Consider the following 117,760-nt stretch of genomic DNA (forward strand, 5'->3'; position numbering starts at 1 on the left):
CGCCTTTTTAACACAAGGATTAAAAATTGCTCATTTTCAACTGCAAACAATTTGCACTGCTAGCTGTTGCTATGGCAATAATGAAGAGGAGAAAAAAAAAACTTTAGAACCCCCGAAAACTAACACCATGAAGGCTTCAGACACTCGATGAGGATCAATGAGGAGCTTTTTGTTCGAAAAAGACTAAAGAAGATTTTGTACATCTCTATGCATGCTCCAACACAAACCATAGAACAATTAGGTTTATTCATATTCTTTGATGAGAAAATGTACATTTTTTACTTAATGTATATTTTAAAACATTCTGTAAGCTGTTACAAAATGATATAATAAATGGCAAATAAAAACAAGCACCAATTTTTGAACATATACACAAAGTATCAGCAATTCAACAAGTCACTGCAGTCACACAAATGAAATAAATAGCATTCATTCTCACTGATACAACACATCATTTACACCATGAGGTGAGTGAAGGAAAAAAACCTGATATACAAAAACCAGGGGAGGGTTGGGATAACAAATCAAATCTTGAAATAAAACAATGGACATTTTATAGATTTCTGAATTAAAATAGTGGTTTCATATGCATGTGGTCTAAGATACTTAACACTGTGTTCTTGGTTAAAATGTAAGCATAGAAAAGTGACTCTGCTTTAGGTAATGCTTAAAAAGTAGTTTAAACAGAATATCTGCTACTGCATACACTGATTAATGTTATTTTTTGTAGAATTAGTACGTAACATTGATTATACACCTAGAAAAAAAATGTGGTTTCTGTGATGTGTTTAAATTAATCCCTGGCCAAAGACAAATATATTAGCAACAAATGCTGCACTGTTCCAAGGCCTACTAACATCCTACTGTAGTTATTTCAACACTGCATTTTAAGGCTGATGGCCACAAATTTTGCAACTCAAATGGCACATTGTGAAAAAAAACAACAACAACAAAAAAAGTCAACATATTCTGCATCCAGTCAGAAAAAAAAAAAAAAACCCATACAGATAAAAAAAAAAAAAATAAAAAAAATAATTTTAGACAAACCAGCGGCTAAACATTCACACTGACATTTGGCAGTAATACATCCTTTTGTCACTTAAGTGTAATGTAAGAGAATGCAGTTCCCATATTTCTCTTCTTCACAAACCCACAGGAAAGAGACTGGGCCTTAAAGTGTCCATCATTCACACAGACTGTCCTGTTAATGATCAGTCTACAGTAGTCCTAAATGTAAGAACCTTCAAACGTGCACAGGAATTATCGGATCCTTGTAAACAAGTTCAACACTGATATTGATTCCTGGAGGGAAGAAAGAGAGAGAAAGAGAGAGAGAGAGAGAGAGAGAGAGAGAGAGAGAGAGAGAGAGAGAGAGAGAGAGAGAGAGAGACAGACAGACAGACAGACAGACAGAGAGAGAGAGAAAGAGACAGAGAGAGAGAGAGAGAGAGAGAGAGAGAGAACAACAAGCAAAAATCATTTTCCCATTGTCAGAATGCATTCATTAATATGATTTTCAAGTCACCCAAAACCCAAAATGAGGGGTTGTTATTATAATTATACCACAGCACTGCTGAATTCTCAAATCTGATTAGGCAGACGATGTTGCTTAATTTTCTATCAGAGCACAGCTTGGACAATTCCAGCTGTAAGGCAAGTCTCCACATGATTTGTAATGACTCACATGATCCAGATTATTTAAGTTGGTTTATTTAATATATCAAAAGGAGTCTTAGTGCTGTAACTAAGTTTTCTGAGACCGGAAAGTCTTTAGGGCAGTATCTCAGGAATGACTGTTTATAGCTGCTGTAAAGTAAGTAATAATAGGAACCAACTTGAGCACCGGGGGGTGGGGTGGGGTGGGGTGGGGTGGGGGGCACGATGGCTTAGTGGTTAGCACGTTCGCCTCACACCTACAGAGTTGGGGGTTCGATTCCCGTCTCCGCCTTGTGTGTGTGTGGAGTTTGCATGTTCTCCCCGTGCCTCGGGGGTTTCCTCCGGGTACTCCGGTTTCCTCCCCGGTCCAAAGACATGCATGGTAGGTTGATTGGCATCTCAGGAAAATTGTCCGTAGTGTGTGATTGCATGAGTGAATGAGAGTGTGTGTGTGCCCTGCGATGGGTTGGCACTCCGTCCAGGGTGTATCCTGCCTTGATGCCCGATGACGCCTGAGATAGGCACAGGCTCCCCGTGACCCGAGGTAGTTCGGATAAGCGGTAGAAAATGAATGAATGAATGAATGAATGAATGTGACATCAGGATGTTTTAATATTTTTCTATAACAGCACCCCCAGCTGTGTAACTAGATGTTACGCTGGCTGTGTGCTTTTTCTCTTTGATCTTGACATCCACCCACCCTCAAGAGAATACAGAACACTATTTGGATTTCGTTGCTTAATTTCATTTCTCTCTCTGTAATACAAGTAGTCAAGTCTTACTCATGTGTACCACATAGCACGGAGCAGTTGTTACGTCCTATTAGAAAGAAATTGCATTTTCACATTTCACTAATTCCCATCTTTTCCTAAATGCCCAGCTCAGCCGTTACACAACCCAGCAGAATTAAAATATCAGTGATCAACCTTCTGATGTAGCGCTGCATCAAATGGTTAAATGACAGCTTGAGTGCGTGCGAGTGAGCGCCTGAAACAGCGTGTGTCTGATGTCGGCGATTTGAATGTAACTCCGTGTCTAACCAGTGACATCTATTACACATACTGCGACGTGACAGAATGACTGAGCAATACAAAAAGACAAATAAAGCTCGTGACATTCTGCTGCATTATTCACTGTGTCCGTGTAACAAATGTGCAGAAATTCACATTCATTCAATAATTCATTCATCAATCTTCATCAGTAAACCCCTACACACATTCTTTTCCTACGCCTACTGTACATCTGAAACTATTTTGCTCACAAGCAGCAAATCAGGGGGTGATATGACAAAAAGTACGGTATGAATTTCGCATGGTGTTATTAATAATTTTAGGATTCCAGGATGGTAACGTCCTTCCGACACAACGCTATCATCACCCTGTCCTTTTGAATTCCCTACATGTCTCACTTGTCACTGCATTCAAAATATGTCCAGGACATTGTTCCCACCCCAGCTTTCTGTGTCCATACAACATACTTGAAAATCATCTATGCCTAATGATACCTTGGTAGATCTGGTTTTGCTGAAGACGTTCCAGAAGCGCAGAGTCTCGTCTCCTGCTCCTGTGACTATGGCCTCTCCATCTGGAGACATGGCCTGCAGGACGTCAGCACAATAGTAAAAGAGAGCATTCGAATATTCACAAACAAAAGTTTTGTATTACACATTCGCTGTATGTTCACACAGAAATGAATCAGACGCAATGTTTAACTACACTGTTTCATGTTTTAATAATAAAAAGTTCAAGCTCTTTTGCTGCATGCCGTGTCCAAGCATGGTGGATGTGGCATTATTATCATTATTAGGTAGCAGCTTTGGTAAGAGAAGCCACTGTCATTGCTTTATAAGAGTCAAAAATAAAGTTGTCACATATGAGTTGTGACACAGAAAGGTTGAAGGGCTTTGTGGTTTCTCTCTAAAATAATGATGCATTTTTTTTTAGTCTTTATTAACTGAGAGAAAGAGAAAGAGAGAGAGAGAGAAACAGGTGAGCAAATGATGTTTTAGTCTTTACTTTCAGACTCCTACTTTCAATGTGACCTTCTACAAACTAGTTCTTTTTAATCACCACTCAGACTCCATTTATCTGACTGCATAGGCAGATTAGTGCTTTTTATCTTCGTCGTTTTCGTAAAACGGAAAGAAAAAAAAACGTAACTAAACATTCGTCTGAACAACAGCAGGATAAAACAAACAGTTCGTAATGAGCTCAGCTTCAGTTTCAGACACATTATTAACCCTTTCTGGAAGTCAAACGCTTAAACACCTGTTAGCATAACTTGCTTAGTCACTGGTATTTTTGTATTTGGGTTCCTACAAAACATGGTAATAAGGATGACTACATGCCACACGCAGCTTTTACAGCTCGGTGGGAGCACGAAATTGTTGTTACACCAGTGATGGGAGAGTTTAACATCAGCAAAACAATGGAGTGAACACATAGTGAATAATTCAGACAAGTGTGCAGGTGTTCGTTACCAGGTAGAGTACTCTGTAAGAGTGGCCAGTGAGTTTGGCTACTTGTGTCAGAGAAGGGTACTTCCACACCAGGATCTGATTCTGAGAGTAGCCGTGTGTGCTGACCTGTGAACAAACACACACACAGTCAGCAAATACAGTCCTATTTTTATCTGTTGTGAAGCTGATTAGGCTAAACTGGTGCAACATGAATTTAGACTGCAAATATAGTGTTCAAATTTAACCCCAGAAAAATTACAACACTAATATTGTGTTGGGAATATAGTACCCTGACATGTGGATGCCAATCCCGCCATACATGATGCGTACTGTATGTTCAGCATATAAATAGAAGGGCAAAGTCTGGATACACTAGATTTATAAAAAGCACACAACATCTCTGTGCCATCACACAATTTGCACTGAGTGTACGCAAACCTACTGCTGTGTGAATTTCGATGACTCCACTGGCACTGACCAGAACAAAATCCTCCAAAGATTTTCCATGCAGTTCACCAGAGATTAAAATATACAGCTTGTGATTTGAGTAAAACATAAACAATACAGTTGGACTGCATCTTGTCTGAATTACAAGTCGCTTTGGGAAAAATAAATCTAAGAATAAGTCTGCCAAATGAATAAATAGAATACGAAATGTAATCACACGATCTCTCAAGCCTGCCTTTACATGGTAATGATAACTATGAGGTATGTGCACCTGGTACTGGCTGACTGATCATTATTCTTTTAACCATGCAAAAGAAATTACAACATCATTAATATATAATTTATTTATTACTTTAACGAATAATTTATTACGATGTCACACATACCAAATAATAAATGATGTCATGAAAAACAATGAATTATGAGATCACACATCAATGATAATGTATTATGACGTCACACATCAATGATAATGTATTATGATGTCACACATCAAGAATAATGAATTATGAAGTCACACATCACAATTCTGTACACCCAAGGTGAATTCGCCAGCATCAAATGATAACTTACAATCAACACCAGTTTTTGAAAGTAGGGCAGAATAAATAGACTAGAGATAAAAAAAAAAAAACTGACTTAATCCGTGATGCACAAGTGATCTGTGTTAGGTAGTTGTGAGATGGGGTTTAGACAAAGGGATCTTAGAACCCCCCGCCACACAGTGTGCTATTCCTGCCACCATCAACACACCTGGCCCTCCTCATTTAGTGCTTAGTAATTAGCTAATCGGTTGGATCAGGTGTTAAACAGTAGGAATAAATGCAAACTGTGCAGGGCAGGGGGTCCCTAGGACTGGAGTAAGAACCCAGTGTTAAGCCGCTTTTACTGTGTGATTACAGCAGTCTTTAAAATCAATAATCAGTGTGATCCAAGAGACTCCAGAAAATGACGTTGAATAACAAAAACATTTTTCAAAATGGGCTTTAGGTAATAAGAATAATTTTTTCTGTATATTAGCATGCGTCATTTACGTTTTGTAGCTGTCCCTTGAGGGTTGCGTAATCTTTTGCCTTCTAGTTACACTCACATGCCTGGAAGTGACTACGTACCAGTTCATTGGTGTGTTTAGACCAGGCCAGGTTGCAGACCTGTGAGCCTGTGTCAGTGCACTGCAGTGGCTGCCCGGTCAACGTGTTCCAGAAGCGAATGCAACGGTCAGCAGTGCCGCCCCCTGATGCCAGCAGCCCATGCTGATGAGGAGACCAGGAAATGGCTTTCACTGCTGCTGAATGCTCTGTGTACTGCTGCATGGGTAAGACACTCGAGTGATTCCAAACCAGCAGCTACAGAAAAAAAGGAATCAAATGTATTACCTTGTGACAAAGGCAAGTGGCACTCTGCTCTAACAGAGATGTCAAGTAGATGTGCATCCTGATCCAATAAAGTATATGGGACCACAAGCACTTCCTCTCTATGACCAACATCATCTAATCTCCCTAAAGCAGAAACTGCAAACAGACTTAGGAGAATTGGTCAGTGACAGGGTTCTGATGAGGGTTCTGCACATTCAGAAAACAATACTAGCAAATAATTCATTTAAATAAATAAATAGGTAAATGAGAGTAAGGCCAGTTTTCTTTTTATACACTAAAAACACTGTGGATTTTTTCTTATTTTTCTTCTTGAATAATGGGGGAGTTCAAACAAAATGTTCCATGTGTTAAGTTCTTTACCAAATCCAATCTATGTTCTTATATTTTGATCTCAAACTGAACTGTCTTTAGTGTATAGCAAAAAAAAGAAGACTATATGAATGTGCATATGCAAAATAGGCACTCCTGCAACCCTTAATACGTAGCCAGCTAGCTTGTTAATTGCTAGTAAAGCTGCTTGCCTTTTTCACTATTTTACCTTATTGTCATTGCCACCAGAGGCAAGGAGCTGGTGATCAGTGCTCCACTTAAGGCCACACACTTCCTGTCGGTGGCCCTGTAATCTGCGCTCGGACTGCAGCGGAGGAGCTCGAATATCACGTTGCAGGATCAGGCGGTCCCTACTGCCTGACGACAGCTGGTCTACATTCCATGTTAATGCACCTGGTAGCAGAAACACACACACACACACACACACACACACACACTTAAAAAAATGTACACATTTACATATCTTGTTTCCTATGCTCTCAGTATGTCAGAATACGTTCATGATATAGATACGAGGCTTATGATAAAATGTAATTTCACAGCCCATCTGTTCAGTTACATAGGCTTCTGTTTGCTGTTCTGTAGAACTCCATTAACACAAAAAAACCTGGAACATTGCCGAAGACTCAATTCCACCTTCATGTACAAGTATAGCTTGTTCATGCATGGCAAGAAAATCCAGTAAAGTTTGTTTGTAAAGTGTAGTGTATGCAGTGTAGTACATTTTATTTTAAATAGCTTTTCCAGATTTGACTCTTAATATGCTAAACCATATGCTTTGTTGCTTAATTCCATCATCGGCTCAGATGGACTAAGGATTTTAATACAAAATGCAAGGAAAGGGAAACAACAGCCAGGACACTGAACCAGCTGCGGTGTCCAAAGCAGCACAGTACTCACCAACTCTGGCTGTGTGGCCCTCTAATACAGACAGCTTCTTCCCTGCGGCTGCATCCCAAATCTGTACGAAGCCTTTATGAGTGCCCACTGCCACCAAGTTTCCCTAAAACAAAATACAATGTCAGATTAGACACACACATAGCCATTTCCAGCATTGTTTAAATGAAGCTCAGGTTTTTCCCCAATACTGATTTTGCACTGTGTAACTTTTTCTCAACAACTGTCCCTAGGTACGAACGAGTGTGTATGTATATACGCATGATACTCTATGACAGAGGTATTCAACTAAAATTTAAAGAGGTCCAGTAAGAGAAAATTTCTTGAAGCAAAAGTCCGGAAGATCATAATGTCTAACTAGTTAGTGAGATATATATTTAAGTAGCCTAGTAGTTGTATCAACATCTGCAAGCAATCAATACCTGACTGTCAAAGTCAGGTATGATTGTAGATATGTATAACGATCTCTCATTAAATAAATAAAAGTAAGACTAAATTTCAAAATAAGAGAAAATAAATAAAATGTGAAAATTGTGTATGTTTAAATAAAGTGTTTAACTTTCCCTTTTATATCTCAGTGACAGAACTGAGCTCTAGCTTGGCTTGGGTTAGGGTTAAACCTGGGCTTGAATGGAGTCAGGGCCGTTCTCATACACATGTGGAGGTGCTCATTAGTGAGCCTAGAACCATATTTAGTTTGGATTATGTTCATTGTAGAGAAAGCTGCCTCACAGTTGTATGTAGAGCCAAACATGGTCAGGATGTATAGGGCTACCTCCCTCAGACCTGGGAAAGCTGTAACAGGGACGCTGTCTTCAGATTTGAGTGGATATGTTTGTTCAAAACCTGTATGTTTTGTCTCATAATGGCATTTCACATTGTCACTTTTTAATAAGTGCCCCGGTTTCTGAACATATGAGACACACTGGTTTAGTGTGAAGTGGGAAGTGTGAACAGAAATCAGTCTGTCCATTCTGGAGTAAATGTTTTCGCTGTCCACTTTTCTTTTTTTGGAGAGTGTCATTTGTTCTTTATTCTTTCTTTCTCCGTCTCACTCGTCTGTTTCTCTCCCTTTCTCCGTCTCACTCGTCTGTTTCTCTCCCTTTCTCCGTCTCACTCGCCTGTTTCTCTCCCTTTCTCCGTCTCACTCGCCTGTTTCTCTCCCTTTCTCCGTCTCACTCGCCTGTTTCTCTCCCTTTCTCCGTCTCACTCGCCTGTTTCTCTCCCTTTCTCCGTCTCACTCGCCTGTTTCTCTCCCTTTCTCCGTCTCACTCGCCTGTTTCTCTCCCTTTCTCCGTCTCACTCGCCTGTTTCTCTCCCTTTCTCCGTCTCACTCGCCTGTTTCTCTCCCTTTCTCCGTCTCACTCGCGTGTTTCTCTCCCTTTCTCCGTCTCACTCGCCTGTTTCTCTCCCTTTCTCCGTCTCACTCGTCTGTTTCTCTCCCTTTCTCCATCTCACTCGCCTGTTTCTCTCCCTTTCTCCGTCTCACTCGCCTGTTTCTCTCCCTTTCTCCGTCTCACTCGCCTGTTTCTCTCCCTTTCTCCGTCTCACTCGCCTGTTTCTCTCCCTTTCTCCATCTCACTCATCTGTTTCTCTCCCTTTCTCCGTCTCACTCGTCTGTTTCTCTCCCTTTGTATTCTACATGTATCGCTATCTTTCTTTCATGTGTAACTTTACTCTAATTCTCTCTCATCTGTCTTGCGCCGTTGAGTCGCAGTGTTTACTTCAGGAATGCACAGACTTGATTGGCTAAGTGGTATCACGTGGGATGACTTAACTCGCATGCAATTGGTCTGTGCGTTTCCACTACCACTATTGTAAAGATTGCAAAAGCTGCACCGGTTAAAATAGAAGCGCTTTGTCAAGTTTTAAATCTTAACCTTTTGTTTTGGCTCTAGGTCCGGGTCCGTACTAGACAGCTTCTGGGTCTGGACCCGGACCGCGGTCCGCTTGTTAGTGACCTATGCTCTATGATGTAATGGCATCCTATCCAGTGTGAATTACTGTAGGTCCGCTTTGACCCTGAAGGTAAAGGAGTAAACATTAAAAAAAACTTTAAAAAAAAAAAAAAAGCATGCTTACTCTCTCTGACCAACCCACTGACGTGACAGAGTCGCCTTCTACTGACAGATCGCACAGACGCGTCACCTGCACAAGGGTGAGAAAAATAAAAATATTATTTGTACACACACACACACACACACACACACACACACACACACACACAAAACAGCAAGGTAAAATATCCTGAATATAGTGTTAATGATTGGGTAACATTTATATGAATTACAATAAACCACATATGAGATCATTAGACACTTTTTACTATTTTTGTAAATGTTCTTGTGTTAATAGAATATGAAAATTTAAAGCTTAAAATAATAAAATGTGAATAGAAATAGGCTTAATAGTCTTTTGTTTTGGCTTATTGTAATCATAATAATTAAAAAAACTGCATGATGAATTTGACTAAATTCAAGATATTATTACCTGCTAAAACACACACACATAATACACACACACACACACCTGGCTGGTGCAGGCACTCCACAGGTACACGCAGGTGCCGAGACCGACGCTGAGCACGTTTAAAGAAGACCAGTCCACCAGGTTGAGATAAAAATCGTCCTGCAGCTCAGGAGCGTCCAACACCTTAAAGGGAATTTTGGAAATCTTGCGCATGGGTTTTCGTGGTGACCGTAACAGCTTCTGACTTTAAGGTTTATGGGAGACACAAGAAAACACACAGTGTCACATAACAACAGCAGCAAAGCAAAAAGCTCCGTCACAGAGAAGCCCAGATGACCCAATTTAGTTTCCCCAAAACTAATGCATTCTGACTGAGCACACAAAATTAATTAATTCACACACACAGCACCACTGGTTCTCTGTAATAAGGACCCATTTTATTCCAGAGCAGACCACGTTCTTAGAATTCTGTCATCTGTTTCATGTGAACATCTGTTCTCAAGCTGTCTCCACACTGCAAGTGCAATGCGGGTTAATCATAATCATAATCAGATGATTCGTAATGTTTTTTAAATAATAGGTGTTTTTTCATGTCCTAATTGTTATTTAGATTTTTTTTTTTTTTTTTTTACATGTTTACTTTTTGAGCCGTTAATTTTATGTGGGTATTGCGATTACATTAATAATGTAATGTGGATGATCTTATTGGCAAGGGGCAAACGATACAATGAGGAAAACTTTCATCCAAGTTGGCTCTTTTCAAAACTTTATTACAGAGATATCGCATGTAGAATAAAAGAGAGAGAGGCTGTTTTTTCTAGCCAGGCAAAAGAGATCACGTTCAATATTTTACAACCACATGTGTTACCATAAGTTCAAAATACATAGCAAAGAAACAGCATAGCTTCAGCTTTTATTTATTAGATCAGGGCACGTATTCATGAAACGTCTTAGTCAAAAGAGTTGTGTAGAAATTCTATGAACATTCGTAGAAATGTGAGCGTTTCCCCTTAGTATTAAAAGAGAAGATAATAGTTATTCATGAAGCATCTTAACCCTTAAAAGAGCTTGAAAGCCAATGTTGACAATTGAAAACACCAAAACAAACACGCCCCTAAACCAAATGGGTCCCACCCCTGTATTGATAGCTCTGCCCACACATACATACGTAACCCAGGAAACTAATGGAAAGAAATGTGTCATTATCAAAGCTAAAGGGAAGAACAATACGATTGCAGATAAACAAACAAGCAAAAAGGACACACAAGCATAATCATGCAAAGGACGGCATATATTAGTTCTGTGAAACAAAGCAAAACCAACGTTACTCACCTATCGAGAAGGAAAAAAGCAACCTCGGCTTTGTGGTTGTTTCATTTGACCTCCGGCCGTATGTCTTGTACACTCGGGTAAAGACAGGGGCGGAGCTGTCAACTGATCACCACCTGTTGGTGAGTTGGATCCGATGGTGGGGGAGGAAGTTGGACAGACTTGGCAGACCCAAACGTACTGTGAGGGTCTGCTGGGAACGTTTAGCAGAGTCTCCGGTCAGAGAGATCTTCAACTCCCACCTCCGGCAGAGCTTCAACCAGATCCCGAGGGAGGTTGGAGTCATTGAGTCCGAGTGGACCATGTTCTCCACTTCCATTGTCGACGCGGCCGCTCGAAGCTGTGGCCGTAAAGTCTCCGGTGCCTGTCGTGGCGGCAATCCCCGAACCCGGTGGTGGACCCCGGAAGTAAGGGATGCCGTCAAGCTGAAGAAGGAGTCCTATCAAGCCTGGTTGGCTCGGGGGACTCCGGAGGCAGCTGATAGGTACCGGAGGGCCAAGCGAGCTTCAGCCCGGGTGGTTGCGGAGGCAAAAACCCGGGTCTGGGAGGAGTTCAGAGAGGCCATGGAGAAGAACTACCGGTTGGCCTCGAAGAAATTCTGGCAAACCATCCGGCGCCTCAGGAGGGGAAGGCAGTGCCCTGCACAGACTGTTTACAGTGGGAGTTGGAATCTGCTGACTTTGACTGGGGACATCCTTGGACGGTGGAAGGAATACTTCGAGGATCTCCTCAACCCCAACGACATGTCTTCCACTGAGGAAGCAGAGGCCGAGGGCTCAGTTGTGGACTCGTCGATCCCCCAAGCTGAGGTCACTGAGGGAGTTGAGAAGCTCCTCGGCACCGGGGGTGGATGAGATCCGCCCTGAGTACCTCAAGCCTCTGGATGTTGTGGGGCTGTCTTGGTTGACACGCCTCTGCAATATCGCGTGCCGGCTAGGGACAGTGCCTCTGGACTGGCAGACAGGGGTGGTGGTCCCTCTGTTTAAGAAGGGGGTCCGGAGGGTGTGTTCCAACTGCAGAGGGATCACACTCCTCAGCCTCCCCAGAAAAGTCTATGTCAGGGTACTGGAGAGGAGAATTCGGCAGATAGTCGAACCTCGGATTCTGGAGTAACAATACGGTTATCGTCCAGGTCGTGGAACACTGGACCATCTCTATACCCTCGCCAGGTTGCTGCAGGGTTCATGGGAGTTTGCCCAACCAGTCCACATGTGCTTTGTGGATCTGGAGAAGGCATTCGACTGTGTCCCTCGTGGCGACCTGTGCTAAGGGCTGTCCGGTCCCTATATGACCGGAGCAGGAGTTTGGTTCACTTTGCCGGCAGTAAGTCAGACTTGTTCCCGGTGCATGTTGGACTCCGGCAGGGCTTCCCTTTGTCACCTGTCCTGTTCATTATTTATATGGACAGGATTTCTAAGCGCAGTCGGGGGCCGGAGGGAGTCCGGTTTGGGGACCACAGGATTTCGTCTCTGCTTTTTGCAGATGATGTTGTCCTGTTGGCTTCATCAAATCAGGACCTTCAGCATGCACTGGGACGGTTTGCAGCTGAGTGTGAAGCGGCAGGGATGAGAATCATCACCTCCAAGTCCGAGGCCATGGTTCTCAGCCGGAAAAAGGTGGCCTGCCCCCTTCAGGTTGGTGGAGAGCTCCTGCCTCAAGTGGAGGAGTTTAAGTATCTTGGGGTCTTGTTCACGAGTGATGGAAGGACGGATCGGGAGATCGACAGGCAGATCAGTGCATCCTTTGCAGTGATGCGGTCAATATACCGGTCTGTTATGGTGAAGAAAGAGCTGAGTTGCAAGGCGAAGCTCTCTATTTACCAGTCAACCTACGTTCTTACCCTCACCTATGGATGAGAAAGGACAAGAAAGGACAAGATCCGAAATGGACAAGATCCCGGATACAGGCGGCCGAAATGAGTTTCCTCTGTAGGGTGGCTGGGCGCTCCCTTAGAAATAGGGTGAGGAGCTCGGTCACTCACGAGGAGCTCAGAGTAGATCCGCATGCTCCTCCACATCGAGAGGAGTCAGCTGAGGTGGCTCGGGCATCTGTTTCGGATGCCTCCTGGACGCCTCCGTGGGGAGGTGTTCCGGGCATGTCCAACCGGGAGGAGGCCCCGGGGAAGACCTAGGACACGCTGGAGGGACTATGTCTCTCGGCTGGCCTGGGAACACCTCAGTATTTCCCCGGAAGAGCTGGAGGAAGTGTCTGGGGAGAGGGAAGTCTGGGCATCCCTGCTTAGACTGCTGTCCCCGCGATCCGGTTCCGGATAAGCGGTAGAAAATGGAATGGAATGGAAATTCCCAAGTCAATAACTCCTGAGCTAAAACGCTGTTACTACACAAATAACACCTCTTTTTCTATTGTAGTAATGCAGATGGGCTGCTACAACCCAATTTTCCTCAAAATCTGCTTTCCTCAGCGGTGGACAAAATACATGTGCGGACGACTGAGAGACAGATTCCAAGGGACCGTCTGCAAAATGCAAAACCCGAGTCTTTTTGTCTCATTTTTATGATTTTTTTAATATGAAAATTTACTCGAATCTGTGAATATGCGGCCAACTTTACTCAAGTCCCTCGTCGTCCCATTGCAGACCTTCCCGCTCCTTCAGTTCTCTCCAGCTCTGGAAAGCTGATCCTATATTAACACGGTCATACTTCTTGCCTTATCGTAAGCCCTTCTTCGCTTTCTTTCTTTGTTTTTATCCGCCATGTCAATGTTTCAATGGTTCGCTTTCTGCTAATGTCAGACATGCGCACTGAACATACTCTCCACCCATATTGACAAGACACGCTCCTTTCTGCTCTTTGGCTACACGTTTGTTTTGTTTGGTGGCCCGACTCAAACAACGTACACCCCACCTTTAAGTGTTAGGAGTAGTGAGGAGTTTCTTTAGCAAAGGAGACAATGGCCGAAAGGTGAAGAGGGAGAAGAAATGTGAAGAAAAGGAGTTAATAAAGTGCTACAGATTAGATTGTATAGGGATTCTTTTTGTGACCGATCATATTAGAGATAAAATCACAATAATTTGTGTCTGAGATGTTTACATTACATGTATAACATTAGTAACATACAGATGTTATTGCATCTTTAATATGATCAGTCCTAAACGTAAAGGTTCACTAAAGTCTCTTTTAGTTCACTAAAATCTCCACCTTTTCTGCACAAACCCTGCTTTACTTCCTGCAGTTGGCTCCATGTGTATAGTTCACATTTGGCTGAAATAATCCTTTTTACAAAATGTTATGAAGTGATGATCTAAGACTTTATACCTGTTACTGCTGACAGGCGATAGTGAGTAAGGAGAGACGCTGTTGCCGTCGTCAGGGAGCAAGCGCTTGGCACTTAGAGAATACTATAACATAAAATATAACAGAGAAAAGGTGAAACCGAGCTGTTATTTGCGTGTCTGTGAAGCCTTCATCATAAACAATTATAAATTAGAACATTTGCAGACAAGAATTGTGAACATTTCCCTGCATTAAGTAACGAATGAAATACAAGTACCATTTGAAATATCATTTTATCATACCTACACTCTAACAGTACACACTCTCAAGGCCATTCTACATTCTACAACACCTCCTCATGTCCCTCGAGCTCAAGGTGGATAAATTGCAAGCACTTGTGCTCTGTGTGTGTGTTTTGTTTATGTAAATGCAAGCATATGCTACGCTTGACTTAACACGGCACACAGCATTTCTCACCTCTGCACAACTGAGCTATGAGGTGAGGAAAAACATGGATGCCTCATGAACTAGCACCAAGCAAGCTAGCTACTGTTAGTGATACGAGTTATAACCAACACTGTATTCACCTTCGTATGTATGATTAGTTTCATCTAACTGATGAACTTGACTATATGTTAATTCGTCTAAATGAGGAATGTTATTTACTATTTAAAGCACAGTGCTGGTGAATTATTGACCAGCTATAATGTAAATGATAACAGGAACAAGGACGTAAGTAACTATGAATGAAGGGAAAAGTATGACATTAGCTTTTAAAGCATCTGACAAACAGCTGTGGTAGAAGAGGAATAAAACACTTCAGAAGGAGCTGAAAAATAAACAACCAGCCCAGAGCATGGCCAATCATGGTTTCTGCTCTATTCGACATCGTGTGAGCAGCCACACTGCTCTGCTGTCTGAGGAGCCTGCGATCAGAGACTCTCAGCTTGAATACTGAACGCAGCAGTAGACAATGTCCTCTTTGTCACTTACACTAAACAGACTTGTCTTCTCAGGTGTCGAGGGCTGCAGTCGCCTGTCCTCCGTCTGAGGGTCCTGCACCTTCTCGATGCCCGCTCCCAGCAGTTCATTCTTCAGCAGCGCACAGTACGCCAGGCCATCTGCTACCAGAGAGAGAGGACATGGAAAATCCTAGCCTATGCTGAGTTCACTCTAGCCGTTCAACTTTATATGTTTTATACAATGATTGCTTTGCAGCTTGATTTCTCCCCCATAAAAGGAATCATGTTTGTTAGCGTTTATTCAGCTAGCTATGTATGACATTTATGTGTACTGTAATGAAAGCAATTCAGTTCAGTGGCAGCTTATTCTTTATGCCATGCTCCGCTCAATATGTAATTATATACCCTGTTAATAAACAACCTCAGTTTACTGCTATCTAGTGAATACCTTGTGTTGTTGCACCCTTAGGTAGCTAACTACTCATGTTCAGCTAACATACTTCAAAATTTCACAAGATCACAATCAGCTCCCTAGTTCCGCAGTCATGAAATTCTTCCTGCCTGCTTCCTCGTACAATAGCTCATTGTTAGTCATCATTTTCCTGTCTTTTTATTACTCAAATACTTAAATATCACCTAGTTAAAGCCAAGGTGTGCAATCTGCTACTAAAAAATCTAAGCTAGCTTGTTAGCCAGTATAATTCTAAGGCAACCCTGTTGTCATGGTTACAATGTGTGCATCCCAAAAAAGCCTTGGAGGCAGCATAATTTTTTTTATTTTTTATTTTTTATGTAAAACCGAACAAAGCTGTAAAGTCTATCGGAATCAACTAAATACTGTATCTTTGCAAGGTCACTAAAGCTTTACAGTTATTTCAAACTGAAAAGGAAAGATGAAAGAAAATGCGAGCAACACAGAAAAAAATCAAAAGGACAGTGTGGAAAGCAGAAGGAATCCAAATGACAGACAGAAGCAGGGAACCGAGGAAGGAGAGACAGTTCAACAAACAGAAGGACAGGAAGGGGTGAACGAGTGCATGGGAGACAAACTAGATTCCAGTTGCCATAGTAACCAGGCTGCCATAAGGGAGGCCTTGTCTGAATGTTTTGAGATGAGAACATGTTCGGATTAAGTAGGCTATTCTGTGCTGTTATACAGCCACGTGAACACACGCACACACACGCACGCACACACACACACACACGCACACACACGCACACGCACGCACGCACGCACACGCACGCACACACGCACGCACACACACGCACGCACACACACGCACGCACACGCACGCACACGCACGCACAAGCATACACAAGCATACACAAGCATACACAAGCATACACACACACACACACACACACACACAGCCCTGGACTATGCAATAGCTTAGTACTAGTCTGTTTATATTCTGCAGCATGTAGTAGCTGTTATACAGCCACGTGAACACACACACACGCACACACACGCACGCACACGCACGCACACGCACGCACACGCACGCACACGCACGCACGCGCACGCACGCACACACACGCACGCACACGCACGCACACGCACGCACACTCACGCACACTCACGCACACTCACGCACACTCACGCACACGCACGCACACGCACGCACACGCATACACAAGCATACACAAGCATACACACACACACACACAGCCCTGGACTATGCAATAGCTTAGTACTAGTCTGTTTATATTCTGCAGCATGTAGTAGAGGCAAGCCTCGAATACTGTGCAGAATTATCGCCAAACACATGCACACACAAACGCACGCACATACACATGCACACACACACGCACGTCCGCACGCGCACACACACACAAAACGGTAAAAATAACGCTCAGCCCTCCAGCCTTACCTTTACTGCTGTCTGACGTGCCGTCTTTTGTCTTACGGTTTTGATTGTGAGACTTCTCGTTCTCCTTAGGAGGCAAGCAATTAGTGCACTAATTAGCAATTAGGAGTTCTTGGCAGAATCAGAGAAACTTGAGAAACTGTAAACAGAGACGACGGTCTGGAGGTTCGGGAGCCGTACGTTTATGCGGTGGAAGTTGACGCTCCAGTTGGCGCCAGCGCGGGACGGGATGAAGCGATCTCCGTGTTTACTCGGTGAAGATAGAGGAGAATTAGCGGGGGTCAGTGCACACATCACCTCTGTGGCTTTCTGCAGGAAAACAGGAGAAAGCGACTGGTTTCTCAAATTTCACTACAAAATACAAACCGGTCACGTTGAATAAGATGTAAAATCAGGACAAAGATTAATATGAAGGACAATAATCACACTTTCAAAAACCTATTACTGGATGCTTATGTGTATAGTTGTGCGTTATTCTTTAATCACAGCGATTTATACACAATTAAATGGTTTATTTAATTAATGAATGACATGCTGCATACTTTATGGTTTATAGTTATATTTAATGTTCTAGACTGTTCTAGAACAAATTAGTAACTGGTATAACTACTTTATATCGGTCATTCACCCATTAGCATCTCTTTTTCTCAATTATTCTCTCAATAAAACCATAAACTTTGCACCAAAAGCTCCGTCATTAAATCTTAAAATGTCTTCTAACCCCCCAAAAAAGTCGGTGTATTAATACACAGAGCTTTTACTGTAGAAGTAATAACCTATAAGAACAAGCACATGTTACAGCCGGAACTACTTTCAGAACCGTGGTGTTACTGGAAAATGATCCGCTCTTCCTGACCAATCTGATTCCGGGATTATTTCTCTCATAACTAACGATTGCTCATAATCGTATTTTATTATTTAATGAATTATGCATTTAAAAAAAATAAAATAAAATATTGCATTTAACCTGCTTATAAATACATATACATGCTCATACATTTTATGAACGTGTGAATATCCACAGCTTTAAATATATCTAGCGTTCAAACAAATTATGTTTTTCATTTAAACATCAATTGTTTTGCCTAAAATTGTTATTGTGGGCAAGTCGATGTAGTATAATAGGAATAAAACATGATGTGCTATCATAAATAAGACCTTGAAAGCTTTTTCATTCTTCATACTGTGCCTGTTAATCGATTATATCTATTTTAAATAAAACCCGAATGTAACTATTTCAAGTGAGAAAAGCCTTTAGTTCCTTAGCCAAGCCTAAGCCACTATAATGTTCTTACTTAGTGTAAGTGGGAGAGAAAAGTTAACCAACAAAAAACAATTGTAAACAGGTCCAAACTAAAAACAGTACCAGCATCTACATCATCTGCATGACTGGTTCAAATCAAGGATTGAGCAATTAAAACAATCAAAATGTAGAGATTTATGCAGACTCACGATGGGTCTGGCGTTGGCATTCTGGATATTGATTTGTCGCAGCAGCCGCCGCTCGTAGTCCTGGTCCATCGCTGCACAGCACTAGAACAGAAACAAACGCATTAAATCACAGAGGATCACTGAGGGACAAGTAAAAAAAAAACAACATAATGTCACTTTAGTAGAACTGTACCGGAGGCCTTAATAATAAAAATATTCCCTCATTTAGAGTTATGATGATGATGATGTTGATGGGCCACTCAGCATAGTAGTGCACTTAAATATAAACAAATCTTGTGTAGAAATGACAAGAGAATCAAATGAGACAATAATTCTCTATCAGGACTTTGTACAATAATAGAAACCTAGTAACTGTACTTTCAATTGTAATTAATGCAGGTGTAGATTCGGCGAAGAAGAATGTCAGCATTATTGTCACATTTGATTCTCTTGTCATTTCTAGACTGGATTACTGAAACACACTGCTGGCAGGTCTACCTATGAGCGCAATCCGTCCTCAAATGATCTAAAATGCAGCTGCCCGGCTTGTTTTCAACCTGCCAAAGTTCTCGCATACCACCCCGCTGCGGCGATCCCTCCACTGGCTTCCAGATTCAAAACACTGATGCTGGCCTACAAAGCCAAAAACGGACCAGCTCCCTCTTACCTCAAAGCCCTCATCACTCCGCGCACTGCACCCCGCACCCTCCGATCTACCAGCACTGCTCGACTGGTTCCACCATCTCTCAGGGTAAGAGGCAAGTATACTACAAGACTCTTCTCTGTTCTGGCACCAAGTTGGTGGAACAAACTTCCCCTAGAGGTCCGGACAGCTGAGTCACTGGCTATTTTCAAGCGGCGGTTGAAGACCTACTTATTCAGGAAACACTTCAACTAGCACTTCTTTTCTTGTCTTTTGCATTTAATAAAAAATAAATAAATAAATAAAAACCACACACACACACAACCTTTTACACTATTTCATTGTAACATTGAACAAATGTTTTAAACTCATGGTATCTTAAGTATGTAACCTAGTGAACCAGCATTAATGAATTCAATGTTAGAGTTTTAAGCACATATGTACGTCGCTCTGGGGGCGTCTGCCAAATGCTGTAAGTGTAAACACACACACAAAACCTTCTGAGCAAAAAGAATTTATTTTGGAATTAATTTATATTTACAGTGCTTTATTTACTGTAACTACACAAAAAAGAATGGATGCTGATTTCATATTTTTAAAAAAATTCACATTGGAGTATTTTTTTAGGGACAGTCTTTAAATGTGTTTAAATGAAATACGAATCCGAACATTTTCAGATAACAATTGCATAGTTGAGAAAAAGAAAAGTAATATGAGAACTGAATCTATAACAAATGTTTGTTTTGTCAGCTGTACGACTTAAAAATAAAAATAAACACAGCATAAAACTGAACATGCCTTGTAGATTAACCTTTCCCCAGTGCATTTACACTGCAACAAATGACCAGTCTATGGACACAAATCACACATAAAGGATTGGGGAAGCAGGAAAAAGTGTAGAATGTAGACAATGTAGGCAACACTGGTTCTTGTCATCCCATCATCACATACTCACATAAGTGAGAGGGGAAAAAAGAATAACACAGATCAGGTATCAGGGACTTTTTTATGAGTACAGAAGCTGTTCCTGCTAACATCCTCACATTTTAGTGTGAAAATTGATTGACTTTATCTGGCCTTTTCAGATTATTTCTAGTCACCCTGTATTAGAAGATCCCAATTAATTCCAGCTGGATTTTGTAGCATACTGCGCTATATCGTATAATGCGTATAAAGAAAATGATTACGTTTTGCTTATGCAATCAGACAATGGAGTCACAAAAGGTGAGTTTTATATAACACAATTTTTCTGACCATTAGCTACGTTTATGTTTAATCACCGCCACTACAGAAGGTGCAGCTGTAGTAGAGATTTCTGACACTGCCAAAACATTGCCATTATTATATTCTTCTTCTTCTTCTTTCGGCTTTTCCCTTCAGGGGTCGCCACAGCGAATCATCTCTCTCCACCTATCCCTATCTTCTGCATCCTCAACACTTGCACCCACTAGCTTCAAATCCTCATTAATTACATCCATATACCTCCTCTTTGGCCTTCCTCTTTGCCTCCTGCCTGGCAGCTCCATGTCCAACATTCTCCTACCAATATTATATATTACATATAAATGTAGATTTCAACCACCAAAAGCAAAATCAGGCCAATTTTCCTTCATTCAGTGTAAACCCATATTAGGCTGTATTCGTGTTAATCCGTATAAAATTGAAGACACATTCTTTATATTTTGGCCTTTGGTCCATACTAACAGTTGTTTTATTCCAGTGTAAACCGAGCATTTTACAGTTGATATCAGAAAGCGAAACGGTATTTTGATTCCTCTGTATGTCTGCACATATGGTGGCACTGACAATAAAGACCCTTCAACCTATTGGAAAAGGCCTTCATAGGCAGATAATTTTGAGAAAGCAATGTAGTATGGGGTGAGATATTCAAAAACAATATATTTTGTTACTGAAATACTCATTTTTTTTCTGTCAAAACTCCAGTGTAGATGAAGAGCATTTTTAAATGGATGTGGTATCTCAGTGGTTAAGGTGTCGAACGAAAGGTCACGAGTTCAAATCCCAAGTCCAACAAGCTGCCACTGCCAAGGCCCTTAATAACCCTCAATTACTCATTCGTTCATTCATTCATCTTCTACCGTTTATCCGAACTACCTCGGGTCACGGGGAGCCTGTGCCTATCTCAAGCGTCATTGGGCATCAAGGCAGTATACACCCTGGACGGAGTGCCAACCCATCGCAGGGCGCACAGACACTCTCATTCACTCACGCCATCACACACTACAGACAATTTTCCAGAGATGCCAATCAACCTACCATGCATGTCTTTGGACCGGGGAGGAAACCGGAGTACCCGCAGGAAACCACCGAGGCACGGGGAGAACATGCAAACTCCACACACACAAGGTGGAGGCGGGAATCGAACCCCGACCCTCGAGTTGTGAGGCGAACGTGCTAACCACTAAGCCACCGTGCCTCCACTCAAATACTCAGTTATATAAATTGAAATAAAATGTAAGCCACTCTGCTAAATGCCAGAAATGTAAAACAAAAACACAGTCATTAGCTCTATCAGGATTAATATGGACATAAAGTAGACTTTAAAATGCAACGTGAACGCAGTGTTATGGGAAAAGGGGGTGTGGTCAAGCACGTATGTGGGCGGGGCTAATATTATGAACTGCGCTTAACTTTAAGAAGGTTTTTGAAAGCAAAGAGTCTAGGAGCATAAAAACACATTTACAAGTGTTTTTTTTTTTTTTTGGAAATACAATAAATAGAACATATATTAAACATTAATATAATTAATGTTCTGCTCACACCCACCTCCCTTAACCTCAGTGTATAAAAATGTTTATAGGTTTTAAGATTTCTTCGTGCAACGTTTGGTTACAAACAAGATATAAATACATACATGCCCACACACACAAACACACAAACACGCAAACACACAAACACACAAACAAACACGCAAACACACAAACACACACACACACACACACACACACACACAGCTGTTAGTCGACAGCTGTTAGCTTAGCTTAGCTTCGGTGCAGAAGACGCGAAAAGTTCATGACATCAAAATGAATAAACAGAGCATTCATTTATTTAGCTAAAATTAGATGCCGAGGGATAAGAAGATAGCCAATGTAGCAGTAACGTCGCTGTAGTGTAGCAGAATTAGCACGCAGACTAGCTAGGGAAGCTAACCTTGTTAGCACAACACCAACATCACACAGTTAAAAGTGAGCCAAATCGGTCACGAAACAAATGTCTACACTCGGAAAAAGCCAACTGGAGATCGTGTGTAATCGAAACTTGACATAACTTACCAGTCTCTGTGAGTAAATTCCCAAAATGACTCCGTCGTTTATGTTTTCAGCTGAAGACAAAACTGAAGAAACTGTTGTTCTACGGAGCGCAAAGGATTGTGGGGAATATACAGCCCAGACGTCAGCGTTTTGAATCAAATGACGTTTCCTCGGTTACAGCGATAACACGTGTGTACTTACACTTAGTGATAACACTTAGTACTTTAGTATTTATTTTAAAGTATAATAAGAAACAAAATGTAATAATAATAATAATAATAATAATAATAGTAGTAATAATAGTAATAATAATAGTAGTACTAATAATAATAATATATAATATATTAATATAATAATAACTAGAGAGTGCAAGGAAAAAACTTAAAAAATGTCAGTGCCACAAAAATCCAAAGCAACATTCATTCATTCATTCATCTTCTACCGCTTATCCGAACTACCTCGGGTCACGGGGAGCCTGTGCCTATCTCAGGCATCATCGGGCATCAAGGCAGGATACACCCTGGACGGAGTGCCAACCCATCGCAGGGCACACACACACACTCTCATTCACTCACGCAATCACACACTACGGACAATTTTCCAGAGATGCCAATCAACCTACCATGCATGTCTTTGGACCGGGGGAGGAAACCGGAGTACCCGGCGGAAACCCCCGAGGCACGGGAAGAACATGCAAACTCTACACACACAAGGCGGAGGCGAGAATCGAACCCCCAACCCTGGAGGTGTGAGGCCAACGTGCTAACCACTAAGCCACCGTGCCCCCCCCTTCAAAAGCAACATATATTTGAAAAATATTGAATCATCAGTCATCATCTAATTAAGATTGGGGAAAAAAGGCTTATACATACAGGTGCATCTCAATAAATTGGAATGCCGTGGAAAAGTTCATTTATTTCAGTAATGTAACTATCAATAATGATAGTTATTATCAATAATGATAGTAAATATCAACTCGTGTATTATATAAACAGACTGAAGTAGTTTAAGTCAAGTCAAGTTAAGTCAAGTAGCTTTTATTGTCATTTCACCCATATATAGCTGTTGCAGTACACAGTGAATTGAGACAGCGTTTCTCCAGGATCAAGGTGCTACATAAAACAAAGACAGGGCTAAGGACTTAGTAAGTTAGTCCTAGCCACATAAAGTGCAACTGTGCAACCTGGTGCAAACAGTGCAGGACAAGACAGTGCAGGACAATACAAACAAGACAGACAAGACAGTGCAGGACAAAAAACAGTGCAGACAAAAGGTTAAAAGACAATACACAAAATACAAAAAAGACAATACGCAAAAGACAGTAAACAAAAAACATCGCTGACCGACCACTGTAAATACTGTATGTAAATACTATAAGTTCAGACAATATTGCGTGCAGTAATATTAGAATGAACACAGTTTCTTAGCAGCAGGTCCCTGCAAAAAGAGCAACAACTGAAATATTGTACAGTATGAGCAAAATGACTGAAATGTTAGACAGTGTGTGCAAAGAGCAAAGAAATAAAAAAGTGTGCAAAACAGCATGTAAACAGTTTGTAAACAGTAAGCATGTAAACAGTTTGATGAATGTAAGCAGCATGTAAACAAGCTGATAAATATATATTAGAAGTGTGTGTATGTGGTGTAGGTCTGTGCAGTCCATACAGATGATGTGCATGTGTATGTTGTGCTCAGTACAGTTCAGTTCAGTTATTAAGGAGTCTGATGGCTTGTGGGAAGAAACTGTTACACAGTCTGGTTGTGAGGGCCCGAATGCTTCGGTACCTTTTTCCAGACGGCAGGAGGGTGAAGAGTGTGTGTGAGGGGTGTGTGGGGTCATCCACAATGCTTTTGGCTTTGCGGATGCAGCGTGTGGTGTGTGTCCATGATAGAGGGAAGAGAGACTCCAATGATCTTCTCAGCTGTCCTCACTATTCGCTGCAGGGTCTTGCGATCCGAGATGGTGCAGTTCCCAAACCAGACAGTGATGCAGCTGCTCAGAATGCTCTCAATGGTCCCTCTGAAGAACATGGTCAGGATGGGAAGCGGTCTTGTAGTTTGTGATGCCACATGTGCCGGGTGTCTCCGCTGTCCTGGAAGTGGCTGTGGATTGTCTGGGTGTGTGCACACTTTGCCTCTCTGATGGCTTGGGACAGTTTGGCCCTTGCTGTTCTTAGGGCCGCCCTGTCTATTGTCTCTAGTCCTCAGCAGCGCACGCACATTTGCAGTCATCCACGGCTTCTGGTTGATGGTCTTGGAGACGGTCACGTCATCAATGCACTTGCCGATGTAACTGGTCACCGATGACACGTACTCCTCCAAGTTGACAGAGTTAAAAAGCATTTTAGTGAAATTTTGTCCTTCTGGAAAGTATGTTTATTTACTGTATACTTGGTAGGGGCTCCTTTTGCTTTCATTACTGCCTCAATTTGGTGTGGCATGGGGGTGATCAGTCTGTGGCACTGCTGAGGTGGTATGGAAGCCCAGGTTTCTTTGATAGTGGCCTTCAGCTCATCTGCATTTTTTGGTCTCTTGTTTCTCATTTTCCCCTTGACAATACCCCATAGATTCTCTGGCTGTGGGCAGGTGCCAAATCCTGCTGGAAAATGAAATCAGCATCTTTAAAAAGCTGATCAGCAGAAGGAAGCATGAAGTGCTCTAAAATTTCTTGGTAAACGGGTGCCGTGACTTTGGTTTTCAAAAAACACAGTTCACCAACACCAGCAGATGACATTGCACCCCAAATCATCACAGACTGTGGAAACTTAACACTGGACTTCAAGCAACTTGTGCTATGAGCTTCTCCACCCTTCCTCCAGACTCTAGGACCTCAGTTTCCAAATGAAATACAAAACTTGCTCTCATTTGAAAAGAGGACTTTGGACCACTGGGCAACAGTCCAGTTCTTATTCTCCTTAGCCCAGCTAAAACCCCTCTGACATTGTCTGTGGTTCAGGAGTGGCTTGACAATAGGAATACAACTGTAGCCAAATTCCTTGACTCATCTGTGTGTTGTGGCTCTTGATGCCTTGACCCCAGCCTCAGTCCTTTCCTTGTGAAGTTCACCCAAATTCTTGAATCGATTTTGCTTGACAAGCCTCTCAAAGCTGCGGTTCTCTCGGTCGGTTGTGTATCTTTTTCTTCCACACTTTTTCCTTCCACTCCGCTTTCTGTTAACATGCTTGGATACAGCACTCTGTGAACAGCTTCTCTGGCAATGAATGTTTGTGGCTTACCCTCCTTGTGAAGGGTGTCAACGATTGTCTTCTGGACAACTGTCAGATCAACAGTCTTCCACCATTTTGATGGCTCAGGAAACCTTTGCAGATGTTTTGAGTTGATTAGCTGATTGGCATGTCACCATATTCAATTTTTTTTGAGAAATGTGAGCCAAAATCATCACAATTACAAGTACCAAAGACTTAAACTACTTCAGTCTGTGTGTACTGAATTTATATGATAGCACAATTTCACTATTTGAGTTGAATTACTGAAATGAACGAACTATTCCCCGACATTCTAATTTATTGAGACGCACCTGTATATTGTAAGGCTTTTTGCATTCAAACGAATGTAACGCGGCACTAAACGCCACCTCTAGGCGGCGGTATGGAGCACGATCCGAATGTATGGGCTGTTTATAGCAGAAGAAGATGCTAAGTAGCAATGGTGCTAGACTAAACATAGATGCTAAGTCGACATGTTACCCGAATCTGATATATAGCGTTTTATATAGAAGAAAGAAAAAAGTTATAAGAATATAAAATGGCGAATGAGGAGGCGCTGAAGTCTCTCATGTTTACGCTAAGCTACATGCTAATGAAACGGCGCAGGGACATAAACAATGCAGAGACACAGAGACGACGTGAGGTTCAAAGACGTGTCAGACACAGACAGTATTTCTTACAGAGACAAAGAAGGATGATTATGGTAATATTAGTTGTATTTTTTTATTTTTTTTTATCTGTATAAACAAATTTCTAGTTATAGTTCAATGTAAAAATGTATTTGAATAACAAATATTATTTTATATATTTTTGGCAGTAGTTATTTTTTTACTTAAATTTAAAGTGGAATTGGTAATTTATATAAATATTTTTTCTTGTATTTTCAGATGCTGATAGCTCAAGGCACACGTCCTATCACTGTGGCACGCACTCGTGCTTGGTCCAACACGCCAAGCACTGATTGGTGGGAGCGAGTAGCCCTAACAGAGTTCCAGCCCTCTGATTGGTTGGAGCGGTTCCGTATGAGCAAAGAGACCTTCTTTCACCTTTGCAACAAGCTGAAGCCGTGGTTGGCACGACAGGACACATGTCTGCGCCCCGCTCTGCCTCTTGAGAAGCGTGTTGCCTTGGTGCTGTGGCGTCTGGCATCAAACGTCGAGTACCGCACGATTGGAGAGCTGTTCGGTGTGGGACGCTCGACTGTCTGCAAGTGCGTACGTGAGGTGTGCCATGCAATTGGAGCCACGCTGCGCCCACTGTACCTCCGTGAGCCAAGTGAACAGGAGCTGGAAGACGCTGTACGCCTGTTTAGCACTCGCTGGGGCTTTCCACACTGTGTGGGCGCCGTCAGCAGTCTTCATGTACCCATTATCGCACCAGCCACTGACGCTGATAGCTACTGGAACAGCCGTGGATGGCATTCAGTCATTACCCAAGGTGCAGTTAATGGCCTCGGGCAGTTCTGGGATGTGTGTGCAGGTTTCCCAGGTGGCTCAGATCCTGTATCAGTTCTGCAGAACTCCTCTCTCTGGACTCTGGGGTGTGAGGGTAGGCTATTGCCCCAGTCTCTACCTCGAAACTTTATGGGCAAGCAGTTGGGTTCTGTAGTCCTGGGGGATGCTGGATATCCTCTTCAGTCCTGGTTACTGAAAGCCTATGACAAGTTGGACAGTCTCACAGCTGAGCAGCATGCCTTCAACCGGCGCCTGGAGAGAGCACATGCAATTGTTGATGAGGCGTTCTTGAGGCTCAGGGCACGCTGGCAGTGCCTGTTAAAGAGGAACGATTGCCACGTAGACGGGGTGCCAGCCATGATCGTGGCATGCTGCGTGTTACACAATATGTGCGAGGTGCATGGCGACGAGTTGGCAGAGGAATGGTTAGAGGCAGCGAGGCGGGAGGAGAGCCCCATGCCCACTCACATGGCGCCCATCTTGGACGACGATCCAGCCGGGGAGGATGTGCGAGAACTCTACTGCCAATATTTCCTACAGCAGGAGCATCAGCAGAACCAGCAAGAGCAACAGGAACAGTAAAACATTCGTATTCTACTGCATTGTTAACGCTGGCGATTAACAGCATTTACTAGATGTTCTTATTCAGAGGGACTTACAGAAGTGCATTGGAGCAACAGGGTGATGTGGGTGAACTCATTGTGATTGAACACCAACACCATGTTGTTTTTTTTCCTAAATTTTTAGAATTTTAAATCTGATTTACTGTGAATATTTTGTACTGCAGTAGAGCTACAGACCAACTAGAGCAACAGGACTGAAGAGGAACTTCTGTCCATCACTTTTTAGACCAGGTTTACATTTGTGCTTAATAACATCAATGGAAACGCACACATTTAAAAAAAAAAAGCCCAAAAATCACAAATGTACTTTTATCACAATTTTACTACATAGCCTGCTGTGGTGTGGTGTTCATAATATTTGAATTATTGTTTATTATATAAAATGAGTCATGGTAATAGGAACTATTGTTGTGATGTAATATGATAATAAAGTTTATTAACATACATATTTGTTTTGGTAGGTCACAAGGAAAAGTGTCACAAATCTCAGTCCACTTTTAATTATTAATACAGCATAAAAGATTCATAAAAGATTAATACAGCATAATAGCGGCTCTGAGATACAGTCAAAATCAAAACAGTGTCGAATGTGTAATTTATATTTTGTGGGTTTGAATAAATAAATGTACTTCATATAGCAAATTATGACTATTCAAGTATTTTTTTTTTTTTTTTTTCTTCTTATACTATCATGTAAAGCTTCCATGCGAGGTATTTGATGCTGTGTGATTCAGAGCTATTATGATTATTTTGCTGCACATAGAGATAGTGACAGTAAAATCCACTCACATGCACACACTCATACTCATACTGATCTCCACACACAGCAGGCCAAAGTGATTCATTTCATCACAGTGTTTATCTGGACCTTTCTCTTTTTTGAATCTTTTTTCAAATATACGTCAAAGGATGAGAATAAGGTTGTGGTTTCTCCTGCATACTGTATGTGCCATGTCTTAGCAGTTGTGAACAGGTGATTGTAGCTGCTCAACAGCCTATTTCTCTTGAAGATAATAATACAAATGCAGAAACATTACCACACAGTGTTTAGTCCGTTGCTACGAAGGTATCCGTATCAGTTACAGCTTTAACACCGATTTTAATGAAAAAATGTTTAATAAATATTTCCCTATAAAAAGCTTCACTCTCAGCCCCTGAATGTTTTTTTTACTTCAGAAACAATAAAATATTACAATGAATTCAGTTTATATAAAACAAAGCCAGGATTGTTGTCAGAGCTGGCATCATAGAAAATTAATTCACATCTTCTGACCAATCAGATTCAAGAATTCAACCACACCATGCTAGCACTTGTAATATTAAAGGAATGCATGTTAAGACATTAGGTGCTCAGACCTGCTCCTGAAGGTGTAAAAATGGTAGCCTTATGAAACAGATTACTTTTCCAGCAGCTTATGACGTTGAACCCTTGCAGCCAGGATTATCACATGACAGAGTGAAGAGTCCAAACATATTCATAAGACGTTACTGAACTGCTCATGAAGACCTGTTCAAACATTTTCTGGGGTTCCTGTTCTCAGCAGACATGTTGCATCCGGCCTTGATCGGGGTCTTAGTGTTCAACATCGTTATAATCGTCATGGAGTGGACTTATATTATCAGCTCGATCATGAGAGTGGATGACGACTGAAAAGAATTAGATCGGTTAGATAACATAACAGAGGAGCATGCGAGCATTTATTCAAAACATTTACATAATTGGAAATGCAGTTAAGATGTTTCATTAAGGTAAGGACACAAACTTTTTTGTTTTGTCTGGATGCCTTTCTGATATAATAAGTTTGACCCTGAAAGAATCTTTCAATACTTTCTTTTGAATCTAGCGTCTAAAAGGCTCAGAAACCAAACTGTATAAATAGAAATGCCATCATAGAGGAGTTACATAAGTCTTCACTGTGGAAATTAAGATTTGTACCTGTAATTGTAACTGTAAATGTAAGTTTTTTTTATATAAACCATCCTCTATGTGATTAACATTTCTTTGTAAACCCACACAGAGTTACTTTTCCAAACTTTGGTAGCCGACAGTGTCGTATATGATGTCTGCCATGTTTCCTTTTCATCTAGGGTTAACCTTGCGACTGCTTCTCGATCCAGCTCGATTTTGCTTAAATTGTCCTTAAGTTAAATTGATTTGCACTGAAGTAATTTTCCCCTATGTGTGGAGAGTATTAGGACTCATAATATAGTATCATGCCGGAGACACAAAAACAAGATAAGATACACTTCATTGTGTTTTCTCTTGGATTTGTGATAGAGGAAGTTTTATCTGTTTGGTTCTAACCTCTAAATTTCACTTAGGTTGTGACAAACTGACCTTAAGAAATGCATCTCACACCTCATATGCACAGTATGAAAACCAGAACCAAAATGGAGACACTGTGTACTTTGAGAATTATAAACCTCCAGCGTTTGACTCCGTTGCTATCCCCTGCTGTGTTCTGTATGTTCTGGTCATGATCATGCTGGTACTGGCCACCTACACCATAATAGGCCACTTTATTTACTCAGTCTATTGCAGGACCTGGCTGATAGCTCAGCGTATCAATCCTGTATCAAAGGTTCATCTGTGTAGCATGTGATTTGACCTTGGAGACCATCTTATGTCTACTGTTTTTGACACCATCGTGATTTCTTTTTTATTTCTCTAGACCAGGAATCTGGTCCTAAAGCTAAAGTGATGGATGCAAATGGACACTGTGAGGGAAAGCTGGATGATGATGATGATGATGATGATGATGATGAAGCAAAAGAAGAAAAGAAAAAAGGAGGATGGATGAAGAATTGTAGGCTGGAGTATAGTGAGCTTGTCCTAATCATGGTATAAAATGTTGGTATATAAATTATTTATGGCGCTATGAGTCTTTCTTTTTTCTCTGATCTGAATATAATAATTGGCAGATTTGTGTTTGACATAATCTCAGACCTTGTATGGTTATGAGACTTAAGCAGATATTTGAACCCTGTACAACATGTAAATCCACAATCTGCACTTAGATAAATATGCAATGTCTTTCTTACTGCACAATTTAAATTTTATTCTAACTGCTGCCCCAAAAAAGAATGATACTTAATTTCTAACTACAATATCCCATTACTCATAGTTTTATGAAACTGTTCTCTGAAAATTTCTACCAATATTAATTTAAATAAAGTTTACAGACCCTATTAATCTGTGTGTGTGTTATAATTCGTATATATATAGTATAATAATTTGTAGCACTCTATAGAGCAAATGTTTAAATTTATCTAATAAATGTTCACATCTATGTGAAAATGATTATCTATGTAACAGATGCTTGATTAGGTTCCTCAGTAAACAAATACTCTGACTCATCATGTTGTGTCTGAATTACCTCTTTATCCACTACTAATGCCCTGAACAGCTATACAGCTTACAATTTTACAATCAGGGTCAGATACAGTGGCCAGTGGTAATTAAAGCTTGATTAATATCAGAGATCTGAATCGTGTATGAAAATGTATGTGTTTATATTAAGGTTTGACTTCTCTGCAGAATGAATCACAATCTACTGAAGTTCATATCGCAGGCTTATGTATAAATGTCTTTCCATTCTATACGTATACTATATGCGCATGTAAAGTCTATAGCTATAATTTTCATTAGGAGTGCTAGCTGACAAGCTAACAAGACAGGTTTTCTGACAGGTGTGAGGGATAAATCACATTCATAACAAAGTTTGTGCTTGGATTTGTCACATTTGTAAATGTTACATATCTTTTCTTCTAATATTATATAGCTTACTAGCTTACTAGAATGAAGTAACCTGGTAAATGAAAATGATTTTAAGTCCTTCATAAATGTTCCTAACCTTTAGGGCTAATGCTATCTCAAAAACAAATGTTAGTTAATATGAATTTTAATGGGAATTGTCCTAAAACTTCATTGCCTTTTACCTGACAGAGTGTCAATGACAAATGTTTTTAAATAATGATCACAATCTTTACTACTAGTCCAAGCTGGAGAGATAACATTATTTGATCTGACAGGATTTTCATTTGGAATAGAATGTTAATGCTAGCTGCTTTACAGTATTAAGCTAATCCTGGCATTTAGTACAACAATAAGTCATATTTTAAGCATATTATCAAATGTCAATATGCTTTACAGCCCATATAAAGCTGAATAGCTAACATTATCTAACTCGACAGGATTTTCATTAAGAGTAGATCACTTATACTAGAAATCTTACGAATATGAACTAACCCTGGTAGATAAATAATATTTAGTGATAGCTGGATAGCAAACATTTGATAACCTTACAGGATTTCTATTAGGATATAATGTATTTATAAATGCTAATTATTACCCCTATTATTAATATAAGCTAGATTACTGGAATAAGATAATCCTACAGTGTAATAAAATAATTTTTATTTATTTATATATGTATATTAACAATTTCTCCTGATAATTTTAGCCAGATAACATGCGTTAACCTGACAGGATTTCAGAGAGGATTGTCAGTCTTACACATGTTCATAATCTTCACAGGTAATGCTAGCCTGCTGGCTAATATTAAATAAGATGGAAACAGATTTGCATTTTTAGACATTAACATCTGTCTTTTAAAATAAGTTAGCAAAAAACAAACAAACAGACAAACAAACAAAAAGCTTTTTCTCTAACTTTGGTTTCAGCAGCATTTGCTATGATTGATCATTTAATAAAAAAAAATGTTATTTTGCTGATTAATGTGACCTATTGAAGTTTATATGTAATAATAAATAAATATCAATACTAAAATAGACTAAAATCTGTAATAGACTTATTGTAACGGTTCTGTTGGCTAGGTATTTTAGATTATAATATATGAGTGTAAGGTGTTAATCCGTATCTGCTGAAGGATAATACCTTTGACCTTGTGAGTCTTAACCAATTTCAACAGTGGACATGGTACAGTATAGGCAGTGCATGTATAAGCACTGAGCCATATCAGGGTCTTGATATATATATAAAGATCCACACTAAAATAAAACAAGAAAAAGCTAAGAAAGAAGAGAGGACATTACTGTGCAGTTTATCCTAAAAGAATGGCATCATAAGTGGACTATATTTCATTCCTGAGGTATGTACTATACTATAGTTCCATTTGGTCTGTATGTTTGTTTATGTGAGTAGTCATCTAATACTTGCTTGATCTTAATGGATATTCAAAATATGCTAAAAAATGTCATATATTAGCAGAACAACATGTCAATGCCTCGAAGCAACGGTGGTCAGCTGATCTCCAAAGCCTCATTCAACACCATGGCAGGTCCTCTTGAACCTTCAGATCTCAAACCTCCAAGTGAGGATGAGGTGTTTTTTAAGAACTATATCCCCCCAGCTCGAGATGCCATCCATATGCCAATCCATGTGCTTTATATGGTCCTGGCCACCATTATCATAATCATGACCCTCTACGCCATCATCGGTCACCTCATCAAAGATCTGCTCCATGATTTAACAGGTAATATAATTTTTTTTTGGCTATCATTGGTAATTGTATTAATTGTGCTTTCATTTTACAAATTTCTTAAAATTGATGGTAAAAAAGATTGGCTCTTTGACCTTAGAAGACCCATTTGTCATAGAAGGGCTGTGGCAACAAATACTGTCGGAAAATCATGGAAACAATGATACTAATGATGTTAGGTAAATAAGGATCTTCAGTGGCACTGTTCTGAAGAACCATAACTTCTGGCACTTTTATCTTAAATATGATATCACTGTTAGTATTTTTAACATTAATTAGATACAAATACTAACAGTATTGTAAGATTAATAAGATTAATCTACAATGATTAGCAATAACACATTTAAAATGTTCTATTGCTAATCATTGTAGATTAATATTTTTGAAATCGACACAAAGTAATTCTGATAAACAGGCTATTCTTGCTCTGAATTTTCAGTATTAACCTCTAAAACGGATCATAGTAATCAACCACCTGTCTCTTTCATCAGACTGGTTGTTAGGTGAGCAGCCGGAGGAGGTGGAGATAAACTTTTTAGAGGCAAGAGATAAATTCATGGCAGACTGGTGCCCAGAAACTACCCCTGAGCTGGAGGAACTAGCTAGAGCCGAGCAGATAAAAGTGGTCATGGAAAGCAGCAACCACACTCCAGCTATCTGGGTCATTTCAGATGTGAGCGAAACACGTCCTCCACGCGCTGGACCACGTGTGGCATTTCATAAAAACACATGAGCTACAGTATGTATTGGCTACTTTCTGGCACTTCGCAAAAGGAACCTGCAAGAAATGCTATAAAGCAAAGATGCTTTCAAAAGAATAATTACATAAAATGCTTCACCACAAAAATACTACACAGAACTGTAAAGAAAGAAAGTCAATATTTGGTGTAACAACATTTTTTTCAATAGTAGTCTCAGCTACAATTTGTGTGGTTTATTAAAAAATATCTGCTTTTTACTCCACCTCTTAGAGAATATGATGCTATTCATTCATTCATTCATTCATTCAGTCATTCATTCAAAACCCAGCAGCCTTGATTATGATTGAGTGGTCTACTACATAATGTGTTGCTTTCTTTACTGGCATGCACACTGGCATTTCTGTGACATTCAATTTTGTTTGGAAATATAAAATGTTTTTTTTTTTTGTACTGGATCAATAATATGTATCATTGAACTCATAATAAACATCCCTGTAAAAGCGTGCTTGCACAGTACTGGATGTACAGTCCTATATTCTACATATTTTCTATACTTTCTAAAGCAACCGGTTTTTGTATAAGCAACAGCACTGTTATTACTGTAATATGTCTTATATGCATTGTACACATCTACACTATGTAACACAAGGAACAATATGCTCTTACTTAGCACTAATGCTAACCTTTATATAACATCCTGTATAAAAGATACAGTTTACCATCCATGTCCTGGGTATTTTTGTGTGTGTTTATTGTCCAGTCGTTTCACACTGTTGTGTATTTGCACTTTATGAGGTCTTGACCATGGTCCTGAAAGAAGCCATACAGAGGAATGCCAATAAAATCCCACTTAACACTCGACAAATATGCTTATATAAACGTGATCAATTTCCAGGGGATCCCCTTGCAAGATTTTATTTAGGTCACAAAGACACACAGCCACGTGTAAACAAATGTAGGACACCCCCGTAGCTGCAAACCGCGCGAGAGGTGGCGCGAGATAACGGTGCTCAGCATCCTCACATTCGTCGCCCTTTTTCTCTCGTCTCAGACACAATGCAGTGATGGAACGCTTCGATTAGAGCGTTTCAGGAGAAAATAATCACTTGTCCTTTTTTGTTTTACTGTGGATCTGAAGAACCGGATTGAAAATGTAGGAAAGAAGGACACACAGGGCTGAGGTTTGCTCAGAATGGAATGGACTGATAAAACCGGGTTACCGAGCTGGCCTGCAAGCGAGAGGTAAAGTGTCACCGTGCGTTTAAACAACCTTTATACGATTGTTGTTTGCAATGCATGAAAATCTTGCTTTGATTTGAATTATTTAGAGATATTTCATGCGGGCCTCTAAACAGGCTGTAATTCACACCTACATCCCCACATCCATCTCTACTATGTGTTTAACGTGGCTGTTTGTTGTTTTTTTCCCTTTCGAGATATCATTGAATCGGTAACCGTATCGTGATAGTAGGAAAATAAATGCATGCCTTATTTGTACTACAGCCTTAGGGATTTTGTAATTGGTTATTTTCTCAGTCTACACCGTTTCCTGAACTAATTCGAATTACAATTACAAATATGAACTAATAACAAAGAGCGTGTTATTGACTGATTGATTGATATTGTGAAACAGCTGTTTGACCAGAGGGAGTCACGTGACACACGAGGAAGCACCGAATCCCAAATCCCTTTCTCTTCCCTTTGTAGGCATACTACACTTACATTTACAGCATTTAGCATTTACGCCCTTATAAAGAGCGACTTACATTTTTATTTATTTATTTATTTATTTTTTATACAACTGAACAATGGAGGGTTAAGGGCCCTGCTCAGGGGCCCAGCAGTGGCAGAAAAAGTGGTGAAAATGAGAAAATGAAAACTCTATTTCATCTTATTTTTCCAAAAGCAAGATTATATTCTGTTTTTTTTTAAACAAAAGTATATTTTTAATTCATATTAAATTAATTAATATTAAATTCTTTGTAGACCATTAAAAATGAAAGATTAACACACAATGCTTAGTTCTCCAAGCACACTGTATTCACTAATACACTTTATTTCAACAAGCATGCATTTTAAACAATTTATGTTCCACATCCCTTGGTGTGGCATGAAAAATTTTACCTGCTATGTAGCTTACTCTTGGTGTATGAGAGGCCTTTTTTTAAGGATTCAATCAAATGATAGTTTGCCTACACACATGCGATCAGATTTTTTACACGTTAGAAATGTTTGCTATTTCGTGTCTCGCTGCCAGTCGTCTCCACCTACCACTGTTTAACTGTTTGAAATAGAGTAGGCATACAGCTGTTTAAACATCACAGTATGAGTTCACTCAGAATCTCACGTGAATTCAGATATACAGGGACAAGACCGTTTTTAAAGGTGCATTTTTCCATAATTAAAAATAAAACACCAAAACATTTTTCTCCAACTGTCAGGGAACATTTATTCTGAAAATCAGAAACGAATATTTTTATACGCCTGGTACAAGTAAATTATTTTAGGTGCAATGCCACACAGGACAGCACATTGACCAAAGAGTGCAATACAATGCAATATACAATACTATACTAATCAGTGCAGTGAAATACGGTGTAGTAAAGTGCAATACAACGCAAAGGAATACAATGAAATACAATATAAGTTGACATGCTTTTCTGCAAGCCAAGTTTGTAAAAAGTGATTATATATGTTACTATATCCTTTCTGGTCCTCATCCTCTGATGTCTCATACAACGAAGGTGTTTGCACCGACATGCCACTTTCCTGTTATTTTCTAAACTCTGTTGTGTGTGGAAATCTCGTGATATTAACAGATTTCGATATACTCGGTATATACATAAAAGTATCAAAACCACACTTCATTCAGTTGTTATATGAACATTACCCAAAGCTTTTGGCCTGTATCTGAATGTTTTTGTTTGTTGTTGTTTTTTTATTATCTAATTAGAAAACTGCATGTATGCACTGGTGTATTAATAAAGTGGACAGTGAATGTGAAAAGATTTAGCCTGTCTCCTATAGCTATTATTATTGTTTTTGTCATTTATTCAGTAATGCAATTGCACAATAACAACAACAGTTTTTAAGTCTAATTATTCAAGTGAGATAATAATAAACTTTTAATTATTTGATTATATTTATAGCATATATAAATTGTAACACATTTGACACTAGAATTCTCATGAAACATAAAAAATATCTAAAATCTAAATTTTAGCATGAATTTAAAAGTTAATTGCTACAATAATTCAATACAGCTCTACTCTTTTTTTTTCTTTATATCAGAAAACATATTTAAATATTCATCAGACATTTTTTTACACTGGAAGAAGTCTGTAGCATTAAAACCCCTGAGCAAAGCTGTCTTCAGTTAGAAATAAATCTCCAAACATGCATGCAGGTAAAATTCTCTGTATATCTGTGAGGATTTGTTAGATTTCTTTTTTTAAATGTATCAGTTTGGGAGCTTTGGGTTGTCCCCACCTTTTTAAGGTGTCAGAGCACTTCATTTAACTGTTAATGCCAAGCCCAGGATCTTTTTTCACACTTTTTCAATAGGTTTTTTTACTCCCAGATATATGCAGCCAATCATTGCTATTGGTATTAAACAGCATCCCACTGGTTTCACACTGCTGTGTCACAATGCAGTTCTCAGTCTGTGATAATCGGCTAAAATGCATTGCAATGCAATGCTCTGGGTGCCATTACTTAAAATTCCTTTTTTAATTCAAATCCAATTGTCTTTCAGACAGCAGTGTGAGTTTGAGTGATAGGAACAAAACAAATGCTGATGCTTGAGTGTACTTGCTAATCGTTGTGTCTGGATGCATTCTTGTATTTGGAGTGCTATGTAGTAATGATATTAGAAGCTCTATAAGGCAGAGAGGAGTGCTTCCATATTCTGACCTACTTCATCTAGCCTACTTTTTTATTCAAATTCCTACCATGCAACAATTGTTATAAAACAGCAGAAAATTCATCAGACAAGCCTTTCTTCCTTTTCAATGTTATGTTGATTTTTTTTGTACATTTTAACTAACATTTGTACAAAACATTGTTTTGAACGGACCTTATGTAAGAAGTCCCAGAACTTTGTATCCTCTGTATCCCTTTGTATACTCAGGCATCATAGCTTCTCACATTCTTGATATCGCTGAGATATGAGATTAAGACTATAGTAAGCCAGTTTGTTGGACATGTTGTGTGACAAAAGGAGATTGTTTTGTAAGTATATGCTTGGCATGAGCTAATAAAACAGGCCTTTTTTAAATATCCATGTATGTAAAAGTTTTTTTCCTTATATTAAGGTACTTAATAGATATACTATAATATATTTTGCCAAAAGGGCAGACAGAACCTTATATACATATATATATACGAATTCATATATTTATATTGTTGTTGATGACCAAAACAAAATTTTAAATAAATAAGAAATAGTTTGCATGGTCTGTATATATGCATAATATAACAAGATGCATGTATGTTTGGACCCAGCAGCTGTGTTTTTATTTAAATGGACACACACACACACACACACACACACACACACACACACACACACACACACGCACACACGCACACACAGACACACACACACACACACACACAGTTATATAATCGGACCATTTTTTCTGTATAATTGAGATAATATATTTCACCAAAGGCTGATATTGAAATAATTTAAAATGTAATGCACAAATCAATAGATTTAGCAAATTTTGCAATTAAAAATACATAGACATACTAGTTGGTTAAATGCCTTTTCTTATTCTGGGTCTAGTCAGATTATAGATAAGTTGTATTCCTCTAATTGTCACTCCTAGAGGACTTTGAGTTGTTTTGTGATTGCTGCAGCCAGAACTGTTCGATTTTGCATCTGCTTTGCAGTGCAGGCTCTTGTGTTATTTGGCTGAAAACTAATTGAATTAGAAAAATTGCAAGCACCGGATTCTTCTTCGTTTTAGGGCTCATAATGCTTGAATTGGTCCCAACGTCTTGTCTTGAAAACAAGTCCTTGTCTTATGTTTGTTGTAGGTGAAATAATAGCCTAACCTCTCTTTATTTCTTCATCACTCTGCTGCTTAATGATATGTGATATACAGATATGTGCACATGTAAATGTATGTTGCTGATTTTTTGTTATATTTTCAGGGAATGCATTGTCGACCAACTGGGCAATGTGTGCAGGAACACGGGTCACATGACAGGTAAGAAACTGCTAAATAGGGAGCATCAGAGAAAATTAGTAGATTATAGATTATAGATTATAGATGATAAATATACTCTCTCTCTCTCTCTCTCTCTCTCTCTCTCTCTCTCTCTTTCTCTCTCTCATTCTCTCTCACTCAGTTTTTCTTGAAGATTACAATCTGGTTCTTCACACTTCAGAGTCTTAACAGAATACGTTTTTCAAATAGTTTTTTTTTTTTTTTTCGGAAGAAAATTATTAAGAGTTTATGAAAGAGTTTAGAAGTTTAGAAGTGAAAACTTCACTCTTGATGCATGTATTTTTAATTCCGGTCTGTTCATCTCCAGATAATTTGAGTGATGATGGAGAGAAAGCACCACCGCTTCAAGCTCACACACTGAGAGAATTTGAACAGGTGAACCTACTATATCTTTTCAATACTTCTTTTTTATATTACTACTTTTTATATTAAAAAATATTCCAATAAGCCATGTTCCATAAATTCATGAATACAATAGTTATTCTATATAAATGTTAATGTCTGTATGTTTAAACACACTATACAGTAGATAGTAGGTCACTTTTTGAGCACAATGTACAGTACAATGCAAATGTTTGCATCCCCCATGTTTTCTGTGGGAGTTAAAAGAATATGTATCCCTAGTGTACAATTTATCTTTAAAAAAATTTAGTGTACAATTTATCTTTAGATCTATGTGATGTGGATGCAGTAGAACAACGCAAAACGCAAGACCAACAAGAAAACAATCAAAGGTTAAGAAATAAAGTGAAGAACATGTTAAAGAACATGTTAATTTTGCAGAATTATAAAATTTTGAGTGTATATGTGACCAGTTTTTTGTTTACCGGATAATGGAACATCTGTGAATCCTAACAATTAAGTTATGGAAAGCTTTGCACTGAAGGAAGCCAGTGAAAAATGTGGGTTTGTTACGAGGTGTATTTATTTTTTTCGGAAGGAAGGTTTTGGACTGACGCCACCTTATGGACATGTGAAAGACTTTCTAGTAGAAAAATGCTATACCACCACTTCCAGGAGGAACATTATGTATAAAGAATTTTTGTCAGGATTAATAAATTATCTTAATGTAGGTTGTGGTACAATCCTACTGAAATGCACAGATTAATCTGTGCTTATTTTTATTACCAGATCTGTGTTATTTGTGTGTTTTATTAAGTATTATGTGCATTTTTTTCTTAAAACTTCAAATTAATAGTTAAATAAAACAGACCACTACATGCAGTATTAGCATATTTAAATTACAAAAAACAAAGAGGAACAACTTACAAACCTGTCAATAGCCTAACCATAAAAGGTTCCCACTACGGGTGTAACAAACCACTCCAGTCATGATTTGATTCATGGCACTGGCTTAGAATATTTTGAACAAAAATGTAATGAAGAAAAATAATGACCGAAAAGACTTTTTTAGTAATAAGCAATGTAAAGCCTTGTAAAATTTTGGATGTATAGACCTAAGAAATATTTTTTTTATAAACAGGGATTAAAAAATTGCAAGCAAATGTATAGGTTCACCATATCTTAAAAATAAAAAAGCAAAATAAACGTATGGATTTCCATCAAATTTTAATGCTATCAGCCAATTTTCTTGATTACTCTTTCAATTCCAAATGTTCTCCTCAATCTAACAATTCCAACCCTATAACTGAAAATGACTATTTCAGAATTGTCAATAAATAAGAATAAATTTCACCATCATAAAAAAATTTCATTTTAAAAATAAATTTGGGTGAGTGGGATATAGATATGTTCCCTCAGGCTAGACAAGATGATGTCATTTCTCCATTGGTGCAAGGAGACTTGTTTCAGCCCTGATCAATTATATAGACCCTGACTAGATGATGTCACTGCTGAATGTGCTGTTTTGTCCAAAGCATGCTCTTAAAGCTTTAGACACTTTCACTACTTCATAATAATGAATATCATAAAAAACATGGTTTTTCGAACAAGATTGTTTGGTCATGTGTCAGATATGCCATATATCTGCCTAAATCATTTTCCTGCACCAGATATCCATTAGTGCTTTTATCTATCGCAAAATTACTGTAAGCCTTTAAGAAACAAACTCAAACTTTCAATATTTTTCACTACTCAGACAATAATAATATAGTAGATATCACAATATCTTGAATATCTTCATGACCAGGCGATATTAGGAAACCTTTGGACAAGCTTGACATCATGCAGTGAAAAGGGATTTTTTTTTCCAGTAGAGGGCAGCAAAATGGTGAAATGGAAGACCATTCACCTCCATTGCAAATTGTTGTGTAAATTATTTAATTGTCTACTGATCACTGTTACCTCTTTACCTCTTACACATTTCTGGCCACAAGATTCAGGGATTTTGAATGTTGCAATCTGATTGGCTTTGGTTTCAAACAGGACAGCAACCGTCTGTGGCATGATGAAATGTTTTTTGTTTGTTTGTTTGTTTTTTTATTTTATTAAAATTCTTAGAAGAAAAAAGAACATAACAGTTTGATTGAATGAGATACCAGTGGTCAGTTTAGTTAGGTTTTGACCACAGTATCAGATTCCAGTGAGAGCTAAAAGTCTTGCTAGAAACTTGCTCACTTTTACACCAATATAACACCAACCATTAATGATAACACAATTCAGACTGGAAAAACAGACAAAAGGACACTTATAGTATTCAAACAGTGTATTGACTTGTTTCGTGCAGGTTGGAGGTGTCAAGGCCCCATGTGTCAGTAGAGGCTTTTATCACAGTCTGATGTGTTACGCTCAGGGAGTATCAGTCTATGGCGCTGATGCTGTCTGCTGAAAATGGCTCCATTAGTCTCCCAATGAATGTTAGATACCACACAGACATACTCCTCCAGGATCAATGATTGCGAGTTGGGGATTGATCCAGTAACTTCCAGCTGTGCCACCATTCATAAGATGTAATAAGAGAAGAAGCATTATTATATTATGCTTTCATTATGCTTTCCATCCCTTTATGTTATTTGTCCAAAGGTATAGGGATATAGAAATCTTATGTAAGAAATTCTCTGCATCACTAACTGTTGGACATGGACTGAATATTCTATACTGTATGTCTACATAAGTAACAAGAGGAAGCTTTAGGAGATCTGCTGCACCTGTTCTAAAATAGCAGAGCAGCCTCTCGTGTGAGTAGTTTTATATTCTCTGCTGGTTACCATCATAATTACCCACTCACCACCCAGCAGCTGGGTTAAACCACTGCCTCTTAAGTTGTCTTGACCTACACTGTGTTCTCTGTCTTTATATTTCAGGTTTTTGGTATTGCTTAATATTCAAATCCAGTATATAACACACTGCTGTGAATCCATTTCTATTATATAGCCTTTGTTTTCTTGACATTGACATTGTGAAAGAAACAAAATGTGAATGGTGTGATTATAGCATGTTTCTTCAACTGCACCATCCATCGTCCCTCCCTCCTTCTCTTTTAATCTCTGTGTAGCTCTCTCTCTCTCTCTCTCTCTCTCTCTCTCTCTCTCTCTCTCTCTCTCTCTCTCTCTCGGGTGATCAATTTACATATTGCTGGTGCCTGTGATCTTGTAGGCCAGTCTTTCAGCTAGGCACAGATTCCTGGGATACCTCCCCCTGAGTAAAAAAGCCCCAGTCTTCCCCTCCCTGCCCCAGAGCACTTTATGACCACACAATGGACACAGCTCTAAGACTAAGGGTCTTCTCTCTGGCCCTTTAGCAACATTCTTTTGTGTGTGTGGTGTGTTCTTAGGAGTTTTTCTTAGCAAATGTGTTTGTAGGTGCATCGATTCAAAATGGGGGTCTAAACTTTAATTGTGTCGTAGTTTAGTTTATCCATACATTCATTTTTATTGTATTTAGTGCGTGCCGCAATGTCGTCGAGCTGAGAGTGACGGGGGGGCACCCAATGCCCCCCGAGGTGAACACTCACACCGGACATGTCTAACAGTTACCGCACTCTCTCACAGCACCTCACTGACCTGAAGAAGGAGAACTTCAGCCTCAAGCTGCGCATCTACTTCCTGGAAGAGAGGATCCAGCAGAAGTACGAGAACAACAGTGATGATGTCTACCGAACGGTGAGTGGCCTAAAGTTGGATGTGGGAATTTATTAAAAAATGTATTTATTTTGTGGTCTGTATATGTTTCCTGCATGCTGGTATATAGCTAAATAAATAAATGCAAACAGTATGGATAAATTCAGAGCTTATAGATGATGTCTTCAGAGTCAAAATAATTGAGGAGTCAGTCACTGAAGCTCTTTCACTTTAAGTCATAAGGATAGAAGTCCTAGAATGAGTCCCGGCTCATTATGGGATGTAGACACGATGCCTATCATGAAAAAAATACTAGTGTTATCCAATAGAACTGTGAATTGTAGGACTGTTTAGCTTTTCCATACAACATGAATAAACAACTTGACTAGTCACATTAGGTGTAAGTCATTAGGCATTATACGGTCAGGTTCTTGTGTTCACTTCGGTAACTTATTAATATTATTAGTAAAAGTTTGTTATTTGTTATGATGTATTAAGCAATAATCAGAATTATATAGTAAAAAAAAATCACAAATATATTGATAATGCTTCCTCATCTGTCTGAGGCATCAGTGTGTGTTATATCGGACTGGAGGAGGTCACTGATCACGTGAAATGACACATGTTTTCATCATCTTTGTAGAAGATATTACTCCAGGAACGCTCTTTGGAATATTGGCTTTGTTTCTGGAATTTGATGTGTTCTGCTTGATTGGTTTGACTGGATATTTAGAATAAAGTTAAATGTTCTCTTCTTGTGCTTGATGGTAGGACATTATAAACACAGTGGACTCAAAGTTCTCAACCTTGAGCTGTCAGCATTCAGCATGTGTGTAATTTGCATTGCACTAAAAATTGAAAAAAACAGACTGAATTTACTTAATTCAAATGCATACGTTGGTTCCATGTGATTGAAAGAGTCCACATCATTTGACATGATCACTGACCTCCTCCAGTCATTTATGCCATCCAATCATCTAATATTTTGATAATTACTTAATACATCTATGAAGGCAAATATGAACAACAACCTTTCCTGGACCATCCCACATATGAACCATAGTTGTTTATTTAAATAGTACTGACAGCTGTTAAAGCTTAAAATAGGCTTTAGCTTTGTTTAACTATTGGTTGTTAAGTTTAGAAATTACATTTTAACAACATTTAAGTATATACAGCATATGAAAATGGTTGGTGCATGATATAACAGTTCTGTGCTCGTGTAAAGGAATCTGAACTGTTTTTAAATGTCTATCTCGTGATGTGATATCAGAAGCTATTTAAAACTCTAGGCAGTGTTCAGGAACCTTTGCTTTTCCAAATCTTGGGTAGTAATGTTTTGAGAGGTCTGGTGGGTTTTTTCTTTAATTGTTATCTGAAAATTTGTAAATGAACCTGCTTGGAAATCTCCTACTGTACATGGTGTATTGTAATGTATTATATTGTTTGTATTGTAGTGTGTTGCACCTGAGATTCAAACAATATATTCAACATTCCACTTTTTAAAGACGTAGGCTATGTAGCATAAAAAGATTCTATTAGGTGAAGAGTAATAAATCCCACATTACATTCTCTGAAAAAAAAGCTTATCTTGAATCAGTAGAGGCTACAGGGGCTTAAAAGTTAAAAAACATGCTTTTCCTAAACGCGTTGTTAGCCGAGTGGCTAGTTATACTAGCATATTAGCTTGTGCAAAACAGCAAGCAGGAACTGGAAGATTGTCCTGAATCCTTAGTAAAGTGTGCTAAATTTGCAAAATAAAAACAATTGTTTTTGCTGGAAGGAAAAATGCATTATATTGAGACACTACTTTAACATATTAATAAAAATTTGAGTTTAGTGTATCAATACACATATAAAACTTACTATATGCTGGTATTTTCCTATATTCACGTTCTACAAAATTATTTAAAAAAAAAAAAAATTAATTAAAATGCTATATTTTAATGTGCTATGAAATAAAATTTCTCTTTGATACCTGGAGTGTACAAATGTTACCCAAAGCTGCTCTCTACCTAGGATGCCTCCTTGCAAAGAGAATCAGGCTCCTAACAACAGTTTTTACAATAATATTATGTTATATGTCGAATATTGGAGGATAAACCTCAGCCTGATTAATCAGAGTACAACCACTCAATCAATCAGACTGTAATCCTTGCTGGATCAGTGAGTCTGCGTAGCAATTGTCAGAGCAAGGTGACTCTAGTATGCAGCTGCTCTCTGTGTATGTGTGTTTCCCTGCACACAGATCTCTCTTACATAACGTATTGATAGATGAGCCAATTATCAGACAAAACCATACATGACAGAAATGATCTGCACTCTTGTGACATCTGTATCATCTATCATTAAGCCTCAAAAAATCCTTGTACATTCCCAGTAATCCCTGTTAAGAGCATGTCCTGTTTGATAAAAACAAATGAATTCAATAAATCTGTTTAAATTTCATTTAAATCAAATTCACAGACATCCCGCCCCATTCTGTTGTTGTACCAAAACTTGATTTTACACACAACTTGCACCAAAGCTGTACATGGCACCATTATATAAACTTCAATCTATCAAAGTAGTTTAGACAATGGAATAGAAAAAAGATCCATTCAACTTGGAAGCTGCTGGGGATTCGACAGTATTACGAATAAAGCTATCAAGCTGTCAGAGCAAAACTGCTGAAAGAATAAATGCACCATGCTACACAAAGACGCAGGACTACTATACTGCTACTACTACTAGAACTATTATTTATTCACATCAAGTTCAATACAATTTCAGGCCCCTGTTTTCAAAATTTAATATTACCTTCAATATCAAAGGTGTTCCCTTTTTTATGAAGTCTTTTTTAGTCTTGCTGAGGCCATCAGGGTGTGCCAAGGGACTTGTAAATTACAATTTGCTGATAAATAACATTCATTATAATAATTATTCATTAATAAATAATAATAACTGATAAATCTAGATAGCAAACCTGTCATGATAATTCAATTAACATTCTTCTTATGTGAAGTGAAAATGATTTATTGCAAAATATGACTGTTCGACATTGGCTTATACAATGCTGCTTATACAATAAGCTTGAAATAAATAAAATATAAAAATAGGATTAATAATCATATATTTGTGAAAAAAATAGCTTTTTTATGGATAATGATCAACTTCTGTAGGAAAACAGAATCACTGACGGTCCATATTCTTGTGTTTAGATTAATTGTGTGTGTGTGTGTGTAATTGGGACATAGTCCTCTGCCTGCTCAGTATGATTTGAGTTACTGAATACGGACGGCCTGCTTTTGACCCCGTCCCTCAGCGAGTAATCACAGGGTCTCATTTCACCATCCAAAAGTGTTTGCTTAAAATGAGTTCTGTCTCTATGGGCAGAGGGACGTAAACAGCAGTGTATGTGTGTGGCTTCAATTTAATATTTTTTAAGAGTAAAGAATAAATCCTTGCATAAAGAGAATATCTTTTGTATAAGACCAGTATGTCATTTTTCTAAGCAGGAACCTTTCAATCAATTGTACATTAGCAGTCATCTGGTGCAATGTGTTTTTATGCAGCTGAAACCATTTCTTGGGAACTGAGGTTAAGGTTAAGGCTAGATTTATGGAATTAGGTGTAGAAAATATTTAATAGTACGTATAGGTATTTAGATATATATGATATTCTGAGGAGGTATATGGATGTAATTTATGAGGATATGAAGCTAGTGGGTGAAAGTGTTGAGGATGCAGAAGATAGGTATAGGTGGAGAGAGATGATTCGCTGTGGCGACCCCTGAAGGGAAAAGCCGAAAGAAGAAGAAGATTCTGTATGTGTGTGTTTGTATGATGGAGGGTCCAGGAGTGTGGGGACATGTGGCTGGTTCCAACAAATGGAAAATTCTTCTTTTATACAAAAAGCTTCAGCTTTTATTTTTTTAAAAACTAAAGTGTTTAGGTGTTAATTAGCTGTCAAGAAGGTCATCGGATGGATATTAAGACAAAGACAAACGTGCACGTGTGTGTGTATAAAATGTACGTTGTGTTTGACAATTTGCGTGTGAGTCAGTGTGTTGAAAATGTACACAGAAATGTGTGTGTGGCACAGCCAGAGTTCTCTTGAAGGTCAGCAGCGGTAAACACCACCAGCTTTCTGCTCTTCTGCTCATACACTCTTACTTCTCATATTACACCCTGCCTGCAGTCGACCCGTGTACTGTAATGTCCTGAATTTCAGCTTAGCCTCAGTTCACCTTTAAACAACACTTTTTTTCTCAATCTGTGTCAAGTTTCCCAATGAATCCAGTTTAGGTCTAAAAGACACTTATACTGACTAAGCACCAATACTGGAAAACAGAGTACAGTGTTAGTACTTGACCTGGAAGTGATGTGATTGCATTTTGTTCTGTGCCTGGTGTGTATGTGTGTGTGTGTGTGTGTGTGTGTGTGTGTGTGTGTGTGTGTGTGTGTGTGTGTGTGTGTGTGTGTGTGTTTTGAAATCAGGTAAGTGGACAGCAGCTGTTGAGGTCCGGTTCTCAGTCAGTGCCAGCACCACATTTCTCTGTGCTAAATATATCCCGCGTGACAGCAGTGAAAGATGCCCCAGCTTTCCGTTAACTCCACTCTGCTTGTGCTCAGCAGACCACACACGTTCATAGACACACGCACACGCACACTCTCACAAATAACACATAACCATATTATTGAAGGACTTAATTATTATACGTGTTATTAAAATGAACAAAAAATGAAACAAAAAACTGCCACATCATACTTTAGACATCCAGAATACTTCAGATTTATCAACATGGTCTGTCTAATCATAAGGCTTTAAATTATATTTTCAAAAATATAATAGCAAAAAAAAAACATACGTTCTCGAACCCTGTTCTCAGACACAAGCCATGTAAACTACTGCTCAAGTCTCCTGTTTCTGCACTGCATCATTAGGGCAGAAATGGTTTGCACAGCACAGCTTCTTCTTTCTCATGTGGTGTGTAAAGATTTTTCAGTTTCATCCATGCAGCCACAATCCTCTCACACCACACAAACCTCACATGCTTTGCATTCTATGTGTAAAAATCAGCCTCTTTGCATAAGCTATCGTTATTATATTTATGAATTTGTATATACAGTATCTTCTTGAAGTTCTTATTGTAGGACTAATTGGTCAATAACTCAGTGTTGTCTGTCATTATTATAAGTTTACAAATGATTTCATATCCAAACCTATTGAAGTGAAGTGAAGTGAATTGAAGTGAAGTGAAGTGACGTGACATACGGCTAAGTATGATGACCCATACTCAGAATTCGTTCTCTGCATTTAACCCATCCAAAGTGCACACACACAGCAGTGAACACACACACCGTGAACACACACCCAGAGCAGTGGGCAGTCATTTATGCTGTGGCGCCCGGGGAGCATTCGGGGGGGTTCGGTGCCTTGCTCAAGGGCACCTCAGTCGTGGCCGGCCTGAGACTCGAACCCACAACCTTAGGGTTAGGAGTCAGACTCTCTAACCATTAGGCCACGACTTGTCCATAGATTTGTGCATAGTGTATAAAAATTAATATAATGAAATGGGCTTTTTAGAATATTTGAAAAGATGCATAAATATCGGTAACTCTGACGAAGCTCTAATTTGCTGGTATTGCTTATATTCTGATAAGCTTCATTTATTTTAAGTATTTAATAAAATCATTACAAGACTTTGGAATTCTAAGTTTATCTGGCACATTTAATTAATATGTTATTAGAAAACTTCTCACTGGCATTAAATAACATCATCGCTTTATCATCGCTAATTAATTCAAAAGTTTTGATTAGTCTTTGAAGTTGAATTTCCGTGTATTTGATGCTGATTTGTCTTGATTTCAGAACATTGAGCTGAAGGTGGAGGTGGAGAGCTTGAAGCAGGAGTTACAGGAGAAACAGCAGCTCCTTGACAAAGCTCTGTGAGTCTCTTCCTGTTTACAATCTGTCAGTCTGTGGCTCTGTCTGTGTTTTTCTACTTATCTGTACAACTGTAGAACATTATAAGTTTCACAGTACAAAAGGTTAAATAGTTAAAATGTAGAAAAAGGTACAATGTGCCATTCAGCATCTGTTTGTTTCTACAGAGTCGCAGGCAGTAGGATTACATTTAATGAGGCATGATAAATAATACTTTAAATTTTCATCTATCATTAAATATATTTCTGCTCTTACACACTCATAACAGCTTAATAAGTGGTGTCGCTTATTATCACCGCTTCGTTCCAGCTGCCCCTCAGGGTAATCCTGTTTTTGGTAGACAGTGTTTAAGCATATAATCGATTCCAAGGAGTGTTTTCAAGTCTGGTTTGATAAGCATTTATTAAAAAATTAATACATTATTTCCAGACAGTCAAGACAGATGCAGGCTGTCTGCCTCCATCTGAGAAATGTACGCTGGACTCATAGCTCATTAATAGCACTTTTGCACCAGACAGTGCAACTCGGGGTAACAACATTTTATTTGTTTCCATTGCCAAACGAGCTGTGACAGATATAAATGCCCACACTAGATTTAGTTATCCTTCATATTATAAAGGTCGACACATGTGGATGGAAATGAGGATGGTACAGATCAAACAAAATAGTCAGAGAATTATTCTGAAAAATGTCTCTGGCTGAAATTGCTTTTCTACATTGGAAACAAATTTGCTATGACTAAGTTACATTTGATTTACTTTAGTTGTGTTCTACATGGCATGAAACAGAATGTCATTGTGCTTAGTATAAATCAGAATGACATTTGAGATTCAGCCACAAGAATTGTGCAAATTCAGGTTTGTACAAATTTGTATAAGAGTTCTGTTATATTTATTCCACTGTTTAGAATCACAGTCTTATATTTTCACTAAATATTAAAGTATTGATAGGAATCAAAACCAGAATTTGGTCCAGAATTTGGATCCTGTTTAAATTGAACCCTGTTCAGTGGGGAAGCATTAGAAGTCTGATCAATCTGATTAACAGCGATTGGCCTAAGACTAGCATGCCACACACACACACACACACACACACACACACACACACACACACACACACACACACACACACACACACACTCCAGTTACACTGAGTAGCTGGAAAATTGAACCCACACTTGACTCACATGTCAGCCACTTAGCCGTATGGGGTGATCTTGTCAGGAAGCATAGGGAAACACTGATAGATACAGAAATAGAAATAAAACCAAAGGAAGAGGAGAATGAAACTGTGTAAGGATATACAGAGGGGTGTGGTGAAAATCTATATAGTGATAAATAATAGGTCAATCCATTGAACAGGAACTGGGTTTATGGTTAAACGAGGCACCGTTAAGCTAACTATGCATTGTGCTACGGTATATCTATGGTGTATCCAGCCTTCAAGTGAACATTGACTGGTTAGTGGGAAGTGTCCAGTTTCATAACCACCAATTCCATGACAAAACGACAGTTGTTGCAATTTTCTACTGCAAATTACCCAAAACTACAATCAACTAACAAGATCACTCCTTTCATTTTTATTACTAAAATACTCCCAGTAAAGACCAGGATTTGACATTTTGCAATCACAGAGATTAACTCAAAATCAAACAAACTCTGATATTTGCTTGGAATTTTTCAGAATTACAGTAAATTTTTCACAGATATAAGCCGAGCTATGCTGAGTGATGTCATCACACATTCATGTGCATTAACACACATTCATGTGCATTAAACATGAGTACAGCTATCATAGAAATTAATTACATATGTTTCTTCACTGGTAAGAGTTTAAAAGAAGATCATTTTTGGCCACACAATTGGAAAAAAATCTCCACAAAAACTGAAAGATTGAAAAAGCGTAGCAAATCAGTGCATCTTTTAAAGTATCTGACATTTCTTCTTTGTAGAATATGACTTGAAAACAAGAAAGTGAAACCATTTTAGAAATGTTTTTAATGAGAACTGTGTTTGACCTCCATCCTCATATACATATACGAAGGCGAATGCATGCACGAGCTGCCATGTTGGCAGATACACATGCCCTGAAACATAAATCTCCCTAAAGTGTAAGGGCAGTTATCATGATTACATCTGCATAACACACCACTAGCATTCATTTATTATTAGCAGTGTCACTCACTATCTTGGAGGAAGTGAACGTAACTCTGTACAGATAAAAGTGAATGATATTTTGTATGCTATATCCAGATACCTGAATAAGTGCTCAGATGATTCCTGAGTTTAATAGCACACTTATCAAGTCTCAGGGGATGACCTTAGAAGAGCTGATGCCAGATATCAGAACAGCCTGGAGTCAGATGAGATGAAACACAATCTAAAATACAAGACTAACTATTTTATCTATGTGCGTTAGTAAAGATTCAGTGAGACAGACAGTATGATGTCATGTCGGATCAAATACTGACATATAACTATATATGTCTATGTGTAACATAACCATATATAACAATAACTGCATACTGACAGTTAATTTCTCACATGCTAAGAAAGCCTTGAAAAGGATGTACACGAAAGAAATTACACAAATTAGCATTGAATGAAAGTTAAAGCAATTACTACTCTAAAATAAGTAAGTACTGCAGCAAATTTTCAATTTCTGCCCTTAAATTATGTACAATAGTAGCTCAGTAAATGCTATTTGTAATTAAACTCACATTTTGCTGGACAACAAGAGCAGTGTGTGGTTTTTAAACTTAAACTAATGCATAAAATCTAATGGCTAATCCCTCAAACAATGGCCAAGCATGCTAGCTTTGACAATACATACTAGCTTGCCTGGTAATAGCTAGCTGTCATGATATAAATAGGCTAGTTTACATTTATTTAGTATAGGCTAGTTTACATTACATTTTTATTTTTTAGAATTATATTAGCATATATTTTCAAGCTATCCATAGGTTAAGGTTATTGATTTGTAGTAAAAGGTTTAATTTAAAAATTAAGGATAAAACAGGTAGGTACAGTAAAGTAGGTACTCAGAAATTGTACAAAAAAAAACAAAAGTACAAAACTAGACAAAAAAACAAAAGTACAAAACCAGTATTGTACCTTGTTATTTTCTAACCACTTAAATAAGCTATCAGACTAAATAAAACATTTATGTTAATAATATTTACTATTATATTTGCAGTAATTCTGGGTATATCGATTACAAAAATTATAGCACTTCCCAGCTTTCCAAAAATGGCTGCCACAACAAATGATGTAGGTCTTGGACTCTAGGTTTATATTAACCCTTGTATACATACCTCAGGCTGCCAGACCATGAGCTCACCACATACCCCAACACCGTCACCCAACCTCATCCATTTTTAATTTTTTTTATTTTGTGAACAAACATAATGGGGCTCATAATGTGTATACAATTTATTAATTGAATGTCATTTATTTGTAAGTAAATTTAATTTGAATTAAATTGACAATAAATTCATTTTAAAATAAATGAAATGACACCCTTTTTTACATCATGATGAAACAACTACAGCTACAGATAATTTATTAAACAAATTTGATTTAAGTGCCAGCTCTACAATAGCAGCTGGGAAGGCACTCTCATGGTTGGTGTGAGCTGACAGTCGTTATCCCAGTTTAAAACCATTACATTTATACACACAGTGACAGACACAGTGGCGTGAGCCATTTTGGGAGTCCCATCCGTGCAAAAATGAGTCCGTATGTATGCGTGTGTGTCTTCATGTACCGCTATTCTAAGAAGTGATGACATATGTTTAAACATAAAAAATCCTCTGCTTAAGGATGACCGAAGCCATCTTCTTGCTACCTGGACCACTTGGGAGCTCTGATTTAATTCCCAAGTAGTAGTATCATGTGCATAGTGACACAGTGTACTTGTAACACATCTGTTTTAACACAACAAGTTAAGCCCTTCAGGAATGTCTGGTAAATTAGCATCAGATTTGGACCCAGGCTTGGTTAGCCAACTGACTCTATTATCTAAACATATGCCTGAGATTCCACAGGTCTATGCTTGCAGAGAACGTAAAAAAAAATTAGATACGCAGGGAACCATTTGTTCCTAAAACAGCTGTAGCTTTATGTAGACATAGTTGTTGGTGTTGGAATGATGAGTGATGGTTGGTAAAAATGGGCTAGCAGGGCTAAGCCACCCTCCCCTTCCCCCTGTATTTCAAAGATAAATAGAAATCAACAGGACGAGGTTTCATTTTTGCCATCCACATTAAACTGTTTGCTCTTAATATCTTAAATGTATTAATATTCTTTTTTTATAGAATCATTTATGGCACAAGTAATCATAAAGAAATGATGTACAGAATGCTGTAGAGAAATGAGGCTGGAGCTGAATTCTTTATAGCCCAGAATGTAAATTGCTGTAGCCTATCAGTTACAGTCATGTCAGGTGATTGCTTGATGCTTTGGGTTTAACAAATTGATCAAGAATTCAAAATACACTTAGAAGTGTAAGGAAATTGAACAAGGCAGGTTCTTTACTTTATCATCTGTCTTTTCCCCTCTAAATGTCTGGACGGGAAACTAAAATTACACTGACTTAAAACACACATGGTGCATTATGTTCAATATGGTTTGGTTTTGAACAAAATGGTTACGATAAATAATTACCATATTTAGAATTCAGAGGAAACACAGCCAAAAGCCAGTACAGCATTATGGACTTAAAATTTTGTTTAAAAAAAACACACAAATGTCTTTAAATGTGTTTGTGTGTAAAAGTTTGTTCTTAGTACATTGTCACTGATACAAGATATCACTTAAGAGTTTATTACCAAGGTATTGGTAGATATTTGATTTTAGCTTTTCCACCTAGACATGTCTTAGACATGAATTAAAACAATGCAGGATAGTGGTGTACCAGCTAAGCCGCCACTGCTGCTTTCCGATAGGATAACAGCGGAGAGCCTGACCAATAACAATGAGGCAGAGCTACAACGTCGCTGTGATGCGAGACAGCAGGAGATCGACCACATGCAACAGGTCCTGCAGACCAAGATACAACTCCTGCAGGAGGTAGATACACATTCTCATGTGCTCTTACACAGTGATTCACATAAGTTCAGAAATATACACATGCAGTTTTACAGGTTCATGATTATGTTGATGATTATATGGAAGACCTTAATTGTATTAATGACGATGATGATGATGATGATGATGATGATGATGATGATGATGATGATATGTACGGCAGGAGGCTCAGTTAGCCCGGAACGAGGCTGAACGCATGGCCAGTCTCGCAGAGTCCTGCTCCCAGCATCCCCCTGTCACCATGGAGCCCATCACCAAGGAGATGTCTGTTGCTAAGAACTGCCAACCTCCCAACCTGCTACCTGACAACAAAGACAGCAAAAGGTAAGGAGAAAAGGAGAGAGTTGTTAGAATTGAGTTATTCTGTCTGACCTAGAGTTTGAGACAATTAGAAATAATTTTCCCTATAAAAATAACAAAATACCTATACATCACATGCACCCCATGCGTCTATCTCTCTCATACACACACAAACACACACACACACACACACTGCATGTGTGTGTGTTCAATGGTAATATACTGTATACTGATTATATTCTTAAATGCAGTAAACAAAGTTTAGGTTTCTATTAAAAGCTACATTAAATGCAGTAACACTAAAGTGATAGTGTTAGAATGAATTCTTAGATTGTGCTTCAGGGTACTAAACTATCTTGAGCTGGAGTTAATCCACAGACCACATTCACGTGAAGGAAAAAAGAGATCAAGCACAACCTTTCCTTTAGCAAAGATAGAGAAATCTTAAATGGATTCCAGTTTATTTTTAAATGCCAGAAACATGTGTTGTCTGAACATGTCACACTTGTGTGTCTTATCTGACTAAAGACACTCAACAATTTGAGTAATGCAGCTTCACTGATTCTAAGGATATTAGTTTCCAGATTTTTGGTATTAAATTCATATTGTGAAATATTTCATGTTTTTGTATTTTTTTTTATTTTTTTGCAAATAATGTTCTTATTGTTTTGAATTTGTCTTGTTAACTAAACTAAATTTAATAGTTATAACTAAGACGATCAAAGTAGTGTTTTGTAATGATAAATTACCAATTTTGACTAGCGGTATGGACTTTTGAATATGGCATGAGAACAATTTTTATTGCATTGCATTTAATAATACATTTATCTTTTAATATTTATTTAAAATAAGCAATACCATCAATTTACTAGACAGATTAGAAAGTTTTAAAAAAAATTAGTCTATGCTGGTGAAACAAACCCCCATCCCTTCTGGCCTAATGAGCTGCCTTACACTAAATCTTTTACTCCAATATATTTGATTAGATAAACTGCAACAGAAGGATCTGCTAAAGAAGCAGGGTGGTTTGTTCATCTTTGAAAAACTTCATTTTTTCTTGAGTTTATTCTGTGTACGGTCAGCTACTGTATCACACCCACACTGTCATACAGGTTGTTAATGTGCGTTATTTATCTACAGGATTGAGGAGCTCACTGCGGCAGTGCTCTGTAAGGAGATGCTGATACGGGAGTTAACAGAGGAGAGGAGCTCCCTAAGGGAGAGAGTCACAGAGATGGACGAACAGCTTCGGGAGCTCTCTACCTCACTGCTGCAGAAAGAAAGAGATGCAGAGGTGAGAAAATGTGTGTGTGTGTGTGTGTGTGTGTGTGTGTGTGTGTGTGTGTGTGTGTGTGTGTGTGTGTGTTTTGTGAAAGCAGGCAAAAAAGAGGCAGTGTATTTCAAGGAACATCAGTTTTAAGTCTTTATGTCAAATTTATTTTAGTGCCCTCTAGTGCCTGCGTAATGAACTGCACTGCATCAGTAAATACATTATATTAAAATGTTCTAATTAATAATAATTAATAAACTCACACATATGTTGAATTTGTGTATGCCACATGAATATTATTGAGATATATTTTAAATTATATAATTATTACAGATTTAGATACTATTTTAAAGCATTTCCGTGTATGGTAAAGTAGATTTGTCATTGTGACAGTTTTGTTATAACTCTATTTATATAATATTCTAATAGTTTGTTTTAATGTTTTTGAATGACGATGACTGAATGACGACTATAAACCAGTGACTATTTATTAGCTTTTATATAAACTCAAAAGAATGATGAAGATATATTTATTTGTATTATTATAATTTACCTGCACAGTTTGACAGAATTCACTGACATGAGATGTGTTAATTAGATGTCTCTCGTTTTCCGCTGTATTACTGATGTTACATGAGATATCATGGGACTTGACCTCATGTGTCCGCTGACACATCGGCAGCTGCTGAGATACCTATGAAGTGAATCCGCTTTCATTTACATTTACGGCATTTGGCAGACACCCTTATCCAGAGTGACGTGCAAAAGTGCTTTGAAGTCTCTGTGAATACATTAACACTAGTTAACACAGGCTTAGGATACCATCAGCCTAAAACTCTGTCCAGTTTTTTTAATATATTCATAAAACAAACAAGTGCTAATTTAAGTGTTTCAGGAAGAGGTCATTTGAAGATGACCCGTCATGACTCAGCTGTTCGGACATCTAGGGGAAGTTCATTTCACCACCTCGGTGCCAGAACAGAAAAGAGTCTTGATGTGTACTTACTTCTTACCCTGAGAGATGGTGGGACCAGTCGAGAAGTGCTAGTAGATATGTCAGTAATATGACAGTGTGCATTACGGTGATTGTTGTTTTTCAATGTTGCAGTTTTATCAGGAAGAGCTGGGGCGTGAAAGGTTACGTGTCCAAGAGGAAATGCAGGTAAGACTTACTGTATATTTGTTTGCAGTTAACCTGAAACAGGTCCATGTATATTTCATGATAGAGTGCAATCACACACAATTTAGAAGTGCCAATCAGCCTATAGTCCATTTCTTTGGACTGAGAGAGGAAACCAGCATACCCAGAGTAAAACCCCAAACCACATGGAGAACATGTTAACTCACTTACACACTTAGTGTAGAGGCAGGAATCAAACCTCCAACCCCAGAGGAACACCCATAGTCAAATCCTTTTTAGTCAAATTTCTGAGATAGAACATTAGGCCGAGGGGGCACGGTGGCTTAGTGGTTAGCACGTTGGCCTCACACCTCCAGGGTCGGGGTTCGATTCCCGCCTCCACCTTGTGTGTGTGGAGTTTGCATGTTCTCCCCGTGCCTCGGGGGTTTCCTCCGGGTACTCCGGTTTCCTCCCCCGGTCCAAAGACATGCATGGTAGGTTGATTGGCATCTCTGGAAAATTGTCCCTAGTGTGTGATTGCGTGAGTGAATGAGAGTGTGTGTGTGTGTGTGCCCTGCGATGGGTTGGCACTCCGTCCAGGGTGTATCCTGCCTTGATGCCCGATGACGCCTGAGATAGGCACAGGCTCCCCGTGACCCGAGGTAGTTCGGATAAGCGGTAGAAAATGAATGAATGAATGAGAACATTAGGCCTGACTTTATTTAGGCTGTGAGTTGGGTTTTTTATTTCTATATATATAAATTTGCAATTTAATAGTAAGTAAGTTTGTTTATCTTGAATTATTGTACTGTATATTGTACTGTATATTACTGTATATGTAAAGATATGTGTTAAGTAACTCTACAGTGTTTTCATTTATAAAATAATACAATTTTCTCAGTTTGTTGGTAACTTTTTGATTGTTTAAAAAATTTCTGGGAGTTATACAGATTTGATTCTGGTCCAACTTTCCTCCACTCACTGTGTAATACTTCTTTGGTAAATATTCATGATGAAAGTTTGCCCTCTAGTGGAGGGCAACGACAGGTGATCTTGAAAGGGAGATCTGAAATTCATTCAGAGTTCAGAGCATTTTGAAGAAGTAACATAAAACCTAAAATTGATGTCACTTGGACAGAGCATGACAGCATACTGTGTTTAGGCCAACGTACCAAAAGACACCTTCACCAATAGAGTTAAACCTCATATATATTATTAATGTCACTTCTGGTTCATTTTAATTATGTTTTTTTTAAGTGCTCTGTTTAGTTCTTTTTAGTTTTTGTATGCTTAATTAAATTAATTAATTAATTAATTAATTAAATTAATTAATTAATTAATTTAAATTAATGAAAGATGATAATAATAATAATAATAATAATAATAATAATAATAATAATAATAATAATAAGGGAATGAAGTTTAGTGGTACTTAGTGGTACTAAAGCACCTTAGTGGTTAAGGTGTTGACCTGTTAATCTGAAGGTTGTGAATTCAAATCCCAGGTCCACTGAGTTGCCATTGCTGGGCCCCTGAATAAGGCCCTTGGCTGAGAGTTTCATAGAGTTTAATTGCCTTCCATCTCCAAAGTTGGAGGTTCAATTTCCACCTCTGTCCTGTGTGTGAAGAGTCAGCATGTTTTCCCTGTGCCTCAGGGGTTTCCTCCTAGTATTCTGGTTTCCTCCCCAGTCCAAAGACATGCGTTGTAAGCTTCAACCTGAGTACCCTGGAATAGGCTCAAGGTTCCCTGTGACACTGTGTAGGATAAATGGGGCAGAAATTGTGATGGATGGATAAATAAAAACTACCATATAAATGTAATTATAAGTGAATAAAATATACAGTGTGTTGTTCTAACAGCACATTTTGAAATGTTTTTGTCTTACTTACTGGATCCTGTTATTTACTATCATGTCGCTGGGAGATATTTTGCTAAAGCTTGTTTCTTTGTGCTGCGATGTGGTCGGTTTGAAAGAAAACGAATCACAAGTCACTCCTCTAAGGGTGGAGTGCTTTATGGATTATTCTGGAGCTTCATAAACACCACTACGCTGAGAGTAATAATGGGTGTGTGGTCATTTCTAAGGTTCTGTTTACTAGAGGTGGACACTGACAATGAAATGTGAGGTCAGAAAGAATTTCCAACAGGTTAAGGAAGAGTTTATTTGTTCTGTGTTTCATAGTTGGAAAAGAAGAGATGTGTGTTTGTGGCAACTGTGCACTCTCTGTGCTATTTGGACTTGAGATGTGATCCTGTTGGGAAGTAACCCAGGATTGGGCAGCTGCCACTTGGCTAATGAAGACAGGGAAGTGACTCGTGTAGGGTACTGTATGTGTTCAATGTGTTTCTGAGAAGAAATGAGTACACGTTGCCTCTAGGCACTGTTTGGCTTGTAAATCAGCACAGTGGAATATGCAAATGCTGGAGATGGCAGAAATGACTCGGCTCCGATTGCTGTCTGACTTGAACCCAGCTGCTTCACTCATTTATAATCACTCACTCTGGCTCACACACACACACACACACACATCCACTCACTCACTCACTTGTTACGTCTTTGACTTTAACTATATAGTAATAAACGTATGCTATGTTCAAACACACAGCGCCTTACAGCTACAAGACACCATTTATTTTCAATGATTGCTTGAGATTTTCAGTGACATGAGCGACCGCAACCTTTGGTGACTTGATGTGGGTGTGTCCAGTGCTGCATCAAAACTGAGAAAAGTTTATGCAAATATAGAGAGATTTGGTGCAGTGACTACCAACGGGAGCACTGCATGATCTGTGGCAAAGAGCATACACTGGTTCTCCATATCTCGTATGATATGATGCACATATACACTAGCAAATTTTATACACAAGCACCAAATCTCCCTCAAAAATGTTTAAATTTAGCAGCTATTTAATTTTTTGCCTATTAAGTCGACCACATGCATTTTTACTATGGCAACTAGTAGTAGTAAAAACTACTGGCGACTTCATAGTATAGTGACTAGAGACAGCAATAAAATCACTGTATATATGAATGTAGCTTAAGTCGTATGGGTGCTTGGGGGACCAATTAGGCCAAGATGAAAGTTAATTAGTGTAGTGTATACATTGTGCTCGTCTGCTTGTTAATCATTTCAGGCATTAAGGGCTTTCCATGCTTTTAAATTTTGCATGTTGTTAGATTTGACTGTAAAATGAAATAAACCCCAGATTTACAAAACTAACAAATATTAGGGTTTTTGATCTATATTCAAAGCCGCAGACAGAGTAGTATTTCTTCTTACAAATGTTTATAGAATCTTGGTGGTTATGCCCTAATGAAAATAAAATGACCATAACATTTTCACCTTTCCACAGATGATAGTGTTGAGAAAAATATATATTATGCAAAAAATATGACATACTTAATCCAACCCTAATAGCACACCATTTTTGCTTCAGATGTGACTGCCCTAAAGCAACTCCAGTTCTAGAGAACATACTCTTTGTTTAGCCCCACATGCCGGTCATTATTCTCAGTAAACACATGACCTTTTAGGAGATGACTCTGCTGTGGCAACCACCATGAGATAAGATTCAGACAAAGCGCGCGTGTGTGTGTGTGTGTGTGTGTGTGTACACTGTGACCATTACCACCTTTTTATAACCTTGTTCTTGTCACATTATATGTACGTCACCATGGCTTTCAAACGATGCATACTAATTTATATTTAGTGTTGTCTATAGGAGCTGATGCACAGGCGTACCATGTGCAATTCTTTGTTGGTCTATTTTTGAGCAAGAATGTTTTTATAAACCACCACAGCACAGAACACATCATGCATTGTATTTTTAACAGAAATCAGTTCAAGTAAGGCCCAAGGCAGAGTGTCCTCATTGCAAAGCATATGAGTAACAATGCGTACAAAGCTGCACCTCACCACTTTGTTATATTGATAGCAATTTTTTTTTAAATATATTTTAAATAAATATATTTACATTTAGGGAGGCACGGTGGCTTAGTGGTTAGCACGATCGCCTCACACCTCCAGGGTTGGGGGTTCGATTCCCGCCTCCGCCTTGTGTGTGTGGAGTTTGCATGTTCTCCCCGTGCCTCGGGGGTTTCCTCCGGGTACTCCGGTTTCCTCCCCCGGTCCAAAGACATGCATGGTAGGTTGATTGGCATCTCTGGAAAATTGTCCGTAGTGTGTGAGTGAGTGAGTGAATGAGAGTGTGTGTGTGCCCTGTGATGGGTTGGCACTCCGTCCAGGGTGTATCCTGCCTTGATGCCCGATGACGCCTGAGGTAGTTCGGATAAGCGGTAGAAGATGAATGAATGAATGATATTTACATTTAGCTTGAGTTGTTGATGTTATACTCTCAGGTATATCTACTCAGATGAAAACTCGGCTAGTTATCTATGAGAATAAACATTTAATTTTGAAGGTGTTAGCATAAATTCTGGATGCTTTAGAACCTGATCTGGACAGACTAAAGGACTAAAGCGCTGCTGCATCGCTCTCTTTAAGCCAGTGACATCATGCAGTTGAATGATATTGTTTATAACGCAGGAAATCAAAAGTGAAAATAGACTAGAGTCTAGTTAAAAACGCTAGCTCAGAATTTCCATGGTAGACGTTATTATGAGGAAGCAGGGGATTTTTTTTTTTTAATTAAAAAAAATTAATAAAAATATTTTAAAATATTTTAATATATGAGCGTGTTTATTTTTTTTGTTTATTTTCCCCATAATCTAATTTAAAAAAAAAAAACACACACACACACACACACACATTTCACCTGCTCACTGAACCTAACACGTTGCGGCTTAGTAAAGCCTGTGTGGGAAAATCCAAACCGGACTGCAGAGGTAGAAACGGCTGCTTGTTGAGCTTCATATTTGCACAATACATGACTTAAAACATTTCTCAGAGCATTTTCCCGTGAATTGACGTGTTCGGTAATCTTTATAGCGGAAGATATTTCAAATCTGGATTGATTACGTTACATTTAGAGCGCGGTGCGACAAAATGGTACAACCGGTGTTTAGAGAAATGGTACATCCTGTCGTCGCGAGCCTTGACAACCACAGCGCTGCTACATCATTTCTATGTGGCTCTTCATTTAGAGCTGATTCTCTGAACAGCGGCTGATTTTAAACCAGTCTGTCTGGAGAGGGGAAAAAAACAAGAGGACAGAGAATAAAGGCATTAAGGAGTGAAGCTGACAGGGCAGTGACAGAGGATGTGGCGATAGGAATATGATGAACCAGACTCACCGCTATGGAGAGAGAGAGAGAGAGAGAGAGAGAAAAAAAAAAAACAGGAGACTTTACAGACAAAATGGCTCCTAAATAACGGCTTCACGGTTTCTTTGACATTGGAATTTACATAGGACACAAGTCTGGACTCGGTATTTTTTGCTTTAATGTAACCTACCTTACTCTTCAGTACAATACATTGTACGTAGACCTTCATTTTGTGGATGTAAAATGCTGCAGCGTGGCCTGGTTTAACAAGGACGGCTTTATTATAAGGTGAACTTTGCTGTCACCTGCTATTTATCGTCCTCAGTCAAGTCTTAGTACTCAATATTCATCCCCATGCTCTGTTTCCCTCCCATTTCCGGTCTGTACTTTATTAAATGTCAGGCGTAAAGGCTCGTCGAACATCTACAAGCATCTGATATCTTCAGTATAGTTCATAAGACATTTATAGCACTGGTGTTATTTTTGTCAGCAAAATTAATTATTGAACTGATTATTGAGAAGACTGGATACGGACCGGTTTTGAAGCTCAAAACCAAGTTTCGTCCTGGAAAAACTTCGCTCGATACGATCCAGGATGAAGGAGGTGTGCCGGGTTTGCGCCCGCAAGCTGTGTGGGAATCAACGGCGCTGGATCTTCCATCCAGCAGGAAGGTTACAGGTGCTGCTGTCGCACGCTCTGGGCCGCGAGCTGCGCCGGGATGGACGTGAAGAATTCGTCTGCAGCAAGTGTGCCTTTATGCTTGAGCGTATGTATCGCTTTGACACGGTGGTTGCGCGTGTCGAGGCACTGTCCATTGACCGCCTGCACAAGCTCCTGCTGGAGAAAGATCGTCTACGACAATGCATCAGAGGAATGTATCTCAAGCACAATAACGACGCAACATCTAAGGAGAAAGAGTGCATGGTGGATATGTCGAGCCTACCTGATGCCAAGTACTGTGCTCTAGTTGAAGAAGACTTGATGTATTCAGTGTACGAGTCGTGGGCGGAGGAAGAGGAGCAAACGTTGGAGTGTAGCCATAATCCACAGTGTCATGTATCAGAAGTGTCCTCTCTCTGGCACCGGTCAAGAAGATGCAGAGGCTGTCGTGCGCTCCGTGTAGCTGACTCAGACTATGAGGCTGTGTGCAAGATACCTAGGAAGTTGGCACGTAGCACTTCCTGTGGTCCTTCCACACGCTACTCTGAGACTACCATGACAACAACAGCATCAACTACCCTTGTCCCTGAGAGTCATCTAACAGCAAGGGATTCATCAGACAGTGACAAGACTTTGGGAGGGAGGCCGGGTTCAAGCAACTCATCAGATTCCCTAACTTCCACTCTGGGTGCAGTGCCACTTGTTGGACAGGTGGAACAAGACATAAGGGAAGAGCAGAACTGGGACTCTGTCTTAGAGCAGCACTTGGACCCCAATTTAGACAGTGCGAGTGCAGCTAGCAAACTGCAGCTTGTGCTGTGCTTGGTTCAGAACTGCATCTACAAACCTGTCCGGATTCCCCATGGAAGTAGGCTACCTGTTTTAATTAAACCTGGGTGTGTGGATACAGGAATTAATCTAGGTAACCCAGGACAAGCCCTAAGGACCCTCACTGATCAGGCAGCCTTTGCACGAGAGATTCCTCGGCCATCAACAATTCGTCTGGGCCTAGCATTGGAGTTGGCTGAGCTGGAGGAGATGTGGGATGATGTGTATGAGGAGTACTTACCTTTCTGCTTGAAGAAGGTTAAAAAGAAGGTGAAGATACAGATTGGTATATGAAGAAGTCTTATCTGTCTCTGGGATACCTAACAGATACCATACAGGATTAGATCAAATGATCTGAATGACTGGTCTTAGTCAGGGTGCAAGTGGTTTTCTTTTCTTTTTCTTTTTTTTTTTATATAGGCAAACATAGAAGTTCTTGGTCATGGAGTCTGCACTCTACATATTATTAATAATAACACAAAATATATAAAAATGTGTCAAAATACTACTTTTTCATAGTGATTACAATGCAAACACATTGTTTTATACTATTTAGCCTTTGAATTCAATTTTCCAGAATTGTTCTTCATCTAATTTTGACTTTATAACCACTGGAGGCCTGTTCATTAGGCCTGAGGGCCGTAGCCATAGTAGTATTGGGAAGATTTTTTTTGTGTTACGTGATTAGTGTTAGAGTCCATTTAGCTGTCATTTAGGACACTGTGTATAGCTTGTTGCCCTCCTTGAGGATGTTTGCATCAATACTACATCAATCACACTATTGGATGCATAGTGTACTAATGCACTACTTACCCAACCATTACCAACAGATTAGAGCTGCTGCTTATTCTACAGATAAAGGAGGAAACGTAGAGGGAAGATAGGCCTGTTGAGAGCTAGCAGATCAATTTTGGAAGTTTAATAGGTTATCAAATGCAAAACAAACACAAGTCCTCTATCCCAAATCGCCATTGCCACGAATGAGTTATTGCTTGCTAGTGTGAATGTAGCAGTAAATATCAATAGAAAATCATGTACCCAGCTCTAACAGATGTATCAAGAAATTACTATATAAAGAAGTGATATAACACTGAGCCATGCTTTGGGATGGTGAAATGAAGGGAATAGCTTCCTTTTTTGTTGTATTTTTAAGTGCTCTGAATTAATTGAAAACACAGTGTCACTATCCAGTGTTATTAAAATGATAATAACACTGTCATGAATGACGAGCGTGCCACTGAAACAGGAAGTGGCAACTCCGATTAGTAGATTTGCAAATCAGGAAACTCTGTGCTCAACAAAATGCATTAGTAAAGAATTAAGCTTGCTCTTGTCCCCCATTTGTCAGAGCTGAGGTGGTCTTTGCCCGTCCTACTTTAGCCAAAGCCAGGGCACTTTCATTTAAGTAGGTTAATATGGGGGAAGTGAAATCACCACTGACCTAGTTATCCCACATGCAGCTAGAAGTAGAACATACACACAAACACAGATGCAAAGTCTGACCTCATGCTTGTTAGTGCACTATACAGGAACATGACTCTGTTGGCTGACATTTTAACAGAGCACCACCCTATTTTGAAAGAACTTACTGCGGCTTTTTTATTTAATCGAAGCATACAGCTTTATGCGCTAGAACTTGGGGTTAAACCATACTATTATACAAAAGGGCAGTAGTGTGTGTATGTATTTAATGTGGGTTTGTTTCTCTCTTAGAACTTCTGTCTCAGTAAAGCTTGTCGGAATGTGTGGTGTAAAGGGTGTATGCTTCTCTTTGTTGCAGTCTCTGATTGAAGAGCAGCAATCCCAGCTGAACCAGTATGAATCTGCAGCAGGCCAGTGCGTCAGTGAACTGCAGAAGGCTCAGTTACAGGTTCAGTCTCTCCAAAGTAACATCCAGGAGAGCGAAACCAGCAACAAGGTACTGAAACCGACTTTTAGATGAATTGTTTTATCCCAAGTTCTATTGTAACGCCATATTAAAAGACCACAACCCGCTAGCACAGCTTCAGTGCACCTTAACACAGATTCTGCAAATATGTGAAACTGACACTGATACCGAACACCCAAAAAGAGATTTACTTTATTTTTAACACCCCAAATTAGAAAAATACACCTACATAACAATCATAACAGAGCAGTCGAATCATATGGAAAAAAATCCAGAATTCAGATCAACCGGATTTACTTAGGATTTTTAATATGTAGCTCAGAGCATGATGGGATGATTATTGCTCAAGTGGGTCATTGTCACAATGTTTTTCAGCTTAGTGTTTCAGGTTTTTCAGTTTAATTTGTCACCTCTCTGTATATATATATATATTTCAGGAAAAGGTTAAGAATTGACAGTAATGACATCTTGCTTTTGGATGTTGTTTTACAGAAGCTGCAAGAAAAGCTGGGGGAAATGGAGACTGAGCTGCGTTCTATCAGACAGGCAGCTCAGAATCAGGAGAGGACCATAGAGAGCCTCACTGAAAGTCTTAATACCAAGGAAACAGAGGTTTACACACACACACAAACACACACACACACAGGCAGCTCACAGATCAGAGGTTGTACATTGCTAAGTCAATTCTAGAATTTTTGGCACCCTTGTTGAAAAGTCCAGTACTGGATAACATGCAGTGATATTTTGAGCTTAAACATGAACTTCTTACAAAGTCTAACAGGGTTAGATACAAAGATTTGCAGATGTATACTGTCCTTTGTTTTAAACCTTGAGTTTAGGGTTCACAAGGTCCAGATTCAGACTTGGAGTGCTTGAATAGGGTTCCTTTAGTCATGTGAGAGCACAGCTGTCTGAGTGAGACGCTCTTAGTTCGGATTTAGTCGAACCGCAAGTGAGAAAACTATGTCTGTTTTTAATTTCTATGTATACTATATGTTCAGAAGTATGCAGACACAACACCTGACCATCACACCAATATGCTGACCTTCCTTAAACTGTTGCCATAGAGATATGTGTTTGTACGTGTGTGCAGTCACGGGAGTTATATCAGGCTATAGAAGGACAGAATACCACCCTGTGTAAGCTCAGAGAAATGGCCCATCGCAATCAGCTCCAGCATTCACAGGTGAGTCGATTTCTGATTCTTTCATTTGGTCTTTTTCTATCTTTCTTTGTGTATTTGTTTTATCACCAAACATTTCTTCTCTCTGTCTCCAGGTGGTAGAAGCGGGTGACCTGCAGGGTGAGGTGGTGGCACTGCAAAGCTCTCTTTTCTGCTGCCAGCTGGAGCTGGAAGCCAGTCAGCGAGCACAGAGACAGAGCCAGAGGGTGGCAGACGATCTGGCCAACTCCCGTGACCGCCTGCACAGTGACCTAGAGGCGGCACTGCAGCACAGAGAGACCACCGAAAAGTACAACCAGGTAGGGACAAGCATTCAAGGCAAGGCTTATTGACAGCACAGTACTTGTGGTCAGGAAAATGATAGAGTTTTAGGCTGTGAAGAGTGTCTTATATATGTTTGTGTGTGTTTTGCAGGATTTGCGCAGCACAGTTCAGCAGCTGCGCTCAGAGCTACAGGTGAAAGACGCTCATCTGAAGGAGTGTGAGGCCGATAAACACTCTGAGATTTTAGCTCGAGACAAAACCATCTCAGAGCTCCAGTTTGCACTAAGGGAGAAGGAGAGAATTGTGCAGGTTAGCAGATAATAAGCTTTAGGTTAACCAAGACTTTGGCCTTAAGACTATTCAATGAAACAAAAATGTCATTAGGCAACATAAAAAAAGTTTCCATCTGTCACATGAGTAAAACCAGAGCAAAAATGATCCCCAAAATCATTGACTTTAAATTGGACTGTGTGTGTGTGTGTGTGTGTGTGTGGCAGGAGTACTCAGAGCTGCTGGACCAGCCTGCTGAGTCTGGTCGACCCCGAGATGCGCTGCTGGACAAACTAAAGAATCGTATTCGTGACCGAGACAAAGCTCTGGAGGTATTTTAATCACACTACACTATAATAACACACCTGAATTTACACTAGCAAGCAGCTAATAAACCACTCGTTTCCTAAATGCATTTGCCACTTGGTTACCATAGCAAGTACAAATAATGCAATATTTGGAATCTGTTGTAATATTAATAAAGATAGTATGTGTTGTCATCTTTTTCATAAGCTCAGTACCTCTGTACATTGGGTTTGTAAGGCAAAGATGTTGTGTGTAAGTGTATGTTGTTTGCCTTCTTATATTAGCGCTCTATAGACGAGAAGTTCCACTGCTTGGAGGAGAAGGAGACTGAAGTGCGCAAGCTGCAATTAGCACTTCGGGAAAAAGAGAGAGACCTCGAGAGACTGCGCTGTATTTTGACCAACAACGAGGAGACAATCACGGTGTGTTTTATGTCTACGCGATCCTTTTAATATTTTCTTTTATGTCTGACAGTCTTGATACTGACTTACAGAGCGGGGAGTTTTTTCCATAGGTGTTAATATGTGTGTGCATGTGTGTGAGAGCAGAGTCTGGATGGTCTGATGCGCAGTAAAGAGCTGGAGTTGGAACAGGCTCAGGAATCCTTCCGGAAGATTCAGTGGCTCAAACAGCAAAGCGACGAGAAACACACAATCACTTTGCGTGAGAGAGACAACATCATCGCACAGCTGCACACTACACTACATGCACGCAGCAAAGAGACAGAGGTAAACATACAAAAACACACCTGTTGTATAAAAGCCTGGCTGTCTTTTTCTCAATTCTACTGATTTATCGTAGTGAGTGTATCATGTGTTTTAGTTAGACCAGATAAACCTTGTTTTCGTCCTGACTTTCCAGAGTCAGACCATGAGCCTTGTATGAAAAAAAACAACTGTGCTTACATGGGTGCAAACCTAAACTATTAACTGTAACAGTATATTGAGTAATAACCTATGTCATGTACAGACTAAACCTTTAAGATAACAACTGAATTGTATTAGATGTGTAGATAATGATTCTTTGATATTAAAGTTTGTGTGCATGTTTGTATTAAAGGACCTGACAGCGGCGTTGCTGGCTAAGCTCTCACCCAGCCCTAATGAGGTGGTGGAGGAGCTCAAGTCACGTCTGGCACTGAAAGAGAGGCTCTTCCAGGAGATACTGTCTGAGCGCAGCAGGCAGACTCAGGAACACCACACACTGATCCAGGACCTGCTAAATACGATCAGCTCCAGAGACCAGTACATCAAGGTAAAGCCAAACTATGAACAACATCAGCATAATATAAGTGCAAAAAGAGTGTTAACTTTGATGAATGAGAGGCCACACCCCTTTATTGAGATTGACAGAAACATAGGATACGCCTCCACGTCTACATTGCTTGGACTGTAAGACAATGAAATCAGTGGAGCTGGAATTGGATACAGATGTACCTGTATTCACTCACTCGCAGTAGTCTGCCAATTATTTCCAGCTTTGTTTTGTCAATATTCTAACGTATAACTGATCCTTCGATCCTTTAGGAGAATGGCGAGAGACTGAGGCAGGTGATAACTGAGCGGACCGGGCAGCTAAACGAGATGCGCAGACAGCTCGCATCATGTGAACGGGAGCTCAGTGGAGTGACACGGGAGAGGGAGAGGGAGAGAGAAAGGCGAGCTCCACTGGCTATGGAGATGGAGAGACTTCAGAGTATATTGAGAGAGAAAGAAATTCTTATACAGGTAACAGATGCGTGTGTATATGTAGACACATTCCAGCCACTGAGTTAATAATAATGTGTATGAGTTAATAATAATAGTAATTCTGGTGAACTTCTTGTGTAGGATCTGATGCAAAGTCAGGAAGAAGCACAGGCAACTTCAATATCAACCACACTAAGTACGTTCATTTCAGTTGTCATCCTGGATCTCTAGTGAGTAATAAAGGTAAATAATGTATATACGTTTCGTGTGTGTGTGGGGTCGTTTTGAGCAGGATCGGGAGATAGTAGCTCAGAGCTGGAGATGCAGGCTGTTAAAGAGGAACTTCAGCTCGCCATGAGGAAACACAAAGAGACAGAGGTAAATACACAAACATTGTCTCTTAATTAAATTTGCTTGATATTTTTGCTCTCTATTTTATCATCTTTTCCTCTGCATTCACAGCAGGAACTTTTGGAGTTAAGATCTGCTTTGACCAAAAAGCCTGAAAATCGCATTAGCACTGACCCTCAGGTAGATAACTGGAATAAGGTCAACATTCTTGTATTCCTGATTATTACGATTGTCTTTCAGTTGCTGGAAATTAATTTGAATTGTCAGTATGTGATTTTTTCTGACTGTCTCTACAGAGTGCTCTGAAGCAGTTGGTATCAGAGTACCAGCAACTGAACCTGGCTCTGAGAGCCGAGAAGAAGCTTTACCAAAACCTGAACCACATGCACTCCACAGAAGACAGGTTAGGACCTGAGATTAGATAATCAGCTTGGAGAGATTTTAACATTCTTAAATTAATATTATTTAACATTTTAACATTCTTAATATAAACCTTAGATAAAATTCTGTCCGATGATTAAATGATTGAATGGTATTCTTAAAAACGTTGAATGATGTTTCATTGGTTGAGCAGCATGGGGAAGACTCAGGCACTGCACATGGAGCTGGACACAGTTCAGGCGCTGCGTGGACAGCTGGAAGAGGTCCTGAGCAGGACCCGAGACACAGCTTTGGCACTGGACAGGGCAGCTAAGGCCCACGCTGACTATGGAGGTGGGCCACAGCAGAGTTTGGGCTGTACGTTACAAAAGGCCTCCAGGCCAGCAGGGGGCATTGTTCCTAACAGTGTATAAAAGAGTGGGTGTGAAACAAGCATGTTCAACAGAAAAGCACTTCAACTAACGGCAAAGTGTACTAACAGTGTGTTTACTGTGGACACACAAAGTGGCAGTGCAAACAAATGAGACTTTTTAGTTCACTTCTAAATTGTGTATGTTTTCTACGTGTTTCTCTATACGTCTTTGCATTTTATGCTTTTTTTGGGTGCATTTGTCCGTTTTTCCATTTGCTGTGTATTGTGATTCTTGTGTTTCTGTTTTCTTGTAAAGTGCTGCTATCTGCATAGTCTGCCACATTCCTTTTTTCTTTCTTTAGTTTTTCATCCTTTACACACATAAGCACAGATATGCCTAATATATTTCAGTCAAAGCCTTAAGCTTCTTCTTCTTCTTCTTCTTGTTCTTCTTCTTCTTGTTCTTCTAACTTATTGAACTTCAGTTAAAAGTTATAAAAAAAATTTTGCTTAACTGTCAGATTTGCTTCTTTTTAATAATATCTGCAAATGTGAAATGCAATAACTGGTATTTGGTTAGCAGCAGCGATTAGCAGCCTGCATGGTATCCTCTTATTACATTCACCCTTGCTGTCGTAACATGGTGCCAAATGGGATTTTGATATGTAGGTTTATCGACAGAATACGCAAAAGCAGGTCATGTTTATGTACATCACAGTAAAGGAAATAAATCTAAACCAGCTTATATGCTCAGAACTGTTTATTGTATTTTCTTTTTTTTTTGACAACCATATCATTTATTTAGATTTATAAACCATATAGTTGATACATACATACAAAACATGACAAGGTGCACTTTTCCCATTAACTGCATGTAGTGTTTTATTTCTCTTATACCACAGCAATTTGCCAAAAGCAAATCGTCATAATGCTCTATAACAAAACTCCCCTTTTTTTTTCTTCTGTCATGCAAGACAAAAATACATGCGCTCATTTTACAAAGACGTTGTTCACCACCCACGTTTCCCTATAGCTGTTCCAAAGCACTGACACTGGAGACTCCTTCCAAAAATGCTCTGATCACAGTAATCCTCCCCATATCAGCAAATTGCATTTCATTTCTGCTAAATATGTAAAGCAGCCAACATTTACTTCCCTGTAAATTAGCCGTTACTGTATATAGAGCCGATAATATACAGCGCATTAATACTAGCGTGATTTAAATTACTGCCAACAATACTGTGCTGTTAAAGAAAATCAATCAACACCTTCTGAACAATCAGTTTCCTAGAATTCAACAGTGCTGTGGTATAATTTATAATAAGATTAAACACTTGGAACGTTAACCTTTTTAAAGTTTCATTGTGAGGTAGGTTCATAAGAAATACACAGATATTCTGTTATTATTATTATTTTAAGATAGCTCACTGCTTCAGAATCCATAAACATGAATTTAATTTGATAAATTAAATATTTTCTTCTAGTGTTCGTGGACACATGCATGTTAAATGTGTATGCTAATGTTTGCATGCCTACTACGTCACAGCCAGGATTGATATATATATATATATATATATATATATATATATATATATATATATATATATATATATATATATATATATCAATCACACACAGACACAGACGTTAATTGTTTCGCCAGTGCCACAAGCATATAATACAGTTTACACACACACACATACACACACACACACACACACGATTGCTTCACTATAAAGAGGTTTCCTCAAAAATATTTACCCACTTCCACCATGGACTGTGCCATATTTCTAGTATCATGGACAAATATAGATTATCACTCTTATCTTAATATCACAGACTTAGTTAATATCAGCTATTAATTAACCCAACTGTAGGATTAAGGTCTACCATATTCTAAAGACCAGGTGATTTTAAAACATTTGTTATGTTCAAAAGAATATGATCACTTTTGTAATAAACAGCTTTATTAAATCCCACACATACATAAAATAATTAATCAGAGACCCAAATGCATCTCTTTGCTCTGTCTAAAATTGTCAAATGTGATCATTTTTACATCAACTCATCCTAAAGTCCTAACATCCTCTGATCTGGTCATAAAAACAGTCAAATCAGTTTTAAAACTCTACTCAGATTCCATCTCTGCCTGCTAGCAAAGAGTTATGCAGCCAAAATCCATTATAGGTCCACAAACTGGAATGGTTTATAATGACTCACTCACTCTGCTAAAGCTTCAGGCCTAATATGGAACCTAAGCTTATATAACATATCCTGGACTTTTATACATGGTGTATGAATGTGTTTGTCTCAAGGAAGAAGTACACTGATCAACCTCTTTATATTTATTATTATTATTATTATTATTATTATTATTATTATTATTATTATTATTATTATTATTATTATTATTTATATGACCGCATTGTGTCCCATTTGTTTGCATTGTGTGTGCTTGAGAGAGGAAGAGGGAGGGAGGAAGAGAGAGAGAGAGAGAGAGAGAGAGAGAGAGAGGAAGACATGGGCAGGACTTATAGTTAGATAGTTAGCTCAGAGCTTCCGTACAGACTTTTCCACTCAATGATCTTTCTGACAAACAGCAAGTAAAGGAAAGAAACATTTGGAAAACTCATTAAATTAACAAAACTATGGAGTCGTCATATCGAGCCTTGCGGGACCGGTGCATGTAAAAAAAGGAGGAATGTAGAAAGAAGACCAAATGTAGTATGTGAATGCAAAGCTTTCAGGGGACAAAAAAACAAGCATTTTCATTCCTTCAACTGCGGATTGTATTTTTCTCTGTAGAATTCAGCACAGACGAGGATGAGGATGAGATTGGTGATGATGAAGAAGGCAGTAGCAGTGAAGAATTCACCGACAGTATAGAAGAAGATGTGAAACTGACTGCTGAGAGTCTGGCTATTACAGAGGTAAAGCAAAAAATAAAAGGCCTATGACATGTATGTGTTGTGTATTTTTCACTTCAGTGATATGACACTGTTAATATCAGCTACATTCTATAACTGAGACCTTAGTGGTCCAAGCATTCTCACTCATAGCTACATACTGTTCCTAGGAATCCCCTTATAGTCACTGATTAATGCAGAACAGTTACTAAATAATATGCAATAAACCAAAACTTGGAACTTAAGGTCAAAAGAGTGACCTTATATGAAGAGATATAGATATGAAGAAATGAACTGATGATCTAAAACATCATTGTTTTATTTGGTCCAAAATAATGTCCTTTAATGTCCATCTCCCACACTTAACCATGTGCCATGATGTCACCATGATCTAGGGGTGTGGCTTAATTGATTGACTTTGACTTGTTCGGCACAAACACACATGTATGTTTACAGATAACCAAACCTCGTGAATTAAAGACAGCTTGAAGAAAACGAGAATAAGAGTGGCTAATGTAGAGCAAGAGATTTTAATTAATCCTTATGCACCTCCAGTATCAACAGTGTTAACTGCTGGATTCAGTTCCTAAGTAAACATAAACAATCCATGTTTTATGTCTGCTTGTGGCAGAATGCTAGGGTTTCTGAAGGTCTGGTGAGCAGGACGATATCCCAGGAGGCCATGAGAGGAGGATGGCAGAATGAGGTGAAGCAGAAGAAGGGAGAAGAAAGAGAGAAAGGAGAAGAGAAAAGCCAGCTCAGCCATGCTGGATGTACCTCACTCTCTCAAGACAGGTAGTTCTACTAAACACCCTCAGAAGTAAACACATACATGAACACTGCTTTAACTGACAGATTTGGTTTGCAGTCCTGATAAATAAATAATGATTAATGATTAATGTTTATTATTATGTAATGTTTGTCACCCAGGTGTACTCAACCAAAACTGCAGGAGGAAAACCACAAGTTGGAAATAAACGGAAGTAGATCCGGAGCGGGTGCCGGACAGGATTCCGGATCCAGTTATGGACCGGGAACAGAAAGTAACGTATCTGTGAAGTGCAGAAGGTGGGAGCAAAGTGAAACAGACAGGCTGAACCTTCATGACCAGCAGCAAACCCACAGGCATATGGAGGAAGAGGAGGATGAATATGAAGATGAAGAGGAAGAGGAGGACATGCGGGCTCCTCAGGGGAAGCGTGGCCTCCCCACTGTTACTCTGAGAGAAGGAGCGGGGAAAAGGAGGTGTAACAGACCTCATTCCCTGGACCTCGGAGTGTTGCTGACGACTCACAAAGCTATGGATGAAGAATCCACAGCACAGGTAAACTATTAATCTCATGGATTTTGAGTTGGCAGTGTTAAGAATTGCTCTTAGCCTTCAGTAGCAGGTTACAATGAACTAGTTATTTCTGTTTAATAACAGAAACTTTCACTGAAAAGGGATACAACTTATTTTACTGACAAGGGATCGGCAAGACTATTTATGTCTAACAGAGTGTGTGTTTGTGTGATGCAGGAGAAAGAAGGAGAAGGTTCTAGAGGGTTCTGGCAGCATGTCGAGGCGGGACTACGAGAGCAGGCGGAGCGTCTCCGTAGCGACCTGGCTCTGAGCCGTCAGGAAAGCAGAGAGCTCCGGGAAAGACTGATGGTGTCTGAGGCTACTGTACACGCACAGGCTGACCAGCTCAAAGAGTACAGAGAACTACTAAGTGCGTGCACACACACATACACACACATACACACATGCACACAGACTCATAGTTTGTACTGTAGCTATTTCATTGCTATGCTAGACCTAAACCTTAACCGTAAGTAAAGTAAATTATTTTGTTGTTAGGACATTTGAGACTGACCTATTTGTGCAAGGACTTAAGGGTTTTGTCTTCAACCTGATAAAATATCAGCAACAGCTGTTGATCGTCCTCAGCAAGCTCAACATTTGGGTGTGATGACAAACACACCACACATCTACAAAAACATTTGGATCATGAGTCAGGGGATAGAGCTCTAGACATGCGCTGTCCCTCAGGCTTTGACTCATGTTTTGCATCAGAAGCTGCTGTGTGTCTCTCCCAAGATAAAAAATAGTCCTTGTTGCTTGGTTAAATGGAATTTTGCCATAACACATTTGTAATATGAACCAGGGATCACAACAGAATAAGTACTCCTGCATCCCTGTTTTTGACTTTGAAATGATTATGTTGGGTCGATTCACCTTTTGTCTGTTTTGTTTTGTCATGGATTTCAAAAAATGTATAGAAGTAAGAAGTAAAATGATAAGAATGTAAATAGATAAATGAGCTAACAGGATGTATGTACATATATGCATGTGTGTTTATGTGTGTATGCATGTGTGTTCATGTGTTTGATCATTGCTCTGACATGTGCATATGTTTGTACTGAGACATGTGCATATGTTTGTACTGAGACATGTGCATATGTTTGTACTTGTTATTTATACAGAAACTAGATTGGATAGAATAGTCTCTTATTCACCAGGTCACATATTGTATTTATAACTATTTCATTAAAAATGTTTAAACATTTTATACCACCATTTTAAGTTTATATCCCTGCTATTGGGAACAATTCTGACAATTCTGGTTTCTCTACAAACAAAAGAACTGAACAAAATTGACGTAATAGATTACAAATTCAATCAAAGAAATCATGATTCATATTCTGAAAGCATATAAAAGACTACTCTTTTTTGTCTTTTCATTTCTTTGTCTCTCATAGCGGAGAGTGCAGTGCAGCAGGACAGTAAGCAGGTGCAGGTGGATCTGCAGGATCTGGGCTATGAGACCAGCGGGCGCAGTGAGAATGAGGCTGAGAGAGAAGACACCAGCAGTCCTGGTATGGCACTGAGAAAACTAGAGAGCTCAGCTGACACAACAAACAAATGACCTACCAAACTACACATTGAATCAATCACACTAAATAACCCAAGACACACGTTTAAGTACCACAAACTTCAAAACAAAAATGCATAAGGAGCTGGCATCATGTGGTTAAATAATTATAATAAGATTTTAGCAATTTTACCAATTGATTAGACTTATATAGACCTTGCTAAATGTTGTGTATGTGTTGTGGGTTTTCTGCAGAGTTTGATGATATGGAGCTGTATAACTCTCTTTCCGGGCCGTCGTACAGCAGTGTTGGTAAATCGTGGCACCAGCATGGTGACGGTTCCCAGCCTGACGACTTGTTGGTGCAGGACCTGCGTGCACAGCTCTCCCGCTGTCACAAAGTGATCCGCGGACTGCAGATCCGCGTGCGTTCACTTTCCACTACCTCCGACTACGCGTCCAGCCTCGAGCGTACATCACGCAAGGTACAGTCCATGAGAACTCTCTGTTTACTGGGACAGCATTCTTTACAACAAACTATACTTGTACTTTATACACATTTCAAACCTTAAAGCCCAAAACTCATAAAAATTTTCTTAAAATTTTTCTTTAATTTTCTTTAAATCATAATGAGTCTTAAATTGTTTTAAAGTACTAGTTTCAAAAATAGAAGAAAGAGAAATAATTGAGAATAGAAAAGCCACTAAATAATACATTTCTAATCACACAGGTCTGGGATCTCTATTTATTTATTACTTATCTACCAGAAGGTGAAAGTTACAGACGGTCTTTACTATATTTTGGTCTTCTTTCTTTCTGCTAGGTGAACTGGGCCTTCCAAGAATCTCCAGCCCACAGTGGTGTGGAGGATGATGAGGGCTGGCACTCGGATGGACCAGTTGGACCACTGAAGTCCAAAAGGGACCTTCAGGAGCTGATGTCTCGTGTGGCATCACTGGAGAACCAACTCCGCAACAGCAAACTGGAAGAAAAAAGAGGCGCAGAGGAAGGACAGAGTGCTACATGGCCTGGGTGAGAAGGAATGTTTATACTGAGAAATACATTTGGATGATTTATTAATGTTTATTTATATGGACTGGTTATCTAATCATTCACATCATGCTACTGGGTCTTTTATAGTTTCACAAAATTCAGATACATTTAAAAACGACCCACTCAAAATGTAGCAGCATTCTCATAATATTGACTGTGGTAATGTTTTTAGTGTAAAAATCTGTTTTCAGTCCTATATCTGACTTCTGTCTCTCATCTCTGCTCAGAAAATACAACACGCTGGTACAGGCTCAGGCTCGGGAGTTGTCACACTTACGACAGAGGATGCGGGAGGGACGAGGAATTTGCCACATCCTTACACAGCACCTGGGCGACACCACAAAGGCGTTTGAAGAGCTGCTCCGGGCCAACGATATCGATTACTACATGGGCCAGAGCTTCCGAGATCAGCTTTCACAGAATTCCTCACTCATACAAAGGATTAGCATTAAGCTCACTGGACGTGAGTGTACACACGCATTACAAGATGAACACATCTAAAAAAAAAAAAAATCCTTAGTATTGGTACAAATCCCTAGTATTAGTACTGGTAGTACACACTTCCATGGCTAAACTAAAGATGTGAGCATTATTTATTATTAGCATATTTATTAGATTACCGCACATGACCATTGTCTCTTTCTTTAAATTAATTCACAGGAGATCGCTCAGAAGTGCCGGATGACAAAATGGGCCACGAGTTATTAGCTTTAAGGTAATTCTCTCCACTGGGATTTAGTTATAATCTTGCATTTTTTACAATGATGCACAAAGTCACCATAACTATATAAAATGTTATATATACATATATATGTGTTGTTTATATAATAATATATAATATAATAATAGTATAATTTAATAAGATTTAATAATACCTTTTGGTGCTGTTGCATGATGAAATATAATGTAAAAATCACATATTTTTTAAGGAGAATAAAATTTAGGTTTTAGCACTTTTTTTGGCTTTAATGTAGAGATGACAAATAAAATTATAGAGCTTTTAAAAGACATTTTACATTAAGTGGCATATTCCAAACTTATTTTTATCAAAGTGTTACGATTAGGCCGCAGCCGTGTATTGAAGGCACTGGATAATTTAAATTTGTCGTCTTTGTTGTCATTAACAATACAGCGCATCATATTTCGTTTCTTTATGTGTGTGTGTCTGTGTACAGGTTGAGTAAAGAGCTCCAACAAAAGGACAAGATAATCGAGTCTCTCCACACAAAGCTGCAGCAACGCCCTGACACGCCCTCCAGCAGCCACGCCCCCTCAGAAACAACAGACCAATCTGATCGCACTTCCTTTGTGTCAGATGAAAGGGCCTCCATAAATGAGGATCTGGATCTGTGTTCTGATGTGGATGCCGTCAGCGAATATGCGCAGGAAGAACCTGCTCCTAGAGCAAATGATACAGGCATGTGTACACACTCTCGTCCACCCACACACACACAAACACACACAGGTGCTCAAAAGGCATGTACATGCATACATTTATACAAATGTACAGACAGTGCAGAAGAATCGTGGATCAAATCCATGTACCAGTACATAATTTAAAAAAATGTGTAAAAAAAAAATTCTAATCTTTGTTAGTTATTGGAAAAAAATAAATATTTATTTTCTTAAAAGTTTACGTATACTCATAAATACACTCACTGAGGAAAATCACATCTCAACCCATGTCTAAATCCTACCTAAACTCTCTTTCAGACCGCCCCTCCTTTCTCCCTGTTCCTTCTTCTATTCAGTCCCCTAACACCCCCTACAGACTGAAGGATAGAAAGACAGGTACAGAGGGTCAGTCCACAGAAACATATCTGAGTGATCACATTTAGCTGTGCCGTTTTCTTTATCTGCATATATCTCATCCTTCTCCGCCCATCTCTAGGTGTCTATTCTGCTCCCTTGTATGGTTCTTTGCCCTTGGCCCAGACCCACCTCTGGTCCAACTCCTCAAATAACTTAACCTCTGACCCATTGCCCTTTTTTGGGCCAGTGACACCGCAGCAGCACCAGCAGGGTCTGCGCAGACCACCAATCCGAAGTGAGCACACAGCTTGTGTGTGTATGTGTGTGTTTTGCTGTATTGCGATTTAGGCTCCTTTTTATACTTACATTTATAAATGCATTTACATTCAAAAATCTTAAATTCACATTCAATATGTTAACCTTTTATTATACAGATATGTTTAAACATAAAACAAGTCTCACATATCACATTTACCCTTCACATTATGGGACCTCACACAGTTACCCCACACAAAAGAAATGATCGCATTCATATACCACTCTTACATTCATTCAGAATGCTCTCACTTTTGACACTTTTACATCCCATGTACACATAAGACACTTTCACATTCACCAATTATACCTCTCATATGTACAAGATGAAATCTACAAAATAACACAAAAGATATCACAGACACAAGGATGCACTCACATTTATATAAATCTCTCAGCACAAATTCAATCTCATCTCTCAATTCACATTCATATAAAGATTCATATAAAGACTCTAATATTCATGTAAAGCTTGTTTCACATACATATAAATCTCTCACGTTTACATAAGAAGCGCTCCTATTTATCCAAAATGCCCTCAAATTCAGACAAACTGCTTTCACATTCATATAAAGCTCTCACATTTGCACAAAACCACTCAGTCATAGAAAGCTTGTTATATTTCCACAAAAAGCTCACATATTTATAAAAAAAAAGGATTTGCAGAGATCAGCTCTCAGATTCTCCAAATTGACTTATCGTTTATTCAAACCCTCTGAAATACAACAGTATTTCACTTTGAACCATTCACTTTGAAATTTGCCCTCAAATGCTCTCGTCTACACTTGTGATTATGAATGCTGTCTATAACATTCGGTCTGGTATCTAATGGAAGCATCTTTGCCTGCTGTAATTAATGCTGGGACTAATGGCTAGTAACCCAAATTCATGAAAATCACAAAGCCCTGCTATCTACTGAGGAAATATTGCATCTTTATGTGTCTGCATATTGATATTTCAGCCTGTGCTGTGAATACAAGTGAATGTTGAACCTGTTTTTTTCTGTGTGTTGATATCAGGTTTTAGTTTACCGCATTCACTGAGCAGCTATCCACTGATGGGCTCGGTACTTCCTGATCCCTCACATTACACCCAGCTATCTCATCATACCCTTCACCAGCCCCAAAAATCAGAGAGCAGCCTGGTAGGAAGCAATGCACCATGGGACATGGACAATATGGTTCAGCCAATCATAGGCTTCACTGGAGCACCTGGTTACCAGACAGGAAACAACCATTCAGGTATGTCGCTGCCCTTTAGCTTTACTATGAAGTGACGCAGAATTACTGAGCCAGATGTTGAATTTTAAAACCTGCAATTGTGCCATGTTTGTTTGTGTTGGCAGGTGTGGACCTGATCGAGGAGCATCTGCGTGAGATCTGTGCTCTGCGCCAACGTCTGGAGGACTCCATCAGGACCAACGAGAGGCTACGACAGCAGCTGGAGACTCGCCTGGCCAACGCTGCCAGAGATGGAGGTAAGAAAATCAAAAAAACATATATAAATCATCACAAGATTCTTTCAGGATTTAATAAAACATTCTGCCTAGCTTTTAGACCTACGAATTATAATGCTTTGTTTAATAATTCTGTGAATTTAAGACACTAGGCTCCATGTTGTAAATCCTCTTACACATACTTGTATACATATATACGTATTTTTTTTAAATATATATAACATTAACCTAGAACCTTAGAAGGATCATTTTAATATAATTGAAAGTCATACACAATAATATTTTAACAGAGATTGTTAGTAATTGAACATTTTGGGCATTCTACAATTTTAATTAAAAATAATCAACAGTGATAATGAGCTTTTTTAAAAAGAAAAACTTTCTGCTTAATTGCATATGAACTTAGTTTGTTTATTAATTTCTTTATTTTAACTGTAATTATATGTCTAATCAGTATTTGAATTCACTTTACTATGGATCAGTGTCTAAAAGAATATAGGCTTATATTCAATAGTTTTTATACTGAGCAGAAGAAAATCCTGACTGTCACTTTATCCATTATGGTGCATCTTTTCATACTGTAGATTTTAAATATTGTTCAATGTAATGCTTCTTGTTTTTGAAATTGCAACAGATCTGTTAAAAGCATCTTCTTTCCTGTCCCACAGCAGCACCCACAAATATCTACATCCAAGGTCTGGACACTGTCACTCAGCTGTCCAATGAGATCCGAGTGCTGAAGGAGGAGAATCTGAGTCTCCAGTCCAGGCTGCAGGCGAGCAGGGGTAAGTCCACTTACTTGGGGTTTAATATTCAGAAGCACATGGGTTATACACAAGGGTTATATGCTTGTCAGGGAACTTATCAGCCGACTAAGGATTATGTTCGTTTATGTTCGTAACACAGATACTGTGACTGCTTTAGAGAGATGAAATGAAATTATATAAGATATGATAAGACTAATTTTTATGTCTGAGATTTAATATAGTGAACGAATATAGAGAAGAAATGTACAATTTCTATGTATTTGTATTATTCATATACATGTTTTTTCCTTTAGACAACAGTGAGGAGGTGGAGCAGTTGAGGGAGGCGGTACTGTCCGGGCGGGCGCGGCTGAAGCAGGCAGAGTTAGAGGCGGAACAGTGGAAGGAGGAGCTGAGGAGGATACAGACGCACAGCTGTGAACAGAGTCAGCAGATTCAGCAACTACGGCAAGAGAGGCAGAGCAACCAGGATCACAACAACAGGTAGTGCAGTCGGCCATAACTACACCTTTACTCACGTGATTTAAAGGCAAAAAGGTTGGACGTATTTGAAGAACGTGTATGTGATGCAAGTGTGTGTGTGTGTGTGTGTGTGTGTGTGTGTGTGTGTGTGTGTGTGTGTGTGAGTACAGGTTGCAGCATGAGGTGAGTCTCCTCCAGCAGCAGCTCTCCGAAAGCAGACAGCTGCTACATTCCCTGCAGTGTGAACTCCAGCTATATGACAGAGTGTGTGCAGGGAGCAAGAGCACCTCCACAGGTGAGACACAAGTCCTGCATGGCACCTACACTGACCAGGTGTCATCTTTTCTTGAATGTCTTCATCTGCTTTTTTATATGTTTATCCCTATATGTATATATTTAAATTCAAATAAACTGAATAAATATTTTCACCATTAATTCCAATGGCCAATCACTGATTATCACCTTTTCCCAACTGTTGGTCTCATCCCCACTATTCTTTGCTTGTCTGTTTTAATCATTTTCTTGGCGAGATTAAGAAGTAATACAAGCAAGTAACCATTTCTTTCACGAATAATCACCGTCACTGCTCCTTTTGGCCAGTTCTTGAGAATAACAATAATTTTTTAAATTATTTTTAAGGAAAGTATCAACCGCTGAAACTACCAGGATCGAGATTTAATTGCCCCCTCTTTATAACTACATTCTTATTAGCTGTACAGTACTTTAGTAAATAATTCAGAGTTATTAAAAAAACATCACAAAGTTAAATTATGAATCATTATCCTGGACTTTATTTACTTTTTCTCTATGTGCAGGTTATCTCTCTGGACTGCCGTACACCTCTGCTCCAGCTGTGGGAGAACTAAACCAGTTGCTGGCGGAGGTCCGGGCTCTACGGGCCCAGCTGGAGCGCAGCGTTCAGGAGAACAGCGCTTTAAGGATACAGCTGCAGAAACAGCTGGAGCAACAAATCAACTCCGCCAGCCTGGAGCAGAGACCATCATCCCTCATACCAGCCAGCCCTCTTCGGGACGCTCTCTATAGGAGGCAGCTGCTGCACGGTGAGACAGGCTGTGCTCTCACAGGCTGTGCTATACAGCGAAGCATGTTAGTTCCAGCAAGTGATTTGTGTCACTAACACAATGTGTTAATGATAACCGGGATGTCAGTGTCTGGTTGTCTAGTTGTAACATGGAAAGTATGAAAAATCATACTGTACATTGTTTATTTCGGTCGTAACAGACACTTAGGGTAAGTCCTTACCAGTAATGTGTATAGTGATCCAAACTTTGTTGCAAAGAGTGATGTATTTCACGTCACCATTTAATCCGACATAAGCAAGAAACACTTCAGAGATTACACTGCAAGGGCTCTTTTCGAACAGCATTTACTTACAAACTACCACAAGGAAGAAATAACAAAGCAGCTGCAATCGTAATAATACAATAAAATTAAAATGCCTACTAGCTGTCAGTGTGTATGAGAACTAGCAGAGGCATATGACTAGTTTGTCCGTTTTTGTTCTTATATATGGTAATAATTCTAAATGTTAAAATAATAATATACAGAATTTATAAATGTACCTTTTCTAACAGTGATAACCTTGATAACGGTGATTATCGTGCACGGTGTGTGTTAACTTGCTTGTGTGTGTTCTGCAGACCCGTCTCCTTCTCCTCCAGTGAGGGACGTTGGTCCTTTCCCTTCCGGTCCCCCGTGTTCTCCGTGTTCAGAGCTTGAGGAGAGCTCACTCACAGCTAACGGTGTGTGCATGCTAACAGTTAACAACATTAACGTACTGATTAATAATCATTTTGAGAGAATGGATTCTTTTGACAGTTTGTGTAAAGTCGAACTTACTAAACTGCTAATTAAAGAGCTTATTTAAAACCAGAGAAGCATTGAACTGAACAGAATTGTTGAAGTGCTTATTGTTGACAACTTATTTATACTCAGTAGCTTCATGGAGTAACTGACTGTGATGCTTTTCCAAAAATTTTGATTAATATTTAACATACCGTTACTGTCGCATGTTGCAAGTAAAGTCACAAAGATGTCTGATCGCAACATTTATTTGGTACTGTACACTTCGAAAACAAGATGATGTCCATGGTTTATTTCTTATTTAAAAATAAGGGCAACCTGTGCAAATCCTGTGGAGAAAAATGATTAATAATCTAATAACGATCTATCTCTTCTCCCCTTACACTCCTTGTCTCAGACTCAATGGAACCTCATGCAGATTTGGAAGGCGATGCCTCCGATGGTTCATTCGCTAACCGGAACGGACGGCATGCCATTGGGCACGTGGATGACTTTAGTGCTCTACAGCAGCAGGTTATGGAGGGCAAAGGTCTGGTGCACAGGATGGAGTCCATGCTGAATACTTGCCTTAACACTGCTCTAATGGAGGTCAATACAGGGAAGGTCAGTGTGCTTCTCTGTCCTACAGCGTACAAGATTTCCAGAACAGACTGCAAGAAGCAGCAGTTACTGTTGCTTATAAACCTAGAATAAATTTTAGAGGGCCTTCTTTAATACACTGAATAATTTTAAATACAGTATATCATGGGTATGATATATATTATATTTTTACATTATACATAATAAATCAAATATATTTGTTTTTTTTATTGTAAATGTTTAATTAATATTTTTTATTTTTTTATTGTTTGCGCCATTTTAAGTGAGGGCTTCACATTTCTATTTTACCTAAAATACAATAAATTTCATTTAAACTAGTTTTTAGCAAGATGCAGAAATTGCAGCCATATAAAAATGTTTATTATATTTATTATTATTATTATAATTATATTATTATTATTATTATTATTATTATTATTATTATTATAATTATATTATTATTATTATTTTTTATATTATTCATTTATTTTTTAATCTATGCAGTATTATTGCATTTTTAATTCATTATTTGTGACCTGTACCTGAGTTTTTTTAGCCAAGAGTGTTGATTTTAGTAAATGAAGCGATAATTGTATGATAATATACTATTTAATATACTATACTATATAAAATATTAATATACTATATAATATTTCACCTTTCTAATGCTGCTTTTTTCATTACAAACTCTTCTGCCTCCGCTTTGTGAATCTCTCTTTTCCCAGGCTCTGGATTATGCCAGTGTGAAGACTCTTTTATCCAACACCAAGACTCTGAGGCAGATTCTGGAGGAGGCCATGTCCTTGCTTAAGATGTTCTGGAGAGCGGCACTTCCTAGCAGTGACAGCCCCACCCAGTATCTCCAGAAAGTCAGTGTTCCAGCTTCGCTCATTATGAGTTCACACCTCAACTTTTCTGCTGTTTATATTATAGCGTTAAAACCCTACTACAATTAATAGCATGCACATTCATGTGGTTGTGTAGGAGCAGTTGATGAAAGAGGAGATCCAGTCTCTGCGCATGAGGATAGCGGAGCAGGAAGAGGTCCTGCAGAACACTATACAGAGACTGAGGAGCACCAGCCGCACTAAAGAGAGCATGGAGACATTCATTGTCAGCCAACGTCAGTCATGCACCGCTGCATCACACAACACTGAGGAATAGGACACTAGCTGATGATAACTTATGAGATTAAATATCAAAATGGCAACTCAACTCAGCACACCGGCTGCCCTTGTGTGCTTATTGGAACATGATTGCCGGCTTTCATACTGTAATGCTGTAAAAATGGACCTGTCTCATATAATCACCCAAACTCTTATCAAAACAGTGCTTCATGTAGTTTGAAAAAAGTGGCAGATGTATGTGATGATTGTTTAGTCCTCTCAACAAGATTATGTCATATTTTTATGTTGCAGTGTCCAGGACTCGAGATGTCCTGAAAAAAGCCAGGGCCAATCTGGAGGTAAGGAAGGAGCTTCAGTAGTTTTTAAGTTGTATATAGATCTCTGTGTGGATGAGAGACACTACATTGGTATGTCTTTGTGTCCTCATTTTGTGTCCCTTGCTCCTACTTTCTACGTCTCTCTCTCTCTCTCTCTCTCTCTTTCTCTCTCTCTCTCTTTTTTTCTCTCTGTGTGAATCCAGAAGAACGAGCTCAGGATTTCTTCTTTAAGCTCCTCCTCTTCCTCCCTTTACCATGGTAATAGTCTGGTCTCTGCCGTGCTGCTTTGCGTGACACTCTGTGCCTGTGCTTGCACTGACTCTGCCCTCATTGCTTAACCATGACATCACTTCCTCATCCTCTCAGCTCTGTCTCACTCCCCATTGGCCTTGTGCTCTTTGACAGTAACAGGAGCTGTGACAGAGCTGGATGCTCATAATGACAGGCATAGGGTAACCTGCCACTGAGTGTTTACATGCACACTAATCATAGAAACTCTATCTGATTTCAGAACGTGGACACAGATACGGATAATTCAGCATTATATCATTAATTTAATAGCACTTTTACCCAGTGCTCCAATATAATCCTCCTGCCAGCTCAAATAAATATCTACCAAATATCTCAGATTCTCTGATGCAGGAATTCCTCTTAATAATTTACTTATTTGCTGTAATATGCCTGTATTTCCTGAGATTTCTGCAAACTCAACTCATGCAAACTGTATTTCTATAAAACAATTCAAAGGTCTCTATATGTATGAATTTTGAGATTAGGGCTGTAGTAAATATAATTTTTAAAACTTGTGTTTTGAATGAATTCAGCCATTAAATGAATTTGGGTTCTGTAGTATTTTATAAGCTCATAGAAATACAATATAACGTGGAATTTGCACTTAAAAACTCTCAGCTGAGGAAATGTTTTTTCAATCAAAAAAAGTAGAAAATTATAAAATTGGTGGATTTATTTTAAAATTTTAATTATTATTATTTTTTTCTGGATTTATGCATGTAAACATGCTTATTGTGAGGGGAACTATCCAGAGCATCTGGAGGAATTTCACACACAGAACCACAGAAAGTTGGAAAAGTCTGCATTAGTAAATAAATAGCATGCATGACATTTCATCCTTCTGAAAATCGCCATAATGAATCAAAATAAATATTTATTAACAGATTTTGTTATTATATCTGTATTAACCTTCTTATTCATTGTTAACACTAAAAAATGTAATTTTTATTAACAAACTGATTTGGTTGTGAGATCAAACACAATATTTACAGAGTACATCAAAATCTTAGATTCAACGTGTTATAATTATAGAGGCAGACATGGCCTGGACATTATTTATAATTTCTCAGCAGAAAATAGGTTCAACAACCAAAGAAAAGAGAACTCCTTACTGACTTACAAAACCTCAGTTTTTCACTGAGCATTTTTTTAAGCCTAATATGCTCAACAGTGGTGCCTGTTCTGCACTTAACACATCAGCTGATAGGATTTATTTGGTAGTAACACATATTTTACTCTGTAGATTTATTAGTACGCAGTAGAAACGGAAAAAAATCCAGCACAAAACTATCACAGCTACTATTCCTGCAAGTGCACTTGCTAGACTCAAATGTCTCTTGCAGGTGATATGAAGCGAATACACCATGTCTCATCACCCATTGGCCAACAACCTGCTGATGTTTTGTTCATTTCACTTAGCCAGCTGTCTAACCCACCTTATGATGTTATCTTTTGCTACCTACCACTTTTTACACCGTCAGTAAGGTTTACAGATATCCAAAACCCACCAGCACTTTGATGTAGGGCTGGGCCATATACAGTAAATAAACAAAAATATCATATCACATAGAAGAACTTTTTATGATATGTATCATGGGAGAGTTTTGCCAATAAACTGCAACCAAAACAGTAGCATTAAATAATCGGGTTTATATATTATAATATATATATATTATATATTAATGTTATATGATAATAGAGTTTAATGAGATAATGGAATTAAATAGAGTTTAATGAGATAATGGAATTTTTTTTAAATGTAAATATTATAATGGGTTTTCAAATCATACAATTACAATTTGTATTTGTTAGTTTTAAAAAACAAAAATGTTACCTACTGTATACACTGATACACTATATCTCACAGAAAAGTATTTTGTGATGTAATTCATTGCAGTATGGATATTATATTGTCATATTCCCCAGCCCTACTTTGTAGCTTTTTCAGTTTCCTGGTCCAACTAATAAATTTATGATTTGTTCACCCTCAAATAAACTTACACACTAATGGAAACTGTACAGATTGCTGCTTCTTCTTGTTAACAGGGTGATGTTCTGCACATGGCTAACCCGAAAGCTTTAAATTTAACCTCAGTTTAGATCTGATTGTGTTTTTATTTTTTTTCAGGTCACGTCCTCAAAGGTGCGTTCCCAGGGTCTTCTGATAGAGGTTGCGTGACCCCTGTGATCGCCGTGGAAACCTTCAGTCCGAGACTCGCTAAGAAGCGTGCGAGGGAGTGCCTTCACTAAGCGGCGTCCTGAACAAGCTCCACCTCACCTTTTCACCCCCCTGCCTTATCCTCTTAGATAATCTTTCCTCTCTCCTATCTTCTTACACCTTATCCCTTCTTACCCTGCCCTTATCTTTTGCCTTGCCTTGGTGAAAAAACTATACTTTGCCTTGTGAAGCGGATAATGCGCGTGTCCTGGCTGCTATAGAATATATACACGCGTTCAGGTGTGTGTTTTCATATTAGTGCAGTAATACTAACCGGTTTGTTCTGAATCATTCACTCCAGGAGAACCTAGAATTTATACTGAATGGGGGAAATGGAGTATTTATGTTGCAGCTACACATACTGCCAGTAAATCCCGTTGAGAAACTCAGGGATTTGAGGCAAAGAAACACTAAAAGCCACATTTCCGAGTTGAGACAGATCCTCAGGATCGTATTGTATGGATCTAACCGGTGCCTACTTTGAAGGCTTAAGCAGCCATCACTGAAAACGTGCCACGTCTACTCACAATAAGCTCTGAGTTAACTGACAAAGAGCACAGTGCACTAAATCCAACACTTGTCAAGTTTAGCGGTGAAGCATTATTGTCCGGCACTCGCTGTCGGAGCCGTCGCTGATTGTCGCTTTAATCGAGCTCATAAAAGCATGTGCAATGCAATTGTGCCAGCGTTCACTGACACTGGAACTATGTGTTTTATAACAATGAAAGACCGTCAGTGCAATATTATGACTTGTATTCTTACTCATATTATCCTGTAATACTACTGAAATTGTTCTTGGACAGTATTTGCATGTGGGAGGTAGAGAAAAAACAGAGAAATATCACCTTTGTGTTGTGCTGTAAGGTGAGGTTCACCAATACTTGCCAAAGTTTGAATTCCTACTTTCCCTTTCGTATTATCTTGTCCGTGTCATTAACCAAGACGCTGCTTAGATTTTTTTTTTTAGTGCCATCTTAAATAAAAGTGACGTTTCGGACAGAGTGATTCCTGTCGCTCGATCACATTTGATTTTCGTCAAACTTATTAAAAATTGAGTGTGTGAATTAGGACCAAACCATGTTTCAGTATTTCACAGCGAGGACACAATAAATGTTGGTAACATCTTGTGAAATTGGGCATCATATACTGTAGAATAGAGCGGGGAAAAAATTGTGTGCTTAAAATGCAGTAACAAACTTTGGCAAGGATCTGGTGGGTCCATAGTTATGCTACTGATGCCACGAATATAAGTAGCCCATTACAGTTTGAGGTGTTCCTTAGCTGCTTGAGTATTTTTGTTGTTTGTTTTTTTTTCCCTCTTGCTTTTTTAGTGCTGTATATAATATCACTCCATACCACAAGTCATTGTGCGGTTCTCGTCACGATTTTTCTCTATATGCAATGGTTCAGTATTTGGGTAGCTGTGCAATATTTTTAATCACAGTGTTAATCTTCTCTTGGAGCGAAATATGCTACTTCTCGGCTCCTAAGTTGCCAGTGAAGCTCTAGTGTTAGCAGTTATGCTAGTTCACACAAAGTCACAGGTTTTAATGCCTGTTGTTATAAACCTCAAGATGTTGCTTTGCTTGCCTTTAAGTCAGAGAGCCATTATAATTCGCTCTCATTTGCGAGAAAAAAATCCTCCAAACACTTTTTGCGACTGCTTGTTGTTAGTTGTAGATACTGAAACATTTTAAGCAACAAGCCTGGCTGTGTTTGCGCTCAGCATTTTTCTCAGCAAGAACCAAGAAATCATTACAAAAGTTATCATTAATTAATCAGATAACTTCAGCCAGAAGCATTTAGTAAGGATGCTTTAAGGATGCTTTGGCTTTAAATTGCTATAAAAAAAGGTTTTGAAGAATACCAAAGTGAAGCCATTTTCAAAGTGAATTTGTGTGAAGCAAAGCTAGAAGATGGACAGACGCTGTAACCAGCCATGAGAAAACTGAAAACTGTATTTTGTGTAAATAATGCCTGAAGGTTGATTTGTTGCTACGGAAACTTGATGTGTTTGTGTAATACAATAAAAGGTCATGGATGCATTGGGGTCCCTGTCTCTACTCATTTCATTCTGTTGTCAAAGTTGTCAAACTTTGGATTTGAACAAATGTACATTTTTTATACATGCATTTATTTTCAGTAATTTTTCAGTATTTTCAGTATTTTATCCCAGTCAGTACAGCTGTGGATCCAGAGACTAATCTGGGAACACTGGGTAAATTTAACAGGCAGGGGACATCAACCAAAACCACCGAAAGTACAGCCATGAGTACAAATCACGAATGTATGTGATGCATTGATTGTCACGACATGATTTTGCACGTGTGCTAAAGGGGAAACAGGAGAACTGAACTGTCTGGAACATCTGCAGCACTGGCCCACACAAATGCTTACCTCAGTCACACACATTTTATCCTCCATTGATACTGTTTGGAGTCCCAGCACAAGGACATATCTTTCACTATACTTTTCACCCCTTAATTGTATTTACTCACCCGGACCCTTACACACACTAGTGTTGGAAAGTGCATTGCATTTCAGTTTGGCATTACTTCAGCACAGTGATAAATGTAATGCAATGCTGCATGCCATTTACTCCTGACACAAGTTTCATTTTTTAAAAAAAAGCAGAAATCACATAAAGAAAGGTTTAACTTTTCAGTGTGGAACATTTTCACCATATCGCTGTTACAGTTTTTGTATTGCGTTTCACTCCGGCGTTGGAGCCGAGGATATTATCGAACAGAAACAAAAAAACATCAATGTCATGCAGTACTGCTTTTTATTTGCAAACAAAGTAAAGCAACACAAAAACAGCATGACTTAATAAAATATGCTGCATTGCTTTCCAAACAAACCTTTCAGGCTAAATTCAAGTGTTTAAATTCACACATAAGCACTGAAACTTTTTTGTGATGCACACTCCAAACACACTACAGCATTTCACTACATCTTTGGAGGGATTTTAAACACCATAAATATCTCAGTGCACGTAAAAGTATCATTAAAAAACAACTGTGAAAAAGAACCATCAGTGAAAACCAAACAACGTTTATAAAAGACCCCAGCCTTGATAACTACCAACACATCCGGATCATCTCACTACAAATACAGTAAACCAACATTTGCAATGCATAAAATGGGAAGAATTACTAATACAAAGTATGCATAAAAATATTTCACTGGGTTATCGTAATGATGAGCAGATTGTGCGTGTTCAGCTGGAGCCTACAGTACTAGATTTGTCAACTGCATAGCTTAGGAACTGAAAAAAGCTTTCCTTCTGAACCCATCACAGTGAATACAGGGTTAAAGTGCTTACATAATCGCAGTGAAAGGCAACAGCTCCCATGTGCTGGTTCACGCACACACATGTGCACACACTCGAGACATACTTATTAATATTCATATCGCATATCAGTGACCAGCTTCATTTGACAGCATGATTCATGCTAACCACTGCAAGGAGGAAAAAGCTGATTCAAATCTTTTATTGATGTCAAACTCACCCTTAGCCTTAGCCTTGAAAGAAAATCCTTCAACCTGTTCAGTCTTCATCCGATAACTTAAACACACCTTCAAATTCCCTCTTTTTTTGGACTGCAAGCACTTGTCCTACTTAGTCATGCGATTATCACAAGTTAAATAAATAAAACACTGGAAACTTTAAAATGACACGCACATCTCAGTCATACATCAACATCATTTAACATGACAGCATTTTAAAACCTGCCAAAACCACATCATTCTGTTTTAAAACATCAAACCTACTTTAGCTTCCACTTTTTAGCTACAGGGAGGGGGAAATCAAAACAGCTTTGAAAAGCTTGTGATTGCAATCACTAGGTGTGAAGTACACTTCAGTAGCCCTGATCATATTCTGTACAACCAGACACACACACACTCCTTATTGGTGTGCGAATAAGAGCCAGCAGAACCGCTGCAAGCTGGGTGTGTAGCACAAGGTTAGCTAGATGGAGTTCGATGCAGGATTACAGCAGAGACTTTGACGATCAGATGGGTTTGTATAGCAGAGAGGTGACGTACTTCTTCTTATACCTGTGAGTCGCACTGAGGACCATCACACCATCCTAAAGAAACATTGGCAGATGCAGAAAGTTAAAGAGACTGACAGAGTAGACACTATTTTTATTTACAATATGCATTTATACACTTAGTGTCATATTCAGAATCAGCCACTTTAAGTTTAAAAAGAAACCTCAATACTTATGCTGAAAAGTTTTACTTTTCACTCTCTTACCTTTATTGAGAGTGCATACAGATGGTTGAGCATGACGTGGTTGGGTTCAGGCAGCAGAGCAGGATCACACTGTATTACAAAACATATTAAAGAGGATCAGTCGCAATATGATGTAAATTGTAAGAACGGATTAACTCATGCTTTGTTGTTAGCTCACTGAAACGTTGGTGTCTTTATTGAGGATGACTTCAAGGAGGTGAGGAGGAAGGATGGGCGGGGCCTTAAAGCGCTCTTCTGGTCGGAACATGTACATTTCCTGTCCGTAACCACCGGGAGGAGAGCTGGACAGATCTAAAGAAGAAATGACTTCCTGTTAAGAGACAGAGCTTGCTTCTAAAATGTTGACTGCTACACTGATACACCAACATGCTAAGACAGTCGCATTTACTGTGGTTTCATGATGGAAGATGAACTAGAGCCTAGTGTGTTTTTTATTTTTAAATGAGTGGTGAGAAAACATTCTATGGGGATTTGCCTTTATAAAAATCTGCCTTTTAATATTTTGCGGTTACTTAATTTGCCTGGTGTGCTTTAAAACACAAAACATTCAGGTGATGCAAATCTCAGACCAAATCAGTTCGGCATATGACAAAACCACGGCATTAACACTTCTTACCAGAGGTGTCTGAGCACTCGAGAGAGTCCACCTTCAACGCATCAAAAACCTCAAAGTCAGATTTCTTCACCTCGATCAAATTGTTGATGGTTCCCATTTGACTGGTCACAACCGGCTGTGGAATAAAAGACTCATTATTTCATCTGAGACCCAACTGTTTGTTAGTGTTTGTTCCACAAGTAAAAGTTGAACTGTTATGACTTTTGTAGATATTTTTAGGAGGAAGTAAGAAAGATGTCTAATGCAGTGTTATATATTAAAAGTATAAAATAATAATGCGGAAACAGCTCATTATTTAAGTTCCGGGTTTAAATGTGTTTTACCTTAGATGGATCGTGAAGCCACTGGCCATCAACAAAGAACTTGTACTGATGTTCACCCTCGGGCAAGTCCAGGATCGCAACAAAGTCATTGTGGCTTTTGTGGAGAAAGAAAATTGATTAGTATGGAAGGGTCTCTGCTTTAACAGTGTGATTATGTAAACACTAAAACACAACAGATTGTGCATACATGAGATTACTGTGGATGGTACCACTGAGAAACCATGAAGATCGCTTGGACTGTGATTAATACAATCCCTTTGGCTATGATGGCTTAGGACTAAAATTGCTGTGATAGCATTAAGACTGCAATTACCACAAAGAATGAGAGGCTGATAACTTCAGCAAAATAGACTTCCTGTTAAAACTAAAATTGTTATTTTTTCTGGTTGCACAAGTAGAACGCTTTAAAAAGGGAAATTATATATAACTGCACTATTAGGTGTTACCCAGATGAGGATAGGTTCCATTTTTGATCCTGTTTCCTCTCACAGTTACTTCCTTATATCATCTCAGAAATTTTTTCCTTACCGCTGTCATGCCAAGCTTGCTAACTGTGGATAATTTTATACCTTTAAAATTTACACCGTCTGTAAAGCTGTTAAAGGCACTATATGGAGAAAACTGAATTGACTTGAGCTGTAAAAGGAAAATAGGGAGTGATTCAAAATAGGGAAACCTGACACAGTAACTACACTACATTTTTCTAACACATATAATGTACTTTATTCTTCTTACATCACAGTAATGTGCCAACATTTTCATAGTACTACCTTTTATTAAGTGGGATCTTGGTGTTCCAGTTGTCAAAGGAGCCAGAGATATAGACGTCCTTCCCTCCTCCTGCCCAGCGGATCACAGTTGGACGCTCCTGGTGGCTAGTTTTCACCAGGTCATTCAAATCTGGAGGCAAATCCTTCTCTACTGGAGCCTAAGAGAACAGATCAAACTAATTCTTGCTCTGTATGGACTTTTCAGAAGACAATGTTCAACAACATGTTTCTAGTGGAGATGAGCCGGATACTCGGCTAAAACGAGCATCCGGTACGGATAAAGCACTTCTGCCGAGTACGAGTATTATACGAGTAATACGAGTCAATATCTGTGCTCAGATTGAATGAAAATCATCATTGGGTATCTGATTGTGTCAGCGTTCTGTGATAGGCTAGTCACAGCGCCCCTCCCCTACACACATACAGATGTATTGTGTTGCTGTGTGTCGCTCTGCTCACTCACAGTCAATATGGGGTCAGAATTGTTTCGTTATTCTGAATAAATATACTATGATCCGCAAATAAATATAAAGAGTTTCACAAATATTTTTTTAAGCAAACCGTAAATATATGTTACAAATTTCACAAAAAGAAATGAAATTCACAAACAAATAAAATGGGATTTGCAAATAAAAAAAAAAAATTATAAATATATATTTAATTGTATTTATTTGTGAATGGCTTCCTGCTCATTTGTGAATCATGTTCTGTGCATTTGTGAATCACTGCACGCATTTGTGAATTGCGTTCTGTGCATTTGTGGATTTGTGGTGCTTGCTTGGTAGAATGCGACTCGCATTGTGTCTCTGCCTGTCGGAGATTTTTTTTCTTCTTTAAACCTTCAGCTGTCTCTAACCTGTAACCAGACACTGAGTGTCTGACACGTTTTTGCTGTATTTCATAAAAACATAAAGGTAGTAAGCTAGTGTTATAAATATTACAAATTAATTATTAAGCTACACACACACACACACACCTGGTGTGGAAATAAAAAAATAAAAAAGAACCACACTGATCAAAAAATTAAAAGTTAAAAAAGAAAGTTATGTTGTTCATTACATTTTACTTCATAATTGCACTGCATTGTTTTGTTTTCATTGTTGCAAAACTTGTTCTGTAATATAGTTCGTTTGCTATCGTGATCAAAACCATTGACCTGAAGCTCAATCCTGATGCTGTCCTGTAAATATTTTTCTAATCAGCAATAAATATAACAATTTCTGATCAACCCATATCAATTGCATGCTTAAAATAACATACCGGTTAAAGCCCCGCCCATTTCAAGACAAGCCCCGCCTACTTCTGGGTTAGGCCCCACCCACTCCGAGTACAGATACAGATACAGATAATTCATATGGTTAACAGATACAGATACAGATACAGATAATGCTGTACTCGCTCATCCCTAGTTTCTAGCATTATCTGTGCAGGGATTTCAAACCTGCTTTTTTATTAGATTAAGGCGTACATAGATCCTGGATTACAAAGGTAGCACGCAACACATTCATGGAAAACCATGAGTTACAACAACTCTTTATTTATTATTTCAAATCCTGCTAAGAGTCTTGAGTAACTGGGTCATGCATGTTGCTTGGAAAGAAACACTGCAGTACTTGTTTTCATTTCTATACCTTTACTTCAGGGCCGTGTGTATTAAAGATGTTAGGGTCATCTGTGCTGTCCACCATCTTGCTGGGTTCATGGTCTTTATGGACAACACCGTCTGAGCGATGGGCTTTTGGTACATGGCGATCTGTGGCTAGACGGTCACTGGTATTGCCCATAATTCAAAACAGAGAGACGCCTTTTCCTGCACAGGATAATAAAGAATTCAAAGGGTTGCACAAAATGTTCAAGCAAATAAAGATTGGTGTAAACTTTACCAGGGAAGAAAAGTGTCATAAGTGTGAAGTGGAAAGAGCTTTGAGAAATGTTTGGTGTAAATTGTTCAAAAAAGGTGCTACAATCCTGGCTTCAAAATCTTAGCTAATTCTGAGCAGCATCCACCTGCCAAAACACAGGTCGAGCTGTTCAAGCTGGTAAAGGAAATAATTTCCGAAAATTACAGCTACTAATTCCACATGGTAGACCGATTCGCATTAAGAAACCAGCATAACATTTACGCAAATCAAAAATATCAAGCACATGCTCAATTCTGGCAGGATTATGCAACTTGGGAAATAATTCTACCAGCTGCCAAAGATGATCTACCAGTTTGACCAGCATGGCTTGTCTTTTGTGTCTGTTTTCTCAGCAATCAATATGGACAAAATAAAAAACAATCATGTCTCTTTACATGTAAACAGTTCATCTTACCAAAATAAATGTCTTTCAATCTTTTACAATTACAATCTTTGCCATTTGATAAAGGACATATAACGTCCTTTATCTGATATATGATCCATTATTCACTGGCATCAGCCTGGTAATGATGATAATTCTGGGTATCTGCTCAGTGCCATCTCTAGTAAGGAGGTAACAATGAAAAGTTTGCATTCAGTTGTGCATTTCCTAAACTACTGCTAATGCCATGCAAATCCCCATGAAACAGCATGAGAACAGGAATTGATTCAGTATGAGCCACGTATTCAGCACGATTCAGTGCTCAAATGATGAACAAAGATGGAGTTGCATTCTCAATTAGCTTGAAGTAGCAAAACATTGCACCACAATTACACAGATAACAATTATTCAACCAGGGAAAAGTGTGTTATTTAGGTAGTTGAAGCGCACATCTTTCTACATTTAAATAAACAAAAATCACCTTATTGTACTAAAGCTTGCAGTTATTTAATGTTACTATCCTTCTAAAATTCATACACTGGACAATAGAGTACATAGTGTATTGTGTAATTGCACAGTGTACAGTCATTTGGGACTCCAGGACTTGCAAACTCATTTGCTGCATAGTCAAAAGTATGTATTTTACAGCATAGAGTAAGTCGTGCAATTGGGAGGCAGTACTAGTCTTGGGGGCGGGACCTATTCATTCAAAGTGCTTTAATTGGATGACCACAACAACTACTACATGGATGAGTCATCAAAAATTGTTAGCATTTAACCTCAGACGAAGCTATATAGAATGCAATATATAAAAAGCAATATCTAGATTTCTAGAGAGTCTATCAAATTGGTGTCTGTAACACTAAATGACAGGTTTAAAAAGCTCTCAAAGACTAATTTTGATTTCACAGGCAATTTTACATTTTTAAATCGTTTTTTAAATTTACATTGTCATTTCACAGACACTTTTAGCTAATGAAACTTGTGGTCCAGCAGTGGCAACGTGGCGATGGAGGGATTTAAAAACATAACCTTCTGGTCAGTAGCCAACACAATTTACAAAATAAATGTACATTTCCAGCACGTAGCAGACATCCTTATCATCCAGAGCGACTTACATTATCTCATTTTTAAACAAATGAGCAATTGAGAGTTAAGGGCCTTCTTCAGAGCCCCAACAGTGGCAGCTTGGTGGACCTGGGATTAAACTCACAACCTTCTGATTGGTAGCTCACACCTTAATCTCTGGGCAAACACATGCCCACATTCATAAGCCATATGCATAAATTTGCATAGGAAACCCTGGTAAAAGACCATGAAAGGCTTCTTGTGATCATGTTATTACAAACACGGCTTCTCACGATCATGTTATTACAATTTGGAGATTTCAGTCTTTAAAAGATGTTATTACAGGATGCAGTGGGTTAAGGTCTATCTGTAAGGTCCAGAAGTAGCAACATGGCGACGGAGGGATTTGAACACAGAACCTTCTGGTTAGTAGCAACACACGCTTTACAAAATAAATTTACATTTCCAGCATTTAGCAGACACCCTTATCATCCAGAGTGACTTAAGTTATCTCATTTTTATATAAATAAGCAATTGAGGGTTAAGGGCCTTCTTCAGGAGCCCAACAGTGGCAGCTTGGTGGACCTGGGATTGAACTCACAACCTTCTGATTGGTAGCTCAACACCTTAATCACTAGTCTACCACATTTTCACATTCATAAGCCAAAATATAACCCCAGAACTAACACGCCTTCTCATGATCATGTTATTACAGTTTGGAGATGTCAGTCTTTAAACACGTTATTAACAGTTATTTTAGTGTTACACAAATTCACTGAAACATTTCTGACCTTCCTGACTGGAAGGTCAGTGAACAGCCAATATTACTGGTCTGTTTGTACCTGAGGTGAAGATGGATTAAATCCCATTCCTTCGTGTAAATACAAGTTTGTGTGAGTGTGAATTAATGAATTTATGAAGTTAATGAAATGTTCTCGCTGTACAGAACACAGATACACGTATTGCTGATGAATACAGAGAAACACAACAGGTACTTTGCTAATCAACCCTTTACAGTTAGCAGCTGTCATTAAACCTAACGGAGACACACTAACCCAGCTCCACTTCTGACACAAATACACTACATATGACATCCAACAAAAGCACATCTCATCTTAATCAGCCCTGAATGTAAACACTAGCACTGACCGACGTGCAAAGAATTTTAGCAAACACTTTAGCTAACGTTATTTTAATGAGCTTTTGCTCATGATACTTTTCGGACTAGGGGGGGAAAGAGTTAACAACTCAACAAATGTGTTTAATTTATTTTTTAAGAGCGAAAAAGACATTCCGCACACAGTCTCACCTCAAAATCCGGGATTTACTTCTTTATTTTCTGCTCCAACTTTAAAAACATTCTTGACTTTCACTCGATATCTACGGCATGCCGGATGTCCAAAATAGAAACCGTACTGAACGCGTTTTAATCCTGCACTCAGTATGACGAGTTCATGCCAGTTCCTTACTTCTTCTTTATATTAATTTCATTATTTCAGCTGGTGGACATCGAAATTATGATAAGTGATGTACTTAGGCTTTAGCTATTTATATATTTGTGTAGTCTAAATTATTCTAAATATTAATTCAGAAAATGCCAATCACATGCTAACGTTTTTATTCCTCTGCTATTGGCCAATGACTGTTTTGTCCCGCCCCAACCCCCCTGCTATTGGGCAATGACTGTTTTGTCCCGCCTCAACCCCTCTGCTATTGGCCAATGACTGTTTTGCCTCAGTGTGGAAAGGCTTGCAGACGTCACAAATTCTGATTGTGATCAAATCAAATATTGAATCAATATAATTAAATTTCTTAACTTCAATACGAGATGTATTATTATTATTATTATTATTATTATTATTATTATTATCAAATGAACAACTAAAATAACTGACAATAAACAAACAAACAAAAAAAAACAGAATAAAATCCGGTTCACTTAGAGATATATAAAGAATAAAGATATATCGAGGAGATCCAGGGTAGACTTTTGGCTTATATCAAATGATTTTGCCAGCCAAGTCGAAGATACAAAAATAGAACCCTCAATCTTATCAGATCATAATATGATCTCTATAAGGTTAAACATGGGTTTCCCCTCAGTTAAATATAGACAAACCACCAAAACAATTGGAACCAAAACTACTTCCAACTATTGGAAGAGGAGACATCTCTGTTATGCTAATTCCAGCATACAGAACGCTCGTCAGACGTTCTAAACCGGTTCTGAAGCAGGTGAAAACCTGGCCAGCAGAAGCCACCTCTGCTCTTCAGGGAATGCGGAGAAAAGCTAGCGGATGTCATCACTGACATCTTTAACATTTCCCTGATCAGCGCAAATGTTCCTGCATGCCTCTAGACAACCACCATCGTCCTTGTCCAGCAGTCTACAGCGTCCTGCCTCAATGACTCTCGTCCCGTCCCACTCACACCCATTGTAATGAAGTGCTTCGAGAAGCACGTCATGAGGCACATCAAGACCCAGTTACCACCCTCACTGGACCTACCTACAATTTGTGTATTGTCCAAACCGCTCCACGGACGATACCATTGCCACAGCCCTTTATTTAGCCCTCACCCACCTGGACAATAAAGACACGTATGAATGCTGTTCATAGACTTTAGTTCAGCAATCAACACAATCATCCCTCAGCACCTGATTGGGAAGCTGCCACAGAGCGACCACTCACCGCTGAACATTGATAGATCACCTGCAGAGATCGTCAAGAGCACCAAATTTCTTGGTGTTCATCTAGCGGAGAACTTCACCTGGTCACAGCTAAATCACCAAGAAAACCCAGCAGCTTCTCTAATTCTTACGAAGGCTGAGAAAAGCCGATCTCCCTCCCCCCATCCTGACTACATTCTACAGAGGTACCACTGAGAGCATTCATCACTGTCTGGTTTGGGAACTGCACCGACCTGGCTTGCAAGTCCCTGCAGTGTATAGTGAGGACAGCTGAGAAGCCCATTAGAGTCTCTCTTCCCTCTATCATGGACATTAGATGACCATATATCCATATATCATATGGATGACCCCACACACCCCTCTCACACACCCTCCTGCTGTCTGGAAAAAGGTACCAAAGCATTTGGGCCCTCACGACCAGAAACACTTCTTTACACAAGCCATCAGACTCCTCAAAAACTGAACTGAACTTTACCGAGCACAACACACACACACACACACACACACACACACACACACACACACACACACAATCAACTGTATGGACACACTTCCAATTTACATCTATGTCTACAGCACCATTATATCAAACTGTTTATATCCTGTTTTGCACACTGTTTTTGATCTTTGCACATGCTGTTTCACATTTCAGTCAATTGCTGTTTTGCACAATATTTCACAATACACGTAATATTGTTACATACAGTATTGCACCAGGTTGCACAGATGCACTTTATGTGGCTAGGACTCCTTAGCTCTGTCTTTGTTTTATGTAGCACCATGGTCCTGGAGAAACATTGTCTCATTTCACCATGTACTGCAACAGCTATACATGGTTGAAATGACAATAAAAGCTTCTTGATTTGACTTGACTCTTGACTTTTTTCCCCTAGTATAAAAGTATTATGTGTTAGCTAACGTGTTTCTAAAATTCTTTGCAAGTCGGTCAGTGCTGGTGTTTAAATTCCTGGCTGATTAACAGGGTTTCCGCGGGGTCATAAAAATTCATAAATTTAACAATAAGAATTTAAGGCCATAAAAAGACATAAAAACGTCCGGATTTTCCATACAAGGTCATAAAAAACATTTAGCCACGTCTTAAATTGATATGCTCGTCCATTAATTTGTTCATTCATCATTCATCTTCTACCGCTTATCCGAACTACCTCAGGTCACGGGGAGCCTGTGCCTATCTCAGGCGTCATTGGGCATCAAGGCAGGATACACCCTGGACGGAGTGCCAACCCATCGCAGGGCACACACACACTCTCATTCACTCACGCAATCACACACTAGGGACAATTTTTCCAGAGATCCATTAATTTGTTCTTCAATCAAAATGCGCTCGCGGCGGCAATGGCGTTCATTTGTTTCGCCTGTTGTAGTTCTGTATGAGGAATCTGGGTGGTATCACACTGGTATCACACTGCGTTCCAGAACTACAAGGTCCATGCGACAGCATACAGACTTGTCGGAAGGACTTTCACAGAAACCCGCGCGAACTCCGAACATACTGTATCATACTGAGTCACTGCTTAGTTTAATTGAAATCATCCTGACTATCACAATGGGAAAATGTACCTTTAACGATCTGTGGCTCGAAGACGGTGCGTTTAGTAGCTGTCTCAAGCCCGTCGCTAACAATCGGTATCAAGCCTATTGCACTCTGTAAGAAGACGTTGGAGCTGTCTAGTTTAGGCATAAAAGCCTTGAAGTCGCATGCAAAGTCGGAAAAGCATATCGTTGCTGTAAAAGGCCTGCAGCAGGTGCAGGCGATCCGTCAGTTTTGTTCGGCTCCGTCACTAACGTTACCCGGTCCAAGTACAGCGCGGGATTCCGTTTCTGTCGCATCCAGTGCCACACACAGTGGTTTCGGATCAGCCTCCACACTGAAAGCGGAGGTCCTGTGAGTGTTGAATACTATAATAATAGAATTACTCTTTAAATAATAAAACTTGTTACTTTCAATGAAAGTCAATAATAAAGACTTTTGAAAGGAATTTTAATGACTGAACTTATTTATCGTAATTCGTGTAGGTCATAAATTCAAATCATAATGGTCATAAAAAGGTCTTAAAAAGTCTTAAATTTGACTGATTAAACCCTGCAGAAACCCTGGATTAAGATGAGATGTGCTTTTGTTGGATGAAATATGTAGTGTATTTGTGTCAGAAGTGGAGCTGGGTTAGCGTCTTGGTTAGGTTTATTGACAGCAGATAACTGTAAAGAGTGATTAGCAAAGTACGCAGTGTATAAACCTGTAGTTTTTTTTTCTTCATCAGCAACGAGTCTCTGTATTCTGTACGGCGAGAAAATTTTAGATTAAACATTTTCAGATGAATTAAATCACACTCACGCTGCACAGATCTTGGGATCCTGAGCAAGCACACTGGAGCTGTTGTTCTTCATGCCGGCACGAACGACACCAGCCTGAGGCAGTCGGAGATCCTGAAGAGGGACATCAACACCCTGGAGGAGACTGTTCGCAGCACATCACCCATGGCAAGGATCATCATGTCTGGACCGCTTCCCACGTACCAGTGAGGAATCGAGAGGTTCAGTAGACTTTTTGCTCTAAATGAATGGTTACAGTCATGGGGTTACACAGAATTTACTCTTCATTGATAACTGGAATGTTTTCTGGGAGCGTCCTAGGCTATTCCGTACTGATGGCCTGCACCCCAGCAGAGTTGGAGCGGAGATCCTCTCGGACCACATCTCCAGGCTGCTGCACAACTTCTGACTGGTTCTAGACTACGATTTAAATCTAAATTTCAATAGCCATCCTTCACCCAATCATCACATTGATACAAATGCACACATAGCTCATCCTATAGAAACTGAGCCTCGTCAGACTGGTCCTGGAGGTGGTGTTGCCACTATCTTTAGTGATTTCTTTACTGTTACTCACAGAACACAGTATAGATTTAATTAAGTGCTTGTTCTTAATGTTACACTCTTGCACAGACACACGAAAAAATCCATGATGTCTTTTGCTCTAGTGACCGTGTACAGACCCCCAGGGTCCTACACTGATTTTCTTAGAGAATTTGCAGATATTTATTCAGACCTATTGGTTAATTTTGATAAAGCATTAATTGTAGGAGACTTTAACATTCACGTTGACGATACAAACGATACTTTAGGACTCACATTTATGGACTTACTAAACTCATTTGGGATTAAACAAAACATCACTAGAGCAACTCATCGTTTTAATCATACGCTAGATTTAATATCACATGGAATAGATGTCACTGATATAGGTATCATACCTCAAAGTGATGACATCACAGACCATTACCTCATACTGTACACACTACCTTACCAATACCTTACTGTATCTCACCACTTTATCGACTCGGTAGAACTATTATTCCGACCACTAAAGACAGATTCACAAATAACCTGCCTGATCTGTCTGGTCTTACTGTACCCTTAAACACAAACGATCTAGATGTAATGACTAACCGCATAGGCGCTATATTCACTAGCACATTAGACACTGTTGCCCCAATCACATTAAAGAAAGTTAGAGACAAAACACCTGCACCGTGGTATAATAGTCATACTCACACCCTCATGAGAGAGACCCGTAACCTCGAGCGAAAGTGGAGAAAAACTAAATTAGAGGTTTTTAGAATTGCGTATAAGGACAGTATGTCCAACTATAGACAGGCTCTAAAAGCTGCTAGGGCTGAGCACCTGAGCAAACTCATAGAAAATAACCAGAACAATTCCAGGTTTTTATTCAGCACAGTGGCTAGATTAACAAAACATCAGAAATCTGAACACACTATTCCATCACAGTTCAGTAGTGAGGATTTTATGAGATTCTTTACTGATAAAATTGAAAGTATCAGGAACAAAATAGTTGATTTTCAACATGTGAGAGCAGCTTGTGTCCCAGTCTCACCTAAAGCTCTATACTCACAGCTACAGTGCTTTACAAGTACAGGACAAGAAGAGTTAGATAAGATTATTACTACAGCTAAATCATCAACTTGTTCACTAGACCCCATCCCAACTAAATTACTGAAAGAAGTGTTACATAAAGCTGGTGAGCCTCTTCTAATTATTAACTCCTCGCTATATTTAGGTTACGTCCCTAAATCTTTCAAGTTGGCAGTTATTAGGCCACTCATTAAGAAACCTAATCTAGATCCTAATGAACTATCAAATTACAGACCTATTTCACATCTTCCGTTTATGTCTAAAATACTAGAAAAGGTTGTGTCTGTTCAACTGAGCTCCTTCTTACAGGAGAACAATATCTTTGAAGAGTTTCAGTCAGGTTTCAGGCCCCATCATAGCACAGAAACTGCACTTGTTAGTTACAAATTACTTGTTCTTTGCTTCGGACCAAGACTGTATGTCCCTATTAGTTCTAATTGACCTTAGTGCTGCATTTGACACTATAGACCTCAACATTCTCCTAGATCGCTAACAAAATTACACAGGTATTCATGGACAATAAACGGTGAATCCTTCAGTTTATGGGGTCCCTCAAGGATCAGTCTTTTGGACCTTTGTACATTACATTCGTCCATTGGGGAACATCATTAGAAGACATGGGATTATTTTCCACTGTTACGCTGATGATACACAGTTATATATCTCATCGAAACCAGAAGAAATAGCTAAATTGTCAAAATTAACTCAGTGCGTTTTCTGTTGTTAAACGCAGATAAGACAGAAATACTACTTATCGGTTCAAAACCCTGTACACAGAAACTCTCACAATTCAACTTTCATTTAGAGGGTTGTTCTGTTACTAGTAGCTCGACAGTGAAAGACCTGGGAGTTTTATTAGACAGCAACTTGTCTTTTGAAAATCATATCGCCCATACTACAAAAACAGCCTTCTTCCACCTTAGAAATATTGCCAAGCTGAGAAACATCCTATCTGTATCTGAGGCTGAGAAGCTAGTTCATTTGTAAAGCGTGTATTGGCTACTAACCAGAAGTTAGTGTGTGTTCAAATCAATGCATCGCCATGTTGCCACTGCTGGACCTTACAGATAGCCCTTAACCCACTCTGTCCTGTATCACATGTAAGTTGCATTAGCTAAAAGTGTCAGTGAAATGAGAATGTACATTTAGCGTTGCTTTTACAGATGATTTTAAGCAAGCGTTGGTTGAATTGCCTATGAAATCAAAATTAAGTCTTTGAGAGCTTTTTTGTACCTGTCATTTTGTGTTAGACACCAATTTCATATACTCTCTAGAAAAAATACAACAGTTTCTTTTGCAGATATTGCTATTTTCATTTTATTGTTTTTCACTTCTGGGGAAAATGTTAACAACTTGTTTGTACAAATGTCATGAGTATCAGCTTCTCATCCCCTGTAGCGATAGCGCTTGAAACAAAACCACAGCTGAAAGATGCCATTGGCAAACTGGCAGCGGAAGCCGTGTCGATGTGAGTATTCCCATTCATGGTTGACTATCTTAAACACGATGTCCTCGTAGGGCGGCCTGTCGTGAAAACGCGGGATGCCAATGTCCTTGTTGTCCGGGCTCGGCTCAATGAAGTACTGAGGCATTGAATGTTTGTCGATCAGGTTCGGGTAGAAGATGTTGAACTTGTAACCCTGGACGATTTTTGGGGGCGGGTTGTCAAAATCGTAGTGCGTCTGGTTGTACTTGTTCCTCCCAAAGCCTGTGTGCACACGTTTAAAGAAGTGAGGCTTGCGTGGCCGGTACTTGTCAGCCCACATGTACATTTTCCCAGTCAGGGGCATCTCGACGCTGAACTGGGCCTCGTCACCCCCCATGCCCTCTTTTGCACGTCGCACAAACGCGTCCTCTGCGCTCTCGTTGGCGTCGCCTGAAAACAAAGCAAGAACAATTACAATTTTATATTATGGAGTTAAATCAGATCATTACTGCTACTTCAAATCCATTTCAATGATGGAAGTGAGTATAAATTGTCAGGAATAAATATTATAAAATGTATGAATAAATACTGTGTGCAGGTGTAATGAATGCTGCAACCTTTTTTTATTTATTTGTACATTTTCTACATTTTAAGTTTAAACTGTAATCAGTCTGAACACAATTATAGCTTAATGATGTCATTTAAATCAAGTTGTTCCATCTTGAATTTATTCTCCGCTTGTTATCTAGGATTCTATTCTATTCTATTCTATTCTATTCGATTCTATCTAGGAGTCTAAACTACTTGAGTCAGTTGGATGTAGATTCTTGCAACTAGAATTGTTGTGTTGTTTGTCTGTGTTTTCTCTATTACTTCTCCAACAGTGTTTAGATGATGGTATTCTTATTACGTGACCTAATGAACTAGTATCAGGATGTATTTATTAATAGACTTGAAAGCACTTCTGCAAGTTGCTCAGGATAAAGATTTCTACCAAATGCCATAGATTTAAATGTTTGTGAAGTTCGGGAAGACTTTGGAAACTGCTGCAATGAGGTGACAACAGAGAATGTGACATGACAAACAGCTAACCACTTTATATTTCCATACAAACTTTCAGTTCCCAAAGCAGAGGTTGCATGAACACACCTGTGACCTGCAGCTGTCTGCGAGCGAGCTGGAGACGCTGGAGGTCTTCTTCTGCATCAGCAACATGTGTGTCAAGCGGGAGCTCGGAGGGCTGCAGGAGCACGGGACTGTAACGACCCGAGTCGTACTCGGCCTGGCTCTGCTGGATCAGATCCTCCTCCGTCAGCACGGACTCCACTGTGCCGCTTTTCTCTCCATCCTCACCCTCTTCTCCGTCTCCTCCTCCCTCACCTCCCTCCTTCTCTGCAGAGGCTCTGGAGCTTGGCCCTGGCCTCTCATCTCCACTCTCTTCCTCTTTGTCTTTACTTTCCTCTGCCTGTGAGGAAGATGATCTAGAAGGAATCTCCGCATTTGTACTATAAATAAAACATTAAGAGAGGGTCATGAAAAAAAAAAATTATAAAATGTCTCTCGCTCTAGCAAAAAACAAAACAAAACAAAAAAAACATTAAAATACAAAAATATAAATTATTCCAATGAATTAATTCAAATAAAGCATTATTGCTGAATACTCACAGACAATAATACTCGGTAAAATAAATAAAATATATTAGTTAAAGAAACCACTGCATTAAATAAATAATAACTAACAATATTGAACAGATTTTTTTGTATAATGTTACAGAACTGAAAAGTTATGAAACTTCAATAGACCCAGTGATTATTATCATGAGTCCTAACAGAGAGAGACTGTAACTCACACTGGATTCTCAGCATCAGGTTCCTCCTTGATAATGGGGAAGAGTGGTTCACTTTCCACCCCCTGCTCCTGCTTCAGCTTATAGAGTTTCTGTCTCAGGACATCCTGATGCCTCTCTCTCAGTCTGCACAGCACAGAAGTGAAGAGAATATGCAGTGTTAAAAAATAATCACAAAATCATGAGGCATGTTTCATAAGCAACCTAAACATCTCACGTAAGCAACTAGTAGAAGAGCTGTACCTTGCCCGTGCCATGTAGACTCGCACCTGCTGCATAAGACTCTCCCAGTAGCCGATGTCCAGGTTCGAGCCTCCGGCCTGGATCTTACTCTCTATGTTCATGTTCAGTGCCTGCAGCTGGCTGTATGTTTTACCTTTAAACACAGACTGCACATCTTTACTCACAGAGGTGTTGATACCTTCACGCCGGTCACCTGTGGATGAACAGAAACAGTTGTATCACACTGCAAGAGTGAAATGTAGTTTGTACGATGCTTCATACTGCATTAATTTAACTTTGATAGCAACAGTAATTAAAACTATTGAGTTAAACAAATAAACCAAAATTCTGACACTCTGAACTGAAAACCAAATGTGGTGGATTAGTAAACTTTGTCATGCTGTGTAATAATTTGTGTAATAATGTTTTTTATGTTGGCAAAACCAGAAAAACATTCATTAAATTCATTTAAAAAAAATGTAACATAAAAAATCTAGAAACAAAAAGAATAACTATTTTAGGCAAAATATTCAAAGTTTTTATTCGTTCCCACTAAAATTTACAAGGACTGAACTTTTTGGTTAATTCCCAGTATTTACCTACTCACCACTTTCCAGACTACAAACTTCCTTTTTTGAAAGTTGATGTTGCTGACTTGCTTTTTTTTCAATTTTCTTTTTTTTGTCATTACTATTTCATTCAGCACAATTCAATATTACTTATGTTAATTTTTCATATTCCAGCTGTGTCAAAAATGTCAGTTTTAGGTTACACAGTGAATCAAAACGTGTGTATATTTGTGAATGCAAATAGAGGAAAAGAGGTTAAAAAGGCATAGGTTTAAAAGAGAAAACCAAATAATATCAATTAAAAATAATGTTATTAATATATTATATTTATTATTATTTAATTAATAGTATTATAATTTGTTTTTTTTATATTTTATAATTTTTTATAATTATTGTATTATTATTTTATTATTTTAATAATTAAATATTAAAATTCTTTAAAGGGAAGTTACTTATCTTACTTAAATTATAAGCTCATTTCTAAGTGGTTTGTTTTTAATATGTATAATTATGTTACTGTAACTTATTGGAATTTGAGAAATTGTATAAAATGTGATCCAGTTGTGTTTTACCTGGGCCTTTCCCTGAAGCTTCTAGTTTGCGCAGTTTACTGATCTCGTCCTCTGTGATAGTGGTCATGTCTCTCCAAAAATCCACATTTTTCCCCTGTTCCAACTCCATATAAACCTACCATTTACACAGAATAAATAAAAGCTGTTTAAAAACATCAGCTACATTCCATCCTATGAACTTACACGATATCCCATGATAAATACTTCACAAATATAGCAACAAGCAGCCAGCATCAGGGTTCAATCACTTAAAGGTGGGGTGTACGTTGTTTAAGAACTTGTGTTTAGAAAACTGAGTTGGGCCTGCAAACAAAACATAAACAAAACAAATGTGTAGCCAATGAGCAGAAAGGGGCAGGTCTTGTCAATATGGGCAGAGAGAGTGTTCAGTGTGCATGTGTGACATTAGCAGAAAACGAACCATTGACATGGCGGATAAAAACAAAGAAAGAAAGCAAAGAAAGGCTTACGATAAGGCAAGAAGTAGGACCCGTGTTAATATAGGATCAGCTTTCCAGCGCTGGAGAGAACTGAAGGAGTGGAAAGGCCTGCGATGGGATGCCGAGAGTCTTAAGTAAAGTTGCCCCGCATATTCACAGATTCGAGATTCCTGAGTCAATAACTCCTGAGCTAAACACTATTACTACACAAATAACACCTCTTTTCTATCATAGTAATGTAGAAAGGCAGCTACAACCCAATTTTCCTCAAAATCAGCTTTCCTCAGCGGTGGACAAAATACATAAATCTCTATGTGCGGACGACTGAGAGACAGATTCCAAGAAACCGTCTGCAAAGTGCAAAACCCGAAAAGCGTATACTAAAAAAACAGTCAATAACTTCACTGTAATACACTGTACTGTCACCAGATCACACATCACTGATGTCCTGATAGTTATACTACAACACTTATTTGGGGGAAATGTCTTTTTGTATATTCTTTATGTTTTTTTAATATGAAAATAATTCCATAACTTGACTATTAATGAAATGAAATTCAATAACTTCACTGTAATACACTGTACTGTCACCAAATTCAGATCACACATCACTGATGTCCTGGTAGCTATACTACAACACTTATTTGGGGGAAATGTGTTTTACTTTTGGGGGAATTATTTTCATATTAAAAAAAAAAATCATAAAAATGATACAAAAAGACATTGTGTTGTAGTATAACTGTCAGGAAATCAGTGATGTGTGAGCTGGTGACAGTACAGTGTATTTCAGTGGTTATTGACCGTTTTCGTAGTAATCGCTTTTCAGGTTTTGCACTTTGCAGATGGTCCCTTGGTCTCTCAGTCGTCCGAAAATTGGGTTGTAGCTGCCTCTCTACATTACTACGATAGAAAAGAGGTGTTATTTGTGTTGTAACAGCGTTTAGCTCAGGAGTTATTGACTCAGGAATCTCGAATCTGTGAATATGCGGCCAACTTTACTTAAGACTCTGAGGTTGCCTTTTTCCTTCTCGATAGGTGAGTAACGTTGGTTTTGCTTTGTTTCACAGAACACAGAACTAATATATGCTGTCCTTTGTATGATTATGCTTGTGTGTCATTTTTGCTTGTTTGTTTATCTGCAATCGTATTGCTCTTCCCTTCGGCTATAATAAAGACACATTTCTTTCCATTATTTGCCTGGGTTACGTATGCATGTGTGGGCGGAGCTATCAATACAGGGGTGGGACCCATTTGGGTTAGGGGCGTGTTTGTTTTGGTGATTTCAATTGTCAACATTGGCTTTCAAACAACGTACACCCCACCTTTAAGGGTCTTTAAAGTTGACTGGCCAGAAGTTGATGGTGGCCAAACTCCAGTATTTTCCTCCATATGTTTCTGATTATGCCTTTCCAAAAGTCTCAAATTTGTTGAAATGAAGGGTCGTATCAGTTTGTGGCCACACCAACTTTGAATGTTGAACCAAAAGCTTGTTTTTTTCTTTGTTTTATAATTATTGATACTGGAACACCAGATAATCTTCTGCTCTTGATTTCATCTGATCTAAGACTATGACTAGATTTCAGTTGAGTGCCATAACCAAGCATCTAAGCAAATCTTTGATCAGTGTTGTGTTACAGTTTGTGTACGAGACCTCGTATTATCCCTCAAAGTTTCACATCGTAGACCACAGGTTTGTGCTGAATGTTCAGTTTTAAGACATATCAATAATCATCATCATCTAAGCAAATACAACAGGTTCTCTTGCAACGTATTTTTGCACAATAACAATACAAAGTGGGCTATTGATTAAAAAAAAGGAGGAGGATAGGAAAGGCATTCAGGGTTCTCTAGCTGAAGTGCACACACCTTGATGTCCTCCAGCAGGTCGTCCATGTCCGTGACCGTGAGTCCATTCAGGAAGGTGTACGGTTCATGCATTTCTACAGACAAGTCATCATCTTCAGCACTGATGTATTTGGCCAGCAGGTCAATGGGCTTGGCTCGGCCATCTCGGATACGGATCTTAGACCTGCACGTGTAAAGCAACAAATTATAAACAAATTTAATTCACAGACATGTTTTGACAATTTTAAAGCAGCTTTCATAACAGTGAATTGGGAATTGGCAGATAGAACGAGCTCCGAAAGTTACTCCATATGTTTATAATTATTCCATTATTAATATTTCTCCTTTTGCTGGTCTAATGTCTCTGGTAAGATGCCACATCATGTAACTGATGTCTATAATGATCAGTGATATGTTGGATGGAGATGATGGCGAAAGCATTGTGCTGTGTTTTGCTAGAAAAAGAACTTCAGGTATAATGAACATATACAGTATCCCGCAGCCATTAATATCTAAACCACTGGCCACAAAAGTGAGTACAGCCCTAAGTGAAAATGTCCACTTTGGGCTCCCAAGTATCAATATTTTGTGTGGCCACCATTATTTTTCCAGCACTGCCTTAACCCTCTTGGGCATGGAGTTCACCAGAGCGTCAAAGTATGCCACTCTTCCATGAGGACATCACAGAGCTGGTGGATGTTAGAGACCTTGCACTCCTCCACCCACAGGTGCTCAATAGGGTTTAGGTCTGGAGACATGCTTGGCCAGTCCAATGCCTTTACCCTCAGCTTCTTTAGCAAGGCAGTAGTCGCCTTTGAGGTGTGTTTGGGGTCGTTATTATGTTTGAATACTGTCCTGCAGCCCAGTCTCTGAAGGGAGGGGATCATGCTTCAGTATGTCACAGTACATGTTGGCATTCTTGGTTCCCTCGATGAACTGTAGCTCCCCAGTGCCCTTAGGATGTGTTGAGTTATTTTGAGGGGACAGCAAATTTACACTTTTATACAAGCTGTACACTCACTACTTTACATTGTAGCAGTGTCAATTCTTCAGTTTTGTCACATGAAAAGATATAATAAAATATTTACAAAAATTTGAGGGGTGTTCTCACATATATATATATATATATATGTGTGTGTGTGTGTGTGTGTGTGTGTGTGTGTATGTGTGTAAGTGTGTTATACCTGAGCTTGGCCTGATGCAGATGAAAGTTGTCCTCTTGCTCTGCCCAGGTTTTAAAATGCTCTGCTTCCTTCTCTCTCTGCAGCATCTCCAACTCCTGCTCCCGCATGGACTTCTCCCGTTCTCGCTCCAGATGTAACTGCTTCACCTAAAACATGTTCCCGTCCCCACCTCTTAAATATATCCAGTCTTTTTTTTTTTTAATGCTTACAAACACAAGGACTTTTCTAGCATTTACCTTCTGCAGCTCCCTGCGATTCTCCTCCTGGATAAGCTTGTTCCTCTCCTTGAGCTCTTTTTCACCCAAGTGCCCAATTCCCTTTAACTCAAGAGCCTACAGAGCAAACACACATCATGGACACATTTAAAATGGCAACAGATTTATTCACAGAATTGAGAGTTCTATTTGCTTTTGACAGAACTCTTGATTCTGATTGGTCAGAAGCTGTTAATTAATTTTCTATAAGAACAGCTCCGTCATTACACTAGTGCCAGCTGTAATGATCCAATACCTTATTGTTTGTATAGTAACCACATACACCAAGACTGGCAAGGATAAATGTGGCTCATAACTATGAAACAGTATTTTTCTATTCATAAGAAGTTATTTTTTCATTTGTAAATTTTTTTGAAGGAGTCTAAATGTTGTCAAAAATTTCACAGATGTTCTACAACATTAAATGTTACTAGAAAATTTCATCCAAAATCCTGTAATGGTGATTATTGCTGCCTGCATGTGCTTCTCACTTCTAAAGTGGTAATTACGAGTATTTTGTGTTCTCATGCTTTGTTGCTGGAAAGAACATGAACCATGGACAATACCAGGTTCATTAATTTTGACACCATGACACATTAGCCAGTTAATTAGCTTACTGACTATCAAGATATTCTTTTGGTTTTTTCATGGGGTAAGAAAAATGCAGAGGTTTGCTGATATACATAAATGAATATGAACATAATGGCAACACAATTAACTGCAAAATGAACAAACAGTACAGAAACTCAGTACAGAAACCGAAACTCTCCTCTACTATTAAAATAGTTTATCATTTAATCACAATACACTGTGCTGTTGTTGGACAATAAACGCACAGTGTGATGAGATGCCTTTATCACCGTGTCATTTACTATGTCCATTAACAACATGCCTCATCTTGTATTATTTACTTAATGTTTTAATGCCATTTATTTTAACAATGTTATATCCGTCATTACCTGACGTTATAAGACTTTTCCTACCTTCTGCCATTTGAAGGTGCCCAGCAGGTTATTGTCTCCAAACGGGTTGTCTGCATTAGTGTATCCCATGTACTCTTCACTCCAGCCCATTTTCTCACGCTTCTTCCTCTCCTTGGCTTCTTTCTTAGCTAGTCGACGAGCTCTCTTCTCTTCTGGAGTCTCCAAAGCCTTCATCATCTCCTTCTGCTTCTTCCGCTCTTCTTTGGCTGACAAAGCAACTTTTCCTTCTTTATTGTCACCCTGCTCAGAAGCAGAAGATGCGGAGGACACCGACGAGCCTGAGGATGACCTCCTCCTCTGCCGTCTCTCCTTGGTGTCATCGCGATCGTTCCTCTTCCTGTTCCAGTCCCTGTCCTCGCTCTTCCTTTCCCTCCCTCTGCTCCTCCTTCTCTCTTCATCTCGCTCCCGCCGTCTCTCTCGGCTGGAGCTCTTGCTCCTGTGCTCAGCACTCCTCTGTCTCCTTCTCCTATCTCTGTCCCTGCTGTCTCTGTCTCTCACACGCCGTCTCTCCACACTGGAGCGTGTGCTAGAACGAGATGAACTCCTGCTCTGCCTGTGCTCACGTGTCTCCATCCTTTGACTCTTCTTATTGTGTTTCTCTCTACCACGGTCATCAAGCGGTGAGCTAAGTGCACAGACAAAGGTGATTCTGTTGGTACTATTTTCAATAACTGTCAGACATAAAACAATTCATTGGTGAAGACATGTGAACTGTACATGCAAAGCTGTGCTGTAAATCTCTTTGAAACTAATTTTATGTAATACAGGTGTGACCGATATAAAAAAATTCTGAACGAAAGTCTCTCATTTCACTGCAGGAAGTACATTTACATTTACATTTATGGCATTTAGCAGACACCCTTATCCAGAGTGACTTACAACTGAGCAACTGAGGGTTAAGGGCCTTGCTCAGGGGCCCAGCAGTGGCAGCTTGGTGGACCTGGGGTTCGAACCCATGACCTTCCGATCAGTAGCCCGACACCTTAACCACTGAGCTACCACATCCAAGTAAACAATAACAACTGCACCAAATACACACTCTTCCAGTATACATCCATGTCTACACCACCACCATATGAAACTGTTTACATGCTGTTTTGCACACTGTTTTAGCTCTTTGCACATGCTGTCTTTCACATTTCAGTCGATTGCTGTTTTATTTCTGCACATGCAATATAGAACACACAATATTTACACTGCTCGGTAATGCTTTTGTTTATTGTCTAGTATTTTTTGTTGGCACTGTCTTTGGTCCTGCACTGTTTACACCAGGTTGCACAGATGCACTTTATGTATCCATGACTAACTTACTTTAGTCCTTAGCTCGGTCTTTGTTCTATGTAGCACCATGATCCTGGTTAAACATTGTCTCATTTCACTGTGTACTGCAACAGCTATATATGTTTGAAATGACAATAAAATCTACTTGACTTGACAATAAAGCTACGGGTCACTACTAACACCACCCACACATATTGTTTTTCACTTGCCAACATGCAAGACTTTTCATGGTGAACTTTCTTACTTATACATAGAGAACATGTGAATATCTAGATTTAAAATGAGGGAAATTATGAGGGTGACGCTTTTGTGTCAACTGAGTAACGAAACAATTTTGGTTTGCTCTTTCTCTAGGAAAACGTTTGTTGGAACTACTCGGATGCATCTTTTGGGGTTTTACTACGCAACAAAAACGCATTGTTTACAATGATCAGTCAGTCAAAACACGAGGAAAGCTATCAAGCCCCAAGACCCAGGAGCTAGTTACAATCAGTGGAAGATCGTAATATCTAAATACATTGGTTTTATTAATATGTTCAGTGTGATCACATACTTGTTTCTGTCTCTAAAGGCTCCACACGAGCGGTGTCTCCTTGCCCGGGTGTCGCTGTCTGAATCATTTGAGCAGGCGGTTTGTTTTTGTCGTCTCTCTCTAGAATCATCACTGCTTCTCGACCCGCTGCTCTCTGACCGAGTTCTTCTTCGTGCACCTTCTACATGTCGATTCCTTTCTGTATCCTCCGGAGATCGTGATCTGACTTCTCTACTCTTAATTCTTTCCCTTGAACGGGAACTAAATCGCTGATGTTTCTTCGCTTCCATATTAGTTCGCGCTTACGTTGGGGTCCTGGAAGGAGCGAGTCGCGTAAATAGCTCGTCAGAGCTTTGAAGTAAATAAACTATAAACTTAAGCTTGTAAATGAAGGAATATCGTTTGTAGTCTTCATTCAGACAAAAAAATATATGTGCTTGAAAATTACTAGCCCGTGTAGGATTTCTGAGTTAATTTCTTAGCAAGCAAAGCTTAGGACGCCACAATCTTAGGGCCTTTTAAAAACACCATGAATCAGCAATGTATTATTTTTTGTTTGTCGTCAATGTTGTTGTTCATTTGATAATAATAATAATAATAATAATGAATCTCGTATTCAAGTTAAGAAATGTAATCATATTGATTCAATATTTAATCAGAATCAGAATCCGAATCAGGTTTATTAAGTGTGTTGACACAAACAAGGAATTTGGTTCCAGCTGGTTGTGACTCTCAAAAGTACAGACATAAATAACACTATAATATAAAACACAAGATAATACAGACTATATAAGACAATATTTAAATATAAATACAGAATATGCGTCAGATCAGTAATGTACATAAAGTGTGAGAAGTGCATGGTAGTGCAAATAACAGCTTTTTGTACAATAAGCAGCAGCAGTAGTGTGTGTAACATATATGGATGATTGTGTAGGTTGTGTCCAGGGTGTGTCCAATTATTTTTTTCTGCTGTTTTTACTGTGTGATGCAGTCTGTTCCTGTCCTGTTTTGTTGCTGCACCAAACCAAATGGTATTGGATGTGCACAGGACAGATTCAATAACTGCAGTGTATAACTGCATCAACAGCTCCTGTGGCAGACCATACTTCCTTAATTGATGTAGAAAGTATATCCTCTACACTCTAACTGAACATCCTGAAGAGTTTTATTCCTCTTAAACCACCAGTGGTTTGAATGATATATTAATCAAAGCGCATCATGTCATACTTTTAAGCATTTATTGACACATTCAGTATTTAATGTCATCTGGTATCATTTAGATGATCTACAATAGAGATGCGCTGATCAGCTCAAACGTCACCTGAATCTGCTGCTTCAAATAAATCATCCGCCCGCCATCCACCAGCACCATCATGTTCTCTGTATAGATCTCCATACCCGATCGTCCCATTACAATTATACTAATTTTTAGTTTTTAGCATGATGACATGGTCAATGGATGGTTCTTTAACAGCTCATTCCGTGAAGTTAGAGCGATCAGCGCGTAACATAATACACTGGAGAGATGCTGCTTTTAGTCAAACTTTTATTTATTTATTTATTTATTTATTTATTCATGAAACAAAAGGTTGTTCTTTGTCCAGATTCATAGATATATACGGTCCAGATTAAGCTACATTTAGTTTATTAGCATAATACAGGGCTCTCAAGTTTTGAAGACAGGCAAGCGTGACATCTCCAACATCTCCAACAGTTCGGCTCAAGCCCAGCCATTTTTATTGTCATGATTGTTTCATTTTGAGGATTTGTTCAAACCGACCATCGAAAATACCCTCGCTAATGAATGTTTTTTTTTTCATTGGTTGTTGCGTTAAATCTTAACCAGATATTGCTATTTTCTGATTGTCTATTGTGTAGCGTCTTTTTTTGATTGGCTGATAAGTGTCAGGCTCGACAAAGAGGGAGACCCGCTTGATTCCTGCCCGGTTCCATAGAGACAGCGGTGCGGACTGATACATTTTGGGTGCTGCGGCATATTAAATATATGATAAATAGTCAAAATGTTTTTCTGCATGAGAAATACAATGCGTGACACTTGACAGCCCTGTAATAATAAACACAGGCTTTATCCCTTTAGCCGGAATGTCACCATTTCTGTCAACTTTTATGGACTTTGTTTCCTATATTTATTCTTCTCTATAATTACTATGCACCAACACACCAAGACAAATTCCTGTACATGTACACAATACAGTAGCTGGAAATAAACCTCATTCTGATTCTGAACCTCCCAAACTGGCGAGTTATTTTTCCATGAACTCTGCATGATGTCATACACTGCCCTCTACCGGTCAAAACGTTTCATTACAACATTTTCTTTTGCTATTACAGCCTTTTTCCCAAACAGCTTTTTCTCTTTCCGGTTTTCTGTGTTGCTCTAAAAAATGCACAATTTTCACAAAGAAATTAATGAGACAGATTTTTGTACTTAAACTATGTATTCTGTTATTTTTAGGG

The 117,760-nt window shown here is 38.9% G+C and overlaps 6 protein-coding genes across 10 annotated transcripts; 3 read left to right on the forward strand and 3 right to left on the reverse strand.

Annotated features, from left to right (window-relative positions):
- Positions 1 to 227: 227 nt before the first annotated feature.
- Positions 228 to 22,507, reverse strand: LOC132846188 (fizzy-related protein homolog). Of its 2 annotated transcripts, none has more exons than XM_060870806.1 (14): positions 22,393 to 22,507; positions 18,478 to 18,558; positions 17,206 to 17,334; positions 17,029 to 17,092; positions 15,189 to 15,316; positions 14,238 to 14,320; positions 9,694 to 9,877; positions 9,247 to 9,312; positions 7,168 to 7,270; positions 6,476 to 6,660; positions 5,674 to 5,907; positions 4,136 to 4,240; positions 3,161 to 3,253; positions 228 to 1,302 (listed from the first exon to the last, which is right to left on the reverse strand). In XM_060870806.1, exons 2-14 carry the CDS (start codon positions 18,544 to 18,546, stop codon positions 1,261 to 1,263), a joined length of 1,485 nt encoding a protein of 494 aa, XP_060726789.1. In that variant the 5' UTR covers positions 18,547 to 18,558; positions 22,393 to 22,507; the 3' UTR covers positions 228 to 1,260. The 2 variants fall into 2 exon arrangements, with proteins under 2 accessions (XP_060726789.1, XP_060726781.1); XM_060870798.1 differs by having other exon boundaries at positions 15,189 to 15,319.
- Positions 22,508 to 25,940: 3,433 nt separating this feature from the next.
- Positions 25,941 to 28,798, forward strand: LOC132846203 (uncharacterized). Its single transcript, XM_060870817.1, has 2 exons — positions 25,941 to 26,301; positions 26,486 to 28,798. Exons 1-2 carry the CDS (start codon positions 26,137 to 26,139, stop codon positions 27,632 to 27,634), a joined length of 1,314 nt encoding a protein of 437 aa, XP_060726800.1. The 5' UTR covers positions 25,941 to 26,136; the 3' UTR covers positions 27,635 to 28,798.
- Positions 28,799 to 32,636: 3,838 nt separating this feature from the next.
- On the forward strand, positions 32,637 to 33,944 carry LOC132862896 (uncharacterized). Its single transcript, XM_060895311.1, has 3 exons — positions 32,637 to 32,786; positions 32,906 to 33,170; positions 33,668 to 33,944. The coding sequence occupies exons 2-3, from the start codon at positions 32,912 to 32,914 to the stop codon at positions 33,907 to 33,909; spliced, it is 501 nt and encodes a 166-aa protein (XP_060751294.1). The 5' UTR covers positions 32,637 to 32,786; positions 32,906 to 32,911; the 3' UTR covers positions 33,910 to 33,944.
- Positions 33,945 to 34,931: 987 nt separating this feature from the next.
- Positions 34,932 to 89,762, forward strand: LOC132846214 (myomegalin-like). 4 transcript variants are annotated; one of them, XM_060870853.1, is made up of 49 exons: positions 34,932 to 35,119; positions 39,038 to 39,093; positions 39,422 to 39,489; positions 43,065 to 43,175; positions 48,987 to 49,063; positions 54,007 to 54,130; positions 54,312 to 54,472; positions 55,589 to 55,742; positions 56,827 to 56,880; positions 65,333 to 65,470; positions 65,933 to 66,052; positions 66,534 to 66,626; positions 66,719 to 66,922; positions 67,038 to 67,196; positions 67,385 to 67,489; positions 67,748 to 67,885; positions 68,012 to 68,191; positions 68,523 to 68,717; positions 68,990 to 69,190; positions 69,293 to 69,347; positions 69,444 to 69,529; positions 69,614 to 69,682; positions 69,799 to 69,905; positions 70,077 to 70,216; positions 73,041 to 73,165; positions 73,773 to 73,936; positions 74,072 to 74,465; positions 74,661 to 74,853; positions 75,884 to 76,000; positions 76,252 to 76,481; positions 76,820 to 77,028; positions 77,277 to 77,512; positions 77,710 to 77,764; positions 78,225 to 78,466; positions 78,763 to 78,849; positions 78,941 to 79,117; positions 80,136 to 80,357; positions 80,462 to 80,593; positions 81,241 to 81,357; positions 81,633 to 81,822; positions 81,972 to 82,096; positions 82,617 to 82,862; positions 83,463 to 83,564; positions 84,023 to 84,228; positions 84,930 to 85,073; positions 85,189 to 85,327; positions 85,623 to 85,669; positions 85,852 to 85,906; positions 88,068 to 89,762. In XM_060870853.1, exons 1-49 carry the CDS (start codon positions 35,070 to 35,072, stop codon positions 88,187 to 88,189), a joined length of 6,921 nt encoding a protein of 2,306 aa, XP_060726836.1. In that variant the 5' UTR covers positions 34,932 to 35,069; the 3' UTR covers positions 88,190 to 89,762. The 4 variants fall into 4 exon arrangements, with proteins under 4 accessions (XP_060726836.1, XP_060726811.1, XP_060726819.1 ...); XM_060870828.1 differs by lacking the exons at positions 34,932 to 35,119; positions 39,038 to 39,093; positions 39,422 to 39,489; ... (4 more) ...; positions 55,589 to 55,742; positions 56,827 to 56,880 and adding an exon at positions 61,940 to 63,822 and having other exon boundaries at positions 78,941 to 79,096; XM_060870836.1 differs by lacking the exons at positions 34,932 to 35,119; positions 39,038 to 39,093; positions 39,422 to 39,489; ... (4 more) ...; positions 55,589 to 55,742; positions 56,827 to 56,880 and adding an exon at positions 61,940 to 63,822 and having other exon boundaries at positions 78,763 to 78,840; positions 78,941 to 79,096.
- Positions 89,763 to 90,925: 1,163 nt separating this feature from the next.
- prkab2 (protein kinase, AMP-activated, beta 2 non-catalytic subunit) lies at positions 90,926 to 98,931 on the reverse strand. The gene is made up of 8 exons (XM_060870865.1): positions 98,791 to 98,931; positions 95,762 to 95,940; positions 94,131 to 94,288; positions 93,361 to 93,454; positions 93,038 to 93,152; positions 92,579 to 92,712; positions 92,422 to 92,490; positions 90,926 to 92,251 (listed from the first exon to the last, which is right to left on the reverse strand). Exons 2-8 carry the CDS (start codon positions 95,912 to 95,914, stop codon positions 92,174 to 92,176), a joined length of 801 nt encoding a protein of 266 aa, XP_060726848.1. The 5' UTR covers positions 95,915 to 95,940; positions 98,791 to 98,931; the 3' UTR covers positions 90,926 to 92,173.
- A 6,494-nt stretch (positions 98,932 to 105,425) lies between these two features.
- cactin lies at positions 105,426 to 115,611 on the reverse strand. The gene is made up of 10 exons (XM_060870877.1): positions 115,301 to 115,611; positions 113,467 to 114,091; positions 112,466 to 112,561; positions 112,230 to 112,375; positions 111,067 to 111,229; positions 108,761 to 108,875; positions 107,641 to 107,833; positions 107,401 to 107,523; positions 106,700 to 107,055; positions 105,426 to 106,000 (listed from the first exon to the last, which is right to left on the reverse strand). Exons 1-10 carry the CDS (start codon positions 115,567 to 115,569, stop codon positions 105,510 to 105,512), a joined length of 2,577 nt encoding a protein of 858 aa, XP_060726860.1. The 5' UTR covers positions 115,570 to 115,611; the 3' UTR covers positions 105,426 to 105,509.
- Between the last annotated feature and the right edge of the window lie 2,149 nt (positions 115,612 to 117,760).

The sequence above is a fragment of the Tachysurus vachellii genome, chromosome 1, assembly GCF_030014155.1.
Source record: "Tachysurus vachellii isolate PV-2020 chromosome 1, HZAU_Pvac_v1, whole genome shotgun sequence".
NCBI classification, from domain to species: Eukaryota; Metazoa; Chordata; class Actinopteri; order Siluriformes; family Bagridae; genus Tachysurus; species Tachysurus vachellii.

Bases quoted from the DNA above. Each gene is read 5' to 3' on its own strand.
- LOC132846188 (XM_060870798.1), bottom strand. From the start codon at position 18,546: ATGGACCAGGACTACGAGCGGCGGCTGCTGCGACAAATCAATATCCAG. The intron at 7,271-9,246 runs GTAAGCATGCTT...ATTTTGTTTTAG, and splicing joins CAGTGGGTTGGTCAGAGAGA to GGAAACTTGGTGGCAGTGGG. The intron at 1,303-3,160 runs GTATCATTAGGC...TCTTCCCTCCAG, and splicing joins GCAAAACCAGATCTACCAAG to GAATCAATATCAGTGTTGAA.
- LOC132846203 (XM_060870817.1), top strand. From the start codon at position 26,137: ATGGCGAATGAGGAGGCGCTGAAGTCTCTCATGTTTACGCTAAGCTAC. The intron at 26,302-26,485 runs GTAATATTAGTT...TTGTATTTTCAG, and splicing joins GACAAAGAAGGATGATTATG to ATGCTGATAGCTCAAGGCAC.
- LOC132862896 (XM_060895311.1), top strand. From the start codon at position 32,912: ATGTCAATGCCTCGAAGCAACGGTGGTCAGCTGATCTCCAAAGCCTCA. The intron at 33,171-33,667 runs GTAATATAATTT...CTCTTTCATCAG, and splicing joins TCTGCTCCATGATTTAACAG to ACTGGTTGTTAGGTGAGCAG.
- LOC132846214 (XM_060870828.1), top strand. From the start codon at position 62,659: ATGAAGGAGGTGTGCCGGGTTTGCGCCCGCAAGCTGTGTGGGAATCAA. The intron at 70,217-73,040 runs GTGGGCCACAGC...TTTTCTCTGTAG, and splicing joins GGCCCACGCTGACTATGGAG to AATTCAGCACAGACGAGGAT. The intron at 81,358-81,632 runs GTAAGTCCACTT...TTTTTCCTTTAG, and splicing joins CAGGCTGCAGGCGAGCAGGG to ACAACAGTGAGGAGGTGGAG.
- prkab2 (XM_060870865.1), bottom strand. From the start codon at position 95,914: ATGGGCAATACCAGTGACCGTCTAGCCACAGATCGCCATGTACCAAAA. The intron at 93,455-94,130 runs GTAGTACTATGA...TCTCCACAAAAG, and splicing joins AAGATCCCACTTAATAAAAG to CCACAATGACTTTGTTGCGA. The intron at 93,153-93,360 runs GTAAAACACATT...TTTATTCCACAG, and splicing joins GGCTTCACGATCCATCTAAG to CCGGTTGTGACCAGTCAAAT.
- cactin (XM_060870877.1), bottom strand. From the start codon at position 115,569: ATGGAAGCGAAGAAACATCAGCGATTTAGTTCCCGTTCAAGGGAAAGA. The intron at 114,092-115,300 runs GTATGTGATCAC...CTGTGCACTTAG, and splicing joins GCCTTTAGAGACAGAAACAA to CTCACCGCTTGATGACCGTG. The intron at 112,376-112,465 runs GTAAATGCTAGA...AACATGTTTTAG, and splicing joins ATCGCAGGGAGCTGCAGAAG to GTGAAGCAGTTACATCTGGA.